This window comes from Dermochelys coriacea, chromosome 3 (assembly GCF_009764565.3).
Source record: "Dermochelys coriacea isolate rDerCor1 chromosome 3, rDerCor1.pri.v4, whole genome shotgun sequence".
Classification (NCBI taxonomy): Eukaryota; Metazoa; Chordata; order Testudines; family Dermochelyidae; genus Dermochelys; species Dermochelys coriacea.
The window spans coordinates 98,278,320-98,422,498 of NC_050070.1; the positions used below are offsets into that span (position 1 = coordinate 98,278,320).

The following is a 144,179-nucleotide window of genomic DNA, read 5'->3' on the forward strand; positions in this document are numbered from 1 at the left end:
GGAGGATAGGTCATCCATCAATGGCTATTAGCCAGGATGGGCAGGGATGGTGTCCCTAGCTTCTGTTTGCCAGAAGCTGGAAATGGGCGACAGGGCATGAATCACTTGATAGTTACCCGTTCTGTTCATTCCTTCTGGGGCACCTGGCATTGGCTACTGTCGGAAAACAGGATACTGGGCAAGATGGACCTTTGATCTGACCCAGTATGGCTGTTCTTCTGTTTTTATGTTTAATCCTGGTGTAGCCCAGTGTAATTGCATTTGAATTTAATGGAGCTACAGCTACTTACACTCGCACTGAATCTAGTCAATATTCATTAGGACTACCCATGTAATAAGATACTGCTCAACATGAGTGATGGTGACAGAATTGAGCTTGAACGTAAACAGATAACATAAAAAGAAAAGGAGTACTTGTGGCACCTTAGAGACTAACAAATTTATTATTCACATCGGATGAAGTGAGCTGTAGCTCACGAAAGCTTATGCTCTAATAAATTTGTTAGTCTCTAAGGTGCCACAAGTACTCCTTTTCTATTTGTGAATACAGACTAACACGGCTGCTACTCTGAAAGATAACATAAACTGAGTCCTAGTCAAAATCTGTAATTTACAGACTTCACATTATTCATTGCTAGTACAGGTGGATGCAGCTCTGTTAAATTCAGTGAAAATACAATATGGTATGCTGACAGTGAATGCATCCCTATGGCTTTATCCAAGACATGGTTATGGTCAACTATTTTGAACATTGACATAAAATTGAATAGACATACGGAGTGAGATTTTCAAATCCCATTTCACAATGGAAACTGCATCCAAATCTATTAATTGAATTTAAAAAATAAAAATCCCACCACAATTGTCCTGAAAAGAAAAGAATAGAAATAGAAAGAATTGTGATAAATGAGAATGAATTAATTGAAATCAAGAAGACTACTCATGGAGTAATGTACTCCTCAGCATGAGTAAGGTTACCAGAATAAGGCCTGAAGTATTGTATTATTCATGCAGAATGAGGCCCCTAATCTATTTCTAATACTCTCCCACCAGTGCACTAGCTAGGCACCAACAACAGGCAAGAAATGAAAAACACATTACTTAATTTCTTTTTTTTATTCGTTTTCATATTCCATTTAATCTGAAATTCATGTGAGTATTCAAAAAAATTATAAAATATGTATTGTGTTTAAATTAGCTCTTTTAAAAAAATATACAGAGTGCCAAATCTCGAGTCTTGACATATTATTAAAAGGGATTTAAAAAACAAAGACTCTTCAAATTACCTAATCCACAAAATAAGCACTTTAGCCGAGTTCACTCTCACTTTAATTCCATAAGGACCAATAATGATTAACTGATGCACAGACTCAGGCTGAGGATCAGGTGTAAGGATTCCCCAGAGTAACAACCCACAAACTGGGCAAATCAATTTCAGTTTTAGCTTCAATCAACCAGTTTTAGAAAAAAAAGTTAAGTCACGTACATATAGATTTATATGCACATTGTAGATAACAAATGATAAGCAACTGTGGCTGAGGAATAAATATATACCTCATAGGGTCCTCTGGTGACATTATAAACCTCAAGAGGATTGGGATGTCACCATAATAATGCTACTTTGTACTTTTCATCTTCAGAGTGCTTTAACTAATTAATCATCACAAGGCTACTGTGAAATAGTAAGTATTATTATCCCTCTTGTAGATGGGGAAGTTGAGGCAGACAGATTAATTAGTGACTTGGTAAAGTCAAGGTCAGAACAGAGATTAGAACTCAAGAGTTCCTGGCCCTGAAACCCATCTCTCTCTAGAATCACAAGATATCTTTTGTCCTTTTGTGTGCCGTTCTTCAGCCTAATTCCTTTCCCTGACACTCTTATTTCTTTTACTTGAGCACTTATTTACATTCTTTCCTGTTTCTTCATTGCACCCACTCAGAAATTTAAAAACCAACATTTTTAAGTTGGAAAGATAAATTCTTAAAGCTCCCAAACAACTACAGACCTCCAGAGTAATTCACCAGGAGAAGGCTCAGATTTCCCTTGACCTCTCATTGCAAAACCTTTGCTGAAAATCACCCAGACTCCTGATTACCAGTTCACTTTTGCCCATTGAGAAGTGGTATATATTCTACCATGTCCCTTGTGATTCCAGCTAGAGTACGTGTGTGTGCCAACATGGGAGCTGGTTTTCAAAGAAATGGAACAATGTATGGTGGGTCTGAGAAGGCTGGGTGAAGCTCTACAACAAAAAATGTCTGCCTCAAAATGCCAATGCCAGCAAATGTGGCTTTTGTTTCATGGTGAGCTGGTTAATCAAAAGTTTGGACTATAATTTACAAAGGGTCCTCACAAGGTGAAGAATGACCTCAACTCCCTTTGACTCTAGTAGTTAATGACTGAGGGTGCTTAGAACTTTTCAAGAGGTACTCGCCTCATGTCAGAATTGGGCCCAAAGAGGGCAACCTTTATAGAAATTAAAATGGATGCTGAACTGTAGGCCAGGCCAGGTGCTAAAATACTGCCCTAATTGATTCTAAATGCAGCAGAGAACCTGCCTCTTAATGGCTAATAGTCCATTGCTTGGAGAATTGCTTTACCCCACCAGCATCGCTCTTTGTCAGGCTTCACTCATCCTTTCCTTCCCCAAGCTGCTGCAAATGTAGCCTAGACTTATCTTGTTAACTAGGCACATGCAAGAGGGAAATCAGTGGGAGAGTTATTTGGTCCTGCAACTGCCAAGAAAGGGAACGGTATATAAAAAGAGTTCTCTATTAAGCAGGTGTATTCCATAAAGGATACAATGGTGCAACATATGATGTCACAGGTTCAAGCTCTCCTCCACACACAACCTGATCCATGTCCAGTTCTCCCAAACATGCTAACTAATGCAATTTAATGTCTCCCATGCACCCTCACTCTTATGCATCCAGTTCTCCACATCTAATCACTGATGTGCATACATACATGATGATGTATATTCCTTTCTCCCATATATGCATGTTACTGCTTAAAGTATCCATTCTTGTCTACATTGACGTACACACCCTTCATTTCTCTCTCACAGGTATTGAGACACAGTGGTGATGGGCACAATGCAAAAAGACTTTAGCTAGATGGAAGCTTATTCATTCTCCCTCACATGTATTTTTTGATGCCTATCCCTCCATAGATTTGCTCCTTCGCAGATTCACTGATGCATGCCCAGTTCTCCCACACACTTGCTTACACATATCCAGTTCTTCTATGTACACACTTGCTTATATTTATCCATGACTTCTCCATAGACTCACTGCTGAATATCCAGTTCTCATAGCCTTGCTGAGGCATATCCAGTTTTCTACAATCACTGGTACACATACATTGCTGCTAGTTTTAAAATAGTGAGTCTACAAACTAGACGTGAAAACCAATGCATGACCAGCTCCCAGCACAGCACAGGTATCCAACCTGTGGATAGGGGGCCCTTGTGGGTCTCAGTTGTGAGGCAGCTGTGTTAAGAAGAAAATGTTTATTTATTAATTCAAACTGCGCTCCTTGAGCTATGCCCTGTGGTTTTTACACTGAAGTGTTTGAACGAGTGCTAAGTTTTCTATTTGTTTGTTTGTTTTTACTCACTGCTGTAAGTCCTTGGAAATATGAAACTGAATTTTCTTTTCTTTATTGCTTTCATCAACTTCCATTGTGTGTACTCACTGGTATGATGCAGGGTTACTCAGAGAGGCTAGTGATAGCAATGAATAATTTGTTTTGGGGGGAAAAAAACATGTAAGGTGTACATGAGGGTCTGATCATTCCCCTGACATGCAAAAAGAGGACCCTCCAAGTGTGGATCTCTCTGTCCACATGGGAAGAAGGAACTGGATCAGTCACCTCATGGCACTGTCCTTTCTTTCCCCATGGTGGGAAAGGACAGCTCTCTCCAGCCTACTGGAACTATCCAGAATGGACTGGAATTGATGTACTAAGAAACATATTCATCTTCCTTTCAGCAACCATGTAGGGAATCTGCAGAAGAGTTAATATGGCCAGAGGCCTTGTTACTCTTTCCATGGAGCTGCCCCTTTGCTAGAGGCACCTCTGTCAGAGGGTTTCTGGGACAGTAGCTTAGTGAAGATTCCCTAGCTGTACAGTTGCAATAGAACCAGTGGGAATGCAGCTCTCACCAAGATTCATCCAGATCTCTATGGATCCATGAATTCTGGACCCCTCGCATGTTCCCATTCTGGGGGAGGAAGCAGGAAATCTCATCCCTGCCCTCCATTGAACAATCTGGGGGAAAACTGCACAAGAGGAATCTCACTGAATTTTCCTGGCCCTTTCCTATGAGGTTTTATTTTTCCCATGAGAGGGGGTGATAAGGTCCTGAAACTTTGGTATGTATAATTTGCACTTACCAAACTTTACAAGATATATATATTTGAATATTTGCTCTGTCATCCACTAAAACTTAGTTTATTTCCTTCACTCAGCTTTCGTTCTATATTTTCTGTATGACCTAATTAGTATTTCCTATCCTTACCTTGGTGTCTGATTCTGCTGATTCTGAAACCAGTGGGAGTTTTTGCCTTTGGCTTCATGGGAACTGGATAGATTGAGCCTTTGGGCCACAATTCGTGAGTCTGAAGCATGTGCTTCATTGTATGCAGACAAGCTGTCCCATTGGCACCAATGGAACTACTCACCTGTGTAAAGGTAACCATGAGCTTAAGTACTTGCAGGATCAGGGCCATGGTATGTAACTATAATCATTAACTTTCAAATTTTAAAAAAAGTGTATAGTTACTTTGCAAGTTGTGCTGCACATCACAATATCGGCCGATGAATGCTATTTCCCCTCACTGAATTTGTTAATTAAAGAGTAAGATATAACAGACGGTGAAGCACTGCTGATTAATGCATGCCTCGGGTACATAGCAAAATCCTATAATCTCAGAGTCAGTGCCACCGTGAAGTTCATTATTCTGCACTATAGAGCAGCACCATCTGGAATGACTCATTATGATTAGAAAATGGACATCAAAGCAGATAATGGTATTTATTTTTAATTTTCAATATTGTTCTTCTGTTAAGTATCTTGCACAATATAGTCCTTAAAGAATGCATTCATAAAAATTACAATTATAATATTTAAAATTGAGTTATGGAAGATTCTTTCAAGTTTTGTGAGGCCAACCCTTTCTTCCTCCATACCCTGTGGGGAAAACACCAGAGAAGAAGTTAAAATGTATTTTTTTCCTCACTGACTTAAATTATTTTGCCCTACTGGTTTATGTATTTTATGATACACATGAGATTAAAATCTACTACTGCATAGCAGGGCTAATTATTGCATAGTTGTTAAATGCACTAAACCAATGATCTGATGCAGCATTCCATGCACACTGCAGAGTCTCCTGAACATAAAAACATCTGACCAAAGGTCCATCTAGCCCAGTATCCTGTCTTCTGACAGTGGCCAATGCCAGGTGCTTCAGAGGGAATGAACAGAACAGGCAATCATAGAGTGATCCATCCCCTGTTGGCTACTCCCAACTTCTGGCAACCAGGGGCTAGGGACTCCCAGAGCATGGGGTTGCATCCCTCATAAACTTGGCTAATAGCCATTGATGAATCTGGCCTTCATGAACTCATCTAATTCTTTTTTGAACCCTGCTATAGTTTTGGCCTTCACAACATCCCCTGGCAACGAGTTCCACAGGTTGACCGTGCATTGTGTGAAGTATTTCCTTTTGTTTGTTTTAAACCTGCGGCCTATTAATTTCCTTGGGTGACCCCAGGTTCTTGTGTTATATGAAGGGGTAAATAATGCTTCCTTATTCACTTTCTCCACACCAGTCATGATTTTATAGACCTCTATCATATCCGCCTTAGTCGTCTCTTTTCCAAGCTGGAAAAGTCCCAGTCTTTTTAAACTCTTCTGATACAGAAGCTGTTTCACATCTCTAATCATTTTTGTTGCCCTTTTCTGTACATTTTCCAATTCTAATGTATATTTTTTTGAGATGGAGTGACCACATCTGCATGCAGTATTCAAGGTGTGGGCATACAATGGATGTATATAGAGGCATTATGATATTTCCTGTCATATTATCTATCCCTTTCCTAATGGTTCCTAACATTTTGTTAGATTTTTTGACTGTCGCTGCACATTGAGTAGATGGTTTCAGCTGCCATGGATGTACCAGTGGGGGATTTGAGTGCACAAAGAACGAGGGACTAGACTCCAAGCTGGAGCATTTTTTCTCTGGCCCAGCTCTCTTCTAAAACCCATGTATTTGTTCCTCTTTCAAGGGACTCTGTCAAGTTACAAACTATATATATTTTTAAGAAACAAATTTCCTCCACATTACTAATTTTAAAACTGAAAGAATTTTGACATGTATTTATTTATTTTGCTCTTCACTGGGCTGTTCAATGATTAAATCCCGAGGTGGGAGTACAGGCCTCTTACTTCCACGCAGGGGAGTGCCAACGTAGAGGTGATACAAAGTAGCTCTTCAGCCCCTGTACAGTCTAGACCCAGGGAACCCAGCTCCCTGACCCCTGCAGCAGACTTCCGTGAGTCAGGCTCCTCTGTCTCAGGGCCCACCTTTGAGTTGCAATAATCTGTGCAGAGCAAGTATCGAAGGAGACACAGAAAGGTCTAGGGACTGAAGGAATTTACTCTGAACCTCCCTCAAACTGATGCTTGTAGATGGAGGGAAGGATTGATTTTCAATTTATCTTTTCCTTGCCATATGAGGACACTCTAATACAGTGTGTGTCCAAGTGTGCTCTCAATTACATGAGTATTAAAGGTCTGATTCTATTTTCAGAATCCAGTGTAAATGTGGAGAAACTGCAGAGAAGTAAATAGAGCTCCAGTTTTACAAAACCAATGCAAGAGTAGACTTGATTCCCATATGTCTAATGAGGGAAATAATCTAGTGGTTGAGGCAAGAAACAGTCAGTTAGGAGACTTGGGATTTATTCCTCACTCTGCCAGTGACCATGTGACATTAAGCAAATCACTCAATCTCTCTGTTCTTTAGTCCCCCCCTTTCCCGTAAAATGGGGGTGCTGCCTTTGTAAGGGGTGTTGAGATCATCAGAAGAAAGGCACTATTTTAGTGCTAAGTATTATTACTTTATGACAGGAGATATTGGGCTAAATCCAGTGGTGTAAATAAACTGCAAGCGTGCAACATCAGGAGTGGATATGCAAAAGTTGCTTATAGCTCATTGTTACAATTGCCTGATTCTGGTGCAGTTCTTCACAGGTCTGATCCGCCTGCACAGAGTTAAAGGAGGTTGAAGGCAGAGGGCTGCTCTAACTTACCCAAATACAATAGCCAGAGGGGGCCAAAAATGCAGCCTCGGATGACGTGCAAATAGAGGCATCCCAGCAATGTCTCCTGTCCTCTGTCCTCACCTTATTTTTCCCTATTGTGTTAGCAGGGGATTGGGCCAGAGTGGCCTATTAATCTCTACAATGGCATTATACCACTGGAGCACCACCCTTGTACTGAAGGCATCATCCCTAAGACTGTACACATACATAACCAAAAGACAGTCTTTGTCTCAATGAGTTTAGAATCTACGTATAAGACAAGAGACAAATGGATACAGCAAAAAGATGGGGGAACACAAGGTAACAGTGAGCTAATTATGATTGGTATACTAAACAGCACTCACAGGGTACAGAGTATGGACTTTCATCTTCAATCCTTATTCATCCGAGTGGTCCTAGTGAAGCCTATGGAGCTGCCCACCTGAGTAAAGGCTGCAGGAATGAATAATCTGTGAGAACATGTGAACCATCCACAGATGTTTTAATCTTTAATTAAAACCTTTAAACTGAAACAACCTCATTATCATGGCTACATGCAACAGTATCATTAAAAAAAAGAGCCGTGTGAATGTTCAGCAAATGGAGCAGTGTGAAAATGTCCATAAATGCTTTATAAAATAACAACAAAACCATTTGACTCATAAAACAAGAAGCTCAAAGGCTTCTCAGCTGGTTTGTTCTTTACCAAAGCACTTTTATGTCAGAAGGTTTTAATTTCACCAGAGCACTGTGTGGTGTTAACAAGAGCTCAGGAGAACAAGATTTTCTGGCACTCCCAGGTAGCCTTTTAAGAATTACTGTTTTTTAGAAACAAGATTGTTTTCCTTTTTTCTCAGTTGCTAGTCTCGTTTTAATTTCAGGATGGAAACATAGATTTTTGTTTAAAGTTTATTTGGTTCATTTCTTCTTTCTTTTTGTATGTTCCTCTCACTCTTTCTGCTTTTCATCTTCTCATTTTCCTTCCTAAAGTCATTGCATGGAGCTACTACTGCAGTGATAGTGCAATTGCAGTGCTCAGAAATAACGTATCCTGTAGTGTAAATATAACAATGTGCATGAAGAGTAATATAGCTTTCACACAGAACTGGTTGGAACACTAGGACTATATTTCCACTATTGTCTTGTTAAGATCCAGAACTCTGTGGAAAGGTCACCAGCACACAGCTCTGGTGAGTGTGATCTGATAGAAACCGTTTGAGCTCCTTACAGAAGTTTCAATACCTTGTTCCAGTCTTAAATGGGCTGGAAGTCTAAAATGCTGATGTGTATTTTCCTGGAAAATGCTAAAATGATGATGTAGATACACCCTGTGAGTTCTAGGAGCAAAACCTGGCTCAATAGATGTTAAATGGGAGTTTTGCCATTAACTACAGTGGGGCTAGGGTGTCAACCTGAGGGTATGTCTACACTATGAAATTAGGTCAATTTTATAGATTTTTAGAAATCAATTTTATACAGTTGATTGTGTGTGTGTCCCCACTAAGCGCATTAAGTTGGTGGAGTATGTCCTCACTACCGTGGCTAGCATCAACTCAAGAAGCGGTGTACTGTGGTAAGCTATCCCACAGTTCCCAGTCTCCACTGCCCATTGGGTTAAGCTCCCAATGCCTGATGGGGCAAAAACATTGTTGTAGGTGGTTTTGGGTACATGTCGTCAGTCTCCTCTCCCTCCGTGAAAGCAACTGCAGACAGTCATTTCGCGCCTTTTTTCCTGGGTTACCCGTGCAGGCGCCATAGCACGGCAAGCATGGAGCCTGCTCAGCTCACCGCTGCTGTTGCGAGCATTGTAAACACCTTGCACGTTATGCTGCAGTATGTGCAGAACCTGGCTAAGAGATGGCAGCATGAGGACAACTGTGACGAGGACATGGACACAGACATTCCTGAAAGCACGGGCTGTGGCAATTGGGACATCATGGCGGAAGCTGGTTGATACAGTGGAACACCAATTCTGGGCCCAGCAAACAAGCACAGACTGCTGGGACCGCATAATCTTGCGGGTATGGAAACTTTCGCATGCGTAAGGCCACTTTCCTGGAACTCTGTGAGCTGCTTTCCCCCGCACTGAAGCTCAGGAATACCAAGATGAGAGCTGCCCTGACAGTTGAGAAGCGAGTGGTGATAGTCCTGTGGAAGCCTGCAACGCCTGACTGCTACCGGTCAGTTGGGAATCAATTTGGAGCGGGCAAATCTACTGTGGGGACTGCTGTGATGCAAGTAGCCAACGCAATCACTGACATTCTACTATAAAGGGTAGTGACTCTGGGAAATGTGCAGGTCATAGTGGATGGCTTTGCTGCAATGGATTTCCCTAACAGTGGTAGAGTGATAAACGGAACACATATCCCTATCTTGGCATCGGACCACCTTGCCAACCAGTACGTAAACCACAAGGGGTACTTTTCAATGGTGCTGCAAGCACTGGTGGATCACAAGGGATGTTTCACCGACATCAATGTGGGATGGCCGGGAAAGGTGCATGACACTTGCATCTTTAGGAACACCAGGCTGTTTGAGCAGCTGCAAGAAGGGATTTACTTCCCAGACCAGAAAATTACTGTTGGGGATGTTAAAATGCCAATTGTTATCCTTGGAGACCCAGCCTTCCCCTTGCTCCCATGGCTCATGAAGCCATACACAGGCAGCCTGGACAGCAGTAAGGAGCAGTTCAACTATAGGCTGAGCAAGTGCAGAATGGTGGTAGAATGTGCCTTTGCACATTTAAAAGCTCGCTGGCGCTGTTTGCTGACTTGGTTAGACCTCAGCGCAACCAATATTCCCATTGTTATTACTGCTTGCAGTGTGCTCCATAATATCTGTGAGAGTAAGCGGAAGACATTTATGGCAGGGTGGGAGGTTGAGGCAAATCGCCTGGCTGCCAATTTTGAAAAGCCAGACACCAGGGAGATTAAAAGAGCAAAGGTAGGCGTGCTGCGCATCAGAGAGGCTTTGAAAACCAGTTTCATGACTGGCAGGGCAACGGTTTGACAGTTGTGTGTATTTCTCCTTGATGCAAACCCGCCCCCTTTGTTGATTTTAATTCCCTGTAAGCCAACCACACTCCCTCCTTTGATCACAGCTGGCAAAGGAAATAAAGTCACTATGGTTTTGAAATGATGCGTTCTTTATTAATTTAAAAAAAGGGAGATAACTGATAAGGTAGCCCAGGTTGGGGAGGAGGGAAGGTTAAGGGCACATTGCTTATAGTAGCCACACTACAAATCAAAACTGTTTGAATGCCAGCCTTCTGTTGCTTGGGCCATCCTCTGGAGTAGAGTGGCTGGGTGCCCGGAACCTCCCCGCCATGCGTTCTTGAGTGTCTGGGTGAGGAGGCTATTGAACTGCGGGAGGAGGGCAGATGGTTGTACAGTGGATGCAGTGGCGGTTTGTGCTCTTGTTGGCTTTCCTGCAGCTTCACCAGATGCCTGAGCATGTCCGTTTGCTCCCCCATTAGCCTCAGCATTGCATCCTGCCTCTTCTCATCACACTCACTTAATGCTTTCCTGGACTCTGCCACTGAATGCCTCCATGCGTTCAACTGTACCCTATCAGTGCAGGAGGACTGCATGAGCTTGGAAAACATGTAATTGCAAGTGCATTTTTTTTGCCTTCTAATCTGTGATAACCTCAGATACAGAGATGACAGGGAGAGCATAGAAACATTTGCACCTGAAGGAGGATAAAAAGGGAGAGTAAAATTTAAGATGATACATTTCTGAGAACAAAAGGGAAACTCTTTCATAGTGAATCAAGCAATTCACAGCAGACAGCACATGTGCTTTAGGTACAAGGTCACATTTTGCCTTTTATATTGAGCGCCTGCCAGTATGGTGACACATCGCACACGGCTGGGCAACAGAATTCAGTTTCCAGGCAGCCATGGTAAACCAAAGGGTTTGTGGGTTTGGCTTCTAACGCCTTCATAACATGTGGGAATGTTTTCAAACTGTAGCATCCTCCTTTCCCATAGCAAGCAATGTCGGTTAGGTTTACCATTTAAAAAGAGGGGCTGCGTTTTTTGGGTGGATGTGCAGCACACCCCTCCCTACACCTCTCCGCTCGGCTATTTGGGATGATCCCTTCATTGCTCCCCACACCACATGGCTATGGGATGATCCCTTTTAGCCAATCGCAAATAGCCCAGCGTGAACGGGGTTCTTTTACTGTTCCCTTACAAAAATTCCCCTATTTCAACCAGGTGACCGTGAATGATATCACTCTCCTGAGGCTAACACAGAAAGATAAAGACCGAACATTGCTTGAATGCGACCAAAACCCAGGACCATTCGCTGCCATGCTTTGTACTGCAATGATTCCAGACTACTTGCTACTGGCTTGGCGTGGTGAAGTGTCCTACCATGGAGGACGAAATAAGGCAGCCCTCCCCAGAACCCTTCTGCAAAGGCTTTCAGAGTACCTCCAGGAGAGCTTCATGGAGATGTCCCTGGAGGATTCCCACTCCATCCCCAGACACATTAACAGACTTTTCCAGTAGCTGTACTGGCCGCGAATGCATCCCAAGTCTTCAGGGAAAATCAAACATTAAACACTATTGCTTTTAAACCCTGTACTGTAGTTACAAATGTGCACTCACCAGAGGTGCCTTCTCCGCCTTCAGGGTCAGGCATCCTGCCTTGGGAGGGTATTGGCTCCAGGGTGATGAAAAGGTCCTGGCTGCCGGGAAGAACGGATTCACCGCTTGCCTGCTGCGCATTCTCCTCCTCCTCCTCTTCCTCATACACAAAATCCTCCTCCATGTTGCGTGAGACTCCCCCTTTTCAGGTATCCAGGTGACAGTTGTGGAATAGTGGTAGGGTCCCCCTCTAGAATGCCATGCAGCTGATCATAGAAGCGGCATGTATGGGGCTCTGACCCAGAGCAACCGTTTGCCTCCTTTGTCTTTAGGTAGGCTTGCCTGAGCTCCTTGACTTTCATGCGGCACTGCTGTGTGTCCCTGTGTAGCCTCTGTCCATCATGCCCCGTGCGATTTTGGCATATATATTGGCATTTCTTCTATTTGATCAGAGTTCTGCCTGCACAGATTCTTCTCCCCATACAGCAATCAGATCCAGTGTCTCCCACTCACTCCATGCTGGAGCTCGTTTGCGATTCTGGGGGGACTGCATGGTCACCTGTGCTGCTGAGCTTGCTACGCTGACCAAACAGGAAATTAAATTCAGAAGTTCCCGGGGCTTTTCCTGTGTACCCGGCTAGTGCATCAGAGTTGAAAGTGCTGTCCAGAGAGGTCACATTGGAGCACTCTGGGATAGCTCCCGGAGGCCAATAACGTCGATTTGCATCCACACTACCCCAAATTCAACCCAGCAAGGTCGATTTTAGCGCTACTCCCCTCACTGGGGAGGATTACAGAAATCGATCTTAAGAGCCTTTTAGGTCGACGGAACGGGGTTGCTTATGTAGACGCATTAATTATAAAATAGACCTAACGCGGCTAAATTTGACCTAACCCTGTAGTGTAGACCAGGGCTAAGTCACTTCTAGTGGTAATTGTCAGTAACAATTTTGGATGGATTTCCTTTGCAGTTAAACACAAGTTAGGTGTGTCTGATCCAGGGCAATAAAGACAGATACTGTAGCGTTGCCTAAATTCTAACTAGAGCTTCCTTGACAGCTCAGGTTCCTTACAGTTACCTCATATTTCATCTAGTGAGCCAGCAAGGAACTGCAACTTGTAATGTTTGTGACACATGAAAATAAGAATTTTGATAATTTAGTGCCAATTCTTACTAAAATAAAGTGTAACCTCTGTTTTAACTTTAATATTGGACGTGTCCTCTGTCTGGGGACTAAAGAGTTGCCAACTCTTATGATTTTTTCATGAGCCTTGTGATATTTGGTGATTGTTTTCAGAGTCCCAGCTCCTGGAATCATGTGATTGAATTACAATCTCAGCTATTATTCAAATAAAAAAGTAAGTTAAATCACATTATCCTTCTCAATAAAAGTTGGCATCTCATTAGTGCTTGATCCAGGTCTTTTCCACTGCTGAGGGTTACAAGTGGTTTATGGTATGTTATCAGTGTAAATGAATCCAGTCCACACAGATATTTGTAAAAGTTCTCACAAGGGAAAGGGATGTGGTAAGTGATAAGCAACGGAGGTTCATAAAACAAATATGTCAGATATACAATAAAAATATAGCTTTGGGGCTAGCAAAAAACAACCAAGGATTCCCCCCAATGCAGGGGAAACCTTGAGTGGTGCGTAGCCAGCTATACATCTCTTGCTCCCCCTCACTTCCATGTAGGGAGCATATTGAAGGTGGCAAGGTATGGCCAAGAAGGAGTGGTGCAGAGTGCACAGTACTCACCCAATCTTTGGCAGGCACAGCATCTGGCTGCAGCCAGCATAATTTAGAATAGCCCTTAAAGCAGCCACTTTGATACCCTAAGGGCCACTTTGACACCTAGCTGACCCAGAACCAGGGTAATGGGAAGGTGGCTTAAAGCTATTGCTACCCCTCATCCCACTCCTCAACTGTGCCAAATGTAAACTCAGTGCAGCTGAGGTCTTGCGCCCTGCTGACTAAAATTTTATTGTATTATCAGCAAAGCTTTTGATATAGTATCACATAAAGTTTAAGAAGCTGAATAAAATGCTCTATTAATAGAAATACCATAATATGGGTTACTAGTTTGCCAACAGATAACTAGCAGCCAGTGATTATTGATGGGGCAGCATTACAAAAATTGGAGGAAGGAATAGTGTCCTTCAAAGATCAACCTGGTGGACTTTTACTCTTCAATGTACTATACTCATTAATAGTATATTGATTGATTGATTGACTGATTGATTTAAATTTGAGGAAGATACTATGCTAGGAAGACTAGTAAAGATCTGAGAGAATAAATCAGAATTGCAAAACAAGCTGAGGGAGACAGATATAAATGGAGGTGATTTCATATGCAGTAGATAGATGTAAATTAATACACTAGGAAGAAATTATAATCCGAATAGATATATAATGGGAGACTTCTATTCAGAAGTAGTAATGCTGAAAAAGACATGGAAAATATAATGAATTATGAACACAATATAAGATTATTGGCAAAGGCAGATGCTATTTTAGGATGTATAATCTCTGGTCTTGGTCCTGCAATGAGCATCATGTGAGCACACTGAAGGATTGGGTCTAAATGAAACAATGCTGTTTTACACATCCTCAGCCAGTTTCCAGCTGAGAAGGGACACATGGATTTTAATGCAATTTTGCAGGTAAAAGCACAATATGTCTGCTTTTTAACTTACATTTAACTGTTTTTACATTTTTGTTCACATCTATAATGTGTAAATGGACCACTTTTTGATCAAATAAGGTGTTCAGCTTCAATCTGAGCTAAAATTTATAAAAAAAAAATAAAAATTAAAACTTAACAGTTAGGTTGTTGGTGTACAGAACCCCCTGCCTTTCATGGTGACAAATACTGTCTCATTGTCTTAAGCATAGGTAAAAATATTCTCCCTGAGGGCTGAGTAAAACCATCAGGCCCTGCTTTCCAGAGGATTGCTTTCTCTACTGCAGCACAGTGCAGAGAGCAGGCTCAGGTGAGGGGATGGCTGGGAAGTGAGACTGCCCCACACCCACCCACAGAGGCAGCTTCTGGTCTCCTGGAATGGGCCTGGCTCCCCATTCTGGCCTATTGGCTCTCACCACTTGCATATTTGCTGTAGTGGGCTCCTCTGAATGGGGGTGTGGGGGGGTGTCAGAGCTGAATCCCCATTCCGGCAATTCAAGTGCAGAAGGTGGGGGCCCGCAAGGATTTTAAAAATTAATACTTGCCACACCAGGTTTGTATTAACTCCCAAGGTTACAGCTTTTCTCTGACCTCGGCTTGGTAAACGTTGCCACCACCCAAATGCAAAACCCCCCCCTTGGACTCAGGAAGGTGCACTTGGGAATTCCTCCCTGTGGGGTACCCTCAAGCCCTTTCACCCCCCACCCCGGGGAAGCACTGAGAAAGAAAACAAAGGAAATTAGCTGTCACCACTAGCTAGTTAAATAATATATGCACAAACCTTTTTGAACACCAAAAATCCAATTCTGTTCTTAAGAAAGATAAACTTAATTAAAAACAAAAAGGAAGAAAATACGTCTGGAGCTTAGGTTTTTGCTAAATTTTAAAAGAGCAATTCCAAAAATTAAGTATCAAGAATAGCTTTCTTGGAATCCAGCTTAACAGTTACAAGCAAACAAAAGCACCTGAGGGTTAGCACAGAGGAGATCTACAAGCCTGATCATGTCTCTTTAAACATTCTCTGTCCCAATGATTCCTTTTAGGTATGGAAAATAAATGTTCATACATGGTTCAAACCTTATACAACATTCCTGCTCATTGCATTGCTGCTCCATGTTTCCTTCTCTGGAGAACAGACAAAGGGAAAAAGAAAAGGAGTACTTGTGGCACCTTAGAGAATAACAAATTTATTTGAGCATAAGCTTTCGTGAGCTACAGCTCACTTCGTTGGATGCATTTGGTGGAAAATACAGTGGGGAGATTTATACACACACACAGAGAACATGAAACAATGGGTTTTATCATACACACTGTAAGGAGAGTGATCACTTAAGATGAGCCATCACCAGCAGCAGGGGGGGGGGAAAGGAGGAAAACCTTTCATGGTGACAAGCAAGGTAAGCCATTTCCAGCAGTTAACAAGAACATCTGAGGAACAGTGGGGGCTGGGGTGGGGGGAGAAATAACATGGGGAAATAAAAAACTAAACTAAACTAAATAAAAACTATTTTCCCATGTTATTTCTCCCCCACTCCCCACTGTTCCTCAGATGTTCTTGTTAACTGCTGGGAATAGCCTACCTTGCTTGTCACCATGAAAGGTTTTCCTCCTTCCCCCCTTTCCCCCCCGCTGCTGGTGATGGCTCATCTTAAGTGATCACTCTCCTTACAGTGTGTATGATAAACCCATTGTTTCATGTTCTCTGTGTGTGTGTATGTAAATCTCCCCACTGTATTTTCCACCAAATGCATCCGATGAAGTGAGCTGTAGCTCACGAAAGCTTATGCTCAAATAAACGTGTTAGTCTCTAAGGTGCCACAAGTCCTCCTTTTCTTTTTGCGAATACAGACTAACACGGCTGCTACTCTGAAACCAGACAAAGGGAAAGTTTCTTTCCCAATTTTAAAAAGTTCTAGCCTTTCCATTGGCTCTTTTGATCAGGTGCCTACTTCCTTTTCTTTTCCTGGGGGACTTTTTAACCCTTTACAGGTAAAGCAAGCAGAGAACAGCTACCAAGAGGGATTTTACAGCTAATTGGCTGGCTGGGTGTCCATAAAAGGGAGGTAAAAGCCTTCGGATCACCCCAAAAAGACAAGGAAGAGGAGGGGAGAGAAAAGGGAAAAAAGTCACTAGCCCCACAGCAGGAGCTGGGGGCTTTTTGGCTGATCTGTAGGGCAGATGGACTTGGGTGTTGAGAACAGGAGAGGGACTTTGGGGGGACCAAGCAGTGGTGGAGCAGTGAAGAGGGAGATGGTATGGGAACTGGGGCAATAGGGGAAGTTTTAAGAGGTGGGTTACTGGGGGATGGGGCTTGGAGGGATGGTGAGCAGTGGCAGGGGAGGATTTGGGGGTGGGGAGGAGGGCTTTGGGGAGTGGAGGGAGGGTTTTAGCAGGGTGTTCAGCTTCACTTGGGGGAGAGTTTATTTCTGGAGATGGGGGTTAGTGTGGCAGGAGGAGGTTTTGTGCAGTTTGGTTCATTTGTGGAGTTGGGGTGTGTTTATTTGGGGACAAAGTAGCAGGGGGTTGGATAGGTTTAAGCGGTGGTTGGGGAGCTGAGGGGCATTAGTTGGGAGTTGGGTGGAGGTGTGGGGATGGGTTATTTGGGGGGTCTGTGGCATTGGGGGGGTTGGAGTAGGGGCTGTGGAGGGGCTAGGAATGCAGGGAGCTTGTGGCAGTGCCAGTGGCCACAGGTGGTTGTATCTGGCTCCCTCCTTCCAAGCCCATTCCCCGTCTCCTCCGTCTTGCTTGCCCTCCTCCCTGCCTTGCTGGCTCCAGCTACGGCTGCAGGCACTGGGGAGGGATGGACTCGCTATTGCAGGGATGGAGCTCACTTGCTGGGCACTGGCCACATTCGGCATGGACTCTGTCTGCAGCACTATGCTGAGGCCTTGTGGTTTAGCCTCACCACTGGGTTAGCCTCACCATTGGACTTTCTCTGCTCATCTTGCTGCTGGGCAGCCAAGCAAATCAGCACCAAGCTGGCCCCAGCATTGCCAGAGATGGGTCTTTGCCTGTGGAGCTGGGCTTTGCATGCAGGCAGTGGGATGGTTCAGACTTGAGAGGGTTGAACCCCATCTAGCCCTAGCAACCCACTGCCTAGCCTCATTGTTTCCTTGTCCTCCCCCATAAATCTGTTGCCTCATCTTAGATTGTAAGGTGTTTGGAGAAGGGACTATCTGCTGTACAGACCTAGCGCTATGGGTTCCTGGTCTAGATCCTAGGTGCTCCTGCACTGGAGATAATACTAATAAATAGTTCTCCAACAGGCGAAAAAAAAAAAAGGCATGACCACAACATATGAACCAACTATAAGTGACAAAACACAAAAAAGAATAGCCTCAAGTGTGTATGAAACTGCTTTTTGTGGTGTTGTATAAGACCTATTTTACATCTTATACGAAATAAAAAAAATTTGCTATTAGGAAAGTTTGTTGATACACTAGAACAAATCACCTTTCCAGTCTCTTTTTCCTATCTAACTATATATGGGCTTTATCCCTTTAGTCTATTTCCAGGCCAATGGTCCAGTGTAGTATTTTAGGTATCTAGTTTTGGTATAGTCTGGATATAGCATATAACCACAGGTATGTTTGTTTTGAAGTGGGGGTTGAGATATATTTTGCATCTCACAGTGAGTTTTAAGGGTAGATCTACAGCTGGCATCTATTGTCATAGCTCCATTGAAGTAAATGGAACTATGATAATTTACACCACCTGAGGATCTTTCCCTTAATTTTCAATTTCAAATTTTCAGTTTTTTTTCCTATGAAGCTGTATGCATTAATAATAATTTTGCTTTGATTAATTAGATCCCTTAAGGGTCCAGACCTGCTATCCCTTTTTAGGTCAAAGTCCCATCAAGATCAATGGGAATTTGGCCTCATTACCAACTACAGTATCAGGTTCTGGTTGAGCAAAGGATTAAGTCTATTGTTGCTGAACAAACCCATTACCAGTAACAGTATGTATTTGTTTAATTTCCAATTATTATTTGGCTCAGACTGACAGGAAGCACTTTATATAGCAATACAGACTGCCACATTAACATCTCCTTGGATATAATTATGTCAAATTTTGTTGAATAGTGCTAATGATATGTAGGGCTTTCTCAAATCTTACAAGAGTTTGGTGATTTAAAAAAATCTTTGAATTTTTGTTTCAAACTCTTTAATATCCTTCAGTTATCTTTCTTGATGAGAGATAAGAGACAGATACTGATTTTCTCCCAGTGCCCCCATTTTCTGGTGTAAACTGGGTGTTATCTTCAAAACAGTGTTGCCTAAAAGATTTGTGGCCTATCAAGCTCTGACTGCATATTCTGAAGTGTAATCCAAATATTCTTAGTTACATTACTTAAACTTTTAGTTTTGCCAAGATTTATTAAGTGAAGGGCAAATGATTCATGACCTACTGCAGACTATATGCTGTGTAAAGTTACACTTCCTCTTACTGGTTCAACTTTTACCAGTCTTTTGTTGCAGAGAGAATGTTTGTACAATAGACTTCTCAGTCCTATTTGACAACAGGAACTAAACACAGCAGCCTACATTTTTATTGTCTCATTGGTGTTAACAGGATCGACTGAATTTTACACCTATTTAAAAAAAGTGTGGCTGACTTTTGCATGAATTTCTCCACCCTCATTAAATGGCTATCACCCTCGACTCCAAAGATGCTAGTACTTCAATGGTACTGTATGCACAGAGTTTGTAACATGGGGACATTTGGGTTGAAAGGGCCCATGTCTACACTGGAAAAATTAATCCCCAAATTCTCATTACTTCTAACTTTTGGTTCAGGTGATGTGGTGTTAAAGCTGGTCTACACAGTCTAGAAAGGGCATTGGTGGCTGGAAGTTTTTGCCACAAATTTAGTTAAATCTGCTGAAAAAATAGTCTAATTGGTTTAAAAAAAAAAAAAGGTTCAAGGTGCTGAAGTCTTGAATACATTGGCTCCCACCATATTCACTAGTTCAGCTAAGCTAGTGTCAGACCTGATCGGAATTATTTTGATAAATTTCTCCAGTGCAGGCAAGGCTTTAGAGCCACAAACAGAAGTGGGCTAAAAATTCAAAGTCTGGATCTGAACCTCTCCCAAGCCGAGGGTTGTTCAGATGTGGGGACAAATCATACTAAAGACTAAGTATGGTGGCTGAGAAGTTCAGATTCAGAACAGAATTTCTCAAAATTTTAGTTGTTTGGATCCGTGGTCTGGTCTGGAATCACAACTTCAGCATAAAATATTGTAACAAATCAGTTGCTACCTAGGAAATCTCCCATGGGAGCTGGGGCTGCCTTATGCATGCCAAAGCTGCTGAGAATTTCACAACGTCAATGGGAACAGAACTTATTTCCTTCTGCTGCAAAAACAGTACTTAAGCTAAAGGCAAGTTCCATTTGTAGTCAGCACTGCAGGGCAGTATGGTATTACTCATGGTAGTGTGCTCCTGATCCCATCCTGCAGAGACAAGTAGTACAAACACACACACGTGCTTGCCAGTTCGGTAGTGTTATGATTAGTACAACCTCAGAAATCATGTGCTCCACTAATCCTGACTGTGGTTTAAAAATGATGAGATTTTTAAAAAAATTATACATATGGGTACTTTTTATTTGATTGTGGGACCGTTACAGTGCTCTCAGGTTGTGTTTTGAAGCTATTCTCTCCAACCATAATGGCTAGAAATGTACCTCTTTTTAGTAAAAAAAAAAACTGAGGTTATCACATAATCACTTCAGTCCCGGAGCTGCGGCTTTATGAAAGCCATCAAGTACTGTTTCAGAGTAGCAGCCGTTAGTCTGTATTCGCAAAAAGAAAAGGAGTACTTGTGGCACCTTAGAGACTAACAAATTTATTAGAGCATAAGCTTTCGAAGTGAGCTGTAGCTCACGAAAGCTTATGCTCTAATAAATTTGTTAGTCTCTAAGGTGCCACAAGTACTCCTTTTCTTTTATCAAGTACTGTGAAACTCAGAATAAAATTGTGAGCACTAGGATGCACAGGGGGACTCAGCCCGTGTAATTTATAGCGCTGCTGATTTTCATTATGCAGCATAATTGTTAATGATTATAATATTGAGGCAGCACCTACAGCATTAACAAGCTGTGGTGTGTATAAAGAGGAGAGGCGTGAGCAGGCACGGGGAGGTGATTTCACCCCTGTACCTAGCACTGGCGAGGCCGACCCTGGAACGCAGTGGACAATTCTGCTGCCCACGCTTTTAAAAGGATGCTGAAAAACTAGAGAGGTGCAGAGAAGAGGCACCAAAAACGACTCAAGGGCTGGAGAAAATGCCTTAGAGCGAGAGACCTAAAGGGCTTGGCCGAGCCACAGCGCACAAGGAGAAAATAGCGGGTCCACACGGGCTCGCTAATCCAGCGGCAGGAAGCGTGACAAGCACCAGGGGCGAGCTGGGAGCTCAAGCCGGACACAGGCAACATTAGGTACAGAATACCGCGGACGGGGAGTCCCCACTGAAGCGAACTACGAGCGTCTCCACCTCTTGCTGTCGGCAGATCCCGGCTGGCTGCCCAGCTGCAAGATTGGCTTTGGCCAGACCCTGGCGCTGGGGCTCCCGGCAGGGCTGGCGGGCCACAGCCTGCGCCGCGCAAGAGGTCAGACTCCCGGAGCTGAAGGTCGCCGCCGGCCTGCAGCGCGGGCGGAGCCGGCGCACTCGGGCTGCTGGGCGAGGTGCTGTGGGGTCGCCGGCCCCGGGCTGCTGGGCACCAGCGCAGGCACGGTCCGCGGCGCGTGCCCCAGGGGCCGACGCAGGAAGAGGGAGCGCGCGGCGGACACGCGCAGCGGTAGGACTGAGGCTGTGAGTATGGGGGAGGGGGGTCTCCCCAGAGAAACACCGCGGGGTGGAGGGGCCCCTTGGCCGCGCGCCAGCGCGGGTCTGGTTTGTCGACAGCCCCTGCCAGGCTTCCACCCGGGGAGAGTCTCTCACCCCTCCCTTGTCCCCCTCGCCACGGCGCGTTCCGCGCTCCCCCTCCCCTCTGCGCGCTGACGTTGTCGCGTCTCGCTCTCTCGGCGGCTGGAAGCGGCGGGGGCAGGTGACGGCGGCTCGGGCGGCTGTTTGCTCGCTCGCTCGCTCAGCGGTGAAGGGACGGAGCAGCGCGAGCCGGGCCCGCGGGTGAGTCCGTGACGCCGCCGCGTTCTAGATCCCGCTGCTCGGGAGCCGGGGACCTGCGCGCGCCCGCGGGGGGTTCCGCTCCCCCCTCACCCGCCCCGCGGGCTCCTCACAGCGGCTCCCGCCGGGGCCTCCCCGCCCTGGGGGCCGGAGCGGATGCAGGGGCGGCCCTGGACAAAGGGCCACAGAGCCCCCGGGGTGGGGTGAATGGTCGCTGCCTATGGAGAAGCAGGAGCGCGCCCGGCCCGCTGTCGCGGCAGGTCTCGGCGCGAGGGGGAGCGGGGCGGGCAGAGCCCCGGGCAACCACCCACCCGGGGGAATCGGGCTGCGTTGTTTGGCAACTGCGTAACCCCTCGGTCACGTGACGCCGGTGTCCCAGCGCCGCCGCCCCCACCCCCCCCCCCGTGCTACTTTATCTCCCTCACCCCCTTTCCCAGCTCAGCCCACGGCCCGGACCAGCCGGGGGTGCGGGTGGGGTCGGGGGCAGCGCATCGGGGAAACTTCACCCCGCTCAACATTTTATTTAAAAAAAAAAATCTTCTACCACCAAACTCGTAGTAGATTTATAATTTATCCACGCGCTTTGAAAGCCCTCTGGGGGAGGGACCTGTGTCTCCTGACAGGTGGGAAGCCCAGGGTGGGGTGTGATGTAACTAGACTTAGGAGAATTTATTTTTGTCATGATTTGCAGGGCTAATACCCAGGTCTGTTTTTCTGCATTTTTTTTTTTAAATTGATTTAAATTTTCATGGTTGTGGGAAATTATAGGTGGTCAGACAGGTTCAGACAATTGTTTAATGGCAGTAGACGCTGAAATTCAAGAAGTTAAGTTTTTATAACTGTGAGAACACAAATTGTCAACATCACGGCACATCGGAACATAAAACCTAAATGTTCTCAAATCAAGTTCTAATAAGTTCTCCAGCAGCATTTTTCTTATTTTGTCTCTGTAAATTTCAGCTGTTGTTGATGGAAATATTTTTATGGGTTTATGTGTATGGTGAAATTGATGTTTACCAATATTTACTGATAAAAATCTATTACTTCCAAGCTTAGATATAAGTAATATTCAGACATTTGAGAAATAGCTGCTCATCTGTCAGCCGAATCTTGCATTCATATTTCTTTTGATGACTTCACAGAGGATTGTTTTGCTTTGTTTTAGGTATTCGTAGTTTTTTCCACAGTTTTTTCTGTGGTTGGGTATCTTGAACAGTTAGGGAGGCAGAATGGACTTGCAAATATTAAAATATATCTAAGTTTCAAAACTTTAGACCAGAGGTCCCCAAACTGTGGGGAGCGCCCCCATATGGAGCCACAGAGGAATGTTCCCGGGGGGCATAGGCACGGCTGCTCCTCAAAGCAAAGGAACTGCATAAGTGTGCAGTATTAATTTTTAATATCTTTTAAATAATGCTGTGCAGTATTTTGTATATCCTGTTTTCAAAATGTCATCTCTTCAGCTTGTAACTTTCATGATTGTAATAAAAAATTGAGCCAGGAAATGATATCAAAATGATTAAGGTACTTTAGGAGGTTTAAAAAGGGGGCACACAAAAACTTTTAGTGAAAATGCTTTTTTTTGGTAACTAACAGTTTGGGCCCTGGGATTTCCTTGCATCATTTTTAGCATATTTAAATGGAAGGTGAAAATATATCTGTGGCCCAATTTTTGGTACAATGAACAGATGACACAGCTTCTCCACTGAAACTAATAGACTACTAGGAATATCTGGTAAATATAATTTTTATCTAAAAGCAACAGATAGTAACCTATATTGACATGATCTAAAAAATTGAAAGTGTTCTAGTTCACAATAAAAAGGATAAAATGTTTACTCTTTTACTGATTCTTATGGTAAACTTCCAATTTGCAGACTGTAAATGTGGTAGTTTAATTGCTTGTCTGCTAAAACAAATTCCAGAATATTTAGTAATCGTTAGGAGGAATAAGATACAGAATATACTTTTGTGTTTCTCATATTTGATATCTTAAAGGAAATATTGCAATCAAATACAAATTTGAAAACAAAAGCACAGAGGCAGTAGTCAAGTATTGACAGTTTGTTTAAAACTGGTCTTTGGAACTGCTCTTCAAAATGGATTATCAGAATGCAGCTTTTGTCAGATAGTATTGAATTAACAGTAAAATCTGTATCTTGATTTGGTCAAAATGAGAGTAAATCTGACTTTTATTTACTGATAATTTTGCAGCAATTTACTCCACAATCCGTTGGATAGAATTAAATTGCTAACAATTACAGTTGTCTTTATAAGAAATTAAAAATAATACTTTGACTCTATTGATATGGTGCAGCATCTGTGCTAAAAGAAGGAAGGAAATTGTGCCCATTTTTTTTACTAATGTGTAAATCAATTGATGAACTATGGTTTAACTAGCATCTTCAAATTATGCAGCATCAATTTAGCTGTAATTGAACTGTCAGTTACCAAGATGGAACTGCAGAATTTTCAAAGCCTACAGGAACAATTGACTTCTAGAATTGGTGGTAGAAAGCCAACTTAACAGAATCATACTCTTTCTCTGCTGTGCATTTTAGTCAAAGTTATAAAGGTGTTGCTGTATCCAGCACCTGTCTCTACGCAGCAGTGGTAATTTGGGGCCCAAACCTGCTTCCAGGGGCATCAGTGGCAAAATCCCTGTTGCAGTTAATGAATATTATATTGTTTTGGTTATGACTGGTGAATCAAAGTTTAGATATTTTAGAAATAAGTCATAGTAGGACTATTAAATTTGGCAGTTTATCCTTAATTAGAAATAATCTTCAACTATGTTAAGGGCTGTTCTAAAAAGAACTGTGATCAATTGTTTCTCCATGTCCACTGAAGGTAGGACAAGAAGTAATGGGCTTAATCTGCAACAAGGCAGAATTAGATATTAGGAAAAACTTTCTACCTATAAGGGCAGTTAAGATCTGGAATAGGATTCCAAGGGAGGTTGTGGAATCCCGATCATTGGAGGTTTTCACGAACAGATTAGACAGATGCCTATCAGGGTGGTCCAGGTTTACTTTGGTCCTGCCTGAGTACAGGGGCTAGACTTGATGACTTCTTGACGACCCTATGATTCTAACAGATTTATTTGAGTATAAGCTTTCGTGAGCTACAGCTCACTTCAAAGGATACATCACGAAAGCTCACGAAAAGCTCATGAAAGCTTATGCTCAAATAAATTTGTTACTCTCTAAGGTGCCACAAGTACTCCTTTTCTTTTTGCGAATACAGACTAACACCGCTGCTACTCTGAAACCTATGATTCTATGAAATTGAAACTTCTGTAATATATCAGTCCTAACTGGAGTTTAGAATTAAGATTCCAGTTGTAGCAGAATAAGAGGAGGAAAACTTTTATTTTGAATGTCTCTTCACCAGTTTTGATAAATGTGTTTGACCATTTTATACTAATTTTTTTCCCCTGTGATACAATAGTGAATGGATGTATCTGCTAACTAAACATCAGCCCTTTTTATTAGCTGATCATGGAAGGCATAAAAGGACTCTATCAACTTGAAATCTAATCACATCACTATATATATTTTTTAAATCTTTCCCATTCCTTTGCAAAAGAGTTTACAGAAACATGGGAAAGTGACTGGTTATATGGGGGAGACAGTGAGCTGTCAAATGCAAAGAAGACACTATAATTTCAGTTATAGTAATATCATGTGTTAACTGTAACAATGGCAGATAACAAACTTTCAGACAGAAGTATAATTTTCATTTTTTAAGTTCGAGTATCTTAAAAAAAATTTACAATTTTTATAACTGCTTCATGAGTATTAAGCAGAGGCACTAGTCAGACAGGGTTTTGTTTGACTTCTTTTGAGTCAGGGAGCCTAATGAAAAATTCTAAAATTGTATTTTGGTAGAGCCAGCTGTATTTACAGAAGAAAAGTTTTTATATAACTTAAATTACGTTTATTGACAAATTACTGAATGAGACTTTCACATCTTTTTAAGCATATAGGGTAAATCTTAAATCTTAATTTAATGAATTAATGCCTTAATTGCATTCATTATTTCAGAATACTCCATGCAGTGGTACAGTACTTGCAAGGTTGGCAGTACTGTTTAATACAAGCTTTAAAAATCCACTAGCCTTTGGCAAACAGGAAGCTTTCCTGCTATCTGCTTTTGCAGAATCTAAGCTTCTATCTATTCTAGCCCTTATGACTGTGAAGATCACCTTCCAAATATGAACAAAGTAGAAATTGAAAACGCTATCTTCCTAAATCTGCAGATTTTTAGTTCCTCTGTTGCTGTTCAGATCTCCAAAGCAGCATCCAAGCAAAAACTGACCAGAGCCTTCCCAGTCTTCACTGCTGTTACGAGAAAAGGAGCACTTGTGGCACCTTAGAGACTAACAAATTTATTTGAGCATAAGCTTTCATGAGCTACAGCTCACTTCATCGGATACATTTCAGTGGAAAATACAGTGGGGAGATTTATATACACAGAGAACATGAAACAATGGGTATTACCATACACACTGTAACAAGAGCGATCAGGTAAGGTGAGCTATTACCAGCAGGAGAGCAGGGGAGGGGGAGAACCTTTTGTAGTGATGATCAAGGTGGGCCATTTCTAGCAGTTGAAAAGCACTTCTGAGGAACAGTGTGTGTGTGTGTGTGTGGGGGGGGGGGGGAATAAACATGGGGAAATAGTTTTACTTTGTGTAATGACCCATCCACTCCCAGTCTTTATTTAAGCCTAAGTTAATTGTATCCAGTTTGCAAATTAATTCCAATTCAGCAGCCTCTTATTGGAGTCTGTTTTTGAAGTTTTTTTTGTTGAAGAATTGCCACTTCTAGGTCTGTAATTGAGTAACCAATGAGATTGAAGTGTTCTCCGACTGGTTTTTGAATGTTATAATTCTTGACATCTGATTTGTGTTCATTTATTCTTTTACATTGAGACTGTCCAGTTTGGCCAATGTACATGGCAGAGAGGCATTGCTGGCACATGATCGCATATATCATATTGGTAGATGTGCAGGTGAATGAGCCTCTGATAGTGTGGCTGATGTGATTAGGCCCTCTGATGATGTCTCCTGAATAGATATGTGGACACAGTTGGCAACGGGCTTTGTTGCAAGGTTAGGTTCCTGGGTTAGTGGTTCGGTTGTGTGGTTGCTGGTGAGTATTTGCTTCAGGTTGGGGGGCTGTCTGTAAACAAGGACTGGCCTATCTCCCAAGATGTGTGAGAGTGATTGGTCGTCCTTCAGGATAGGTTGTAGATCCCTGATGATGCATTGGAGAGGTTTTAGTTGGGGGCTGAAGGTGATGGCTAGTGGCGTTCTGTTATTTTCTTGGGCCTGTCCTGTAGTAGGTAACTTCTGGGTACTCTTCTGGCTCTGTCAGTCTGTTTCTTCACTTCAGCAGGTGGGTATTGTAGTTGTAAGAACACTTGATAGAGATCTTGTAGGTGTTTGTCTCTGTCTGAGGGGTTGGAGCAAATGCGGTTGTATCATAGAGCTTGGCTGTAGACAATAGATCGTGTGATGTGCTCTGGGTGAAAGCTGGAGGCATGTAGGTAGGCATAGCGGTCAGTAGGTTTCCGATACAGAGTGGTGTTTATGTGACCATCGCTTATTAGCACCGTAGTGTCCAGGAAGTGGATCTCTTTTGTGGACTGGTCCAGGCTGAGGTTGATGGTGGGATGGAAATTGTTGAAATCATGGTGGAATTCCTCAAGGGCTTCTTTTCCATGGGTCCAGATGATGATGTCATCAATGTAGCACAAGTAGAGTAGGGACATTAGGGAACGAGAGCTGAGGAAGCGTTGTTCTAAGTCAGCCATAAAAATGTTGGCATATTGTGGGGCCATGCAGGTACCCATAGCAGTGCCGCTGATTTGAAGGTATACATTGTCCCCAAATGTGAAATAGTTATGGGTGAGGACAAAGTCACAAAGTTCAGCCACCAGTATTGCCATGACATTATCGGTGATACTGTTCCTGACGGCTTGTAGTCCATCTTTGTGTGGAATGTTGGTGTAGAGGGCTTCTACATCCATAGTGGCCAAGATGGTGTTTTCAGGAAGATCACTGATGGATTGTAGTTTCCTCAGGAAGTCAGTGGTATCTTGAAGATAGCTGGGAGTGCTGGTAGTATAGGGCCTGAGGAGGGAGTCTACATAGCCAGAGAATCCTGCTGTCAGGGTGCCAATGCCTGAGATGATGGGGTGTCCAGGATTTCCAGGTTTATGGATCTTGGGTAGCAGATAGAATACCCCAGGTCGGGGTTCCAGGGGTGTGTCTTTATGAATTTGTTCTTTTACTTTTTCAGGGAGTTTCTTGAGCAAATGCTGTAGTTTCTTTTGGTAACCCTCAGTGGGATCAGATGGTAACGGCTTGTAGATTCTGGTGTTGGAGAACACTTCAATCTCTTTGATCACTCGATTATAGACCTAAAAGTGGCAATTCTTCAACAAAAAATCTTCAAAAACAGACTCCAGCGAGGGACTGCTGAATTGGAATTAATTTGCAAACTAGATACAATTAATTTAGGCTTGAATAAAGACTGGGAGTGGATGGGTCATTACACAAAGTAAAACTATTTCCCCATATTTATCCGCGCCCCCCTCCCCCCCCCCCCCGTTCCTCAGAGGAGCTTGTCAACTGCTGGAAATGGCCCCACCTTGATTATCACTACAAAAGGTTTCCTCTCTTCCCCCCCTCACCCCTCCCCTCCCAATCTCCTGCTGGTAATAGCTCACCTTACCTGATCAATCTCCTTACAGTGTGTACGGTAACACCCATTGTTTCATGTTCTCTGTGTATATAAATCTCCCCACTGTATTTTCCACTGAATGCATCTGATGAAGTGAGCTGTAGCTCACAAAAGCTTATGCTCAAATAAATTTGTTAGTCTCTAAGCTGCCACAAGTACTCCTTTTCTTTTTGCGGATACAGACTAACACAGCTGCTACTCTGACTGCTGTTAAGAGAGTTCTCTGTGAGTAGCAATTAAACTGACAAGAATAATCAATTTCTTTCTGTTTCAAATTGGGAAAAGCTCTAGGCAGTAGAGGAGGGTGCCAAAATCAGAGGCAGGGGGATGATGGTTTTGTTGGGAGAACCCCACCATCACTCTTGCAACAACCAGAGGGGCTTCGAAGGATGCAGGTGACACCTGCTAGCCAGACACTTCAAAAGATGGAACCCCTGAGTAGATTCCATGGACATCAGCTTGGTAGGAATCCCAGCACCTTTCACTTTCATAGCAGCTTGTGTGGGATGCTCTCTCCTGGATGTTGCTCCTGGCCATTAGAGCTGCTTCTCTAGTTTAATAATTTGGCTGTTAGGTGTTTGAATAAATGTTTCAGCCCGTGTGTGAGATGTAGGTGAATGAAATGAGGTTTTGTGTGTGTAATGGAAGAGCTGGGGGTGGTACAGTTGAGGAAGAGAATGTTAGGTGCATAGGGTGAGAGATTACATTAAAACATACTGAAATTCGGAGCAGGGGCAGTTTGGGGAAGGGTGCATGTTTCAGCACAGGTATCTTTCATCCTGGCTAGGTAAATTGTTCAAGACTTGCTTAATTTAGAAATAACAATTTAATGAAATGTAGAGGTTACCTGAAGTCGGTTTCTGAACTAATTCACTTTAAAGGTACATAGTAGTTTAAAAGCTGCTTTATCTTAATGTTAAAGTTATATCCCTGACTGGATATTTAGGGGTAATTACCCTCCTATATAGTAGGACCTTGCTTGCTTTTTAAAAGGATGCATTCAAAATTGAAAGACCTGACTTATTTTCCTTCTCCCCACTCCACTGTTAACTAATTTGGGTTATGATGTGTATCACCTCTGACAGTGGATTTGGAAAAGGGTTAGACAAAAAGCTTCTTTAAATGAGATGTAGCAGCAGTAATTCAGTGACAGCTTCTGAAAGGTGATAGATCAAACACCACTCCCAGAGTATTGAGCTTTGTTACAACTGCCTCTTTGGTCACAGTAAACCCAATATCTTGTCTGTTGGGCTGCTTAAGGAGGAGCTGGAATTTTAACACTGTTGCAGCTCTTCTTTTTGGAAGCTAATGGGTGGTGGAGGAGGGGGATGACCAGAGAGACACTGAAAACAACCTTTGCCTTTAAAAGGGTGTAAGGACAAATGTCAAAGCCTGTTGATCTTGGCAGTATTCCTTAGAAATAATTTCTAAAATGTCCCATACTCAGCTGTAGCCAGAGAACAACTTTAGTATGGCGATTTATTACTCAAACATGTTAACTAGAAACATTTACAGTCCGCTGTTATCAATGATAACAGTCTACAGTTATGCTAAGTATTCAGCTCTCTCTCCGAGACCTATCGCTCTTTAACTTTGCTCTGTTGCATTCGTATGAGTCTGATCTGTGCACTAAAATTTCACGGAAATAGCTCTTTTCTTTAGTGAATGGAAACATTGCATATGACACTTCCTCACGTTCACTTTAAAATGAACCTCAGATGTAACACATGATGCCACAGTTGAAAGGGGCAGCACAAATTGGTTAAGAACATGTGATTTAATCGCGCTTTAAAAGCGGCAGCAGAGGAGCAATGTCTAACTCATAGGTAGCGCGTTAGTCAAGGGTATTTTTAGAAAAAGTCATGGAGAGCTCACAAGCGTTAAACAAAAATTCACAGTCCGTGACCTGTTCGTAACTTATACTAAAAATACCTGTGATTAAATCTTGGAGGGGGGGGACACCCATGGTCAGCTGCAGACTGCTACCTGGGGCCAGTGGACTGTGGCTGTGCCGGCTGGCCAGCTACCTGGGGCCAGCGGCTGCTTCAGCTGGCTGCGGACCGCTGCTGCTCCGGCCAGCTGGCCAGGGACCACTTCTCAGGGCCGCGGACCGCTGCTGCTCCAGCCGGCTGGCCGCGGACCACTTCCCAGGGCTGCGAACTGCTACTGCTCCAGCCAACCAGGGACCACTGCCCAGGACCGCAGATGCTCCGGCTGGCCACCATGAGATCACTACTGCGACCGCTGGAGCAGCAGCTGGTGTAGCTGTCCTGGAGGCCACCTGAGCAGCTGGCCCCAGAGGTCAACCACACTGGCCCCTACAGAGGTCACAGAATCTGTAACTTCCGTAAGCTCCACGACAGACACAGAGCCCTACTAATGTAATGCTTTACAGAATTAGTAAGGGTTACCAACCATTTCCATGTTTCATCTCTCTTTTTTTTTTTTTTATAGTAGAACCTTGCTTGATCCCAGTTAGGGTGTGGGGACAGTGTGATCTTGACACCTTGGTATCATTTTGTGACCTCATGGGAGCTGCGAATCCCTGCTTTAGAGTTATTTGCCTATAGCTTACTGCTTCAGTTCCAGCTTCTGTCATTAGTAAGACAGTTACTACCATCTGATGGCTATTTAGCTTGTGTGTCTAGTTTCTGCTGAACAAATAACACGTTGCAAAGCGTATCATGACTGGCATTAACTGGTACCCTTGGCACTTTGAAAGAGGCATTTGACCAAATAGTTATGGAAACTGAACTACCTTCTCATCCTTTCTCATACATGCATACATGCAATTTATTATGAATGAATCTCAAAACATTTTATGAATGTTAAAACCCCTCTGTCTTCCCAGACTCCCTGAGTTTAAGAAGGGACTTGTGATTGAGCATACACCTTCTTAGAATTACGCAATGTGTCAAAAGGCTTGGGAAGTAGAGAGAGAGGTGTTGGGTATGAACATAGTTGCTCTTGTTTCTCCACTGCTTGTCAGTACACTAGTAAGCAGCAGTCTTAAGAATGGCTGTTCACCTGCAGATACCTAGTTCTTATATACCAATGTAATTGCCTTTATAAATACCTTAGAAAGAGAGGTAGGTTTGATATCACAACAGTGGATGACAAAATGCAGGCAGAAATTGCGGATTTTAAAACAAGACCACCTGTTTGAAAACTGTATTTCTAGATGTTGAAAATATCCTGCATAAAATGGTAAAAGAGGGTGGTATTATTCTGTTTGCTGTAATGAAGAACATAACACTGTATTTTGTTTGCTATTAAACTGCTAAATGAAAGGGAACTCTGTTCAGTGTTGCTCTAATAATGTTTTCTTTTCCTCAACTTGCAGAGAAGTTGAAACGCTAGTAAGTGTTCCCTTGTGCAGCGCAAAAGAATGAGCCAACAGTGGGAAAGTGTACGCTATATCCTGATTGAATACATTTGAAGAGGACAGTTTTAGTCTTGTGGCATGCTTCAGCAGGAACCATACTAAAAAGGAAGTAAGCTCAACATCATTGTTTTATTATGTTAATTGAATTCCATTTATCAATTACTTAGAGATACTGAGTTGAGGTTCAAAATCTGGCCTTTACTATTTAAAAAAAAAAAAAAATCCACTGAGGCAAATTCAGTTTCTCTCTTTGAAGGAACCCACAATGCCTTATGGCTTTTTATCTAGATCTCCTGCATCACCTGTTCCAAATTTTGAGTGCTAATGAGGACGCTTCCAGACATACAATTTCACACATTCTTAGGATGTATGTATGATTTAATGATGATACATTCCTATAAAAATAGGGGATAACTGGGACAGATGTCTGGCAGAAGTGTGGGTTGGGTCCACCTTAAGTGGTTTTTTGCATTTCAACATGTATTGTTTAACTGTGTGGTTCAAATGCCCAGTGTTCTTTGAGTATTCTTTTCACACCTGAATTGCTGACTAAATATTTCAGATAGTTCATTTTCAACACGGCTTTTAAAAATAAAACTATGTATATTTTAGGCTGCTTTCTGCAACAATAGTAAGAAACATAATTCCTCCTGTTTATCAGCCATTTAAAAAAGTGAAAGTAGAGCTTAAGCAATTCAGGATAAAGGCAGTCCTACAGATTGACCCCAAAGAGTTGTTGATCAAACTTCAAAATAAAAAAAATCACCATTGCAGAACAAACATGGGAAATTTCATTCTAGAGTAAGCTATCCTTTACTTATATGAGCACCTGAAAATAAGCTTGCAATGAAAGTGCTTCTGAACCATAAATTGACCATTGCTACTGTGGTCTCTAAATATATTTTCCTCCTTTTGAAGTGCAATGTATTAATTTTAAAAATATGTTTTTTGTTTGTCCTACTGGATCTGATTAATCAAGTAAACCTGTAGACTGTGATTATTAAAGAAAAACCATTTAATGATAAAAAGAAAAGGAGTACTTGTGGCACCTTAGAGACTAACAAATTTATTAGAGCATAAGCTTTCGTGAGCTACAGCTCACTTCATCGGATGCATTTGGTGGAAAAAACAGAGGAGAGATTTATATATACACACACACACACACACAGAGAACCCATTGTTTCATGTTCTCTGTCTGTGTGTGTGTGTGTGTGTGTGTGTGTGTGTGTATATATATAAATCTCTCCTCTGTTTTTTCCACCAAATGCATCCGATGAAGTGAGCTGTAGCTCACGAAAGCTTATGCTCTAATAAATTTGTTAGTCTCTAAGGTGCCACAAGTACTCCTTTTCTTTTTGCAAATACAGACTAACACGGCTGCTACTCTGAAACCATTTAATGATAGGATCTTCTAAAAATTACATGTTTAGATGGTGGTGGTTTTATTGAATTTAAATGTTTTGGGGCCTAATTGCCCTCTCATTTGTGCATATGCAACTCCAGTTTACATCCTATAACAGCTGAGGTCCACAACCGAGAAACTGATTGGGCCTCTGAAGAAATGGATTAAACCTTCAGCCTTTTTAATTTAAAAAAAAAATTCATCCCTCTAAGTTATGGAATAACAGTGTTTGTATGAATTTTGAGATCAGATCGTCATGCCCTATCTACCTGAAATCATTCCTCCTCCAAATAATTGTCTTCCTCTCTTAGCTCAAGCCAAGTGAATAAGCAAAAGGTCTTAGATAAGCCAGTTCCACACTTGGAAGTCAAGATGCAGAATTTGATAAGTTTGGCAATCTCTTCTAGAGACTATGCATATCTGTGTAAACTAGGAATGTCTCCGTTTCTCTCCTGAGAGCCAGCATTCCAAGACTGAAGGCAAATCTACCTTCCCCCCACTCCACCCCACATGCTTTCACGTGGCAAATTGGAAGTAACATAGGTTTACTGTTAGTTATAAATTAATTCTTCTGTCATTAAAGGTCACCAGTAAGTGAAATTTGTGGCACCAGAATTTGTGATTTGCCAATACCAGCTGCATTTGTGCTTAGTGTTTGGATGTCTCGGCTTTCTCTGAGGCGTTAATCAGGTGTGACATGAAACTTGTATAGAAAATTATTTATACACAAAGTGTGTTTAACCTCCTCCACTCCTCTATAGAGATGACAATTTTAAAAAGAGCATTCAGAAGGGAGTCTCTTGTAAAACTAGTAGGGAAATAAGAATCTTTACCTAACTCTCTTTCTGGATAGTAATGCACCATTATGGAAGCTGCTGTTCCTGCTCTCCTCTTCAACAGTTGGCATATGGTAATCAATACAAGGGTTTTTCTTTCAGTTATTTCCCTGGGAATATACCACCTCTATTACATCCTGTGGGTATTCTGAGAAATCAGTAGCTTATATCCCTCTATAATAAACTCTCAAGCACAAACACTAACTTAAATCTAAACAAATTCTATTCCAAAACATAACTTCAAAAGTCTGAGAAAGCTACAAAGCAAGTTAATTGGAGGAAAATCTGAAACACAACTGGTACAGTACCTTCTCAGATCCTTCTAGGGTGAATCACTCAATTTGGCATATATTACTGTGCAGAAAGAAAATTGCCAGATGGTAATTCTGCTTCCGCATTCTGGCATGTTAATTCAGACACTATTACAAAGATTCCATTAATCTTTCCTCTTAGTTATTGATCTTGCCTAAAGGAGGGGGAAATTCTCAGATAAGAAACTGAAATATAGGTGGGCACAGTTATCCACATGATCTGCTGAGTGCTCAAGCTGTAGTGCTTTTATCAGGCATAAATTGATGACCAGGAAGTGGTTTGAATATTTTTGTGTTTGTCATTCAGAAGAAAATTAAGACGATAGTACCCAACTTTGTTACCTAGCAGATAGGGAGGGAGTGCACTAAAATAAAAGGCCATAGGTGCTGCTACATTCCTAATCCTTTTAAAATCCCTATCTATATCTATGGGTTCTGCAGGGGTTGCGTCATCCTCTGGGGAAGAAAAGAGTTTCTTGGCTCCTGAAGGAGCTGAGTCCCAGGTAGTTCGATAAATTTCCTCAAGATAAACAATCTTGCTTATTAGGAGGAAGATCATGTAGAATTAGGATTCTCCCAAAGAGAGCACTTGGGATTCCACAACAGAATGAATAGGAAAGATCCCTTTCTTAGTGTTCTCACCAGTATTATTTTAACGCTTCAGGTATCTCTTTTGGAATCATGGGAGCTATATGAAGGACCCTATCTAAATCTAGAAAGAGAGGTTTGATCTTCAGATTTGTATTGTCATATAGCCTGCTTTACATCCTTAGAGTTCCCCTTTTCCTTTGAATTCTGTACGGGATAAATAATGCCTAACAGCCTAGGCAAAACAGTTAGTTCTTTCCCCTTCTAACCTCACACAGCTTTCAAATTGGGTTCCCCCCATGAAAATTCCTTAATATTAACTTTCTGAAATTTTCACACCTTTGGGGCGTTTGGTTCTGAAAAAGATATATTGCTCCGAGAGAGAGAGTCTGGTAGGCAGCAGGCTGTATATGGTAAAGAGGACTAGTATCAACTCTGAGGCAGCTAATACCTTGTTTGGATGAGGGAAGATATTTTAAAGGACAGTTTTACTTTGAGAACACCTACCAAAGATGGTAGGCCGGAGAGGCAAAGTAGAAACTGATAGTTACCCACTTGGGAAGGGAGGGTGGTACCTCAGGCAAGAAGCATCTGGAATGGTATCTGTTGCCAAGCCTAAATCTAGAGTTAATATGGTTGCCAACACATGTGCCACTGCTAGTTACAGCCATGTCTGGTAGGAGTTATGATGCAAGTTCTCTCTGAGCACTCTACAATACTGGCTCTCAACCAGAGATGGGGGTATGCCGGGGTGGACAAACATTTTGGCCTGAGGGCTACATTGGGGTTGCAAAACTGTATTGAGGGCCAGGTAGGGAAGGCTGTGCCTCCCCAAACAGCCTGGTCTCTGCCCCCTCCCTGCTCCTTGTCCCCTAACTGTCCCCCCCAGGATCCCACCCCCATCTAACCCTCCACCCTGTCCCCTGACCGCCCCCTCCTGGGACCCCCCGCTCCTTATCCAATCCCCCCGGCCCTCTTACCATGCCGATCAGAGCAGCATATCTAGCAGCTGCACTGCCCGGCCAGAGCTAGACATGCTGTCGTTCTGCCCGGCAGGAGCGCGCAGCCCCGCCGCCCAGAATGCTGCCTGCTGCAGAGGAGGGGGAAGAGCAGGGGAGGGGTCTCCCTGGCCGAGAGCTCTAAGGCTGGGCAGGATGGTCCCATGGGCCATAGTTTGCCCACCTCTGGCAGAGGTCTTCTAGAGGGTACATCAACTTATCTAGATATTTGCCTAGTTTTACACTAGGCAACATAAAAAGCACTAGTGAAATCAGTACTACCTAAAATTTCATATAGACAATGACTTGTTTATATTGCTCTAAATACTATATGTTGAAATTTATGTACAAAATTTATATTCCAATTTATTTATTTTATAATTATATGATAAAAATGAGAAAGTGAGCTATTGTTCAGTAATGGTGTGCTCTGACACTTTTTTGTATTTTTATGTCTTTTGTAAGCAAATAGTTTTTAAGTGAGGTGTAATTTGGGGTTATGCAAGACAAATTAGACTCCTGAAAGGGGTACAGAAGTCTGAAAAGCTTGAACGCCACTGCTCTACAACACTCACCATTCATCACAAAGTTACTTCTTTTGCCTGGGTGCCTAGCTGACTCTTGAGGACTATTAGATGAGAGGAAGGAAGGAAGGAAAGTCCCTCATGAGAGCATCCCATAGAGTGTGGTGGGGGTGGGAGAAAGCTGCTGAATAGGCATTTCCATCTTCTAGACTTCTGAGCTGATGCTCACTAGCATTATTAAGAGAAGCCCTATACGTTTGCTTCATGTAGGTGCCTACAGGCAGAGCACTTGAGGATTTTCTGTCATGAAAGCAAGATTTACAATCTTGCAGCTGCTGTTCGTTTTTTGAGGAGGCATACAAACAGCTGGCTGACTGGATGCACTCAAGCAGCTATTGCACCAGAGTATGCATGAAAGAAAATTCCTTATTGATTAGTTAACACCCTGCCTGGGAGCACAGAAGGAACTTCAAACCAATTAGTCTGAATTGGCATACTAAAACTGACATAGACAACAAGGTTGGGATGCTGAACTTGGTATTTGGAAGCCATTGTTTTTGTTAATGTCACTGAAGTAGGGAACAGAATGCTGTAATCTTTCCTAAAGGTATGCATCTATAAAACTTAAATATTTTAAAGTGTTTAGTTTGTTTCATATCTGATTTGTCCAAAAGTTTAATTTCATAGAATATCAGGGTTGGAAGGGACCTCAGGAGGTCATCTAGTCCAACCCCCTGCTCAAAGCAGGACCAATCCCCAATTTTTGGCCTGGATCCCTAAATGGCACCCTCAAGGATTGAACTCACAACCCTGTGTTTAGCAGGCCAATGCTCAAGCCACTGAGCTATGGAAAGCTTCCATTTATTCTGTGATTGGTATTGTCTTTGGTGAGTTAATACTTAATACCTGACTTAAATCTATTTCTGATCCTTTGTAGGATGGCTGGCTGTGGTGAAATTGATCACTCCATCAACATGCTTCCCACTAATAGGAAGACAAATGAGTCCTGTTCTAATGCAACACCTTCCCTGACAGTCCCTGAATGTGCTATCTGTCTGCAAACGTGTGTCCACCCAGTGAGTCTGCCTTGTAAACATGTTTTCTGCTATCTGTGTGTGAAGGGAGCTTCCTGGCTTGGAAAACGATGTGCACTGTGTCGGCAGGAGATTCCCGAGGACTTTCTTGACAAGCCAACCTTACTATCACCAGAGGAACTCAAAGTGGCGAGCAGGGGCAATGGGGAATACGCTTGGTACTATGAAGGTAGAAATGGTTGGTGGCAATATGATGAACGTACCAGTAGGGAGCTGGAAGATGCCTTTTCCAAAGGTAAAAAGAGTACTGAAATGTTAATTGCTGGGTTTTTGTATGTAGCAGATCTCGAAAACATGGTTCAGTATAGGAGAAATGAGCATGGACGTCGCAGGAAAATAAAACGGGACATAATAGATATACCAAAGAAGGGAGTGGCCGGGCTTAGGTTGGACTGTGATTCTAACACTGTCAATCTAGGAAGAGAGAGCTCTGCTGATGGTGCAGACAGTACATCGGTTCTGGGGGCTGCTGCTGCGCAGCCTCTAGCATCCGTTTCTGCTAGACCCCTAACTTCACTAGATGGTCAGCTGACGAGTCCTGCAACGCCATCACCTGATGCAAGCACTTCTTTAGAGAACTCTTTTGCCCACTTACAAATAAACGGAGACAGCATGGCTGAAAGAAGTCATAGGGGAGAGGGAGAGGAAGACCAGGAGTCATCGTCTTCTGGTAGGGTGCCAGCCCCTGATACCTCCGTTGAGGAAACCGAATCGGATGATAGCAGCGATAGTGAGGATGTGTATGCTCAACTTCAGCAACTCACGTCCTCTGCCCAGCAAAGACACTTGAATGCAAATGCAAACCAATCAGTAATAGAGAGACCAGTGGCAGGGGGTGGGGCAGTAAGCAGCAGTGTAAGATCTAGAAGACCTGATGGACAGTGCACGGTAACTGAAGTTTAAATTTAGAGCCATGTGTTTTAAAAACTCAGTCCAGTATATGTAAATTTTCTGTCCATGCTGGCATTGCACTCAAACCTAGCAGTGTATTTGAAATGGGATGGGGGAACGAGAGAAACAGATTTGGCCTGTTAACTTAAAGTCTCAACATGTCTCAGCTGGAAGACTCTTTAAATGTAAGAAACTGGGGTGTCTTGTTAATGGTTTGAAAGCTACTTAGCAATACCCAGTTTTCTTGAAAATGTCTTTTGTGTTTATTTTGTAGCATTTTACCCCATGGAGATACTCAGTCCCTTTTTGGCCAATGTATATCCACTGTACAATTCAGATTGTCTTCATTATCTGACTGTTGCATTAAGTGTTTTACTACTTTCTGCATGGATTGATATATGAAAAGAACACTAAAGCAATGTGGGAACAGACAAGATGTTGGGTATGAGCAGGATGCTTAATTTAATGTGAGAAAATATGTGAGTTTGGAGTTAAGATGTGTTTTATTAGACAAAGCAATCATTTTATCTTCCTGCAGTGGAAATGTAAAAATGCTATTAACTTTTGTTGAAAATTCTTATCTGTACACACTTCATGGCGTTTTCATTGGCTTTGCTGTCTAGTCCTTGTAGTTTGTTTTTGAGGTCTTTGTTGATCTGTCTTGTTTTTGTTACAAAATTTATAATTTAATAAAAACTACACTTTAACAATCTGTGGTGTCTTTGCACTTTGATTGAATTGTACCAAAGGGGCACTTAGACAAAGGTATCATGAAGCAGGCCATGCTATGCTGCCAAAAAGGGAGGCTTGGGTTAGCTTTGAGGGATCTTGAAATTCTTGCTTCCCAGACCAGGTTATCATATAGTGTGCTCACTGGTATGAGCACATCCTTCTGGCTGACTGAATGTTAACTCTGGTGTCAGAAGCCATGCATTCTGATTTCAAGACTGCTCAGTTCATTTTGCTGTTGTGGTGGGGAAATAAAGTATTGCAGGAGAAAACCGCAGGTGATCTATACCTGTTACATCCAGTAGTGCAGCAAGTATGTTTATCTGGGTGTATTTCATCTTAGACAATCAGCTAGTTTAAATGTTTGGCCCTGGTTATGGGAAAGTTAAGGTATGCAAATATTGGGGAATACATTTCCACTTGTTTATATACCATTAGAAATCTAATTTCATGCTCTCAAAGGGTGGGACAAGCTTCTCCTGAGGTTGTCTTGGTCTGGTCTACACTACAGAATTAGGTGGACGTAAGGCAGCTGACATCAACCTAACTATGGATGTATCTACACTTAAATTTTGCTTCCGCTGACATAACTGCCCCTTACGTCAACGTAATAACTCCTCCTCCACAAGCAGGTTAGAGTCAAGGTCAATGTAGTTATGTTGACGCAGTGTCAGTGTAGAAACTGTGTTACTTATGTTGACTGTTACTGGCTTTCAGGAGCTGTCCCGCAATGCCCCACGCTGATAGTACAATCCATACAAGCACTCCTAGTGAGGCCATGCACCACTGACACAAGGAGCAAAGTGTAGACACACACATGCGATGTACTATAATTACTCTGGCAGCTTTACCCAATGTAAGGTTGACATAATTTTGTAATGTAGACATGGCCTTTAGTGGGAGATGTGGCTCTACTGCTGGCCTCAGTGTCAAAAGACAGGAAAAGCCTTTTCCCCCCCCATGGCTTCAGAAAAGCTTACAATAATTTTGAGCTGACTTGAGGTCATAAGTACTGCATTTGTTTTTAATTTTCCAAGTTCATTAAGAAACCACTTCAGTTAATTCGGTCCAGACTTTGGTCGGAGGGAAAGGACGTGGCCATATTTGCAATAAAAATGTACAGACTAAGACATTACAAGAAAGCATCTATTAACATGTCTCGGCTTCTTAATGTAAGTCATTGGAAAACAAACGGCACACTTCACATACAGTTATGATAGAAATATGATACCTGAATTGTACAGATATTGGGTACAACACTTAAATTCTCAGCTGAAAGTGCTGTTTTTATTCTCTAGGACTTCAGTTCTTTGAATGTAATGAGGTCCATTCTGATTTAGAATTGTTCTGTAAGATTGAAGCCCACATACTCAAATCCTCCTGTTTTTCTGTAAGCCATAATTGAAGTGTACACTTGTGAGGAAAAGAGCTCCAAAGACCATGCCAGACAATGTAAGAGAGACCTGCTTCTGTTTAGGAAATGGGTAGAACATGAAACAAAGGAGAATTTGATTTCCCATAGAAACTAATTTGCCTTCCATTTTTCTCCATATCAAAAATTGATGGATATGATTAAAATTACTATCTGAGCACACCGGTGAGTTATTTCCAGAGACTGACAGAAGAGGAAGGAATTGGGAAAGGACACCTGTGGCAGAATGGACTGGGAAAGATGTGTATTTTTTTTCCCCTAATTTGGGCCCCACATGGCATAAAACAAGGTTCCTTGATTCTATTCTTTTAAGGGATATAGTCTCTGAAGTTTGATCAGAGGAGACAGTAGGGAGGTTTCATTTTTTTGCTGTCTTATCAACTGATCCATTTTTAATTAAGGTTGATGAGGAGGGTGCTCTGTGACTCTTGGGCCAATTTCCAATCCCTTGTCCAATCATGCCTCCAGGCAGAGTCCCTCTGGGTAGTGTCCACTGACTCCTTAGACACCTTTGAGAAGCGATGGGCACTATCCAGAGTATTCTCTGCTCAGTGTCCCCTTCTGGATCCCTGATTTTTAACTGGTGACTTCTGTTTCTGTTTACTTACTTGTCCTAAGAAGTCATTTGTGATCTGGGCTCAGTGGGTCCTCCCCTGCAGTTGAGGGGGTGGATTTCCTGGCTACCACAACATATACACCTTTGGGGGAAGGCTATTTTTCCTGCCAATTTTCGCTAAGCTGCAGCCACTATGCATCACTCTTTTCTCTAGCTGAGTGAATTAAGAGATTTTCACCTTGTAAGAAAAGATTGGAAAGATGCACATAAGGCAATTTAGAGAAAAAGGGACTACAACTTATGTATGACATTGCTACCCTTAAATTTTATGTGGCAAAGTAAATCAGAAGGGAAGCTTGGACTATGGGGAAGACTTGTGATACCTAAGATGGTGGCTGTTACAATTCAGGACAACTGCACCTGTATTTCCTCTCAATGGTCCCTTGAGGGCACCCACTCTAGGTTCCTGGCTCCCATCACCTCTCTTGGGCAGAGACCTGTGTTTCTCTCCCTTCTGACCAGGAATTTTTCAGGCTACAGTTCTTAGCCTATATTGTGATATTTCCAGCAAGCCACACAGCCTAATGAGACCACCAGCTGCAATTTGATTTCTCGCCAGCGGCTATGAACAGCATACTAGCCCACAGTTATAAGTTATCATATAGCTCTTTATAAGAAAGCACATTTATTCTTAAGGTGAAAGCATTCTAGAAATATTAAAAAACCATAAAAGAACCCACATGCATGCTAAAAAGCTTACCAGAGGCCACCCCAACTTCACTCTCGAGCTCTGATAGGTGTCAGTCTTTCAAAACCCACAACCGTGTTTCCCCTGTGGTTACAAATTCATAACAATCTCAGGTTCAGAACACCTGAGGGCAGTATTTCTACTTGCTCTAGGGTATCACTTTTGCAAGCCTACCCAGCATCAAGCACTTAATTGCTTGTTTCTGCTGGCTGTTATATACATCCCAATGGAAGAGGGGGAGAAATACCAAAATCTAGATTGACAAAGGGCCTTAGGTGTTTCAATGTCTGATTTTTAGGTCCCCAGTGGATCTTCAGGGATCCAGGTTCCTCATACAGTGCATGGGGAGAGTTAGGTGTCTAAGGAAGGGCTCCTCAGAAGCTGAGGGGGCACTTCCTAAGCTAGTCAGGTGTGCAATACGGAGGAAAGAGATCTTAGGGCCAAGAATCTCAAAGGTATTTAGGCACCAGACTGACAGGCCAGAGATAGGACCCTTCAGCTGCTTGGGATTCTCAGCAAGAACCTGCTCCTAGAGTTAGGTACTTAAGCCAGGTCAGGGACTTAGGTAGCCATGCCTTTTCTTAGGAAAAGCAAAAGAAAGCCCTCCTACACCCTATTAATAGGGTACTACACACCTGGCAGGGGAACAATCTGGCTTCAAATCATTGCTTTATCTGGAAGAGAACACAAGTCTCCCAAATCCCTGGGGTGTGCCCTCACCACCAAGCTATTGGCTAGGTTAGAGTTGGGCTTTCTCAAGCTTATCTGTTAGTGCTATTCCATTGTTTATAAATAACTATTAATTGGAGCATGGATGTGTACCTGAGTACCCTAACCAGTAGGCTAGAGAGGCTCTCTCTGGCTTTATGTATGTATAGTGCAACAATTTCAACAGGAGAGCATGAAAGGGACCCATCCCCACCTGGTGATTAAGGCATTCACCGCTGAGAGGGGAGACCTGTATTCAAGTCACTGTTTCAAAACGGAAGAACTCAAACCTGGGTCTCTAACCAGTGCGTAGTGTGGGATATAGCCACCAACCCCAGGGCACCCTTTGTGTGAGGTCCCATAGGTGCGCTGTGAGACCTCGTACAGGGACAGGCAGGGAAAGACCTAGCCTGAGAAACTTGCTAGGGATCGGAGTAGCTGGTTAGGAGTGGGGCAGCAACAGCCCGTGGGTGGCTTTGTGCCTGTGTACTGGCAGAAAGGTAGGCCCCTATTGGGTTAGATAGCAGCTGAACAGTGGCTTTGAAAATATCAGTGGCACCTAACTGTTGGGCCTTAGGCATCTAAGTAGCTTTGTGAATCTACTCAAAGTGAATTTTACAGTCTGCCGTAATACAAGGAGCATGAAGGTACCTATGGGCTCTTTTCATATAGCAGAGCAATACAGCTTCCCATGAGTAAGGCCCAGAGACACAAAGTGATTTAGGTTTGACACTCAGCATTGCAATGCCTGACATTTAGGCACTTAGGGAAAAAAAAATCACAGGACTCCACAAAGCCTTAGTAGGTGCCCAGGCATCTTTGAACGGGGAGAGATATGTGAGCCACAAAAATCACTTTCCTACCTAAACTAGCCAAGAACGGATAATGATACCAGAGGTATTTCCTAAACACCACTCCCATCTGGATGATAGAGAGAAGAGATTTGAAAAGGCATCTTCCCCACTCCCCAGAAGAGCGTGCTAACCAGTGAGCTATGGGATAGTCTGATCGGGGTGAGGCTCTCTTGATACGTCCTCTTGACAATGTTCTACTTTGGATAAATGATTTGTCATTGAGCAGGGGCCTGGACTCTCAGTCTTCCATCTCCCTAACCACAAGCTTATAGAGGCATTCTCACTCTTGTCTGGCCTCTCTCTCAATGACCCTTTTATTTATCCTAAGTGTATCAACTTCAACAGTAGACCTTGCGGAAGCACACCGCCCTCACCCCATCAGACTGTCCCATAGTCCCCTGGTTATGGCAATCCCCTGAAATGTAAGATTTGAACAGGGTGTGATACTTTCTCTGGATGCACAGGAATGATTCATCTTGTTACCCACTGCTGCAACAGGGAGTCTGCTGTAGCTAGATGAAAGCTCCCTGACACTAACAGACATTCAGCCACTCACACACTCTTTTTTGGGTATATGCCAGTCCTAAAATTGCCTAGCAGGTTAACACTAGGTGATCCCTGTCCTTGAGCTCCACTGAAGCCTATCCCACCTCTGCAACATCCAGCTTTTAAGCACCAGGCATTTACCATGTTTGCTGTAGCTAAGGGAACAGTATACACTTAGCTAGCTAGGGTTACCAACCCTCCCAGATTGGCCAGGAGTCTCCCTGAATTGGTCTTGATCTCCTGGAGGCTACTGAAGCCAATCCGAGAGATTTTAGGCTACTAAAAGTCCAGTGGCGCTGCAGAGCTAAGGCAGGCTCCCTACCTACCCTAACACTGCGCAGCTCCCAGAAGCAGCCAGCATGTCCGGCAGTGGCTTCTAGGCACAGGGGCATCCAGGGAGTCTTTGTGCACTGCCCCCACCCCGAACGCCGACTCCGCAGCTCCCATTGGCTGGGATCAGCGGCCAGTGGAAGCTGGGGTGGTGGTGCTTGCAGTCAGGGACAGTGCCTGGAGCCACCTGGACGCCCCTGAGCTTAGGAGCCAGACCTGCTGGCTGCTTCCTGGGAGCCACCCAAGGTAAACACCATGGGCCCGGCTGGAGCCCGCACCTCTCATCCCCTCCTGCATACACCCCAACACCCTGCCCCAATCCTGAGCCCCCTCTCACATTCAAACTCCCTCCCAGAGCCCACACTCCAAACCCCCATCCCAACATTGAGTCCCCCTGCAACCAAACTTCCTCCAGAGCCTGCACCCTCTCCTGCTCCCCAACCTCCTGCCCCAGCACTGAGCCCCCCTGCACCCAAACTCCCTCCCAGAGCCCACACCCCAACCCCCTGCTCCAGCCCGGAGCCCCCTCCCACACTCTGAACCCCTGGTCCCACCTCTGAGCTCAGAGCCCATACCTCAACCCACTGCAGCAGATGGTGAAAGTGAATGAGGGTGGGCGAAAGCGAGCAACGGAGGAAGGGGGGAATGGAGTGAGTGGGGGAGGGGCCTCATAGAATATCAGGGTTGGAAGGGACCTCAGGAGGTCATCTAGTCCAATCCCTTGCTCAAAGCAGGACCTAATCCCCAACTAAATCATCCCAGCCAGGGCTTTGTCAAGCCTGACCTTATAAACCTCTAAGGAAGAAGATTCCACCACCTCCCTAGGTAACGCATTCCAGTGCTTCACCACCCACCTAGTGAAAAAGTTTTTCCTAATATCCAACCTAAACCTCCCCCCATTGCAACTTGAGACCATTACTCCTTGTTCTGTCATCTGCTACCACTGAGAACAGTCTAGATCCATCCTCTTTGGAATCCCCTTTCAGGTAGTTGAAAGCAGCTATCAAATCCCCCCTCATTCTTCTCTTCCGCAGACTAAACAATCCCAGTTCCCTCACCTTCTCCTGATAAGTCGTGTCCAGTCCCCTAATCATTTTTGTTGCCCTCCGCTGGACGTTTTCCAATTTTTCCACATCCTTCTTGTAGTGTGGGGCCCAAAACTGGACAGCGTACTTCAGATGAGGCCTCACCAATGTCGAATAGAGGGGAATGATCACGTCCCTCAATCTGTTGGCAATGCCCCTACTTATACATCCCAAAATGCCATTGACCTTCTTGGCAACAAGGGCACACTATTGACTCATATTCAGCTTCTCGTCCACTGTAAGCCCTAGGTCCTTTTCTGCAGAACTGCTGCCTAGCCATTCAGTCCCTAGTCTGTAGCGGTGCATGGGATTCTTCTTTCCTAAGTGCAGAACTCTGCACTTGTCCTTGTTGAACCTCATCAGATTTCTTTTGATCCATTCCTCTAATTTGTCTAGGGCCCTCTGTATCCTATCCCTACCCTCCAGCGTATCTACCACTCCTCCCAGTTTAGTGTCATCAGCAAACTTGCTGAGGGTGCAATCTACGCCATCCTCCAGATCATTAATGAAGGGGGGGGCCTCAGGACAGGGGGTGGGGCAAGGGTGTTTGGGTTTATATGTATAACTCAGGAACAGGTCCTCTATAACACACAACACTCAGCTATATTTATAGTGACAACAATCATAAGTTTACGATTGAAGACTAAGATCTAAGCAATAGTGTGCAAGGACAGTAGGTGGACAGAAATGATTACATATAAAACAAAATGTGTAACATACTTCTTCACATATAAACTTAATCTTAACAGGTGAAAATACTTGTCTAAAGCAGTTTCTTACCGTGTCACTAACCAATGTGGCTAGAACCCAACTTTCATTAATGCAAAAAACCACTGTCCTTTTTGCGCCTCAGCGAAGGATAACATGGTGTTCTTTTTGCCTTTTAGTTATATCCCCAAAATCGCCTAAAGACAGGACAAACCCCTATGGTTTAGTCTCTGGTGCATTCCCATTCCTGTTTACTCTGTATGCAGATTTGGCTTCCAGTGTTTGGGCGTACAATGCTTATAGCCAACAGACAGACAGGTAAATCAATGTCCTTCGTCTGATCCAAATCTTGTCTGTCAGCTCTACCCTGAACACAGATTTCAGTATATATACACAATTCTTTCAATATCATCCATACTTACATCTAGCACGATTAAGAAGATGAGTATGATACAAGCTTTTATTAGATATCTTACATGATATTCTTTACGGATAAATACTATGAAAGCAGTATGTTAGGTATAATGAGTTTGGCAGGCCAGATAAGGGTTGCTGTTACAGAGCAGTGAATATTTCACTAGTTGGCATTGAGGGGTTTCTTAGGGTCACACAGAGGTCTCCCTTCTTCATGTCAGGTGGCGGGGTAGTGAATGGGGGGCTCTCACAACCTGGGCTTTAACCACTGAGTTAAAAATTATAAGATATTGTGCCTGATCAAGTAGGCAGTCTCTGCACACTCATGCTGGATTGAGCCCTGCAGTTGCCCTTAACTGTGACTTTCTCCATCACTGACAATTTTTAAATCAAGACTGGATGTTTTTCTAAAAGATCTGCTCTAAGAATGATTTGGGGATGTTCCATGACTTGTCTTATACAGGAGGTCAGATGATCACAATGGTCTCTTCAGGCCTGGAATCTATGAATATCTATGGCAATTTAGTATGGTAGGCTAACTTGCATCCTAATGCTCATGGAAGGCTCACATTCAATCTTAGGCTGGCAACAACAGTAGTGTGTAAAGGTAGATCAAATGCAACATCATATTAAGCTGCTCACAGTGAATTGCACAAACTCTTCTCCTTATGCTGCCCCACCCTATCATAAGTAAGGCAAAGCCCAAAGTCAAGGTAGGGCAATTGCCTTGCAGTCTTCTCTGTTAATCAGTAAATTTGGGGTTCTGGCAGTCCTTTGTTGAAAGTGTCCTAATTACTCATATATTTGTAGATATTCACTCAACTCTTAGAATAAACTTGTGGCTTCTGATACTTTTTGAAAACCACACCCCTTTTTGTACCTGATTAAATAAGAAATAAGTTGATCATAAGTATTCTCAAAAGGAAAGAGGTTTTTTGTGGGGGGTTAATAATGTTCAACTTACTGTTATAGAACAGCTCTAGTCTAAAAAGTGATTAAGTAAAATATTAGGTGAGGTAATATCTTTTATTGGACCAACTTCTGTTGGTGAAAGAGACAAGCTTTCGAGCTTACACGGAGCTCTTCTTCAGGTCTGGAACAGGTACCCACAGTGTCACAGCTAAGTACAAGGTGAAAGATTAGCATAAGGAATTAACATGTTGTAAGAGACAACTCAAGGTGAACTGGGCAAACATCTCTGCAGTCATAGGCCAAAGGAGAGTTAGTGGGTTATAGATTGTGGTAATGAGCCATAAATCCAGTGTCTTCACTGAGTCCATGATTTTTAGTGTCTAACAAAGTTATGAATTTAAGTTCCTGGGATCATCTTTTGAAGGTGTTGTGCAGGTTTCCTTTGTAGGCGAGGACTGAGAGGTCAGCTCTGGAGTGATCGTTCTGTGATAAGTTTTCACCCATGGGTGATATGGTGTTTTTGTCTGTTGTCATTTTTCTGTGTGAGTTCATTCGAGAGCTTAGTGATTGTCTAATTTCACCACATACTTATTGAGGCATTCAGTGCAGTGGGTGTGGTGCATCACTTGTAATAAGCATATCTAGGATATATGGATCTTGTTGGGAGGTAGTGATTGCCATAGCAGTGGCAATATGTCTACAGATTTTGCATCAGTTGTTATGGTAGGGTCTGGTGCCACTTTGAGTTGGTGTGTCCTGGTCTTTGGGGAGTTTGCTGTAGCTGATGAGCTTGGGTAGTTGTTTGAAGGCCAGAAGAAAGAGTTTGGGAAAGATTTCTTTCAGGATGTGGTCCGCATTGAGTATGCATTGTAGTTCTTTAATAATATGCTGTGCAGGTTCCAGTGTGGGGTGGCAGGTGACAATTTGGGGTGTGTGGTCGTAAGTTTCCTTCCCCTTATATTGAACCTGGTTCTTTTACGGTATTTGGGTGGCTCATTCCATGACAAGATCTACTTCTCTGGTGATGTGTCCTTGTTCGGTGAAGGTAGTTTTTAAGTATGTGTATCCCGGACTTTCTCCTTGGAGCATATTCTGTAGTACCTGAGTATCTGGCTGTAGACCACAGGTTTCTTGGTTTGTTTGGGGTGGTTACAGGCTCTGTGGTGATCTCTGGGTTTCATGTATATAGTTTTCTGCAGGGAACCATTGTGGAAGCTAATAAAATATGGGATCCTGGGATTCCATGTTTGTTTTTCAATCGCAGCTGTATCTTATTTGCATCACTTCCACATGAACTGTAACTGCAACAACCATCTGACATCTGAAAGTCAAAATAATTCTTTTTCTTTTTTTTCTTTTCTTTTTGTAATCATAAATCAAAGAATGCCTGTCTGAAGGTCTACGCAGTTTCACACTTATTTACTAATGCAAACTGTACATCAAAAATAAATCCAGTTGTCAGTCCTCACCAGTAACAAGAATGAATTAACCATCCAACTATAAACAGAAAAGATTGAAAATACCCCAACCATCTAACATCCCATTGTTTCAAAAGCTTTAGTAGAGGGCAGGAAGAGATGTGATTTTCCAGCACGCTCTGCAGCTCAACACATTCAGGCTATTTTCTATACCAATACACAGTGAATTACCCAACAGCCCCTCATGGATAATGCCATGCCAACTGTCACATCACACTTAAAATGAAGTGGGGCTTCAGCATCTGTGCTGATCCCTCTCCTCACCTTTTCACTTCTGGCTAGCTTAGGTGGCTCCCTGCTCAGCTTACTGGCTTCTGTGAATTCCTTTCTTAGACTGCTAACTCCCCCAGTACAATACATGAGGAGCCTGGGCTCCTAACTTGGGGCTGGGAATTCCATTGGGCAGCAGGCCACCTAAAGTTAGGCGCTGCAATACTCAGCACTGCAGTGCCTAAATTCCTCTGAGGATCTAGCTCATTGGGTCTTCAGGTCTTTCATCCTCACCATTATGCAAAAGCACCAATTTGGAGTAACCCAGTCTTGCAAACTGGGAAAAAAGATATAATGTGGAAGAACTGTCTGAGCAAGGGCATCATTTCCAACTTTGTCAAGGATGAGGGCTTTGCCTCTTTTCTAACACTAAAGCAAAGCTATAACATGACACCCTCAGCAGAGTGGCAGTATTTACAACAAAAACACTTGCTAACTATCAGATTGGTCCAGATGCCCTCGGACTGTCAGAAGAATTGGGAATCTTGGAAATGCTTCATAAACTCCCCAGGCCCATGTCCACTATGTCTGCTTTACTAATTAAGAGGAACTCAACTGATTTGGGGTTATTTGTGAAAGAGTGAGAAGGGGATTATCACAGCCCTTAAAATGATCCTAGTGGCAAGGCATATTACAGAATGTTAAAAATGTTTCTGTGGAACTCAGGTTACATCTGATACAGCAAAAGATTCTATTCAACATATACTGGATGCCACAAAAGTTGTGCAAGATGCGGGCCTTGTCCTCTGATGTTGTTGGTGCTGTAAATAAGGAGAAAGGAACCCTGGTGCAGATGCTATGGGACTGTCCAATAATCAGGGAAAAGAGGTGAACACAAGAGTGACAACAGTGCTTGGCTTCAGCAACCAAACCTCAGCTGAAAGTTATATCCCAGGTTATGTACCTGCTATGCTGGGTTGAACTCCACCACAAACACATTGGTTCTTGAGGACAGCAAGTAGATGGTTTTATAAATATGGAGTAGGCTTATACCCAGATTAAAACAGTGGTATTTTGACCTGGCTGAGTAGTGAAAGAAAGAATATAGATGTATAAGAATAAGAAAGCTTATAGATGTAGAGAGCAATTATATGAATTTGAAATTTGTCCCCCATTTCTAGATACTTTTGGATAAAGAATACTGAGATAGCTCAAATAATATCAGACTTCCTTTTCACCTGACATCTCCACTGTTCCCCTCCCATTTCCCACCTCCCCATTCCTCCATAGAATGTACATCTTTTATTATTAATTATTATTATTACCTCCACCCTAACATCTTACATCTGTGTAACATTGTCTGATTTTGTATTGCAGCTTTGACAAGTTGTGAAGTTGTGTAACTGCATAATTCTATTGGCAATCCCGTGAAATGTGCAGTATTGGGTGATGTAAATAAGCTGTAAGTCATTTACTGTTCTGTATTTTTTATTATTTGTTTCTTTATGAAAATTAATGAAAAATTAATCACAAAAAAGTTATGTACAGGGGCAAGTTAACAAACAATTCCCAAAAGCAAATGCTAGAATTCCAAAGAATGGCAACAGAAAGCAAAAATTGCTGTCTTATTTGAAGTTATTTGTGCTAGTGGAGACCTTCACCTCTAAAAACCATCACTACAATTAGCATCCTGGTTTGCATTCTCAGCAGAGAGGCCAAGAATTGATTGAAGACGGAAAACAAAACTACCCTGTCACCTTAGTGGTTGTCCCACCAAAACTGATTTGAGGCACACTGGCAGCAAGTTCTGGGGAAGTGTACTTTCCTGCCTGGGATGCACTTGTTCAGTTGATGAATAGGCTTTATTTCTAATGCAGTCAACCTAGCACCTTCACAAGTGAATAATTCAAAATGCAACAAGAATATAGACTTCAACTCCATTCTGAGACGGTAACAGTTCAATTCCCAGCACAGAATTTACCTTTAATTTCACTAATCTCCATTCTACCTGTGATTAGAACAGCAAAGGATCCACTGGGGATTTCTCTCTGTGGTAGCACACCAAATATGGTTCCATGATGTGCAAGCTAGGAATGTTAGCGCCAATTTAAATGAACAAATTCTTAAATGGTTTAAATAAACACCTGCTTTAGCGGAGGCTTTGTTTGCAAAAGATCAAAAACATTTTTCTTATGCATTGACAGTTAATCATTTGCGTTTTGTGCTTTGAGCCAAGGCCTGCAAATTGGCAGGCCCACCCCAAACGGTTCCAAAAATGTCCTTCTCTGCCCGCAAGGCAGCTTCTAGTTGTAGCTCTCTTCCTGCTGTGACCACCTTTTTCACAGCCTGAATCACTTCGGCGGGAGCCTTTGTATATTGATTTAGCCATGCTTGGGCTTCTTCTAAAGATCTGGTTTCATCTGAAGACGGCAAAGTTTCCTCAGCCAGCCCAAGACGCACTGCTCTCTCAGGATCCACTTTGAGAGCGCCACTTAGAAGCTTCAGGGCAGCGCCACTGCCAACAATTTGTACTAGCCTGGCAGCTCCACCCCAGCCTGGTACTAAACCCATTTGCTTGTGGACAAATCTAATCTCGCTTCCTGGAGTCATTAACCTATCAGTGAGAAAAAAATATTCAGTGTTAACCTCTATATGTGATTTATATGACCCACATTAGAGTTGAGCAATGTTTACTATTTTTTATCCCAAAAGTAAAGTGCAACTGGATAGTGTGCTAATTACATATATTGTCCAGCTGCTTAAGCATCTTGTACCTGGAATCTCCTAATGCCAGACAGGAACCTATCTAAGCACCATGGGCTTGAGCTCCCACTGACTTCAGCTGGAGTTGTGAGGGCTCAGCAGGGCCGTCCTTAGACATACGCGGCTGCGTAGGGCACCCGAAAATTTGGGGGCACACCTGGATCTTAGTGTCCACCCTCCTGCCTCTTCCTATCCCTGTTCTGACCCTTCCTTCAGGCTCTCACCACAGCTGGCTGCTGCAGCCTGGTAAGTCTTCCTCTGGAGGGGATCTAGTAACTTAAAAGTAAAAAAATCATTCCAGCCTGCCAGGCCTATTGGCACAACATTGAAACTGTTAAAGAGCCATTCAAGTGGTAATGAAGCCACTTAACAGGCATTTGCCAACCCGCAGGTATAAACTGTCGGTTTCTGACTTTACTGACAAAAAGAGTTGTGCATTACAGTAATATTTACTCAGAACATGTTAGTCTACAGGACCTTAGTTTAAAATTTGCTTTAAAAATATTTATTTTGTGTGTTGCTGAAGATTATAAAATCCCATCTCTAAAAAATCCTTGCATAGATTTTTAGATGCATCTTTAGCCTTAAATGCGTGGATCTTCAAACATATAGTTTTTTAGATTTCAGAGTAGCAGCCGTGTTAGTCTGTATTCGCAAAAAGAAAAGGAGTACTTGTGGCACCTTGGAGACTAACAAACATATTTGTTTTTTAGATAAAACCTTCAAAAGACCACCCTTATCTAAAATACACAGTTTAATTACTATAGTACAAAAAACTTGCTTCCAAAGTTTTCCTGTCCATCCCTTTCTCCCTTCACCCACCTGTTGAAGAGAGCCCTTAAAGGGACAAGACCCCCTTCCTTCCAGATATCTGGACAAACAAGTTTCCCTTTCTTTACTTCTGACTATTTGATGAATTAGTTTTAAGAGAATCCTCCAGCAAAGTCAGTACCTTAGAAAGATATAAAATCCATTGTTATGCCTAAAATCTTTGGAAACATATTTTTTAAAGTTGGTGAAATTTCATAAACATATCTATTGTTTTGGAGATCACACAAAGTAAATTAGTGTTCCCTTTTTCTAAAAGCGGCGAACATGGTTATAAACACACTAAACCTCTGTGACTGATTAATTTAAAATGTCTGTTTCAGTGAGCTAAATATGTACTAATCTGAAATGATTACTTTATGAAGGCTTAAGAGTACAAATATAAAATCAGCTTAGAAATACTGACTAAGAAAATGTGAAACAGAGAAGAGCTGCATCATGTATTCCATAATATGTAATTGCTGACTTGCCTTTACTACAAAGTTTTTGCAAATAACTCTCTGACAAACTTCAGGGTATATCAAAAAACCTGTGACTGACATTTTTTATTCCCAAATTTAGTGCTTTTAATTAGGTAATTTCTGCCTGTCCAGTCTTCACCATAGGCATGCAATACAAAACATGCTCCATTTTCTTTAGAAAGAAATTGCAGAAAAGTGTTTTTTTCAAATGTCATTTGCTTCATTTGGGTTCAGGATTTCGCTGGAAGGGGGGAGTGATCAGGGAGGGGGAGGAAAGAGAGGAGGAAGACAGTGGGGAGAGGGCAGGGCCAGAGTATGGGTGGGGCCACAGGCAGAAGAGGTGGGCTGAGGAGCTATCCTCCCCAAGCGGCAGCTTCACCCACCGCCCATGAGAGCAGGTAAGAGCGGGTCGGTTCCCGCACACCCAACGCGCACTGAAATCTCCTTAGGCAGGGGCCGTATACTGCCTCATACTGAGAAAGAGGGACGATCAGCGAGTTATCTCAAGTGCCTATACACAAATGCAAGAAGCCTGGGAAACAAGCAGGGAGAACTGGAAGTCCTGGCACAGTCAAGGAATTATGATGTAATTGGAATAACAGAGACTTGGTGGGATAACTTACATGCCTGGAGTATTGTCATGGATGGATATAAACTGTTCAGGAAGGACAAGCAGAGCAGAAAAGGTGGGGGAGTTGCATTGTATGTAAGGGAGCAGTCTGACTGCTCAGAGTTCAAGTATGAAACTGCAGAAAAACCTGAGAGTCTCTGGATTAAGTTTAGAAGTGTGAGCAACAAGGGTGATGTCGTGGTGGGAGTCTGCTATAGACCACCGGACCAGGAGGATGAGGTGGACGAGGCTTTCTTCCGGCAACTCATGGAAGTTACTAGATCGCAGGCCCTGGTTCTCATGGGAGACTTAAATCACCCTGATATCTATTGGGAGAGCAATACAGCGGTGCACAGACAATCCAGGAAGTTTTTGGAAAGTGTAGGGGACAATTTCTTGGTGCAAGTGCTGGAGGAACCAACTAGAGGCAGAGCTCTTCTTGACCTGCTGCTCACAAACCAGGAAGAATTAGTAGGGAAAGCAAAAGTGGATGGGAACCTGGGAGGCAGTGACCATGAGATGGTCGAGTTCAGGATCCTGACACAGGGAAGAATGGAGAGCAGCAGTAGAATACAGACCCTGTACTTCAGAAAAGCAGACCTTGACTCCCTCAGGGAACTGATGGGCAGGATCCCCTGGGAGAATAACATGATGGGGAAATGCATCCGATGAAGTGAGCTGTAGCTCACGAAAGCTTATGCTCTAATAAATTTGTTAGTCTCTAAGGTGCCACAAGTACTCCTTTTCCATGATGGGGAAAGGAGTCCAGGAGAGCTAGCTGTATTTTAAAGAATCCTTATTGAGGTTACAGGGACAAACCATCCCGATGTGTAGAAAGAATAGTAAATATGGCAGGCGACCAGCTTGGCTTAACAGTGAAATCCTTACTGATCTTAAACACAAAAAAGAAGCTTACAAGAAGTGGAAGATTGGACAAATGACCAGGGAAGAGTATAAAAATATTGCTCGGGCATGCAGGAGTGAAATCAGGAAGGCCAAATCACACCTGGAGTTGCAGCTAGCAAGAGATGTTAAGAGTAACAAGAAGGGTTTCTTCAGGTATGTTAGCAACAAGAAGAAAATCAAGGAAAGTGTGGGCCCCTTACTGAATGAGGGAGGCAACATAGTGAGAGAGGATGTGGAAAAAGCTAATGTACTCAATGCTTTTTTTGCCTCTGTCTTCACGAACAAGGTCAGCTCCCAGACTACTGCACTGGGCAGCACAGCATGGGGAGGAGGTGACCAGCCCTCTGTGGAGAAAGAAGTGGTTCAGGACTATTTAGAAAAGCTGGACAAGCACAAGTCCATGGGGCCGGATGCGCTGCTTCCGAGAGTGATAAAGGAGTTAGCGGATGTGATTGCAGAGCCATTGGCCATTATCTTTGAAAACTCATGGTGATCGGGGGAAGTCCCGGACGACTGGAAAAAGGCTAGTGTAGTGCCCATCTTTAAAAAAGGGAAGAAGGAGGATCCTGGGAACTACAGGCCAGTCAGCCTCACCTCAGTCCCTGGAAAAATCATGGAGTAGGTCCTCAAGGAATCAATTCTGAAGCACTTAGAGGAGAGGAAAGTGATCAGGAATAGTCAGCATGGATTCACCAAGGGCAAGTCATGCCTGACTAATCTAATTGCCTTCTACGATGAGATAACTGGCTCTGTGGATGAGGGGAAAAGCAGTGGACATGTTGTTCCTTGACTTTAGCAAAGCTTTTGACATGGTCTCCCACAGTATTCTTGCCAGTAAGTTAAAGAAGTATGGGCTGGATGAATGGACTATAAGGTGGATAGAAAGTTGGCTAGATTGTTGGGCTCAACGGGTAGTGATCAATGGCTCTATGTCTAGTTGACAGCCGGTATCAAGTGGAGTGCCCCAAGGGTCGGTCCTTGGGCCGGTTTTGTTCAATATCTTCATAAATGATCTGAAGGATGGTGTGGATTGCACCCTCAGCAAGTTTGCAGATGACACTAAACTGGGAGGAGAGGTAGATACGCTGGAGGGTAGGGATAGGATACAGAGGGCCCTAGACATATTAGAGGATTGGGCCAAAAGAAATCTGATGAGGTTCAACAAGGACAAGTGCAGAGTTCTGCACTTAGGACGGAAGAATCCCATGCACCGCTACAGACTAGGGACCAAATGGCTAGGCAGCAGTTCTGCAGAAAAGGACCTAGGGGTTACAGTGGACGAGAAGCTGGATATGAGTCAACAGTATGCCCTTGTTGCCAAGAAGGCCAATGGCATTTTGGGATATATAAGTAGGGGCATTGCCAAAAGATTGAGGGACATGATCGTTCCCCTCTATTCGACATTGGTGAGGCCTCATCTGGAGTACACTGTCCAGTTTTGGGCCCCACACTACAAGAAGGATGTGGAAAAATTGGAAAATGTCCAGCGGAGGGCAACAAAAATGATTAGGGGACTGGAACACATGACTTATGAGGCGAAACTGAAGGAACTGGGATTGTTTAGTCTGCGGAAGAGAAGAATGAGGGGGGATTTGATAGCTGCTTTCAACTACCTGAAAGGGGGTTCCAAAGAGGATGGATCTAGACTGTTCTCAGTGGTAGCAGATGACAGAACAAGGAGTAATGGTCTCAAGTTGCAGTGGGGGAGGTTTAGGTTGGATATTAGAAAAACCTTTTTCACTAGGAGGGTGGTGAAACACTGGAATGCATTACCTAGGGAGGTGGTGGAATCTCCTTCCTTAGAAGTTTTTAAGGTCAGGCTTGACAAAGCCCTGGCTGGGATGATTTAGTTGGGGATTGGTCCTGCTTTGAGCGGGGATTAGACTAGATGACCTCCTGAGGTCCCTTCCAACCCTGATATTCTATGAAAACTTCTCCTCTCTTCCCCTGCTCTGCAACCTGTTTCCTTCCTCCTCCGCTGGCCCCAGAGATAAAAAGACCACATGCCGCTCTCTTCCTCTGTCCTGCCCAAGCTGCCCATGTGTCTGTGAGTTCCTCCGAGTATCTCAGGGCACGTCTATACTACAAATTTACATCAGCGGAGATGCATTGGTGCAGCTGTGCCGCGTCTGGTGAAACCACTCTAAGCAGATTGGAGACAGCTCTCCCGCAAAGGCACCAACTTTTAATGTTTTGCGGGGTGCCTTTCTAATCTGCCCCAGGCCCTGCCCCACCCTTTCCCTTAAGGCCCCACTCCAGTCCACCCCTTCTCGCTTCTCCAGCCCCTCTTTCTACCCCGTTCCACCCCCTCCCCAAAGTGTGGCCCACCCTCACTCCTCCCCCACCCCCTCCAGAGCCTCCTGAACGACGCTGAACAGCCGATCACTGGCATGCGGGAGGCACTGGGGGGGAGGGGCAGGCGCTGATCAGTGGGGCTGCCAGCGGACGAGAGGTGCAGGGGGGGCAGGGGAGGAGCTGATCGGGGGCTGCCGGTGGGTGCTGAGCACCCACCATTTTTTTTTCTGTGGGTGCTCCAGGGCTGGAGCTCTTCCATCTGCTTAATAACTCCACCTCCATGGCACGCAGTAGCTATGTTGGTAGAAGCCGGGGGTTAAGGTTGATATATGATACCACTACATTGCTCAGGGGTGTTGATTTTTCACCCCCCCGAATGATATAGTTATACCAAAGTACATGTGGGAGATCTACACTGCCGCTTAAAAGTTGATCTTACTTACGTCGCTCAGGGGTGTGAAAAAGCCACCCCGCCACCTAAGTGATGCAAGTTTCGTGCTGTCCACACCAGTGCCACTCTCCCACTGACATAGCTTCTGCTTTTTACCACGGTGAAGTAATTATGCTGACGGGAAGGTGCTCTCCCATCAGCATAGTGCATCTTCACCAGATGCGCTACAGAGGCACAGCTGCATCAGTGCAGGTGCCCCAATGTAACGCTATAGCGTAGATTTGCCCTATGTGGGGTAGACCAAGCCTCAGGTTTTGTGGCTTTTAAGAACCAGGGTTAACACCTGAATTCTTTTTTCTCTCATTTGGGGATTTCCCCCTTTCCAAATTTAGCTTTGTGTAGAAACCTGGCTGGTCTGATTTCCCTATGCTTCAGTCATCCCATTGTCCCAAGGTGCTTTCACTTGCATGGGAGCCATTGTTCCTGGTCTGGGAGATACCTGAGACAACCCTGACAGCAGGTCATAACCACAAAGGTTAGTCCAATTTGGAAGTGGATTAAGCTAAAGCAAAAAGTTGCTTAATGATGAGGAATAAGAGCGTAAGAGAGAATAAGAGAATAAGAGGAATCCATGGAAAACTCGTGTGGAGTAGCTATTTCACTACAATTCCCTGTGAGGTTATGCCCTTATTGGAGTCAACATATCTTTCTTGCTGCAGGGGCACATGTCACACGTACAAGAGGGAAGAGGGCTGGAGTTGAAAACTTTCATACAAAGTCAGCCCTTTCCTCTACAGCAATGGCATTCCTCTTGCTGCTCTGAGCACTGGCCACGTGGGTTGGGATTATTCAAGAGCTGTGTGTGTCTATCCAACTATACTCTTAGCCCAGCGGAAGAATCTGTCCTATCTCGGGGCCTCTCCTTTTGCCCCTCCACCCCCACGAACATGATACAGTTCTGTGGTGACCTAGAATCCTATTTTCGACGTCTCAGACTCAAGGAATATTTCCAACACACCTCTGACCAACATATTAACCCACAGAGACCTTCCTGCCAACACTACAAAAAGAAGGATTCTGGGTGGACTCCTCCTGAAGGTCGAAACAGCAGCCTGGATTTCTACATAGACTGCTTCCGCCGACGTGCACGAGCTGAAATTGTGGAAAAGCAGCATCGCTTACCCCATAACCTCAGCCATGCAGAACACAGTGCCATCCACAGCCTCAGAAACAACTCTGACATCATAATCAAAAAGGCTGACAAAGGAGGTGCTGTCGTCATCATGAATAGGTCGGAGTATGAACAAGAGGCTACTAGGCAGCTCTCCAACACCACTTTCTACAAGCCATTACCCTCTGATCCCACTGAGAGTTACCAAAAGAAACTACAGCATTTGCTCAAGAAACTCCCTGAAAAAGCACAAGAACAAATCTGCACAGACACACCCCTAGAACCCCGACCTGGGGTATTCTATCTGCTACCCAAGATCCATAAACCTGGAAATCCTGGACGCCCCATCATCTCAGGCATTGGCACCCTGACAGCAGGATTGTCTGGCTATGTAGACTCCCTCCTCAGGCCCTTCGTTACCAGCACTCCCAGCTATCTTCGAGACACCACTGACTTCCTGAGGAAACTACAGTCCATTGGTGATCTTCTAAAAACACCATCCTAGCCACTATGGATGTAGAAGCCTCTACACCAACATTCCACACAAAGATGGACTACAAGCCGTCAGGAACAGTATCCCCGATACTGTCACGGCTAACCTGGTGGCAGAACTTTGTGACTTTGTCCTGACCCATAACTATTTCACATTTGGTGACAATGTATACCTTCAAATCAGCGGCACTGCGATGGGTACCCGCATGGCCCCACAGTATGCCAACATTTTTATGGCTGACTTAGAACAACGCTTCCTCAGCTCTCGTCCCCTAATGCCCCTACTCTACTTGCGCTACATTGATGACATCTTCATCATCTGGACCCATGGAAAAGAAGCTCTTGAGGAATTCCACCATGATTTCAACAATTTCCATCCCACCATCAACCTCAGCCTGGACCAGTCCACACAAGAGATCCACTTCCTGGACACTACGGTGCTAATAAGCGATGGTCACATAAACACCACCCTATATCGGAAACCTACTGACCGCTATTCCTACCTACATGCCTCTAGCTTTCATCCAGATCATACCACTCGATCCATTGTCTACAGCCAAGCGCTACGATATAACCGCATTTGCTCCAACCCCTCAGACAGAGACAAACACCTACAAGATCTCTATCATGCATTCCTACAACTACAATACCCACCTGCTGAAGTGAAGAAACAGATTGACAGAGCCAGAAGAGTACCCAGAAGTCACCTACTACAGGACAGGCCCAACAAAGAAAACAACAGAACGCCACTAGCCATCACCTTCAGCCCCCAACTAAAACCTCTCCAACGCATCATCAAGGATCTACAACCTATCCTGAAGGACGAGCCATCGCTCTCTCAGATCTTGGGAGATAGACCAGTCCTTGCTTACAGACAGCCCCCCAATCTGAAGCAAATACTCACCAGCAACCACACACCACACAACAGAACCACTAACCCAGGAACCTATCCTTGCAACAAAGCCCGTTGCCAACTCTGTCCACATATCTATTCAGGGGATACCATCATAGGGCCTAATCACATCAGCCACACTATCAGAGGCTCGTTCACCTGCGCATCTACCAATGTGATAGATGCCATCATGTGCCAGCAATGCCCCTCTGCCATGTACATTGGCCAAACTGGACAGTCTCTACGTAAAAGAATGAATGGACACAAATCAGACGTCAAGAATTATAACATTCAAAAACCAGTTGGAGAACACTTCAATCTCTCTGGTCACTCGATCACAGACCTAAGAGTGGCTATACTTCAACAAAAAGCTTCAAAAACAGACTCCAACGAGAGACTGCTGAATTGGAATTAATTTGCAAACTGGATACAATTAACTTAGGCTTGAATAGAGACTGGGAATGGATGAGTCATTACACAAAGTAAAACTATTCCCCATGGTATTTCTCCCCCGCACCCCACCCCCCACTGTTCCTCTGATATTCTTGTTAACTGCTGGAATTAGCCTACCTGCTTGTCACCATGGAAGGTTTTCCTCCTTTCCCCCCCCTGCTGTGGGTGATGGCTTATCTTAAGTGATCACTCTCCTTACAGTGTGTATGATAAACCCATTGTTTCATGTTCTCTGTGTGTGTGTATATATGTATATATATCCTCTGTTTTTTCCACCAAATGCATCCGATGAAGTGAGCTGTAGCTCACGAAAGCTTATGCTCTAATAAATTTGTTAGTCTCTAAGGTGCCACAAGTACTCCTTTTCTTTTTGCGAATACAGACTAACACGGCTGCTACTCTGAAACCTGTCTCTATTACCTAGAATGTTTTATATGAGATTTTACCTCAGGACAAGAAATTTATAATGCAGTGATTTTTGGAGTCTTTGATCAATTTTGAAGTAGCGGTGTGCAGCGGGAAGTATGTTATACAGTAGAAATATGCAGTACTACACTAAAATAATTCATCTAGTCAGCAAAGCATTTGATCTTCAGCTTGCAGCCTTCACTTTGATTTTAATGACAGAGGTCGAGATGCTATTAGAATTCAACCCTCCAGGCTAAGAGTCTCCTCTGAAAAGCAAATTGGGACTAATTATTCCTTTTAAACCTGCATGTTGTTGTATTCCTTCAGTCTCTGCCCTACCTACACTTTCAATTCATTATCCTGGTATTCGGTAAAGAAATTATCTAACCATCCACAGATTTTTCTGAAATTTGACTATATAACCCTACACTCAATCTATCAAAATTGACCCTTCTTCTCACAACAGATAACTGCATGAGATTCATCCTAAAGAAAGTGAGTCACAATTTCACCTGCTTTTCAGTTTTAATTGAATAATTAGATAGGTTTCTAAAGGGATACAAAAGCCTTGATTATACATTCAAATTATGGGCCAATCAACAGCTTTCAGATATTAACATTTAGCAGGTTTTCAAACTATAGCAATACTAAGTTAACTGTTCTTACAACTCCTTTCCCATGGCCCTACAATGTTTCCAGTTGTTGAATTAATCCATAATATATTTTTTTAAAGTCCCAAACAACATTTCAAGTTTAAAGTTTAACTTGAAATAATTTACATGAAATAAGCAATGAACTTGTTTCTCTCCCAGATCCCCCAGTAGGATCCTAATATGGAATGTGCAGATTAATAAGAATTGGGGACAAAATTTCCAATGGCTCTTAATGCCATATTTAACAAAAGATGCCCAGTTTTCAGAGGTAAGCAAACAGAGTCCAAGTCCATGATGAGGCAACTACAGACAAGATCAGAGCTTAACAATAAGGACTATTTAGAAGACGATTCTCATAGAAGTTGATTGTATTTGGGGTGATGTGGTCACATTTCTTTGAACACGTGAGAAGGCAGGCAGCTGCATTCAGCACCTTCTGAAGTCTGGAGAATTGGGGTTTGTGGGACAATAGAGAAGGGAGTTGCAGTAGCTGAAGTAGGAAGAGCTGAAGGCATGGATGGAGGATTTCAGCGAAGGTGAAACTGAGGCAATGGTGTACACAACCAATATGGAAACTGCACTCATAGGCAGATTTTCAGACAAAGAAGATTATAGGAGGAGTCGGAGTTATGAATTCGTAGTCATTACAGCTGATTCATGCTGCCAAGTAGATCTCATTAGCTCCAACCCTGACTCTCTTTCTGAGGCAAAAGGAACTAGTACTAAGGTAAAGCCCTAGGAACAACCAAGCTTGGAAAGAAAATTTAGAATTAAGTTTATGTTTTGCTGTTATTTAAATCTTGATTAAAACCAAACTCTGAGAATGGAATATATTGGAATTCTAGACAATGTGTGTATAAATTGTTCCAAGCAAAATGGGCATTTAACCTGTTTACAACAAAATTAAATGAATACTGGTAGTTCAGGGGGAAAAAAATCCCATCCTTAACACAGCTGTGATTATTTAAGCAGCAGTCAAATATACCAGACCAAGGAAAATAACAGCATTTTGAGGAAAATGCTTCCTGGAACTCCGAAGAATCTGAAACTTCTAAAGCTATAAACTGGCTCTTTGAAAATTTGTCAGAAAATTGTACTAACAAACCTCCCAGGGTTTTTAACAAATGTGCTGTGATGCATGGATGTTCAGTGAAATTTTAAAATTGTGCATTGACATTTTAGGAATATGTACATGGTTAAAATAAATCAGATGACCTATGGAATATTAAACAAACAGCTAAAGTTACCAGAACCCATGCCTAGATTTAACTAACTTTCCTTTTCCTGAAAACGTCCACTGACTTTTTGGATAGTTTTGGCCCCCAACCCTCCCCCAGGAAATGTATTGCATCTGGTTAAAAGTATTTTGTCAGACTGGACTTTCAAAGAAGAGCTCATGAATATGCAAATGCCCTTTGTTAAATTCATGTCATGTTCTGCCTTGTGAAAAGAGCTACTATTTAAAATAAAAAGCATCTTGTTTACCTAAACGCTGATTCTGATAGAAATACAAGCTGAAATCCTTACACAAAGCAAAAAGTTTCCAAAAAAGCTAATTTAGTGTGTTCTAACATTATGAAACCTACTCTTCGAAAAGCTTGCTTCAGAATACTAATGTCTTTATAGCTTTCTTAGGAGCAAAAAATTATGTTTTATGATTCACATTTCATACCATAAACAATAATACATCAAGCTACATATTTCACAAGAAATACAGGAATAATAAACACTATATACATGGAACTTGGCTGATTTAACATTGTTAATAAGATATTAGCATTATATTTTTCCTGCTATGGGACAGATTCTGCCACTATCTCTCTCACAGAAGAGAAGGATCACTCAGCAAGTAAGTCCCTCTTTAAATCAACGGTAACATTTATGAGGCAAGGTACTGCTCACCCAAAGTAACGATACAACCTACGCCTAGGGAAGAAAAAACCAAATGCACAAATACAGAATGGGGGATAACTAGCTTGGCAGCAGCACTGCTGAGAAGGTTTTGGGAATTGTGATGGATCACAACCTCAACATAAGTTAAAAAGATGCTGTTGCAAAAAGAGAAGCAAATGCAATTTTGGTTTCATACTCCTGGGGGAATTCTGTGTCTCTGCACATGCACAGAATTAATGTTCCCCACAGAAAAATGACTTCTGATGCGGAAACAATTTAATTGTTTAATTTCCTTTATTTCTTTTATAAAATGAAAAGAATTGGGTGGTGTCTAGTAATGTTTGCATTTAAATGATCCCAATTAGACTTTTACACCAAATTCAGGTCAATGTTATGAGGACAGGCGATTTCCCTCCTTTACTGTTGCTGTCATCTGGCTGAAGACAGTTTCTTTGAGGTTGGATTAACAGGCACATCTATCCTCATTGTGCCTGCACTATCTTTGGGTGTGTGCATGTTAGGGAAGGAGATAAGACAGAGGGCAAAATATTCAAAAGTGCCTAAGTCCTGGTCTACACTGGGCGTGGAGGGATCAATCTAAGATACGCAACTTCAGCTATGCGAATAGCGTATCTTAGGTCGACTTATCTGGCCATGAGGACGCTGCCGCTCCCCCGTCGACTCTGCTTCCGCCTCTCGTGAGCTGGAGTTCAGGAGTCGACGGGGAGCGCATTCGGGAATCAAATTATCGCGTCTAGTTGAGACGCGATCAATTGATCCCCGATAGATCGACCACTACCCGCTGATCCAGCGGGTAGTGAAGACCTGCCCTAAGTTACATAGGAACCCATTTTCAAAAGTGATTTGGGGCTAGATTTCCAAATGTGTCTGGGTGCCTAAGGATGCAGATAGGTGGCTACTGGGATTTCCAAAAGTTCCTCAGCAGGTTAGACTCCTAACTTCCAATGAAGTCAATGAAATACAGGCCCTATGATGCTTACAAATTGCTACTTGCTGTTGCTGCCTAAGGCATCAATTATATTCCTTGAGACTACTAATTTATGCAAATCATGTCTTTACTATTAGTTTGTCCTTCTCTCTACCTCCATTTTGTCTGTTTATTCATCTGATGCATTGTGTCATAATGACAGGTTTCAGAGTAGCAGCCGTGTTAGTCTGTATTTGCAAAAAGAAAATCAGTACTTGTGGCACCTTAGAGACTAACAAATTTATTAGAGCATAAGCTTTCGTGAGCTACAACTCACTTCATCGGATGCATTTGGTGGAAAACACAGAGGAGAGATTTATATACACACACAGAGAACATGAAACAATGGGTTTATCATACACACTGTAAGGAGAGTGATCACTTAAGATAAGCCATCACCAGCAGCAGGGGGGGGGAAAGGAGGAAAACCTTTCATGGTGACAAGCAAGGTAGGCTAATTCCAGCAGTTAACAAGAATATTAGAGGAACAGTGGGGGGTGGGGTGGGGGGGAGAAATAACATGGGGAAATAGTTTTACTTTGTGTAATGACTCATCCATTCCCAGTCTCTATTCAAGCCTAAGTTAATTGTATCCAGTTTGCAAATTAATTCCAATTCAGCAGTCTCTCCTTGGAGTCTGTTTTTGAAGCTATTTTGTTGAAGGATAGCCACTCTTAGGTCTGTAATCGAGTGACCAGAGAGATTGAAGTGTTCTCCAACTGGTTTTTGAATGTTATAATTCTTGACGTCTGATTTGTGTCCATTCATTCTTTTACGTAGAGACTGTCCAGTTTGGCCAATGTACATGGCAGAGGGGCATTGCTGGCACATGATGGCATATATCACATTGGTAGATGCGCAGATGAACGAGCCTCTGATAGTGTGGCTGATGTGATTAGGCCCTATGATGGTATCCCCTGAATAGATATGTGGACAGAGTTGGCAACGGGCTTTGTTGCAAGGATAGGTTCCTGGGTTAGTGGTTCTGTTGTGTGGTGTGTGGTTGCTGGTGAGTATTTGCTTCAGATTGGGGGGCTGTCTGTAAGCAAGGACTGGCCTGTCTCCCAAGATCTGTGAGAGTGATGGGTCGTCCTTCAGGATAGGTTGTAGATCCTTGAAGATGCGTTGGAGAGGTTTTAGTTGGGGGCTGAAGGTGATGGCTAGTGGCGTTCTGTTATTTTCTTTGTTGGGCCTGTCCTGTAGTAGGTGACTTCTGGGTACTCTTCTGGCTCTGTCAATCTGTTTCTTCACTTCAGCAGGTGGGTATTGTAGTTGTAGGAATGCATGATAGAGATCTTGTAGGTGTTTGTCTCTGTCTGAGGGGTTGGAGCAAATGCGGTTATATCGTAGAGCTTGGCTCTAGACAATGGATCGAGTAGTATGATCTGGATGAAAGCTAGAGGCATGTAGGTAGGAATAGCGGTCAGTAGGTTTCCGATATAGGGTGGTGTTTATGTGACCATCGCTTATTAGCACCGTAGTGTCCAGGAAGTGGATCTCTTGTGTGGACTGGTCCAGGCTGAGGTTGATGGTGGGATGGAAATTGTTGAAATCATGGTGGAATTCCTCAAGAGCTTCTTTTCCATGGGTCCAGATGATGAAGATGTCATCAATGTAGCGCAAGTAGAGTAGGGGCATTAGGGGACGAGAGCTGAGGAAGCGTTGTTCTAAGTCAGCCATAAAAATGTTGGCATACTGTGGGGCCATGCGGGTACCCATCGCAGTGCCTCTGATTTGAAGGTATACATTGTCCCCAAATGTGAAATAGTTATGGGTGAGGACAAAGTCACAAAGTTCAGCCACCAGGTTAGCCGTGACAGTATCAGGGATACTGTTCCTGACGGCTTGTAGTCCATCTTTGTGTGGAATGTTGGTGTAGAGGCTTCTACATCCATAGTGGCTAGAATGGTGTTTTTAGAAGATCACCAATGGACTGTAGTTTCCTCAGGAAGTCAGTGGTGTCTCGAAGATAGCTGGGAGTGCTGGTAACGAAGGGCCTGAGGAGGGAGTCTACATAGCCAGACAATCCTGCTGTCAGGGTGCCAATGCCTGAGATGATGGGGCGTCCAGGATTTCCAGGTTTATGGATCTTGGGTAGCAGATAGAATACCCCAGGTCGGGGTTCTAGGGGTGTGTCTGTGCAGATTTGTTCTTGTGCTTTTTTAGGGAGTTTCTTGAGCAAATGCTGTAGTTTCTTTTGGTAACTCTCAGTGGGATCAGAGGGTAATGGCTTGTAGAAAGGGGTGTTGGGAGAGCTACCTAGTATTATTTCCCCATGTTATTTCTCCCCCCCCACCCCCCACCCCCACTGTTCCTCTGATATTCTTGTTAACTGCTGGAATTAGCCTACCTTGCTTGTCACCATGAAAGGTTTTCCTCCTCTCCCCCCCCCCCCCCCCCGCTGCTGGTGATGGCTTATCTTAAGTGATCACTCTCCTTACAGTGTGTATGATAAACCCATTGTTTCATGTTCTCTGTGTGTGTATATAAATCTCTCCTCTGTTTTTTCCACCAAATGCATCCGATGAAGTGAGCTGTAGCTCACGAAAGCTTATGCTCTAATAAATTTGTTAGTCTCTAAGGTGCCACAAGTACTGCTTTTCTTTTTGTGTCATAATAATAGATCGTTAGCTTTCAAGGGCCCCAATCCTGTAAAGATTTATGTTGTGCTTTACTTTATGAATAGGGCTTAAAATAAGCATGTGCTTAAGTCTCTGCAGTCCTGGGACAGGGAATTATCTTCATTTTGCATATTTTTTGTAAAATGCATTGATTGGGGTTTTAGGTGATTCGACAATAGATAATCATTCATGTTTTCCAATGAGTGCTACAATCTAATGTAAAATTGCAAATGCACATTGACTCAGCTAGGGTTTGGGAACAGCAACCTCCAGGCCTGTCAAGTTGGCTGGGGAAAATGTGCAATAATGTCACAAAAAGTCCAGCTTCATTAGACTAAACTAAAAATCTTTGATGCCCAAGGAGCACATGCAGGCGCACGCACACACACACATACACATATAATTTGAGGTAATTCAGTTTAAAACAATAGTGAGGGGACACTAGAATTTTGTTTCTTATTATAGTGATAAAAGTATTTATTTTCCTCATTTTCCATCACATAAAAAAGATGAAGAAATTTTGTTCAAACTTCAGAAACCAATTTCAGGCCTGCTGTACAAACTATTTTTATTTCAATATAACTATGTTGGTTAGGGATATGATTTTTTTTTTAATCGAAACAGTTATACCTGTACCAGCCCTAGTGTGGACATTGTTATACCAGCATAATGGTGCCTTATACTGGAATAGCTTCTTCCCTTCTCTGCTGGAATAGGATATAGCAGTATAAGCACTTTTATAATGCTATAACTGCATCCACACTCGGGGGGTGTCCAACGTTAACTATACGGGTATACTTAAAGTGGTACAACTTGTGTGTGTACATGAGGCCTCTGGATAGACAACATACAGAGAAAAATTTAGTTGAGTAGTGAATATTTCAGTAACTTTGAAAATCGAAACAGTTTTGCAACTTCCAATTTTAGCTTGTACAATTGCCAAGTGCTATAACTTAAAAAAAAAAACAACAACAAAAAACAGATAGTTTACTTGAGAAAATGAATAAACCTCTTTGTTTTCAATGTCCTTAACCTCCTCTTTCATCCTGGTTTTGCCACGGACTTCAGTGAAGCCAGTATTTCACCTCCAATATCACAGAATCATGGAATCATAGAAAAATACGGCTGGAAGGGACTTGAGAAGTCATCTGCAGTAGATTCTGTTTCTCTCTCTAACCCCCTATCCCAATCAAGATCTTGCCTTTGTTATTCATTAAAATACCACCTGGTGCTTCTGCATAGCTGTTATTTAGTTGTACTGGATTGGGGTATTGGAAAGTGATGGAAGATGGATCCGCAGCTACAGCTATTAGGAGAATTATGGCAGAATATGAAAGGAATTCCAGCTGCCCCTTCCTACAAACTACTTGACAGTGATTATAATTGTACAGCGTATCAAAACTGCATCGCTGCAGTAAGACTAGAGAACATTAAATTGTTTTTTAGAAAGCCAAAAGATGTGTTCTGTACTACCAGATGGGACTTACTTATATTACATATTATTCAGAGTGTCAAATTAAGGTTAAGGATATTTAAAGCAGGTACATTTATAGATCCATTTATATACGGAAAAAACTTATCTTAGGTCCTCTTAAGTGTATGCTCCTGTCAATGCTTTATATGTCAAATATTTAGAACTGGGGTCTCATTTTTTTAAGAGCTCTACAGATACTTATAAAGACATGATTTAGTGTAGTTCAAGTGGCTTAAGTGAAATGGCTTCCACCTTTTCCTCTGAGAGGCTATTCTAAATTCTCATAGAACTGATTGCTAGGAGGTGCTTTCTAATATCCAGCATATATTTTCCTTTGCTCATTTTTATACCATTACCTTTGCTTAAAAGTGCCTCTCTGGACTGTCCTAAGCCCCTCCATTTAGGCATTTATGTCTTTCCTCCTTTAGATGCACATGGATAATTCCCACTGATTTCAGAGGGAGCCACCTGTGTTATCCCTTTGCTCCTTGTGCCAGCAAACTGTTTTCACATCCCTGTTAAACATCATTTAACTTAATGACAAATAGACAATTATTTTAGTCTCTCGGTCCCTACTCTGCCTTCAGCCTCTTAATAATTAAAGCCCTGCTCCTGCAGACTGCTTCATGCTGACAAACCCCTGCGAAGCTTGCAGGACTGGAGCCTCGTTTGCTATCTCCTGAATTCCAATTACGGGCATCTTTCCAATATTGATGCACCAAAAACTGTATGCAGCTCCCCAGTACTACAGTCCAGGAAACAAGTGCTTAAAAAACAACCCTCAATATAACCTTTCATATAATATTAAAAAGAAATGGGGACTCAGCAAATTTCTTTTACTTATGGCAACGGATTCCTCAGCTTGGGTACATTTTAAGGGTACAAAAATTCAGCTGCTAGGTAGGGACGTAAGGTGATATGCAATGGATCATATTTACATATCAGGGAGGGGAAGTTTGAACTAGCCCTTCTATAATGTAAAGAATTAATAGTTAAAGTCATTGCAGCGGCGTATCTGAGGGTATTCACTGAGTAACAAACATAAACCAGAGCCCAGAGTGCAGATGAGAGAGGTCACGTGGCAGAAGAAGCACTAAAGGCTGAGCTCTTTTTACCCTAAAATGAAGACCTGTTTAGTTTAATTTATTTGTGTTGTAGTCTGAACAACATTGAGGTGGCATCCTGTTCACAGATATCTGATCCCATCAAGTGAATGAAGAGCTGCTCCCTTGTTTGCCCAGTGTGGGGTGCTTGGCTTGGCTTCACTGGTGGTTATGTTCTTTCCCCCCCATCAGGAGCTACAGTCTGGAACTACTAGGTAAAGTATCTCTCCTGTTTCTAATGTCGGGAAACCCAAACCTCTCTTCCACACATGGTATACTTACACAGCAAGTGGGCAAAACTACAAATGCCCTGGGGTTCACGGATATGAGTCCTGGTGCATTTTAGGAATCCATATGCAGATGTCATGGATTTATTAATTCCTCAGATTTCTATAATAACTTGTGGTTTTAGCATATCAGTAGAAAGCCATTTCCCTATGGGTTGTAAGACAGTGATCAGCAGTGGAATATAATACCTTAAACATGACATGTCCCACAGAGACAACCATTCAGTCATTGTCACTTGTCTGGAGTCTATTCAACAAGATTTTAATCCTACCTGAAATCACATGCTGTGGTAAATTCTGCTCCACCTCCCAGAGCTTTTCCTTGAACTAATGCAACACTAATCAGAGGCAGCCTACACAAGAGAGAAAGACAGAGAGGATTTTTGTACCCAGAGTGTATATTTTTAATACCAATATACAAATAATGAAAGGACTCAGACATTATATTTCTGCAGTAAATACTCAATAAACAGAAGTCATATCATTCAAATGCCTTTGATCTCTTAATCTGTGCATGTAAACAGAACAAAACTGATCACTGCAATATTTATACCATGCTGGAACACCAAGAGAACAAAGCATCTAACGGAATAACTGATTTTTTAGACAAAAGAAAGGCAGTAGATCTAATCTACCTGGATTTCAGTAAGGCATTTGATACAATTCCACATGGGAAATTACTAGTGAATTATTGGAGATAATGATGATGAATAAGAGAACTGAAAGGTGAATAAGGAACTGGTTAAAGGGGAGACCACAACAGGTCATACTGAAAGGTGAACTGTCAAGCTGGAGGGAGTTTACTAGTGGAGTTCCTCCAGGCAGGATTGGTCTTGGGACCAATCTTATTTAACATTTTCACTCATCACCTTGGTGCAAAAAGTAGGAGTGTGCTGATAAAATTTGTGGATTACACAAAGTTGGGAGGTATTGCCAATAGTGAGGAGGACTGGAATATCATACAAGAAGATCTGGATGACCTTGTAAACTGGAGTAATAGAAATGGAATGATATTTAATATTGTATGCATTTAGGAACTAATAACAAGAATTTTTACTATAACCTGGGGATGCATAAGTTGGAAGTGAGAGAGGAGGAAAAAGACCTTCGTGTTTTGGTCGATCACAGGATGACTATGAGCTTGCAATGTAATGTGGACATGAAAAAGGCTAAAGCAATCCTAGGATGCATCAGGTGAGGTATTTCCAGTAGAGACAGGAAAGTGTTAGTAGCATTATACAAGGCACTGGTAAGACCTCAGCTGGAATACAGTGTGCAATTCTGGTTTCCTGGGTTTAAGAAAGTTGAATTCAAACTGGAACATCTGCAGAGAAAGGCTACGAGGGTGATCAGAAGAATGAAAAACCTATCTTACAAGAGGAGACTCAAGGAGCTCGGCTTGTTTACCATAACCTAAAAAAGGCTTAGGGAAGATATGATTGAACTCTATAAATATATCAGAGGGATAAATATCATGGAGAGAGAGAAGTTATTTAAATTAAGCGCCAGTGTTGACACAAGAACATATGGATATAAATTGACCATCAACAAGTTTAGGCTTGAAATTAGATGAAGGTTTCTAACCATCAGAGGAGCAAAGTTCTGGAACAGCCTTCCAAGGGAAGCAGTGTGGACAAAAAGTCCAACTTGTTTTACAACTGAGCTTGATAAGTTTATGGAGGGGATGGTATGATGAGATTTCCTTCACTGGCATGTGGCCTTCTACAACTGCTAGTAGCAAATATCCCCAGTGGCTGGTGATAGGACCCTAGATAGGGAGGGCTCTGAGTTACTACAGAGAATACTTTCCCAGCTGTCTGGTTGGTGTGTCTTGCTGACATGCTCAGGGTCCAACTGATCACCATATTTGGGGTTGGGAAGGAATTCTCCCTCAGGTCAGATTGGCAGAGATCTTGGGGGGATTTCGCCTTCCTCTGCAGCCTGGGGTATTGGTCATTTGCTGTCTTAAACTAAATACTCTCGAATCTGAAGTCTTTAAATCATGATTTGAGGACTTCAGTAACTCAGCCATAGGTTGTGGGTCTATTACAGGAGTAGGTGGGTGAGGTTCTGTGGCTTACAATGTGCAGGAGGTCAAACTCGATGTTCACGATGGTCCTTTCTGGCTTTAAAGTCTATGAGTGTCACCTTCATTAGTGAAACAACCCACTGTGCTACTGTGAAACGTATCTGCTATCGAATGATACAAAATATTGTTAATTATTTATCTAGCCATGTAAGTGCGCATAGTGCCCTAGAGACAAATAAAAGACCTTCCAGTACCCCAATGAGCTTAAGTGGCGACCTAACGTGCTCACAGATAGTTACAAGCATTGGAAGTGGTGGTAAGAGAAACAGAGGACATGTGTTACAACAGAAAGGTCATTTTGGTGGAAAATAACATGCACATCTGTCAAGGCTGATTTTCCACTCTGGCACTTCGAATGCAGAAGGTGGGGGCCTGCAAGGACTCTAAAAATTAGTACTGGCCACTTCAGGTTTGTATTAAACTTCCAAGGTTACAGCTTTACTCTAACCTTGAATTGGTAGATGCTGCCACGACCCAAGTGCAAAACCCCTTTGAGAACCTAGGAAGGCACACTTGGGAATTCCTTCCTGTGGGGTACCCTCAAGCCCTTTCCTGCTCCCCCTCCAGGGAAAAGCTGAGAAGAAAAACAAAGGAAATCAGCTGTTGCCACCAGCTAATTAAACATGTGCATAAACCTCTTAGGACACAAAAATCCAATTCTGTTCTTAAAAAAGGTAAACTTTATTAATAAAAAAAAGAAGAAAATACATCCCGGACTCAGGCTTTTCCTAGATTTAAAAAAAAACTACAATAATTAAGCATCAAGAATATCTCTCTTGAGGTCCAGCTTAAAGGTTACAAGCAAAACAAAAGTACTTGAGGTTAGCACAGAGGAATCCACAAGCCATAAAGAACTAAAAGGGATAAACTTAATCGTGTCTTCCTAGACATTTCCTGATCTACTTACATAACTGAGCTTTCAGATGAGTAGTTTATAGGTATAGGTATATAGGATACTAATAATTTTTCACACCTGGCCCAAGCTTTTCACAGCATAACTGCTCCCTGTCTGCCTCTCCCTGAGAACAACAACAGATAGACAAAAAGGGAGTCTTGTTTCAATTTTAAAAAGTTCTAGCCTTCCCATTGGCTCTTTTGGCCAGATGCCCACTCACTTCCTTTTACCTATGCATAGCAGTGATACTTTTTAACGCTTTACAGGTAGAGCACTTAGAGAATAGCTACTAAGAGGGATTTTATAGCTACTAGGTGGCTGGGTGTTCATAAAAGGGAAGTACCGCTCCTCCCCTTTCATTTATCGCAACATCTTGAGGATTTCAGTTGAGAGTGCTTTACATGAAGGCTGGGATGATTTTTTAAAATACTGAATTTGATCCCCTTCCTTTTTCCACCAGAAGAAGCCTGGACTATGGGGCTTCTTTGGCAAAATGTCTGCCTTTAAGAAGTGGTGGTGGGGTCAGCAACACTGGATTATTGAATGACTTCAGATCAGAGTACAGAAAGTGGGCAGGGCTGGATGAGGTGGAGTGTGGCTAGGAACCTAAAGAATGCTGTGATTCAGAATGGTTTCTAGGCCGCCTCTGCCCGCATGTCTCCTATAGAGTCTCATTCATAAATGAAACTGCCCTTCACTGGCAGAAGACCTGAAGGGCAGAAGCAATTTGAAGCCTTTGTGATTGCTGTATCTGCCTGTACCCGCTGGGAGGAGTCTCGTCCCACTGTTACTTCAAGGTCAGTAATACTTTCATTAATTGCACTAACCAACTTGAGGTCTACCAGGAAATTGAAGCAATTGGTCAGTGCCAGTTTACATTTCTACACAGTAGGTTGTCTCTAATTGTAATTCAGTGAGTTAATGGACAGTTTATTGTGAGGTTAAACAAGAAACCTAGATTCAAAAATAAACTTCAGAATTCTCCATCATGGGTAGACAGGGAATAAAACCACAATAGCAGGAACAATTTTCAACCCCCAACTATGCCTAAGAAACATCCCTTAGAGAAGCATTAACGCCTGTATGTCTCGCATTCACAGAGACAAGGCACAAGGAGCTTATTGGAGAAGAAGCATGGTCTTGTAGTTAATGCACTCAGATGGGAATCAGAAAATATGGGGTCAATTCCTAGGTCTACCACAAAGTTCCTGTGAGATTTTAGGTAAATCACTTAATCTCTCTGTGCTTCAGTTAAATAATATCTTTTATACCACCATTTGTCTGTCCTGTCTATTCTGATTGTATTAGAATATGCAACATGCATATGGAGTCCCAGTTCTGACTGAGACCTCTAAATAACAGGTCTACAATTTCCTGGGGAAGGTTACCGAAAGATGGGGAGCATGGCAGTTAACCTATATCAATGCTCTCTCATATATCGTCTGGAAATATAGAACCTTTTTATCTTCCAAGTGCCCACAACAGACATTTTGAAAAATGTTAATCACAAATAAAGGACAGAAACAATCCATAGCACAGACTCTGTGAAATAGAAATACTATTTCTTGATTTCTAAAGGGATGGTACAAACAATAGAGAACAAAAACCAAGTATGAAAAACTATCAATGGTAAAAGTGAACTACTATACCCCTCATCTGCATGTGTTCCTTCCATAAAGTGGCTGATCTAAAAAAAATAAAATAATGCACCTGTATAGGCTGTGTAAGTTTTGCCTTCCCACTTTTGAAAGCTCACCAGCCTCCACTGAGTTAAATAGAAAATGTGAAAACCCAGATTTTCAAAGTGACTTCAGCCTGCTCTCCAAATATAGGTATGCAATTTTATCTGTGCAAATTTTTGCAAAACCTAAAACTCAGAGTTGTACGTGCAAATCAGATGTAGAGACACACGTCACTACCCAATTTGTACACACAAATATGAGATTTTGGGCTCCAAAAGCTTGCACAATTATAAACTGTATATGTAAATTTAGAGACCACTTCTGAAAATGTAGCCAGAAATGCATTGCAGTCCTTGCATGATTTCTTCATTGACAAGAAGAAAGAGAAAATATTACCTCTTGAGTCTGGTTAAGGTGTTTTGCATAAACATGCACATGTTCATTCCATCCTAAAAAGAATTAAAAAAAAAAAAAAGATTAAACCACCCTAAGATTCAGTAAAGGTATAGAAAATTCTTTTGCTCTCTTAAGGCCCTGATTCTGATCTCAAACTAGTTTATTCTTGTGTAGCTCCACTGATATCAATGGAGTTACTATTGATTTATATTGATGTGAGATTAAAATTAAGATCAATGTTGATAAGAGACTGCCAAAGTTAGTAGACTCAAAATATCTATCACAGTTGTAATAAAATATTTGTTAGTAGTTAGTTGACAAAATATTTGTCAAAGATAGTAGACTCAAAATATTTAGAGCTAGTCAAACAATGCCAAATTATCCTTCACAGGACATTTTTGATTTTATTTATTTTATGAAAAAACAAAACAAACCCCAAGAAATTTTCAATTCAATGTTGAGTATAAATTTTCAGTTCTCAGTATAAATTTTTGCTTTTCAAAAAACCAGAAAATTTAGACCAAGATGAAAATTTTCCATTGAAATTTTATTTTTGTCAAAAAATGTTTCAATTAAAAAATTCTGACAACATGTATTAGTCTCCCCTTTTATATCAGTTTGCAAAGTCTATTCACTGAATTGCACATATGTATTTCTAGAACAAATGTTTCAATTCTGTTTAAGAGAGAGAGAGTGAACATGCTAGTTATTCCTGTAGCTGTGTGGATGAGACAGAACAAATCTGTGGATAAGGAAACAGATTTTTTTTCTTCAGTCTTCCAAGTTAATGTGATGAATAAACAACTCCATTTCACTTACATATGTATTTTTTACAGACTCAGTTTTAGTGCTAGTTAAAGGTGCTGTGTTGACCTAAGTTTTCTATTCACAGCAAGTATAGCGCACACAGGTCAAGCTTATTTCATACTGCCCTGCCAACATGTCTTAACTAGTAACTAGAATGACCACCTGCTAGGTGGGAGAACATTTCAGCTACTCTGCCATTTATTTCTGGGCTTCTGAGAGCACGACATGACACCACTGCTCTGTATGAAGACAACTGGCAGTTTAATATATGAGAAAAGAAAAGGAGGACTTGTGGCACCTTAGAGACTAACAAATTTATTTGAGCATAAGCTTTCGTGAGCTACAGCTCACTTCATTGGATGCATTCAGACCGATGAAGTGAGCTGTAACTCACGAAAACTTATGCTCAAATAAATTTGTTAGTCTCTAAGGTGCCACATTTTCTTTTTGCGAATACAGATTAACATGGCTGCTACTCTTAAACCTAATATAATGAGAGCAGATCTTTAGCTAGTGTAAATTGTCATGGCTCCATTTAAGTCCATTTATGTGGCTCTGTCCCATAACAACTCAAAAGTTGCTTGGAAATGGCATTTCACGGTACATATGACTGTATTTTAAAATATCAGATTTTTATCCATTATTACAGGTCTGATCTCACACCTATCGAAGTCAATAGCAGCTCTCCCATTCCCATCTGGTGCAGGAGTAAGCCCCTATTTGATCATGTCTAGTATTATTGCATTCTTAGTGCAAGAAGAAAAAATGCAATATGATTGCAGATATTGATGTTACAACAATGTTCAGGCTCAGATTAGAGTGCTGCATTTTATATGCTATAATCAACAGCATGCAGCCAAACAAATTGTCCCTGACGAATTTGTTTATACTTTATCGCGCCATAGTGGAGTCCTGGCATTCAAATTGGCACTTTTGTACACTTTTAATTTCATGCTTAAAGTCAAAATGGAAACTAAAGATTAATCGGGTGGAACATTTTGATAAACACGTCTGTGATTCAGTAGACAAAAACAAATCTCTTCCTACTAGTGCTTTTCAGAATAACTATCAGATGGTAGAAAGATCTGTTGATTTCACATGGAAAGACTATGAGAAGAACTCTCAGAAATCTTATCTCAGCTCTGACCAATTATATTTACAGACTTTTCTGATAAGACAGACAGAAAAGAAGAAGTAGGTTACCAGACACAGTACTTTATCAGAATAAGAAACATGTTCTTTGGAGACTACTGGAACAATCACACTTTTAGCTATAATACTATCCTCAGAGTAAGAAGAAAACGAATCAAAGTGCACAAAGTAAATAAAATATAGGAATGAACCATCTGTTGGTACAAAGACAAGTTTGTTTGCTGGGGGAAGGAAAACCCCATTCACAGAGAAAATAGAATATGAAACCATATTGATGGTCTTAGAACATCGTTGCTCCTGTAAGAAGAGTCAAATAGCCTAGGTTACACTCTCAACTTAAGCAAGCTCTCCACTGACCACTGGTAAGTGCACAACAGACCTCTGGTAGTCTACAAATCGCAGCTCAGGAACCACTGTCTTACAGCTTCTAGAGAGGGATAAAGAAAAGGTGCGAGTTTCCTCCATTCCTCTCACCTGTCCCCTCTAGAGCAGTGGTTCCCACACTTGTTCTGCCGTTTGTGCAGGGAAAGCCCCTGGGGGGCTGCGCCAGTTTGTTTACCTGCTGCGGCTCCCAGTGGCCGCGGTTCACTGCTCCAGGCCAATGGGAGCTGCTGGAAGCGGCGGCCAGTAAGTCCCTCGGCCCACGCCACTTCCAGCAGCTCCCATTGGCCTGGAGCAGTGAACCACGGCCACTGGGAGCCAAACCTGCAGACGCGACAGATAAACAAACCAGCCCGGCCCGCCAGGGCTTTCCCTGCACAAGCGGCAGAACAAGTTTGGGAACCACTGCACTAGAGCTTCCCCTCTGTTTCAGTTAGCTGTATCTCTGTGGGTTTCTGCAGAGTAAGGGTATTGCTGTTCTTAAGCTAAGGTCTGCTCCTGCAGCAAAGTCACAGAAAAACAAGTTTTTTTTAAACGTGCCATTTCTGCTCATTTGTTTTCTGTAATTTGGTCAACAAACCAATGACACCCACGCAGAAAGCACTTTGTCCCAGGAAAGAACGGGCTGCCTCCTAGCCAGCGTTACCTCTGTGCTATCACTTTTTATTTTCAGATTAGAAGAGATTAAATAGGCAGGGAGGAGGAGCCACTAGAGAGCTTGAAAATCCTTCAGTTTTCTGGGCCATTTTTCTGCCTCTCTGTACCAGAGGAAAAATGCAAGATTTGTGCTGGATTTACAAAAATCACAGAAAACAAATCAGCAAATTAGTCAAATAAAAAATTGTTTTTCAATAATTGCATAAAAACAAGCAATGCCATGGAGAAAAGTCACCATGCAAAAATGCAATGAAAAAGTACTGGACCAGATACAAAAGCTATTCCCCCACCTTCACCATGCGGATGATCAAAAACCTAATGTTCCACCCATCATTAATGAGTAGAGTTCTGCAAGGTTGGATTAAAAGCAAATGTTATTCCTCATGCTATACAGCTTTAGCGTTTTCAGAGATATTCAATCCCAGTGGATGGATGTTTCAGGGATCGGCAATTTTAAACAATCTCTCACATCTGAATAATTGGTTTGAATACAGCCAAAGTCATTAAGCCAAAAGTGTATTTGAAGTGTTATCAGGCCAGTTCTTGTGGCTTTTGTGGTTTTATTTTAGTTCTTGTATGTGATTTGGCTTCTTGGAGAGAAAGTACTTTCTTTGAACAAGATCATATCAATACCTATCCATTCCATTCCTCTCAGTAAGTCTACTGAGGACCATTTTACATCAGACTTCCCTCCTGTTGCAGTGGATCCAGTTTGTATAAACAGAATGCTGAATGTCAAAGAAACTTTACATGGAAATAGACACTTAGATAATTATTAAATATGGAATGAAAGAAAAAGCTTAATCTGCAAACTACAAGAACAAGTTGGCACACATTTGGTTTGCAAAGACCTTTCAGCTACTTTTTACTTATTATAACAACACTCGTGTGACATAAATGGAGATTTCTATGGATAATCGCAGCAGGAGCACAGTGGAACATCCTTGCTTGAAAAAAAGAGTTCCTCAGAACATCAAAGATTGCATCTTCTACCAAAAATAAAATGTATATTAATCATTTGGCCACTAATGTGCTGATACTACTGCTGATCACGCTAATATTTTATCATTGTATCTTTGCTCACCCACTTGTCTGTATCCATCTGTTGTCTCATCATATACTTAAATTATAAGCTCTTTGTGCCAGGGACCATTTTGTTGTTCCGTGTTTGTACAGTGCCTAAAACAATGAGGTGCTCTTCTATGAAAGAGGCTCCCACGTGCTATGGTAACACAAAGAAATGATAATAATACATAATAATATAATAATAAACTTGCCTCGGAGCAGGACATTGCTCTGACAGCATTCAAATCAGATCCTGAGCAAAAGGTGCTTTCTGCACCATGGATGATAAGACCTTTCCCATCCTTCCAATTTTCCAGTTCAGTTACCCTCTCCTGGAGTTCTAGCATCATAGTGCCTGTCATTAGGGGAGAAAAGCACAACTGTGTCAATAGGGACACAATCAGAGTGTAATCTTACTCTACTGCTTGATATTTCAATTGTGCACCACCAAGAATACCTTATACCAACAGGGAATTAGTAAATGATTGCTGGAAACATTTAAAGTAAAACAACACCTTGAGATATTGGGTCAAAGTCTGGCATAGAATGTCAAAGAACTTAAGCACATTCTTAACTTTGAGTGGTGACTTGTAAGGCACTTCTATGACATTAATATTAAGTATATGTTATAAATGACATCAAAGTACTACTCACTTCCCTAGAGAAGTAATGACATACATAGCATTTTTGGTGGACAATTCAGTTTCTGACGTCCTGAGGAATTTTTAGTGAAGGAAGGACATTCCACAATGCTCATACTGCATTTATAGAAAGAATAACTTGACTTCAGTGGAACTACTCATGCTTAAAGTTAAGCTTGTAATTGCTTTCCTGGACCAGGACCATAGTCAACAGATGAAAGAAGAAACACACAGTCAAGGAGATCATCAGGAAGGAAGATAGTAATGGTGAACGTTGACCCTCTCCTCCTCCCTAAGGAAATTAAAATGGGGGTACAAAAAGATCAGCACATATACACAGCAAATATGTGTTAACTAGTAAATGAGCATCCAGAGGCCAGTTATAAGCAGAATTCATTGTTAATAACTCAGGTCTTGCCTAGGTGAACAGTTAGTGTACAGTAAGTTGAGGTGTAAATCTACAGAGCACTAGCGTGTTGCACATTAACTGTGCATGATGTCCCTGCTACTGTGCACTAAAAGTCACCTGGTGAACACTGGCTTACTCCTGTTTTGCAGCAGAGTAGATCAATGTGCTAACTTTAAAAAAAATTCAAATATGATACCATTTTTGGAGTCTAGACACTTAAAAACTATCTCACTACCCTTACAGCTTGGCTCCTTTCCCTTTCAAATTTGGTCAAACTAGAATTTAACAAGATGCCTGGGTTGCTGAAATTGGTTTCACTAGGCTTAAGCTGATGTTATGAACATTTGTTTCCAAAGACCATTTCAAACAGGAGGCTATCAGATTCTAACTAGAAAAAAAATAGCAAGACTATATCCATATTGCCCAGCAGCTATTTGCCAACATATACTTGCTCAGCTTTCTGTTCCATGAGTTGTTCAAGCACAGAATAAACATTGTTCCTAAGAGACAAAACTTGCTGTATAAAGTGAATGTTTGGCAAACAGTTTTTATGCTACAGTTTGTTAGTGATATTTTTAAGCTTTCTAACAAAAGTGTGCATTTTATATGTATGACTATTTAGAGAAGCCAGGTATCCAAGGATAGGCTCTTTCTGACAAGACCTTTTTGGGGCAAGGACTATAATTTACTATGTTTGTACATTGCTTAGCACAACGAGCACTGGTTTTCTTGATGACTCTGCACTACCATAATATAAATAATTACAGACACACAAAAATGGAATGAAATTTGGAAAAAATATGTGAGCACGTAATCAAAGACTGTATCATAATCCATACGCAGAAGGGGGCCAAATTAAGGTTGCACAGACAAGCATAATTCTGGCATTTCCTAACTTTTCAGTGCTTGATTTCGCAACCTTAACAACGTCGATGTGTGTGTGTAATTTCCCAGGGTTTTAAAAAAGCAAACTGGAAAAAAGAAAAAACCCAGAAATTGTATCATGCTGGCATCATATTACCATTGATGTCAGTCATCAGTGGGGTTGAAACCTTTAGATCAATGACAGAGCTTCTGTTCTGTCCTCTCTAAGCAGCTTCTGTCCCAGCCTTCTCTCTTTTCCATCTCTGACTCCTCACTCCGATCCCATTACTCTCACCTAGGTAGGCCCAGTTTCCATTTGTCAGGCTTCTATTCCCAGTCCATTTGTCCAGCCATTCCCAATTCCCTCCACCATCTCCTAGATCTTTGTCCCCAGTTTCCTTTCCCAGCCAGTCCCAGTTTCTCCCTCTCGGATCCTCATTTGATTGATCTCTCTTGCCCACCGTGGCCTCTAATTATACCCCCTAAACTCCTGCACACACACACTCGCCATGTCCACAGGCTCCTAGACTCATGCTCTTCCCCCAGGCTCCTTGTCCAACCTCAGTGTCCCACACTCCCTCCATGGCATCTTGACCCAGTCTCTGCCCAGGCAGTCTCAGTTCTACCTATGTGTCCCAGCTCCTCATCAGATACGTCTCCCCTTCCCACTCAGCTGTTTACTCCCTTCCCATTGGTTCTCAGTCCTTGTCTCCTTGCTCAGCCCGTTCCAGCGTCCCCTCGGCTCCTCAACTGATTTCAGTCTCCCTCCCCACATCTATCAGCTCCCAAACCCTACTTCCTTCCCTGGCTCCCAAGTCCCAGTCTCCTAGCCGAGCCAGTCCAAGCCTCCCCCAACACCAATTCCAAGTCCTAATTTCCCACACCCTTTCTCACCCCCAGCGTCCAGTTCCAGTTCCCCTCCACAGCTCCTGTTCTTTGTCCCCTGATTCCAAATCATGCAGCTTCTTCCTCCAAGCTGCCTAGGCAGAGCAGGGTCTCACTGAGAGTACCTGAGAGAAAGGCTCCCTTGCCCTCAGTTCAGATGCCCAGACCCGGCATGGCCTGCTACCCAGAGCTGAAACTGCAAGGAAAGTTCTGCTCATCTCAAGGCTGGAGCATGCCAAGGGTGGACAGAATCCTTGGGGAATTTAACTGCTAAAATCAAAGAAATCCCTACTGAGCATGTGAAAACTGCATTTTTTTTTTAAGCCTTATAACTCAGCCAAATTTGGGTGGATTTTAATGGCGACACCAAAAGGCATTTCCTGACACAAAGGCGTCCTCCTCTATATTTCAAGTCCCTATTCAAAAGCATGGGGGCATGACAGCTTTTCAAATAAAAAGTAAAAAAATTTTAATGTGGACAAAACAACATTTTTCCCTAGCTTCAGTCTCTGAAACGGATGAATTGTTTTGACTGAAATTTTCAAAAATAAAATAAATAATAATAATAATAATTCAGCCTGAGGCAGACAAGGAAATTTTCAAGTAACCAAAAACAGTCTTATAATGTGGAGTGTTGGGCCAACTTAATAATAGTTAGAACAACCAGCCCTGCCTATTGTAATACTTTGTAGTGATCAGCAAATAGCTAGTGAATTAAAGAACTGCAATAACATATTCCACTCAGCTGAAGGCGAAGGACTGAATTAACACAGAGAATGAATTAACTGTCATCTCATCTCCTCGAGGGTCTTCCTTGAGGTGAGGATTGGGAGGCACACTGGTGGGGAAGCTTTCTAGCTGTTATGGGTGAATACAAATTTCCAAGGCTGTCAGTCTAGAACCTTTGATGCATATTAAATTGGCTAAAAATAAACATAATGTGCCTACATTGATATATTACATAAAAAAATTAAGAGAACCAAATGTTAGGAAATGCCAGATTTACGGGTATCCATACAACCTTAATTCAGCCCCCTTGTACGTCCTGGATGTACTGAATGAGGCAGGGATCCTGTGGAAAACACAGCATATGATTGTGTAATTAAAGTCTGTACTGTGATGTATATGCATAAGGGGGCTGAACTGTAAGTCTTAGCAAGTCTCAAAGCTAGGGCTACAGAGCTGTCGTCAGCAAACACCTCCACGCTGCCACCCAGCAGCAGCAGTCACTGCTCGCTCCACTATCCATGACTATCTACATACACAAACCACAGGAAGTCCTGCCTCAAGGGGTCCGACAGGCAGTAGCTTCATGTCTCCTGATTGACTCCCCGCCTTATATAAACCCAAATGGTGTTCCAGGAAGTGTCCAGGCAACAGGGCAGATCTTCTGTAGCTGCCATGACCTTAACTCTTGCTTTCTGCTCTTAACTCCTGGTTTTGACCTTGGCTTAATTTGGACTTCACTTCCTGACCTAGACCCTGACACCTGACTTGGATTCTAACCTTTGATATCAACCTCGGCCTGGCACTTGACTACTAACTCCTTCACCACTCTCTGGCTTGGGTTTGACACTGCTCTGACCATTAGCTCTGAATGCCTTTGTCAGGATCCTGACATGAATTAAGGTTGCACAGACAACCTTAAAACTGGCATTTCCTAACTTTCTCCTAATTTTCTAGCTCTATCACCTACTCCTGCTACTAGGGATCCTTCAGCAGCTCCCAGGCATTCCCAGGATTATGGCTGTTGCTACTGCTTCTGCAGTGATGAGGGCTGCCTTTAGAATGTTCATGTGATCATTATTATTTTTTTGGCACATTTTTCCTGGGGAATGCAAATGAGAGAAGAGATATGGTAAGTCTGTAAGGATTTATATCCTCATTTTAAAAATGGGGAATTTAGACACAGAAGTTTCAGAGTAGCAGCCGTGTTAGTCTGTATTCGCAAAAAGAAAAGGAGTACTTGTGGCACCTGAGAGACTAACAAATTTATTTGAGCATAAGCTTTCGTGAGCTACAGCTCACTTCATCGGATGCATTCGGTGGAAAATACAGTGGGGAGATTTATATACACACACAGAGAACATGAAACAATGGGTTTTATTATACACACTGTAAGGAGAGTGATCACTTAAGATGAGCTATTACCAGCAGGAAGGAGGGGGGGAAAGGAGGAAAACCTTTTGTGGTGATAATCAAGGTAGGCCATTTCCAGGAGTTAACAAGAACATCTGAGGAACAGTGGGGGATGGGGCTGCGGGGGGGAGAAATAACACGGGGAAATAGTTTTACTTTGTGTAATGACATCTTAGGATGTTTCTAACTAGGCTGAGAACATTCATCCTTTAGTAAATAAGTTGGTATGTTACGTGTAAAACTGATGGAAGAAGAAAGGGTGGACAGGTTGGTATATGTGGTTGGAAAAAGCCAAACTATAAAGTGCTGGGTGATGGAGAGTAGAATGCAAGTTGGAGAAACTACGTTCAAGTCCTCCTTGCACCTCAATTTCCCAATCTACAAAATGGGCATCATGATATCTGCCAACATTTATCAAGTGTTTTGAGTTGAAAGACACAATTATTTTTATTTGCTTCTAGAATAGCTGGTATGGATGGAAGGAGTAAAGTATAAAGAGAAAGAAAAGGAAGGAAGGATTGAGCTGACTGAAAAAAGGGCAGGCATGTTCTGACAGATGGCTTTGTCCAGTGTCTAAAGTTTCTTGTGTTTTTATGTTTACTACGGAGTTATTGTGCAGAACAGTAATCAGTTAATGAATCTCTAATCAAAAATCATGACCTCTTATTTCTAACTGTGACATAGTTATGGGCATAATTTTTCAGAGTCATATAGTTTAAGACTCAAAGGGACCACTAGACCATTTAGTCTGACCTCCTGTATATCACAAGCCACCAAGTCCCCCCAGCACCCGTACACTAAATCCAACAGAAACGAGATCAAAATAAATGAGACCAGCAAAACTGTAGGGTAACTGCAACATAAATAAATAAATCCTCACACATTGTCAGTACCTGTGAATGCATTCATTTGCTTTGGGTTGTTCAAGGTCAGGACTCTAATGCCATTGTCTTCCTTAGAAAGGTTGATGGATCCACCACCAAACTGCTGAAGTTTTTTCTTTATCACTTCTTCCTCAAAGCCATGGGCACCATTATAAAGTGACACACCTCTTTGCAGGAACAGTCTACTCTTTGTGGTTTGGAGTAAACTTTTCCAAAGAGAGACTGCCATTTCTGGAAGGAAACACACAGCAGAAAATGATCACACCTTAGCTATTTTCTCTCTTTCAGATCCAATCCAGTTCTTTAATAGAGAAATAGGATCTTGTAAGATTAATCTTTCAAGTGAAACAGTCACAGAAAAGCCACAGACCTGAAGCTGGATACTTAGGAGGAGATTTGCAAAAGCACTCAGGTTTCATCTAATTCAGCTCCCACTGACCCAGTGGGTTTTACCACTGATTTCAATGGGAGAAAAGTTAGGCCTACACTGAGCATGTTTGGAAATTCCACCCTTAAAGTAATTTAAGAACCCTAAGGATGAGGCTGGAATGACCTGCTCAATAAACATAGTTAATTACTGAGGTTTTCTAGCTGTTTACTCTACACCAGTCTGAGGAAAGGGACTTCTCTTCCAGAACTACTAATAACCATATATACATAATTATAGTGGCCGATATAATTAGAGTGGCATACAAAAGCATCAGTATTGTTATGGATATATCAGGTCTTTCTATGATGAACCCTTCGTTTTACAGATTTCCTATTGGTTGCAAGGGTCTTCTCCAGTTAATCTACAGATTTTAGAGTGGTAGCCATGTTAGTCTGTATCAGCAAAAAGAACGAGGAATACTTGTGGCACCTTAGAGACTAACACATTTATTTGAGCATAAGCTTTCATGGGCTAAAGCCCACTTCATCAGATGCATGCAATGAAAAATACAATAGGAAGATACACACACACAGAGAACATGAAAAAATGAGGGTTGCCATACCAACTCTAACGAGACTAATCAATTAATGTGGGCTATTATCAGCAGGAGAAAAAACAACTTTTGTAGTGATAATCAGGATGGCCCATTTCAAACAGTTTACAAGAAAGTGTGAGTAACAGTAGAGGGGAAATAAGCATAGGGAAATAGTTTTTAGTTTGTTTCAGAGTAGCAGCCGTGTTAGTCTGTATCCGCAAAAAGAAAAGGAGTACTTGTGGCACCTTAGAGGTTAACAAATTTATTTGAGCATAAGCTTTCGTGAGCTACAGCTCACTTCATCAGATGCATGATGAAGTGAGCTGTAGCTCACGAAAGCTTATGCTCAAATTTATTTGTTAGTCTCTAAGGTGCCACAAGTACTCCTTTTCTTTTTAGTATGTGTAATGACTCATCCACTTCCAGTCTTTATTCAAGCCTAGTTTAATGGTGGCCAGTTTACAAATTAATTCCAGTTCTGCAGTTTCTTGTTGGAGTCTGATTTTGAAGTTTGTTTGTTGAAGAATTGCAACTTTTAGGTCTGTAACTGAGTGTCATCCAAGGAGGTTGAAGTGTTCTCCTACTGGTTTTTGAATGTTATAATTCTTGACATCTGATTTGTGTCCATTTATTCTTTTGCATAGAGACTGTCTGGTTTGGCCAATGTACATTGCAGAGGGGCATTGCTGGCACATGATGGCATATATCACACTGGTAGATGTGCAGGTGAACAAGCCTCTGATAATGTGGCTTTTGTGATTATAATGGTGTCCCTTGAATAGATATGTGGACAGAGTTGGCAATGGGCTTTGTTGAAAGGATAGGTTCCTGGGTTAGTGTTTTTGTTGTGTTGTTGCTGGTACTTGCTTCAGGTTGGAGGGCTGTCTGTGAGCGAGGACTGGCTTTCTATCGTATTTTCCACTACATGCATCTGATGAAGTGGGCTTTAGCCCACGAAAGCTTATGCTCAAATAAATGTGTTAGTCTCTAAGGTGCCACAAGTATTCCTCGTTTTTTTGGTATATAGAGTGTCTCTTCCTGGGAGCTATACTTTGTTGTGTTCATGTATGTGAAAAATAACCAGATAGTTAGAACTGTAATTTTACAGCAACCCTGTATTTTTACTGACCAAAATCTAAATCTAAAAATTACAGGAAGTTCCTCCCCATGGAAAGAAGTTTCTAACAGGGCATAATTGTCCACAAATGATTTCACAAGGACCTGGGGGGAAAGATCTGTGTTAGCTGGAGGCAACTAACCTGAGGAAAAAGTCTGTTGAATGCTGTCATATGAGGTCAAGAAAACTGTTCCCAGGAGATCTATGGAAAGGATTTGAGTATGATTATTGCTTTATAACTTCCTAGACCAGTCCTGCCTTTGCCCAAGAAAACTCTGGAGTGTCCCGTTGCCACGTCAAAGACATAACACATTTATACCATTTTCCTGCAAGAGCTTTTAAAACCACAGATGCCTGTTAGACAAGAACCAGTATAAAGGGAAAAAGGAGAGGAACATAAGAGACTAAGACTATGGCTACACTAGAGAGCTTACAGCAGCATAGGTGCACCAGTGCAGCTGCGCTACTGTAATCTCTCACGTAGCCGCTCTAATGTGACGGGAGAGAGCTCTCCTATTGACTTAATTAATCCACTCTCAACAGCAGTAGCTATGTTGGTTGGAGAAGCTCTCCTGCCGAGATAATGCTGTCCACATTGGCACTTAGGTCGATGTAACTTATGTCGCTCAGGGGGCTGGCTTCTTCACAGCCCTGAGCGACATAAGTGCTAGTGTAGACATAGCCTAAGAAAGACCATTGAGAGACGTGCTGCAGTGTTTCTGTTCTCAGAATAGGACAAAAAGCCAAAGGAACTTTTTGTCAATCCTAAGGGTTCTTTCTGGAAAGCAGCTCTGATCTGAACCCGAACCAAAGTTTATTCATAATGAAGAGAATTTTTGATAGCTGGCTTTTAAGTCGTGTAGAGAGTGAATGGACATGTGTTTGCTAAAAATATAGCAAATTAATAAATTATATATGTACATGCACACACTTTTCAGAACCTAAATTTTAATTTTCAGAACCTAAATAAAAAGAGTGAAGGGTGAACAATGCTGATACTGACATGTTTATCTTTCATAGCTTCCAATGTCAGAAGTGACCACTGAGATCTCAACCAGTGGTTCTCAACCTTTTTGGTCTCATTTGTAAATGTTTATGACCTGTTGTGACCCAGTAAATAGTCTGGGGGAGGAGGCCCTGGGGCAGTTTCAGTCAGGTCCTGCATCTGGAGGGTGGAGGTCCTGCCCAGCACTCACCCCACAGTGGTGAGTCCTGCAGCACTTGTGCTGTGCGTGTGGCTGGGCTTGGCTCTCCATTCAAGACATTGCAACCTCCAGGGTTGCAGCGCTACTCAGGTTTGGCTCCACTCTCCCTCACTAGACTAAATTTGTGAGAATGGAATTGTGACCTGGTTCATGGAGTTGCACTGCCCCTCACTCAAATTTGGCCTACCCAGACTCCCGTCATCATGATGGCTCGGCCAAGCCTGAGTAGCAGTGGTACCACAGAGACTGCCGTGTCTGGAGTAGAGAGGCGAACCGAGCCCGCCCTGTAGGACAGGAGGCACAAGAGCTGCCATGCAGTGCTGTAACTAGGCATTTTAGTGCCCATGGCGAGCAAGCATATTTGTGCCCCCTACTAGTGCCCTGCAAGGGGACTATTTTTTTAATCCTGCTCCCTCCCCACAATACCCACTCCCACCTGCTCCCTCATTGTTTGTTGAACTTTTATCTCCCGCTATTATGGCAGTGGGATAAAAATTCAACAAACAATGCAGAAGCGGGTGGGCATTGCATGGGTGGGACAGGAGTGGGATTAAAAAATTAGTCCTCCTGCACCACAAACAACATGAACACCCCAGCCAGCAGCCACCTTGCTCCGGTCACCCAACTGTGAAGGCAACACTACCACTGCCAGCAGTAGCACAGAAATAAGGGTGGCAATATCATACCTGCTGCAGGGCTCTACTCCCTATCACAATTTTTTGGCATTCCCTCTCACTCCCTCAGCTTTGCGCCCTGGGTGGCTGCCCTACTTTCCCTACCCTGGTTATGGACCTGCTGTCATGAGACCCTTTGGATATGTCTACATTACAAAATTAGGTCAAATTTATAGAAGTCGGTTTTTTAGAAAGCGTTTTTATACAGTCGAGTGTGTGTGTCCCCACACAAATGCTCTAAGTGCATGTAGTCAGCGGACTGTGTCCGCAGTACTGAGGCAACCATCGACTTCCGGAGCTTTGCACTGTGGGTAGCTATCCCACAGTTCCCGCAGTGTCCACCGCCCATTTGAATTCTGGATAGAAATCCCAGTGCCTGATGGGGCTAAAACATTGTCGCGGGTGGTTCTGGATACGTATCGTCAGGCCCCCGTTCCCTCCCTCCGTAAAAGCAAGGGCAGACAATCGTTTTGCGCCATTTTTCTTGAGTTACCTGTGTAGACACTATACCATGGCAAGCATGGAGCCTGTTCAGCTAACCGTCACCGTATGTCTCCTGGGTGCTGGCGGACATGGTACTGCATTGCTACACAGCAGCAGTTTATTGCCTTTTGGCAGCAGACTGGTAGCCGTCGTCGACGTAGTCCTGGGTGCTCTTTTAATCGGGCGCCTGGGCAAATATGGGAGTGACTCAGCCAGGTCATTTCCCTTGTTTTGTCTCATGTCGATTGAGTCCTACCGGCAGTGCATTGTCTTTTAATCTGCAGCTAGCAGAAGACGATGGCTAGTAGTCATACTGCACCATCTTCTGCCGAGCACTCAGGAGGTGATGATGGCTAGCGGTCATACTGCACAGTCTGCTGCCAGCAAGATGTATAAAGATAGAGGAAGTGGCTCAAAACAAGAAATAGACCAAATTTGTTTTGTATTCATTTTCTCCTTCCTCCCTCCCTCTGTGAAATCAACGGCCTGCTAACCCCAGTTTTGAGTTCTATCCTTGAGGCAGCCATACAGTTTCTCGCAAAGCCACCCCCTTTGTTGATTTTAATTCCCTGTAAGCCAACCCTCCGACAGACAATCGTTCCGCGCCTTTTTTCTGTGCAGACGCCATACCACGGCAAGCATGGAGCCCGCTCAGATCACTTTGGCAATTAGGAGCACATTAACCACCACACTCATTATCCAGCAGTATATGCAGCACCAGAATCTGGCAAAGCGAAACCGGGCGAGTAGGCGACGTCAGCGCGGTTATGAGAGTGATGAGGACATGGACACAGACTTCTCTCAAAGCACGTGCCCTGGCAATGTGGGCATCATGGTGCTAATGGGGCAGGCTCATGTGGTGGAACGCCGATTCTGGGCCTGGGAAACAAGCACAGACGGGTGGGACAGCATAGTATTGTGGGTCTGGGACGATTCCCAGTGGCTGCGAAACTTTCGCATGCATAAGGGCACTTTCATGGAACTTTGTGACTTGCTTTCCCCTGCCCTGAGGCGCAAGAATACCAAGATGAGAGCAGCCCCCACAATTGAGAAGCGAGTGGCAATAGCCCTGTGAAAGCTTGCAACGCCAGACAGCTACCCATCAGTCGGGAATCAATTTGGAGTGGGCAAATCTACTGTGGGGGCTGCTGTGATGCAAGTAGCCAACGCAATCAAAGATCTGCTGATATCAAGGGTAGTGACCCTGGGAAATGTGCAGGTCATAGTGGATGGCTTTGCTGCAATGGGATTCCCTAACTGTGGTGGGGCCATAGACGGAACCCATATCCCTATCTTGGGAGCACCAAGCCAGCGAGTACATAAACCGCAAGAGGTACTTTTCAATAGTGCTGCAAGCACTGTTGGATCACAAGGAACGTTTCACCAACATCAACGTGGGATGGCCGGGAAAGGTACATGACGCTCGCATCTTCAGGAACTCTGGTCTGTTTCAAAAGCTGCAGGAAGGGACTTTCTTCCCAGACCAGAAAATAACCATTGGGGATGTTGAAATGCCTATAGTTATGTTTGGGGACCCAGCCTACCCCTTAATGCCACGGCTCATGAAGCCATACATAGGCAGCCTGGAGAGTAGTCAGGAGCTCTTCAATTACAGGCTGAGCAAGTGCAGAATGGTGATAGACTATGCATTTGGACGTTTAAAAGCATGCTGGCGCAGTTTACTGACTCGGTTAGACCTCAGCGAAACCAATATTCCCACTGTTATTACTGCTTGCTGTGCACTCCACAATATCTGTGAGAGTAAGGGGGAGACGTTTATGGTGGGGTGGGAGCTTGAGGCAAATCGCCTGGCTGCTGGTTACGCACAGCCAGACACCAGGGCGGTTAGAAGAGCACAGGAGGGTGCAGTGCGCATCAGAGAAGCTTTGAAAATCAGTTTCATGACTGGCCAGGCTACGGTGTGAAAGTTCTGTTTGTTTCTCCTTGATGAAACCCCCCGCCCCTTGGTTCACTCTACTTCCCTGTAAGCTAATCACCCTCCCCACCTCCCTTCGATCACCACTTGCAGAGGCAATAAAGTCATTGTTGCTTCACATTCATGCATTCTTTATTAATTCATCACACAAATAGGGGGATAATTACCAAGGTATCCCAGGAGGGGTGGTGGAGAGGGAAGGACAAGGCCACACAGCACTTTAAAAGTTTAAAACTTATTGAATGCCAGCCTTCTGTTACTTGGGCAATCCTCTGGGGTGGAGTGGCTGGGTGGCCGGAGGCCCCCCCCGCACCGCATTCTTCGGCGTCTGGGTGAGGAGGCTATGGAACTTGGGGAGGAGGGCGGTTGGTTACACAGGGGCTGTAGCGGCGGTCTGTGCTCCTGCTGCCTTTCCTGCAGCTCAACCATACGCTGGAGCATATTAGTTTGATCCTCCAGCAGTCTCAGCATTGAATCCTGCCTCCTCTCAACATGCTGCCGCCACCTTTCAGCTTCAGCCCTCTCTTCAGCCTGCCACTTACTCTCTTCAGCCTACCACCTCTCCTCCCAGTCATTTTGTGCTTTCCTGCACTCTGACATTGTCTGCCTCCATGCATTCGTCTGTGCTCTGTCAGTGTGGGAGGACAGCATGAGCTCAAACAACATTTCATCACGAGTGTGTTTTTTTTGCCTTCTAATCTTCGCTAGCCTCTGGGAAGGAGAAGATCCTGTGATCCTTGAAACACATGCAGCTGGTGGAGAAAAAAAAAGGGACAGTGGTATTTGAAAAGACACATTTTATAGAACAATGGGTACTCTCTTTCACAGTAAACCTTGCTGTTAACATTACATACATAGTACATGTGCTTTCGTTACAAGGTCGCATTTTGCCTCCCCCCACCGCGTGGCTAACAGCGGGGAACATTTCTGTTCAGCCATAGGCAAACAGCCCAGCAGGAACAGGCACCTCTGAATGTCCCCTTAAGAAAAGCACCCTATTTCAACCAGGTGACCATGAATAATATCACTCTCCTGAGGATAATACAGAGAGATAAAGAACGGATGTTGTTTGAACGCCAGCAAACATACACTGCAATGCTTTGTTCTACACTGATTCCCGAGTACGTACTACTGGCCTGGAGTGGTAAAGTGTCCTACCATGGTGGATGGAATAAGGCTGCCCTCCCCAGAAACCTTTTGCAAAGGCTTTGGGAGTATATCGAGGAGAGCCACGAATGCCAGGGCAAATCAATCATTAAACATGCTGGCTTTTAAGCCTTGTATAGTATTTTAAAAGGTACACTCACCAGAGGTCCCTTCTCCACCTGGTGGGTCTGGGAGGCAGCCTTGGATGGCTTCAGGGGTACTGGCTCCAGGTCCAGGGTGAGAAACAGTTCCTGGCTGTCGGGAAAACCGGTTTCTCCGTTCATTTGCTGTGAGCTATCTAAAAGCTCATCATCATCATCGTCTTCCTCATCCCCAAAACCTGCTTCCGTGTTGCCTCCATCTCCATTGAAGGAGTCAAACAACACGGCTGGGGTAGTGGTGGTTGAACCCCCTAAAATGGCATGCAGCTCATCATAGAAGCGGCATGTTTGGAGCTCTAACCCGGAGCGACCATTCACCTCTCTGGTTTTCTGATAAGAAGCTGAGGCAAGCCTAAGTTTCACGCAGCACTGCTTCGGGTCCCTGTTATGGCCTCTGTCCTTCATGCCCTGGGAGATTTTCAGAAATGTTTTGGCATTTCGAAAACTGGAACATAGTTCTGATAGCACGGATTCCTCTCCCCATACAGCGATCAGATCCTGTACCTCCTGTTCGGTCTATACTGGAGCTCTTTTGCAATTCTGGGACTCCATCATGGTCACCTCTGTTGATGAGCTCTGTATGGTCACCTGCAGCTTGCCACACTGGCCAAACAGGAAATTGACATTCAAAGGTTCGCGGGCCTTTTCCTGTCTACCTGGTCAGTGCATCTGAGTTGAGAGTGCTGTCCAGAGTGGTCACAATGGAGCACTCTGGGATAGCTCCCAGAGGCCAATACCATCTAACTGCGTCCACAGTACCCCAAATTTGACCCAGCAAAACCGATTTCAGCATTAATCCCCTTGTCGGGGGTGGAGTAAGGAAATCGATTTTAAGAGCCCTTTAAGTCGAAACAAAGGGCTTTGTCACGTGGATGGGTGCAGGGTTACATCGATTTCACGTTGCTAAATTTGACCTCAACGCCTAGTGTAGACCAGGACTTAGAAACCTTTTGGCGATCCAATTTTGGGTCCCGACACATGGGTTGAGAAACCCTGATCTAGTCTAACCTCCTGTATAACACAGGTCATAGAACGTCCCCAAAATCATTCCTAGAGCAGATCTTTTAGAAAAACATCCCATCTTGATTTAAAAATTGCCATTGATGGAGAATCCATCACCACCGTTGGTAAATTGTTCCAATGATCAATTGGAATCACCATTATAAATTTACACTTTATTTCCTGTCTGAATTTGTCTAGCTTCAACTTCCAGCCACTGGACTGTGTTATACCTTTCTCTGTTAGAGCGAAGAGCTCAGTATTAAATATTTGTTCCCCATGTAGATATTTATAGAAGGTAATCAAGTCACTCCTTAACCTTCTCTTTTTTAAGCTAAATAGATTGATCTTCTTAAGTTTATTAATATAAGGCATTTTTTAAAATCCTTTAATCATTCTTGTGCCTCTTCCCTGAACTCTCTCCAGTATATCAACATCCTTCTTGAATTGGGAGCACCAGAACTGAACACTGTATTTCAGCAGATGTCATACCAATACCAAATGCACAGGCAAAATAACCTCTCTACCCCTACTTGAGAATATCCTGTTTATGCATCTCAGGATCGCATTAGTTCTTTTAGCAACAAGGTCACATTGGGATCTTATGTTCAGCTGATTATTCATCATGACCCCCAAATCTTTTTCAGAGTCACACTGCTTCCCAGGATAGAGCCCCCAATCCTGTAAATATGGCCTGCATTCTTTGTTCCTAGATATGTACATTTACACATAGCTGTTTTAAAATGCATATTGTTTGCTTCAGAGTAGCAGCCATGTTAGTCTGTATTCGCAAAAAGAAAAGGAGTACTTGTGGCACCTTAAAACGAATGGACACAAATCAGACGTCAAGAATTATAACATTCAAAAACCAGTTGGAGAACACTTCAATCTCTCTGGTCACTCGATTACAGACCTAAGAGTGGCTATCCTTCAACAAAAAAGCTTCAAAAACAGACTCCAATGAGAGACTGCTGAATTGGAATTAATTTGCAAACTGGATACAATTAACTTAGGCTTGAATAGAGACTGGGAATGGATGAGTCATTACACAAAGTAAAACTATTTCCCCATGGTATTTCTCCCCCCCACCCCACCCCACCCCCCACTGTTCCTCAGATATTCTTGTTAACTGCTGGAAATAGTCTACCTTGCTTGTCACCATGAAAGGTTTTCCTCCTTTCCTGCCCCTGCTGCTGGTGATGGCTTATCTTAAGTGATCACTCTCCTTACAGTTAGTCTCTAAGGTGCCACAAGTACTCATTTTCTCCTTACAGTGTGTATGATAAACCCATTGTTTCAAGTACTCTGTGTATGTATATCAATCTCCCCTCTGTTTTTTCCACCAAATGCATCCGATGAAGTGAGCTGTAGCTCACGAAAGCTTATGCTCTAATAAATTTTTTAGTCTCTAAGGTGCCACAAGTACTCCTTTTCTTATTGTTTGCTTGTGACCAGTTTACTAAGAAATCCAGATTTCCCTGTATCAGTGACCTGTCCTCTTCATTATTTACCACTCCCCCAATTTTTGTGTCATCTGCAATCTATATCAATGAAGATTTTATGTTTTACAGCCAGCAATGTCACCCTTTACTGAGTGGCCAACACCTGTTCACCTGTGAGCTCTCAGTCCATTTCTGACTTTTCATGGTATATTGAAAATAACTGTAAGACTACTGAGGCCATAAACCTTGTGTTTGCTTCTTCTCCCCTAAATAAATAAAAAAGGTGTGTGTGTGTGTGTGTGCGTGCACGCGCACGCGCGTATATATATTCTGCAATGACACACAGCAGCAGGGAAAGGGTTCATTTTACAGGGATAGCTATGGAAAGCTTCTCCTAAAATACCTCAAAAGACAGAATTACTTGTTAAGTATAAGGTGTTATCTTCATCCATGACAGACTATTTCCATTTTACATTAGAATATGAGAGAGAGAGACTTAAAAAAAAAAAAAAAAAAGCTACCAAGTTAGTGATAAATTAATTTGTACTTCTTGTTCTGAGATCAATTTTTTATACTGTTTATAACTCCAAACTCTATTTAATCACACACCTTCTTCTGCCCATGACATTTCAATAATCACATTTTAGAATTGTTTCAATTGTTTTTGTGCTCCAAGTATAGACTTAACAGATTTCCAAAGCTGCTTTTTTTTTTTTTTTTTAAACTTAAGTTGCTTTTCTGTCTGGTCTTTTTGATAGATCTTCTGTTTTCTGTTTGCACAGCACCTAGCATAATAGGCCTTTCAGGACTTCCATAAGATAAAGAAGAAGAATACATAACACAAACGTACATGACAAAGTGGTCTAATTCACTAGTTTTTCATTATGGCAACCTGAATTCACAGATGAAAATAGGTTGATGACCTCAATCTTCTGACCCTTCTATAGTCTATACTGGACATGCTACCACATAATAAAAGCTACTTCACAGCTGCTAGTCTCTGCTCAAAAGAGGACAGACTAGAGAAGCAGGGATGATCCAGGTGTGTTAGCAAAGCTGTGTGGGATAGCTTGCACTGTGCTTTCCTTTATTATGCTTGACTTAATGCAGTGCTATTAGTCCCCCATTTTCACAGACTCAAAATTTCCACAGTCACCACAAAAAACAATACTCTACATTTAACTGTCAGTGCAGTCAGTGACTGCCTCCAAAGCATAAACTAATAAAAAGAGAGGTCTGAGTTTTTTGTGTAATTCACTGCCAAATTATACCTATATGATCACGTTTGATATTTTAAATTTTGCCTGTTAAAAAAAAAATAAGTTAAGAGCAAAATAGACTCAAGCTATGGAAATTTTATTCCAGAAAAAAATCTGACAATTTAAATCGTGTGTGGCTGTCTGCATTAACAGGCTTTTTTACTATTATTGCTATGGTAATAAAGAGCATCAGCAAGTGAAAGATTTGAAAACAAATTGGACATCATTGCCTGCTGATCATGAGTAATGATTAATGACTCATACAAGACAAGGTATTATCATGGAATTATTTTTCACCATCCTCCATAATACTGGTCACTGTACAACATTTTCTAATTCAATGAAAAAAAAGATTTTTTTTTTTTTTTTAACAGCTCAGTCTGAGAAAGATAACCACCTAGGACAACAGGACTTGAAAGACCACTTAGGACAAGCATGGAATTTAAGCATTTAGCTCTTTCATACCAAAGGAAGTTTTATTGATCTCTAACCAAAAAAAAAAAAAAATTTCAGTCAGTGTGGAGTAGTTGCAGCCCACGGAATGGCTGGAATTGATTTTTGCAGGTTGTTTATCGTAAAAGTACAACAGAATGGAGTAAATATAACAAATGCTGTTTGGATTCTTTAATTATAAATATTCTCGGTTAAACCAATCAAGTAAAGTTGCTAAATTCTTGGATTATAATATGACTATACAGAACCAACTGGCCAAGAAGATAGAATGGCCCAATAGGACTTGAGAGACGCTGGTTCATATGTAATATGGGGACAACTATGTTAAAGATTGTGAGGTGCTCAGAATGGTGGGGGCCATACAAGTACATGAGATAGACTATACTTCCACTAACAAAGTCCTAGTAAAACAGGGTATGCTACACTCCACTATTATCTGTACCATAATCAATTTATAGAATAACTTTTTCAATGACAAACCTTCCTATAGAAGTCACAGGTTGTCAACACAGGAGTAATTAGCATTGTGGCCTGTTAGTATTTTTAGCATGTTTTTAAACTTGCCAGAGCTCTGGCTTATTGCAAGTGATCACTAATATATATCTACACCAATGGCTGGTGATGGTTATCAATAAGGCTAAGATTTTGACATGGTTATTTTTAGTAAAAGTCACAGACAGGTCACAGGCAATAAATAAAAATTCATGGAAGCCGTGACCTGTCTGTGACTTTTGCTGCTATGGCTCCATGGTTTCCCCCACCACCGTGGTGGCTGGGAGCTGTGGGGTTCCCCCTCCATCCTGCGGCCGGGAGCTGCAGGGTGACCATATATCCCAAAGAGAAAATGGGACACCCCAGCCACTCGCTAGAGGTGTTCACCTCCCCCCTTGCGAGGCTGTCGCCCATCGCTGGAACCCTGAGGAGGGCCCCCTCAGGAGTCTGTCACCTGTCGCTGGAACCTTGCAGGGGACCCCCTGTCAATGCTGTCGCCGTATCCCTGCCAGGGCCCCACTGGCTCTCAGCTCCAGAGTCCTGCAGCCCCTGGGGCTGAAGCAGAGAATGTCATGGAGGTCTCTTGAAGTCACGGATTTAGGGTTTTGTTTGCCCTTGACTTTCAAATCATGGATTCATCTGAATGCATATCCAGTGTTGATACTTAAGTTCAATGCCAGAGGAGTGCTGTGCATTGTTAGAGATGCCAGCACACAGAGGAGCTGTTGTATCTTTTCTGAATGTCTCCGGTAACTGTCCAGGTGAAAGTTAAAGATATGACAGCTATTTTCAAAAGAGATAAAGAGAAAACTCCAGAATTGTGTCCAATATTCCTTCTCTAAACCAGGCAATTCCATGCTCCAAGACCAGGTGGGAGGCTGTGAGCTACGATACATAACTGCCATATTTGTCCTGGGCATGCAATCCCATTCTGTTAATCCAATTTCTTTCTCCCATCTGCAACAGCCTGGCACACTGTACTATTTGGGAACTGTTAGGAATATTACTAGATGCTGCCAAAAGGGTGATGGGCCTGCCAGTGACTACTGGTCTAGCTTCCCTCCGGTTGCATGTGGAGAGGGGAGAAAAATCTGCAATGGCCTCCTCCCAGGCACATCCTCATCTCAGCTCTCCTTTCCTGGCATGTGGAAAAGGGAGTAAATAATTCAAGGCTTTCTGAAAGTCCACGTAGACAACAGCCTCTGGATCACCTTTGTCCACATGTTTGTTGACCCCCAATAGATTGTTGAGGCATGATTTCCCTTTACAAAAGCTGTACTGACTCTTCCCCAACAAATCGTGTTCATCCATGTCAGATAATTCTGTTCGTCACTATAGTTTCAACCAATTTGCCTGGTGCAGAAGTTAGGTTTATCAGCCAGTAATTGCCGGAATCCCTTTTGAAGCCTTTTAAAAAAATTGGTGTCACAGTAGCTATCTTCCAGTCATCTTGTACAGAAGCTGATTTAAATTATAGGTTACACACCACAGTTAGTAGTTCTGTAACTACGTCTGATTTCCTTCAGAACTCTTTGGTGAATGCCATCTGGTCCTGGTGACTTCTTACTGTCAACTTTATCAATTCATTCCAAAATCACCTCTACTGACATGTGACTCTGGGACAGTTCCTCAAATTTGTCACCTAAAAAGAATGGCTCAGGTGTGGTAATCTCCCTCACATCCTCTGCAGTGAAAACCCATGCAAATAATTAATTTAGCTTCTCCACAATGGCTTTATCTTCCTTGATTGCTCCTTTAGCACCTTGATTGTCCAGTGGCCCCACTGACTGTTTGGCAGGCTACCTGCTTCTGAAGTATTCACAAAAGTTTTTGCTGTTAGTTTTTGAGTCTTTGGCTAGTTGCTCTTCAAATTCTTTTCTGGCCTGCCTAATTAACTAATTTAACTGACCCTCCCCACATGCCTCTGAAATATTATGATATCTAGCCTAAGGTTGGTAAATAAAAGAGAGATATGGATAGGAAGTATGTAAGGACATTCTTATACATATATAAATCTGTAAAATGATTTTAAAATACTTATTTCACAGGTATGTTGTGAGGCTTAAATCATCAATAGATATAAGTATCTTGCATGTAACGTGCTATAGAAGCACATATTATTAATTCATGCCTTTTAAAGATAAATAGGATGAAGCACAGTAAATTTAAGTATCCTGCCAATGAGTCATAGGAAGTGATGAAAATAGAATTAGAATCCTGGCTCCCAGTTCCCTGCTCTAACCGCTAGAAAACACTGCTTTCTTAGCTTCTAGACAAGTAAACTTGTTGGAGAAGGAGGATTAACTAATATAAGTAGATTCCCAATGAACCACTGATCTACTAAAATAAAGGAATGAGAAAAGTTTAAACTAACATTACAAGACTAATTTAAAACTACTATACCTACCACAGTTTTTTGCCTTTTGCTGTGCTTAGTATTTATTCCACATCCCTGTTTTCATCTAATTTTTTTTTCTGCAGACATTATTTTTGAACAGCTCAATATTTTGGATGGCAACCCAAATGTTTTCTAATGTATTTGTTCTCCATTCGTTTTTGTCTTTTTTACATTGCTAGCATTCAAGTTTAGACCAGTACTGCCTTTCTGCTTTGAGCCAATTGTCTTCTGTGATTATTTTAATACATTTTTAAGCTCATTTCCATTTTCTTCACGCAATCATCCTGAAAGCATCTATTTCACTTGCTGCAGTATGTTGGGAACCACATTCTTATTCTAACTCTTCCAGCCATGGTTGCAAATGTGTATGAATATAAAGGTACGTTTATTACCAGAAATGTCGGGGGGGGGGTGAAGCTACATTTCCTCTCCCTTTATCTATTTTTATGTGACTGATTACTGCTGTGTTGGATGGCAATGTTCCTTTCTCATAAGATAGCAGCCCTCATGAAAGTGCTAAGCAGGATGAATGGTCTCTCCCAGGTGGCTTCTATAAGCTGATGCCAAAGCAGCTCTGGTGCCATAATAGGGTAGTACGCACACTTGAATTAAACCCTTACATTTAAGGTAACAAACAGTAAATGTTTTTATTAGCCCAGACTTTGCACTGGTACACTGACAAGATCAGTCAACAAAGAAATCACAGCAGGTAAGCACGCAACTGCTGTGGAGATTGTGGCCCTCAGGAATACTAAATAGCCAAGAGACCGCCCCCTTCCCTAAAGACACAGTTGAGATCAGGCATGGCATTCTTTTGAATTGCCAATCCCTTTATGAACACTAAGCTCTTGGCCTCAGTGGTGTCTTTTGGCACAGAGACATAGAAGGTGTGGGGAAGTCCATCAAGTATGCTGCACAGTAGGCCGCATGTACTCTTGCAGCGGGACTTAGCATCACAGAAATATTGTAGACTGCACAGCTGCTGCCTGAGCATGGAGCCCTCTCTGTTCGTCGGCAGCGCTCCAGTGATCGATGTTGTGGCAACAGAAGAGAGAGGCAATTTTCAAGTGCCACCCACTGGCGTCCCTGGCTATGCAGGACAATGGGCTCCTACAGCTTTCCCTGCATGCACTAAACTCTGGCAATAGAGAATGTCTCTCCCTGCCCCAATGATCTATGTCAGAGGGGACGAAGGTGCTTCTGACAAGAGAGAATGACGCAGCCCATCCCTGTCCTTCTGCAGATAGGGACCCAGTAAGCTCATTAAGAGCAAAAATCTTCCTGGAGGAAAGTTGGCTGGGTTCCTTCTATAGTAAATTCAACTGCATATGCTGTGTTCTCATTCTGTACTACAGCAGTAACCTTGTTGTGGGGACACAGTGTGGTCTACTGCAGTGGTTCTCAAACTGTGGGACGAGACCCCCAGCTTAGACTTGCTGAGGCCTGGGGGTGAAGCTGAAGCCTGAGCCCCACCACCCGAGGCCAAAGCCTGAAGGTTTCAGCGCTAGGCGTTTGGGTTCGGGTTACAGGCCCCCTGCCTGGGGCTGAAACCCCCCTCCCCAACCTCCCACCCAAGGCGGCAGGGCTTGGGCAGGCTCAGACTTCAGTGCCCGCTCCTGGGGTCATGTAGTAATTTTTGTTGTCAGAAAGGGGTCACAGTGCAATGAAGATTGAAAACTACTGGTCTAGTGGATAGGGCACTGGATAGACTGAGACTTGGGTTCCAGTCTCAATTCTGCAACGGCCTGTTGGGTGAACTATAGGCAAGTGTCACTTCATCTCAGTTTTCCCATCTGTGAAAGGGGGATAATGACACTGGCCTCCCTTGCTAAGTGTGTTGAGATCAACTGATGAAAAGTGCTGTATAAGAGCTAGGTATTATTAGTCATCCATTTTCTAATGTTTTTGCCTAAGGAGGTAGTAATAAGGGTGTATTTGCTTTACTTAGTGAAGAGTCCTGTGAAAAAAATGGTCAGCAAATAGTGATTTTTTTTTTTTAAAGATTACGTAGCACTTAGTGTCGGATGGGTGCTTTTTAGACATCTATATATAAATAAATGATTGATGAGCTCCTTCCAACTATAGCTATACTAAAAATTGCAACTCTCCACCTTCTACCAAATCCTAGATTATTAAAAGTACAGGGCTAGATTCATTGAAATAATAAGAGTTACATCAAAGATGTATTTGTCCCACAAAGTTTTAGTAATTTTAGCGTCAGCAGGTCAAGTTTTCAAAAGCGTTCCTCTCAAATTTCACCCAGAATGCTTTGCACACACAAATATATCTTATCTATGGAGATGGTTATAATTCCCAGTCTTCAGGGAGAGAGAGACATAGACAACCCAAGCCTGGTTTAATGTTGACAAACTTATTCTATGAGCATCACGTTAATAGTGCCGAGATGACCAGACCAATAAAAACCAAAAATCAATATAAAATGTTATAGATGTTATTCAATAATGTAAGGAAATTCCTAGACCAAAGGCTTCATCATTGATGGAGCTAAAGATATAAATATTAATTTTAAAATCTCAGGAGAACATTGTTGTTTTGCCAAATGCACAAATATTAGTCTGGTATTTCAAAATTCAGATTAAATATAACAGTAGAAGCTATGGAAATACAGAGTGCAAGAGAATCATATGTTCATTACGATTACTTCTTAAGGACCAACAAGATGCTATACAAAGTGAAGTATAAAGAAAGACCCTGCTTTTAGCAGATACGGATGATCTTGCAAACTGGATCCCTCATGGATGCAGGAGTACATCTGCACAGAACAGCATGTAGGATCAGGGCCTAAAGAAAACAGTTACAACAAGGCATACTGACACAGAGAAAGAGAGAGAACGAGAGAGAGAGAGAGAGAGAGAGAGAAGCTTTCTTTCTGACTGTTTAAAATAGATACAATATTATCAAAAGCTCAAAATCCAAAATATTTCACCATCCCAGCACACAGTATTAGCTGATCTTGGGGAAAAAATTGATGGTTTTTTTTTTTTGGTTTTTTTTTTTTTTTTTTGGTTTTTTTTTTTTTTTTACAATGTTCAGAACCACACCAGTGACTCTGAAAATTAAGAAGTGAGCTTATAGATACTAAGGTCAGAAGGGACCACTCTGATCATCTAGTCCGACCTCCTGCACAGCGCAGGCCACAGAATGTCACCCACCCACTCCTATGAAAAACCTCACCCATGTCTGAGCTATTGAAGTCCTCAAATCATGGTTCAAAACTTCAAGGAGCAGAGAAGCCTCCCTCCAGTCAACCATGCCCCATGCTACAGAGGAAGGCAAAAAAACCTCCAGGGCCTCTCCAATCTGCCCTGGAGGAAAACTCCCTCCCGACCCCAAACATGGCAATCAGCCAAACCCTGAGCACATGGGCAAGATTCACCAGCCAGATACCCAGGAAAGAGTTTTCTATAGTAAATCAGATCCCATCCATCTAATATCCCATCTCAGGGGATTTCGCCTATTTACCCTGAATATTTAAAGATCAATTACTTACCAAAATCCCATTATCCCATCATACCATCTCCTCCATAAACTTATCGAGTAGAATCTTAAAACCAGATAGATCTTTTGCCCCCACTGCTTCCCTTGGAAGGTTATTCCAAAACTTCACTCCTCTGATGGTTAAAAACCTTCGTCTGATTTCAAGTCTAAACTTCCTGGTGGCCAGTTTATACCCATTTGTTCTTGTGTCCACATTGGTGCTGAGCTTAAATAATTCCTCTCCCTCTCCTATATTTATCCCTCTGATATATTTATAGAGAGCAATCATATCTCCCCTCAACCTTCTCTTAGTTAGGCTAAACAAGCCCAGCTCCTTAAGTCTCCTTTCATAAGACAAGTTTTCCATTCCTTGGATCATCCTAGTAGCCCTTCTCTGTACCTGCTCCAGTTTGAATTCATCCTTTTTAAACATGGGAGACCAGAACTGCACACAGTATTCTAGGTGAGGTCTCACCAGTGCCTTGTATAACGGTACTAAAACCTCCTTATCCCTACTGGAAATGCCTCTCCTGATGCATCCCAAAACCGCATTAGCTTTTTTCACAGCCATATCACATTGGCAGCTCATAGTCATCCTATGATCAACCAATACTCCAAGGTCCTTCTCCTCTTCCATTACTTCTAATTGATGCGTCCCCAACTTATAACTAAAATTCTTGTTATTAATCCCTAAATGCATAACCTTACACTTCTCACTATTAAATTTCATCCTATTACTATTACTCCAGTTTACAAGGTCATCCAGATCCTCCTGTATAATATCCCGATCCTTCTCCGAATTGGCAATACCTCCCAGCTTTGTATCATCTGCAAACTTTATTAGCACACTCCCACTTTTTGTGCCAAGGTCAGTAACAAAAAGATTAAATAAGATTGGTCCCAAAACCGATCCCTGAGGAACTCCACTGGTAACCTCCCTCCAACCTGACAGTTCGCCTTTCAGTAGGACCCGTTGCAGTCTCCCCTTTAACCAATTCCTTATCCACCTTCTGATGTTCATATTGATCCCCATCTTCTCCAATTTAACTAATAATTCCCCATGTGGCATGGTATCAAATGCCTTACTGAAATCTAGGTAAATTAGATCCACTGCATTTCCTTTATCTAAAAAATCTGTTACTTTTTCAAAAAAGGAGATTAGGTTGGTTTGGCACGATCTACCTTTTGTAAAACCATGTTGTATTTTGTCCCATTTACCATTGACTTCAATGTCCTTAACTAATTTCTCCTTCAAGATTTTTTCCAGGACCTTGCATACTACAGATGTCAAACTAACTGGCCTGTAGTTACCCGGATCACTTTTTTTTCCTTTCTTAAAAATAGGAACTATATTAGCAATTCTCCAATCATTCGGTACTATTCCTGAGTTTACAGATTCATTAAAAATTCTTGCTAATGGGCTTGCAATTTCAGGTGCCAATTCCTTTAATATTCTTGGATGAAGATTATCTGGGCCCCCCGATTTAGTCCCATTAAGCTGTTTCAGTTTCGCTTCTACCTCTGATATGGTAATATCTACCTCTATATCCTCCTTCTCATTTGTCATGCTACCATTATCCCCAAGATCCTCTTTAGCCTTATTAAAGACTGAGGCAAAGTATTTGTTTAGATATTGGGCCATGCCTAGATTATCTTTAACCTCCGCTCCATCCTCAGTGTTAAGCGGCCCCACTTCTTCCTTCTTAGTTTTCTTCTTATTTATATGGCTATAGAACCTTTTACTATTGGTTTTAATTCCCTTTGCAAGGTCCAACTCTACTCGACTTTTAGCCTCTCTCACTTTATCCCTACATCTTCTGACCTCAATTAGGTAGCTTTCCTTGCTGATCCCTCCCATCTTCCACTCCCTGTATGCTTTCTGCTTCTTCATAATCACCTCTCTAAGATGCTTGCTCATCCAGCTTGGTCTACAACTCCTTCCTATGAATTTTTTCCCCTTTCTTGGGATACAGGCTTCTGATAGCTTCTGCAGTTTTGATTTAAAGTAATCCCAGGCCTCCTCTACCTTTAGAGCCATAAGTTCTTCAGTCCAATCCACTTCCGTAACTAATTTCCTTAATTTTTGAAAGTCAGCCCTTTTGAAATCAAAAACCCTAGTTGCAGATTTATTTTTGTTAATCCTTCCATTTAGTTTGAACTGAATTAGCTCATGATCACTTGAGCCAAGATTGTCCCCTACAACCATTTCTTCTATGAGGTCCTCGCTACTCACCAAAATTAAATCTAAAATGGCATCCCCTCTAGTCGGTTCAGCAACTACTTGATGAAGGAATCTATCAGCTATCGCATCTAGGAAAATCTGAGCCCTATTATTATTACTAGCACTGGTCCTCCAGTCTATATCTGGGAAGTTAAAGTCTCCCATGATCACGCAGTTTCCATTAGTATTTACTTGATTAAAGACATTAAAAAGGGCTCTATCCATATCCAAATTAGATCCCGGAGGTCTATAGCACACCCCAAGCACTATTGTAGGAGAGGCTTTACTAGTTTTCTTCCCCAATGTAATTTTTGCCCAGACGGACTCTGTCTTATCCATTGCATCCATTGCACAAGCTTATGTCTTGTTGATGGACTGCTTGGGTACTACTTCATATTTAAAGGACTTAGTCAACATGATTTTTTAATTGACTAATTTTTTTAAAAAATTCAGTCTTCTGATAGAACATCCTTTAATTTTAAAAAAAATAGGGCATTCAGTTTAATCTTTAGGCATGTTTACAGGAGTCTTTGGGGTGGGCTCAAAAGTAACACCAAATTCAGTCACATGTATCCCACCTTCCCTTTCTATCTTAGATACTTATATCACCAAGTTACCTGAGTGCCCCACAATTTATCTTCACAAGGGATTTATCCTTCCTTGTGAGGTAAGGAAGTACTATTATCCCTATTTTACAGATGGGTAAGTCACATAGTCTCTCTGTGCTGCAGTACTCAAGGTCACACCGGAAGTTTGTGGCACATCAGAGAACTGATTCCAGGTCTCCCAAGTACTAGGCTAGTGTCCTAACCACTGGACCATCCTTCCTTTCCAAATGTCTATCTGTTCACATGCCTGTCTACTGCCTCTTCAATTTCTATTTTGCTACCCTCCTGCAGAATATACACTTGACCCCTGTCAGGCAGTGCATGACAGTGATGCAAGTGATCATCTGCAAAAATGACATTGCCAAAATGCACAAAGTATACAAATTTAAAAACCAGAGAAAAATAAGTATTTTCTCCAAGCTCTGTTCTACTAATCTCAGAGGTTACTGTAACAACAGTAGGTTCAGCTTTTCAGATAGAAGTGTAATTTTCCAGATAACAGTGTCCCTTTACTCCAAAATGCACCTGCCTATTTAAGACACACCAAACTGTTCCTGCCTTTGTTAACACAACACACATTTCTGAAAAAGTGACAAGTTTTACAACTCTTCACCAAACGTTACTGGATTCCAGACAATAATTCAGGACAATTCCCCCAAAGCGTACTGTACATAGTATTAAATGTAAAAGTGTTATTTGCAATGTTGTTCCCAGAATATCAGAGACACAAGGTGGGTGAGGTCATATCTTTCATTGGATCAACTTCTGTTGATGAAAAAGACAAACTTTTGAGCTACACAGAGCTCTTCCTTCAAGTGTTGTTATGACACTTAGCATAGACATGTAGCTGGCATATCTAGAACTACAAGCCTCTAACAAAAATTTAATAGATCACATGCCAGACACACAGTGAGGTGAGATTACATTTAGGTAACCTAGATACACTTGTATTATACCCAGTTCATGTACCCCAGAGCTCCTCACCTTCTAAGTGGATTTGAAATGTCTACAGCCTGCAAACACCTTAAAATCATTATTAAACCCTCCTTCTTCAAAAAGATCTGTTTTGCATTTAATGTGTATGTGAAGTAGCAATTCAGCAGGTGATACAGATATTATATTGTGGCAAAGTTTAGCATTACAAAGGAACAGGTCTGAACACTATTAAGTAACATGCAGACAGAAAACAAGCAGCCTCATGAGGCTACAGACAGCTTCATACCAGAGAATCTCCTGGGGCAAGGAGAGCCAAGGAAAGGTCACCAGCATTTCAAAACTCACAGCATTTGACCCACTCCAGCAACTAAGATTAAAACCCCATCTTAACACTAGGAAGATTTAAGATTGTCCAGGTGACCCTGACTGTGCCTTTGTATATATTTCTAGTGTTTGATTAGAAGTTTAACCTTAGCTTTACATGTATTCAGGTAATAGTCACTTTCTCTGAAACTAGAGCTTCTCTTAAAGATTTTTCTCTCTTAAGTAACAAAGAGATATTTACTACCCTAGCTCCATTTTAACCAGCCGTTTGTAAAGAGGCCAGAAGAGAAACAAACACAGAGATCTGTGGCAAGTCTTAGAATGATCACAGATTTATTTGAACCAAAATAATGGTTTGCTTTTAAATGGTGCCTGAGAGTGCCTAATTTTCTGTGAATATTGCAGGTTGCCATGTCACTATCAAATCACGTGTCAGATTTCTATAAACTTTTACAACAGTCTTCCACACAGCTTGGCAAAATAAACATTCAAAAAACCACCACCAAACCAACCAACCCACCCACCCACCCTCACATTTTGTATCATCGTTTAGAGTTGTCTTTTTAATCATCAAAGGCAGGAAAAACAAACTAAAGCACTTGCTAAAACTCCACGGGGAAATGCATATAAATATAGCCAAGGAGAGGAAAGAGAAAGCTGACTGAGCAGCATTCTCTGGTTGGGCGTTAAATATCAACATCGAGGACTACGATTTGGGGGGGGGGGCAGTATGATACGGGGCAGGAGGAGATAAGAACCAAACAGGCACTAACGTTACCTGGGAGCGAGACAGAGAGGAGAATCCGAATTCCAGGGGTTCACACTGGGGGAGGAGAAGAGGCGCCAACCTGGCGGGGGTTAATATGAGGGAAAGGGTGGGACAGACGAGAACCTACGCTCCCGGGGTTCATTAATGATCATGGGGCAGAGGAGAGAGATTGCAAGATCCAGGGGCTAATTTGGGGGAGGCACAGAGAGGAGCCACCCCACAGGAGGCGGGGGCAAGCTGGGGAGCTGAGAAGCCCCCACTCCTGGCTTAACAGGGAGCTCCTTAGCTCCAGCCCAGCCCGCCACTGACCCTGCTCCCGCTTCAGGACAAGCCGCGCCGCGCCGGGTGCCACGGGGAAAGAGGCCCCCCGGGCAACCAGCACTGCGTGTAAAAGGGCCCAGGCAGGGCAGGAGAGCGGAGCTGGGACTCTGCGGATGTTGTGTGTGGCACAGTGACTAGGGCTGGGGCTCAGGGGCGGGAGGCTGTGAGCCGCTCATGATCTAGAGTGGAGAGGTGTTAAAATGCTGCCACCCAGCTACAGGCAGCCTCGGGCTGGTCACCTTGTCTCTGCTTGAGTGTCCCCCCCTCTCCTTGCATGCTGCTAAACCATCCCTGCCAGAGAGAGTTTATCTGTGGGGCTCCTCACACTACTTCTGGAGAGCAATAATTTTGCCTTTGGGATAGACCAGATTGCCCCAAATGAGAGAGATTTTCAAAGCCCTGATTGCTTAGTGAGAATATGCCTGGGGACACCCACTCCCCATCAGCGATGTCACCCTCACCCTGTGCGGGGTACTCTCAATGTGCTTGCAGTATTTTGTCAGGACCAAAGGTAAGTTTGTCAAAGTATGAAAATGTATGGCAAAGTACAGCTTAGTAGAAATAACCCCCTCCTTAGTTTTGGTTATTCATTCATTCTGTTATTTAGTCCTTCAAATATGTAACACTATCTGTAAGTAGTTTTGTTTAAATACGTTTGCACATGTTTGTTGTGCACATATGTGACAGGGATGTCAGTTTTCTTTGTGTTACCATCTTTCCCCCCCTCCCCACCAGGATTTTGCTATATGTATTCACATCCCTGCTTGGGATTGAGGTTTGGGGGGCAGTGAGGGGCATTTTGCTATATTTTTTACAGTGTTTTACTAAGAAAAAGGAAATTTTTCTGTGTCTGATTCAATTGGACACTTACAGTCTCACACATCATTTTATTTTTAAATCTCCTTGCTCAATTATCTCTCACAGTGTGAGACTGTACCCTGAGGAGTCATAGCAACTAACATGATGCTAAACGTAATTTGTCACTCGGTATAAAGAGGTTTCAGAGTAGCAGCCGTGTTAGTCTGTATTCGCAAAAAGAAAAGGAGTACTTGTGGCACCTTAGAGACTAACAAATTTATTAGAGCATAAGCTTTCGTGAGCTACAGCTCACTTCATCGGATGAAGTGAGCTGTAGCTCACGAAAGCTTATGCTCTAATAAATTTGTTGAATTTACAGTGTCACTTCGCTCTATGCTCTGTGATTTTTCATGCAGTGGATTTTCAGAATGCGTACTGGGAATTACAGGAATTCTGCAACTGGGGAACAGACTAACAAACTCCCATGATTCCTCTCCTGGCAGCTGTTAATTTTGCCATTCCCATTTTCAAATTGCTGTCAGGCAGCATGGAGGATCCAGTGCTGAGCACTCTGATCATGACAGTCATTAATACAAACAGGACGATGCACTCGCATTTCCAGTCAGACTGATGGATGGATGCAGCTTAGTGGTTTCATAGGGCTGTTGATGCTATGGGTGTGGCTAATAGAGGAGGAAATTGTGCAGTCAGTTCTGCAGGTTATTTATCTGGAACATCTTTACTTAGCGGAGCACTGCTTCTGGGTTCATTAACTAGAAGTGACTGGTGTGACAGTGTAGTGATTCATAACTGTACTGATTAGCAGTCATATCAGCACTTCAGGATGACAAAGGATACTTTCCTGGAAACCTGCACAGAGCTCTCCCTGGAGCTTCAGCACCAGAACACCAACATGAGAGCTCCTTTCAGCATGGAGCAGCATGTTGCCATCCCCAGGTGGAAGTTACCAGTCAGTAGCTAACCAATTCGGTGGTAGAAGATCAATTGTCGGGGTTGTCATCATGGAGGATTGTAATGCAATGAGAAGGGTGCCATCGTGTCACAAAGTGCGGTAATGCACAGGAGGTTACCAACGGCTTGCCAAGGATGCGATTCCCAAACTGCATAGGGACTAATGACAGAGAATGCATGCTTATTTTCTGCCCCCCACACCAGGCCAAAGACTTTATCAACAGGAAGATACATTTCCCATTAGTGTTGCAAGGTTGATCGCTGTGGAAGATTAATCTTGGTGAATGTGCAGTGGTCTGGAAAGGTCCATAATGTCATGTAGGGTTGCCAGGTGTCTGGTTTTTGACCGAAATGCACGGTCAAAAGGCACTTGGCGGATCTGGTCAGCACCACTGACTGGGCGGTTAAAAGTCTGATTGGTGGTACACCAGGACCAGGCAGTACTTTTTGCGGATATAGACTAACACGGCTGCTACTCTGAAACCTAACACAATGTAGTTTCCCAGTGTAGATAAGCCTTTTGCCTTGTTAATTCTACCTCCCTCTCCCCTATCTTCTCACTGACTTGTGCACATCTGATTTGACATAATGCTTTCTTAAATAACTTTTGGGCTGAAATCCTGTCTGCATTGATGTTAATAGCAAATCTAATTGTTTAATCGTTCCGTTTCTCAGTTCATGTTTGCTGGGGAGAGACTAAAAGTATTTTTTCAATGAAAATACTTCTAACCTCCCCCCAAGTTTTCAAAGTGCAATACAGAAGTATACACGTATACGTACAAAATAAACAGATGGCAAGAACATCAACAAGAGAAATTGATATTGCTCAGGCTATGTAATCCCAATAATGGTATCTGCATACAGATACCCACAGGCATTATAAAATCAGCCTAGAATAAAACATTTCAGCAAGAGCAGACATTTACCAGATCCCAGATTGATAAGAATTTAGATTGGAAATACTTTTTGCAGCTCTAGCAATCTGGGTTACTAAATATAGCCACATTTCACTACAAAGTCAATTTAATTAAAGGGGTTAATCACACTTTCATTCTAGAACAATAATGCAACTAGTTCAGAATATGATGCTTAGTTCAGCCTGGAGAACACAGCCCAGAAGTGGAACAACTGTTCATTAGTCACTACAATATTGTTCAACTGGGATGTTAGGGTTTCATTCTCATTCTGATGTTTATACCTGTGTTGCTCCATTCACTTCAATTCACATGATTTACACATAATGTGAAGAGACAATCTAGTCATTTTGTATTCAGATATGTGTGTGTTGGAGATGAAAATGCATATACTTAGTTCTTACATAGTACTTTATATTTTCAAAGTGTTGAGCAAATATGAACTAATTCTCCCAACGGCCCTTTATATCCGTGCTAATACACACTACCAATAGTTTCCTGCCGTTCTCCTTATGATTTTAATGTGTTTGTTGTGATGGAAGGATTGCATCTACTTTATCTTTACATTTTTAACACTGTTTTTCAGTCCAGGTGTCAAATACAAATGTTCCTGACATTGGTCTTGTTGATTAAATACGATGATTTAAAACAAATATGTTGGTGATATTTTGGCATTGAGTATTACCTAAATGTTGATTTTAGTTGTATAAAGTTTGAATGGATGTTGCAGAGGAGAGACACAAAATAGCCAAATAATAAGGGACTTCAGTGAAAATTTGCATTTTGAATTCATTTGGGGTAGAATTTTTTCTCTTCTGAATAGATACCCCCAAATCCTTTGTATTGTTAAATAGGTTTCGTGAGAACACTATCAAATTCCCTTAGGAAATTTTAAAGAGAACACTACTATAGAATTATGAAATAGCCTAGTCTCAAGTTGTAATAGTCTCCACAACCAAAGAGTTAATTCCTATTAATTCTGGTAGTAGAAAGGGAAAAACTGCAGTGGTGGGCATATGGCCCATCCTTTGTTTTAAGGGAGTCTTTCCCCTTCCATTCTGAGGGTATTTCCCCCCCCCCCGACCCCCCGTTAATAGATACTTGGCTACAGCATTTAGTTTTACATCTCTTTCTGTAAAACAGTTAACCTAATTTAGAAATCTCCTGAGTGGGATGTGGCTTTCTGTAGGTCCTGCTAAGAAAACAAATCCCTCCTTGGGAAAGGGAATAAATAAATAGGACAGGATCTATGGCAAAGCGAGAGCTACGCCTTAAACTGCAAATCTCATGGTTTTCTAGGTAGCATATTGCCACCTAGCAGCAGTTAGGGTAAGTAGCACAAACCTGACTATTGCTTCATAAACAATACTCTGTGGTAGTCTGGTAGGTTCTGGCATTGTTGTGTCACATACAGAACTAGGTGGCAGATAATGGAATTAGGAATGGAGGAACATGGATAGAGATTAATGGCACTCCTGTTTTTGGAATTTAAGATATTGATGCACTTCAGGTTTAGAGTCTCTTGAACAGGTTTTTAATCTATTTTCTGTACATTGCATTATGACAAGAGAAAGACTCTAAAACAATAAAATCATCAGATAGGTTAGTAAAGGATGTGGGTCTGATCCAGCAAACCTTAGTGTGTGTAGCTCTTCACTCATGCAAGTAGTCCCATTGATTTATATACTCCCATCTTCTCCTTTTCACACTGCAAAACCAATACAATTATGAGAGTGAGGTCATCATCTCAATTAACTAAATTCTAATTGCAGGGCCAAATTCACCATCACTTACACCTGAGCATTGCCGTTATTACTGCTGATGGCATACCAGCCAGAAAGAACAAAGCTCAACTTTCAGATCCCAGGTGGAGTTTGCAAGGCTGCCAGTTAGAAACATTATTGAAATACAAAGCACAGGGAACTTTGCAACGCTATTCTTTGTAGTCACTTTTCAGAATAGAATACTATTGTACATAGCAAGACAGTGGTAGATTCGGGCTTAGCTTCATAGATTCCAAGGCCAGAAGGGACCATTGTGATAATTTAGTCTGACCGCCCTGTATAACACATGCCATGGAATTCCTCCAAAGCATTCCTAGAACAGATCTTTTAGAAACACATCCAATCTTGATTTAAAAATTGTCAGTGATGAAGAATCCACCACAGTCCTTGGTAAATTGTTTCAATGGTTAATTACGCTCACTGTCAAAAATGGATGCCTTATTTCCAGTCTGAATTTATCTCGATTCAACTTCCAGTCATTGGATCGTGTTTCACCTTTCTCTGCTTGATTGAAGAGCCCAAAATCTAAATATTTGTTCCTCATGTAGATACCAATAGACTAATCAGGCCCGTAACCTTATCTTTATTAATCTAAATAGACTGAGTTCTTTGAGTTTATCACTATTTGCATGTTTTCTTACCCTTTAATCATTCTTGTGCCTCTTTTCTGAGCCCTGTCCAATTTATCAACACCCTTCTTGAATTATAGGCACTGGTACTGGATACAGTATTTCAGCAGTGGCTGCACAAGTGCCAAATACAGAGGTAAAGTAACCTCTCTACTCCTACTTGTGATTCCCATTTATACATCTCAGGATCCCATTTGCCCTTTTGGCCACAGTATCACATTGAGAGCTCATGTTCAGCTGATTATCCACCTCAACTCTCAAATCTTTTTCAGAGTCACTGCTTCCCGGGATAGAGTCCCCCATGTTCTAAGTATGGCCTACATTCTTTGTTCCTAGATGTATACATTTACAGTTAGCCATATTAAAATGCATATTATTTGCTTGTGCCCAGTTTACCAAGCAATTCAGATTGCTCTCACTGACCTATCCTCCTCGTTATTTTCCACTCCCCCAATTTCTGTGTCATCTGCAAACTTTCAGTGATGATCTCATATTTTCCAATTCGTAATGTTCAATAGTGTCGGACGAAGAACCAATCCCTGCAGGAGCCCACTGTAAATACACCCACTCAATGAGGATTCACCATTTAGAATGACATTTTAAGACGTATTAGATCTCAAGAATTTCTGGGTTCCAGTCACATTACCATATTCGGTTCACTAGGGAGGCCACTGACTGTCTTCAACTCTGTATGGAAATATATTGAGCACATTAAAATACATACAAACATACACACCAAGTTTGTGTCTCTTGCATCTCACTCCTCCTTCCTCACTTCTCCTTCTATGATTTACAAAACTTTCAGAAAAAAAGTGCACCCTACCTTTTTCTTCAAGAGCATTAGAACCAAACAGAAATAGGCCAAGTGATAATCATGCATCACTTTGCTCCATTGCATAAATGTCACTTTTTAATTAAAAGCATTCCCTGAAAATAGGCCATTAATTAGGGCAAGTACAGATTCTCTTTATGCATTCTGGCCAACCAGTAAATACGATCATAACTGCAGACATTCCTGCATTAATAACAGGGTGTTGATTCATTTGCTATTTTTGATTTTTCTGTTTTTTTCCCCCAAATTGCCCATAAAAAACACAATTGAAAAAAGCTAACACATTTTGTAACTCACCAAAGACATTGTTCTGTCATTTAATGGTAAAGGGTACTTAAAATAAATAAGTTACCATGGAAATATAAAAAAAATCATTACAATAGAGAACGCTTTAATATGAGATCCAGATGTTTATAGAAATTATATAACCTTAGTAAAAATAAACAAACAGGACATGTTACAAAATACAGCCCTGATCCAGCAAACACTTAATGAAGTGTTTAACTTTACTTACAAGTAGCTCCACTCAAGATAACAGGACTATTTTTGTGAGTAACATAGCCCATAGACTTAAGCGTTTGCAATGTCAGGGACATAGAGTACAAAATGCTCTCCCTTTGAAATCTTCATGAGCCTCAATTAATTATTAGGGGATGCACATGCATTGACAGAAGATCCAGATGTTCCAGACTATGGTTATATAATGCTCCTACCACCTACCCATCCTCACTTGCTCTCTTTGGTCCTGATTCAGCAAAGCATTTAAACACATAAATAGTCCCATTGATTCTGGTGGAATTTAAGCATATGCTTAAGTGCTTTTAGAATCAGGACTCTTCTTCCTGCTAAACTACCTTCCTTCATTCCTCATTCTATTCCTGGTAGTTTATTAAATATTTTTAAAGAGCAGTTATTACAGTTATCTGTATGTTAAGTTTTAGGTCCTAGTCCTCAATGGGGTCCATCTGGGGTAGCCTCATAAGTAAGTGTGGGGCTTTAGTGATCTGGATCTCTACAATACACCACCAGTGCTATAGCATTTGCATGAGCAATATTAAAACACATGATCCAAACCAAAATGTATTTTACAATACGAGCTTTTAGCATATGGATCTCATGTACTACGACTAGTTCTGAGCGAACCCTTAAAAAGTTTTGTATCAGCTGTTGCAGAGAAGAACATCTCAGACATTCTCATGTCTAATGTCAACATCTTCAAAAGACGACCACAGGAGCTTAAATTCATAACTTTGTTAGACACAAAAAATCAGGGGCTTAATAAAGACATTGGGTTTATAGTTTATTACAACAATCTGTAATCCTCTAGCCCTCATTTTTTGTGTGATGACTGCAGAGGTGTGAATGGGCACTTCACTTTGAATGGTCTCTTATACTATGTTAAGTACTTATGCTGAACCAGTGGTTCTCAAACTTTTGTACTGGTGACCCCTTTCACATATCAAGCCTCTGAGTGTGACCCTCCTTATAAATTAAAAACACTTTTTTTTATATTTAACACCATTATAAATGATGGAGGCAAAGCGGGGCTTAGGGTGGAGACTGACAGCTTGCAACCCCCACATAATAACTTCATAACCCCCTGAGGGGTCCCGACCCCCAGTTTGAGAACCCCTGTGCTAAACAATCTGTTCCACCTTGTATGTAGCTCTGACACTCTGAGTGCCTTTCCTTGACCAAAAAGAAAAGGAGTACTTGTGGCACCTTAGAGACTAACAAATTTATTAGAGCATAAGCTTTCGTGAGCTACAGCTCACTTCATCAGATGCATTTGGTGGAAAAAACAGAGGAGAGATTTATATACACACACACAGAGAACATGAAACAATGGGTTTATCATACACACTGTAAGGAGAGTGATCACTTAAAATAAGCCATCACCAGCAGCAGGGGGGGGAAAGGAGGAAAACCTTTCATGGTGACAAGCAAGGTAGGCTAATTCCAGCAGTTAACAAGAATATCAGAGGAACAGTGGGGGGTGGGGTGGGAGGGAGAAATACCATGGGGAAATAGTTTTACTTTGTGTAATGACTCATCCATTCCCAGTCTCTATTCAAGCCTAAGTTAATTGTATCCAGTTTGCAAATTAATTCCAATTAAGCAGTCTCTCGTTGGAGTCTGTTTTTGAAGCTTTTTTGTTGAAGTATAGCCACTCTTAGGTCTGTGATCGAGTGACCAGAGAGATTGAAGTGTTCTCCAACTGGTTTTTGAATGTTATAATTCTTGACGTCTGATTTGTGTCCATTCATTCTTTTGCGTAGAGACTGTCCAGTTTGGCCAATGTACATGGCAGAGGGGCATTGCTGGCATATATCACATTGGTAGATGCGCAGGTGAACGATCCAACTATACTCTTAGCCCAGCACAAGAATCTGTCCTATCTTGGGGCCTCTCCTTTTGCCCCTCCACCCCCACAAACATGATACAGTTCTGTGGTGACCTAGAATCCTATTTTCGACGTCTCAGACTCAAGGAATATTTCCAACACACCTCTGACCAACATATTACCCCACAGAGACCTTCCTGCCAACACTACAAAAAGAAGGATTCTGGGTGGACTCCTCCTGAAGGTCGAAACAGCAGCCTAGATTTCTACATAGACTGCTTCCGCCGACGTGCACGAGCTGAAATTGTGGAAAAGCAGCATCGCTTACCCCATAACCTCAGCCATGCAGAACACAGTGCCATCCACAGCCTCAGAAACAACTCTGACATCATAATCAAAAAGGCTGACAAAGGAGGTGCTGTCGTCATCATGAATAGGTCGGAGTATGGACAAGAGGCTACTAGGCAGCTCTCCAACACCACTTTCTACAAGCCATTACCCTCTGATCCCACTGAGAGTTACCAAAAGAAACTACAGCATTTGCTCAAGAAACTCCCTGAAAAAGCACAAGAACAAATCCGCACAGACACACCCCTGGAGCCCCGACCTGGGGTATTCTATCTGCTACCCAAGATCCATAAACCTGGAAATCCTGGACGCCCCATCATCTCAGGCATTGGCACCCTGACAGCAGGATTGTCTGGCTATGTAGACTCCCTCCTCAGGCCCTTTGTTACCAGCACTCCCAGCTATCTTCGAGACACCACTGACTTCCTGAGGAAACTACAGTCCATTGGTGATCTTCCTAAAAACACCATCCTAGCCACTATGGATGTAGAAGCCCTCTACACCAACATTCCACACAAAGATGGACAACAAGCCGTCAGGAACAGTATCCCCGATACTGTCACGGCTAACCTGGTGGCTGAACTTTGTGACTTTGTCCTGACCCATAACTATTTCACATTTGGTGACAATGTATACCTTCAAATCAGCGGCACTGCGATGGATACCCGCATGGCCCCACAGTATGCCAACATTTTTATGGCTGACTTAGAACAACGCTTCCTCAGCTCTCGTCCCCTAATGCCCCTACTCTACTTGCACTACATTGATGACATCTTCATCATCTGGACCCATGGAAAAGAAGCTCTTGAGGAATTCCACCATGATTTCAACAATTTCCATCCCACCATCAACCTCAGCCTGGACCAGTTCACACAAGAGATCCACTTCCTGGACACTACTGTGCTAATAAGCGATGGTCACATAAACAACACCCTATATCGGAAACCTACTGACCGCTATTCCTACTTACATGCCTCTAGCTTTCATCCAGATCATACCACTCGATCCATTGTCTACAGCCAAGCGCTACGATATAACCGCATTTGCTCCAACCCCTCAGACAGAGACAAACACCTACAAGATCTCTATCTTGCATTCCTACAACTACAATACCCACCTGCTGAAGTGAAGAAACAGATTGACAGAGCCAGAAGAGTACCCAGAAGTCACCTACTACAGGACAGGCCCAACAAAGAAAACAACAGAACGCCACTAGCCATCACATTCAGCCCCCAACTAAAACCTTTCCAACGCATCATCAAGGATCTACAACCTATCCTGAAGGACGACCCATCACTCTCACAGATCTTGGGAGACAGACCAGTCCTTGCTTACAGACAGCCCCCCAATCTGAAGCAAATACTCACCAGCAACCACACACCACACAACAGAACCACTAACCCAGGAACCTATCCTTGCAACAAAGCCCGTTGCCAACTCTGTCCACATATCTATTCAGGGGATACCATCATAGGGCCTAATCACATCAGCCACACAATCAGAGGCTCGTTCACCTGCGCATCTACCAATGTGATCTATGCCATCATGTGCCGGCAATGCCCCTCTGCCATGTACATTGGCCAAACTGGACAGTCCCTACGCAAAAGAATGAATGGACACAAATCAGACGTCAAGAATTATAACATTCAAAAATCAGTTGGAGAACACTTCAATCTCTCTGGTCACTCGATCACAGACCTAAGAGTGGCTATCCTTCAACAAAAAAGCTTCAAAAACAGACTCCAACAGAGACTGCTGAATTGCAATTAATTTGCAAACTGGATACAATTAACTTAACAATTAACTTAGGCTTGAATAGAGACTGGGAATGGATGAGTCATTACACAAAGTAAAACTATTTCCCCATGGTATTTCTCCCTCCCACCCCACCCCCCACTGTTCCTCTGATATTCTTGTTAACTGCTGGAATTAGCCTACCTTGCTTGTCACCATGAAAGGTTTTCCTCCTTTCCCCCCCCTGCTGCTGGTGATGGCTTATCTTAAGTGATCACTCTCCTTACAGTGTGTATGATAAACCCATTGTTTCATGTTCTCTGTGTGTGTGTATATAAATCTCTCCTCTGTTTTTTCCACCAAATGCATCCGATGAAGTGAGCTGTAGCTCACGAAAGCTTATGCTCTAATAAATTTGTTAGTCTCTAAGGTGCCACAAATACTCCTTTTCTTTTTGCGAATACAGACTAACACGGCTGCTACTCTGAAACCTTTCCTTGACCAGAAGAAGAGCTCTGTGTAGTTCAAAAAGCTTGTCTCTCTCACCAGGGGAAGTTGGTCCAATAAAAGATCTTGCCTCATCCACCTTGTCACTCTAATATCTCGGGACTCATACGGCTACAACATGTCTAATGTAGGCGTTTTTAATAAATGATATGTTGTAACTTCTAGAAAGGTCACTAGATGACAGATGACTGAATTATATGAAAGTACTAGTTGCTTTGGGTGCACCAGGAAAGTGTTTACATTAATACTAAGAACTGAGGCATTTTCATACAGCTTTATTGTACTAGCCTACTCCCCTGCCGTGTTCAGAGATTCCAGGTGAAATGGTAAAAGAAAAAATTCTGTGATACTGAGATGGTCACTAATAGTGACAAAACTGAAAAATCCCTTAACATATCCCCTTCTTTTTCTACCTCTTTGTTGTTATATGTTCCTTCCTTTTCTGCTCACTGTTATTTTGTTTCTATTATCTCCATAGTTCAAATTTTATAAAAAGGAAACAATCTCAACAGGCAGTTATGAACCAAGTAACAATGTTAGCTTCATTGCTCTTCTTTTTGAATCCAGCAATTGAACAAGATGTTTTCACGGTATGCAGATGTGCCAACTCTCATGAATTAATCACGAGAGATGCGATTTCTAAGATCAATGAAGCCTGACTCATGATCGCACGATCGAACTCTCAAATGTCAGGATTTTTTTTTTTCAGACGCACTTAACTCTGGGGCTGACAGTGGGAGCCACAGCTACCTGGGGCTGACCTTGGAGCCCCTCCTTGCCTGGTGGGCTGACAGTGGGAGCCCTGGTGCCATGAGTAGACTCCCACTGTCAGCCAGTCCCAGTTGGCTGGAATTCCCACTCTCAGCCCCAGCTCCGGGGCAGCCGGGGTGCTTGCTGTCAGCCCAGGAAGTGGGAGAGAGGACCCCACTGCAGCCCCTCCAGGAACAGGAGCAGAGTCGAGGCTGGGAGGGCTGAACTATGATCCCATGGGGTCTGGGAGCTGCAGTGGGGGCTGAAGTGAGTATAATGGGAGCTGATGGGGTTGGCGGTGTGTATTGATGGTGGGTTCTGAGCAGACGGAGTTAGTTCTGGGAGGGTGAACTGAGGGCAGTGGGGTTGATGGAGTAGGGGGGCTGAACTGATGGGGTGGTGATGTTGGGGGACTGAACTGATGGGAGGCTGAATTGAGGGAGGTAGTGTGGGGTCAGAAATGATGGGGAACTAGAGGACAGGATTCATTGCTGGGCAGGAGACAGGCAGATGTGGGGGTGAGAGCTTCTGCAGCAGGGGTCAAAATCACCTTACCTAGTACACGTGGGAGAGTGGGTAGGGGGAGTTCAGCAATCAAGAGACTGACCTAAAAACCACAATATCCTCCTTTTAAAAAAAATCTCCTGATCTTTGATCTCCTGAAGTTGGCAATAATGTATATATAATTTGATATACACGTAGCTTCATTTTTTAAAAAGAAGCAGGCCTGGATCCTCACCTAGTGTAAATCGGCATAGCTCTGTGGATTGATGTAGCCCTCTCTTTGTGACTTCAATGGAGTGATACCAGTTTACACCAGCTGAGGATCTGGCTCCAAGCTTATCATGCAGTAGTTTTTATGTAGAAGCCCAGTGTTTGGAAATGTTGTAATATTAAAAGGAGCATGCTGTTAATAGTAATAGGTTTAACTGTCCCTATGGTATAGAGCAGGGGATCTCAAACACGCGGCCCGCAGGCCGCATGTGGCCTGCGGAGCTATTTGCTGCGGCCTGCCAAGCTCCCCGCGCCCCCCGCAGTTATTTTCTGTGGCTGCCAAGCTCCCCCCCCCACCGCCATCCCCGCCTCCCTACCTACCTCCAGGCAGTTCCCGCCACCAAACAGCTGTTTGGCGGTATTTCGCGGTTTCCAGGAGGGAAGGGGGAGGAGCAGGGAGCCACATGCTCAGGGGAGGAGGCGGAGAAGAGGCGAGGATTTGGAGAAGGGGTTGAAATAGGGGCAGGGAGTTGGGATGGGGACTTTGGGGAAGGGGTTGGAATGGGGATGGGGAAGGGGTGGGAAGAGGTGGAGCCTCATGGAAAGGGTGGAGGGGGGCGGCAGCGTCAGTGATGTGGCCCTCGGACCAATGTATTAGTCTTTGTGAGGCCCTCCTGGTAATTTGAGTTTGAGATCCCTGGTACAGAGTTAAAAAATGTTTTTAATACTATTAAAGAATTTCTGACATTCCAGGAAATACTTTCTAAAAGGTTTTATTTAGAGACAAATCAGTGTAGGCAGATTTTCTGTATTTTCCTACCCTGTTGTTGGTTTTACATGAGCAAACAAATTGTTTATTAATTATCCTGGTTATTCAGATTAAAACTCAATAACATTTACATTAAAATACTTTTGTTTAGAAATTAATCTGCTCCTGCAATTTGTTCCTCAAATGAAATTATAATCCTATAGGTCTGTGACTTCCAAACTGGTTACTATGACTATGGTGTCACAGTTGTCTGTAGCTGTAGCTGTGAAATAAAACCAAGAACAGAAGGTCTTTGTAGCTGGAACAAACCTGTTTTCCTGTAAGTGCCATTCATATATAAATTGATTATACTTTTATTTCTTTTGTTGTCCTGTGTCTCATTGTTGTGTGAAGGATAACAAATGGATGACTGATCTATAAAAATCAAATGGAACTTTTGGAGGTAGATGTTCCAAGATGAAATAGTAGGTAAACAGGATTACAACTAGATCCTGTACCTGTGAGATTTTTCTGGGCATTCTGATTCTGTTTGATAACAACAGTCCAAGCATATTTAATCTAAATGTGGTATATGTAACTGGTTGGTTCTCCCTATCACTGCCACAAAATCACTGCTGTGTCAACTAAATAATACACACTGTGGGCCAAAGTCAGCCCTAGCATAAGCAGGTGCCACACAGAGGGTTGCTCTTACTTATGTCAAGGGTGATTTTGGCTCTACAGTTGAATGGCCTTTTCCAGGATTTCATTGTGGACTCCATCTGAAAACACTACTAGCCTAGGGAGAGCAGCTATCAGCAGAGCAGACAGATATAACATAAAAATATTTGTGCAGATTACCATGTTGCTGTAACACATCTAGCCATAAGTTTTCAAAACATACATAAACAAAATAGAATTTAACAGAGTCTTTAAGATATGCATCCGGACTCACTGCGCAATGTCTCTCTGACTCTAATGTAACACTTATTTCACATTATCAAACTGAGAAAGCAATTTTCACAAGCTTCTTACAACTCTGCGGAGGTGAACAAATAATTCACACTGAATGATGCATCCAATTAATTTAACTTATTTTTGTATTCATGGAAAATCTGTGAGCAAATTGCAATTTCCATTAATTTATTCATCATTTTAGAATATTTGATGGAAGGGGTTTGGGCAAAGTTTTCTCTACAAGTATTTCTTTTTTATCCAACTTGTGTTGGTTCATTGTGGTTGGTCAGACAAATTACAGTGTTGTTTCTGCTGCTTGATTGTATGAGCATATTAGGGATTCTGACATGAGTGCTTATGATTGCAAATTCAAAGTTTGGGGGGCAGATCCTCGTTTGGTGTAAATCCACATGAAGCCAGTGGAGCTATGCCAGTTTACACCAGCTGAGGATGTGGTCCTGAGCTTCTGATAACGTTTACACCAATAAAAGTAGAATACACAAATGTTCACGGAGAATGAATAGAAGGGTTCTTCCCAAGGGGAGAACACAGCTAAATCAAATTAATTTAAAATGTGTTTTATTTTCTCCTGTAATATGTCAATAATGCTACTGACCTCCTTTGTAAAGTGCTTTGAAATATACTGAGGAAAAGTACTATATAAGAGCTAGATATTGTTATATCAGAGTAGATATTCAGGGAATATATTTGCATTGCTACAGCTCTGTTACTCAGGCATGCCACGCTGTGCTGAACTTATCCTTTTCTTGTTCAAGCAGGAATAGATAGGTGGGAGCTTAATCAAATTTTCCACAAGAAAACTGCAAATTAAAACACGCTTAAATGCATCTTAATCCAAACCATGTGCAGATACACAGTTTGGGTTACACTGATGGAAGCTAGGCTGTGGCCCCCTAGGGGTAGAAATCTGCCCAGAATCTGGAACACCAACAGCCTGAACATCCTGCTTGGCCAAGAACCTCAAACAAGCCTATAAAGTGGCAGAGACTGGATGAGACACTTGGGAGGCAATACGAATCAGCTTATTTCACATCAGCATCCACTAGCAGGGCTCCCATCCATGAGCATGAGGTAGCTGCATGACTGGAAGCCGGTGGACAGTTTTGCCAGCCAGGGATTGGAAATAAAGCTCCAAGCCTCAATACTTTTAAGGCCCTTTCCCCAGGGCTTGTTTAATATCTACCAAACAACTACAAAAAACAAAACCAAATCACTGAAAAGCCGCCAGGCAATGCTTCGCCACAGGCTTCCCTTGTTCCAAACACTTCTTAGCCTCTCTTTGAGCCAGCTTCCCCTTCCTTTTATACTCTGCCTCCAAACAGTCCTGAGACCAGCTGGGACCTGTTAACCCTTTATAGGCTGCAGTGGCTTTATCTTGTCACACGGGCCTTGAAGGGAGATTAGAATGGTGATTAATAAAGGTTGCTGAAGTTCCCATTCACACTGAACTGTAATGTTTGATTGAGGCTTTATAGCAGACTAGGAGAGAAAAACGTTTTGTAACCCTGGCTCGCACAACAGTTCAGAAATCATGGGGCAGGCCCCCAGATCAGAAGATTAACTTAAAAATCATGAAATTATGTTAGACATAATAAATCTTGAGTGTTTTTTATTTCTCGTCTGGTTTTTGAGCCCATAGGTCATATTCAGTTCATTTTCAAGCCTTTTTTTGCAACCATGAGGGTTAGAAACTTATTTTTTAAAATGAAAACTGAGATTTTCACTTGACAACTAGACGGTAGAAGCTGGGGCTTTCAGGCAAAGCAAAAGTAAATATTAGGAGCCATGTGACAAATTTGCAAAAAGTGTCAACTCTGCATGGTAGTAAACCTGTAAGAAATACACTTGTAAGTTAAAAAGAGGGTGCAAAAGGGAGGTTTCACTAAGCCTCACTGAAGTAGAAGCTGGCATTCTTGCTCACTTCTGCCTGGAAGAACTATTATTACTATTTTTTACACTAGCTCCTCCATCAGACAGCTTATTCCATTGCTTATGGAGTTTCCAGGTGTTCTCCATACAGGTATATGGCCAGCCAGGGTTACAAACAAGATCTTCTTCTTTCCTGGTCTGTTAAAGAAACATAGCAGTTTAAAAACAACAGCATTTTAAGAACTATTAATGAGAAAACATATTAAAGGAGGAAACCTAAACTAACACAAAGCCAATCTCTTTCACATATTAAGGGACAGTTTCTGCCACATGAGTTCCCTGGTGTGGCAATGTGTTTTGGAGGGGCTCATTCACATCCCCGGGCACTTTGGGATTCATTTCCACATCCAATCTCTGTGGCTTAGAGGGATCTGTAGCTTACAGCTGTTTGTGTCCAGGGGCAGCACCAAGACTTTTTGCTACAAAGCCATTTCTATACTGTACTATGACTTGTACCATTTCTGGAATAAGTAGCTCCTTTTAGCATTGATCCACCACACAGAAGACCAGAATACAGCTGTTGCATAGCCGTTGCCTGTGAGCAGAATGTGCTGGCGGAGGAGCTTTATTGTTGTAACATCAGGCATTTGTCCAAGATAGTCAGAACTGTCTCTCTGAACTCAGCCACACTTTAGCAGTTTTTATGGATCACGTGAGATGCCTACACTTGAGCTCGCTTTTTGACCCTCTCAGCCACTTGATGGCTGCCTGGGAAGTACAGATGCATTGTTCGGGCTGCAACGTGGAAGCAGTGAGTTTTTCATCCCTGAACAGTAATAACATTGATTTTTTTTCCCAAGGGGCGCTGTCTTTGTTCTTTCCATATATAGTAAAGCCAAGGAAGAACAGGAGCAAGAAACATTAATAATAATGGCAAGTTTATGTAGTGAAGGCAGAAGGTAAGTGTCAGAAGAGCAAAAAAAAAAGAAGAAGAAGAAGAGGGGGGAGGGGGAATCGGATTGCTGTGGTGTGCAGACAGTGCTTGTTTCAGCCTGGCAAAATGAGAGATTCCAATCCCTTTGCCAGTTTATGATGAATCATCAATTTGTATCCATGGCAATAAAAGGAATCCTAAGGTTTGCAGTGGCTGAATCTGTGTGCCTAAGAAAATCTTTACAGCTTAATAATATCATCATCATCTGTCAATGCCAATTTCTCATTGGGATGGGTATTTGAATTAGGTCAGAAATTAAGAAGGTGGTTAAGTAAGAAAACCAAAATGAACCTACCTAGCATGTCACATTTCTTCTCAAAATGGTGACCTGCCTAGAGGGCACAGAGGGATGGGATCACTGTTAAAAATATCACAGAAATATGAACCAGCTGCTCCTTTGTATGTTTCTTCCTGAGAGTGAGACATTTTGATAGTGGTGAGTCCCCTGTTCCATTTAGCCCAGCCCCAGGATAGAACTGAAAGTCAGACTTACGCTGTTCAAGAATCATCTTAGATTTAGTTATAGATATACTTAAAAAGCAGCCACTTAGTTAATGATACTGATTATGTCTTTTATGTGCCATCCTGCAGTGCTAAGGAAAATGAGTTGAGAAGGCTCAATTTAGTGCCAGAGCCTCTCAGAGCATATAAACAAGATGATTCATTGTTAAATGCACCATGTAGTCTGGTCTTAGACACAGCCTAAATCTGATCTGGCATGGAGATTGCATTACCCCTCAGCTTCACAGAGAGACATCTCTACAGCGATTGTAGACAGTGTGGGAAAACTACCAGTGCAACTGCCCACACTTTAGCTAGGCAAGAAACAGAGAGAACCTCAGATTCCACTAGTGCCAGTAGTTGAACCATTGTGATAATAAATATTTGATTACTTTTTTAAATAATGGAGGAATTGCCTGGCAGCTCAATATTTCTTGCGGAACAATAATAATGATTAATAAATGTTAATGTATGGCACCGGAAAGTCTCTGATCAACGCCTTAACAAATCGTAATGGAACCATAAATTACATATAGCAACAAGCCCAAACATATGTCCAAAGGGGAAATAAAGAAACCAGAAAACCAAGTATCCATACAATAAAAATGTACTAAGTAAAATATTACACTAGGCCATACCCTCAGATGGTGTATATTGATATAACTGAAGCCCATGGAGCTATGCTGATATACACCAGAATCTAGGCCAGCACACACAAAACAGACACACTGTAAGAGGGAAACAACAACTTCTTACATGGAAAGAAGCCACAGGTTTACTTCAAGCTATACACTTCAAGAGATACAGGCCCTTGATGGAAAAGGCTCTGCCCCCCATCCTCTTCTCTCCAGATTATACTGTGGAATTTCCACTGAGTTCAGTTGTCAGGACAGTTAGGGTAACAGGAATTTCCTCAGAGAGACTAGTTCTATACTACTTAAGGCTTAAATACTAGTTAAAAAGCTTTATTGAACACATATGCAGCCAGGTGATGAAGCCTGGGCAGCACTGTGGGTAAAATCCCTTGAAAAGTTGCACTGCTGCAGTCGGCACTAGTCACAGTCTACAAGTGACTTGACTTGATTATGGGGTATCAGTATCATCATGGGGAGAAAATATTGGGGCAATAAAAGGTTCTTCAATCTACCAGAGAAAGTCAGAACAAGAACCTAAGGCTGAAAGCTGAAGCCAGACAAAAATCAATTTAGAAATAAGACATATATTTTTAACAGTGAGGGTGATTAACCATTGGAACAAACTCCCAAGGAAATAGTGGATTCTCCATCTCTTGATGTCTTCAGGGCAAGGCTGGATACCTTTCTGGAAGATATGCTTTAGCCAAACACAAGTTATTGGGCTCAATACAGTGCTATCTAGATGAAATTCTGTGACCAGTAATATGCAGGAGCTCAGACAAGATGATTTAATGGTCTCTTCTGGCCTTAAAATCTATGAATGTATGAGTGCTTTCCAAGCACAATCCCAAATAGAGCACATTACAGTAGTCCAGCCTAGAGGCCAAAAGGCACATATCACTGTAACAAATTCTGAGTCTAGGAGAAAAAGCAGGTACTTCTGAACATTTCGGTGCGTGTGTGTGTTCGCACGCACACATGTGAATAGAGTTACTTTTAATGAAACCTTAGTCAATCAGCATTGCTCCAAGTTGGCCAGGGCAAATCCCATCAACAGATAAAGCAGCCACCAAACAAGTGAGAATCTTCAGATATTTTTCCACAGTCCACAGTAGTACAGGATAGTATCTCTCACCTGTCCAATCTGAATTTTAGTTAGCTGTTCCTGATTCATTCCTGCAGTCATAGTCAGGCAGTTAGACAGCAAAGCATTATATCAGCATAATTGGATTGGGCTGGGTATAATCATCAGACTGGTGATAGCTCAGTCCATACTCAGAGTGATCTCAGATGCCATCCAATAGAAGATCCATTAAATGTCCTTTATTTCTGTTTTGGGAGAATGTTTCTTGTCTATTGTTCCAACAGTGCCCAAAAAATTCGTTTGTGGCCAGTTATTTCCAGTGTGCACTATGCTGGAAAGGGGATCAACCCATTAAATAACCTGGGGGTACAAAGGTTCTATAGACTTACATAATGTAGCAACGGCTACTTTGAGTCTCCAGGTGAAGGGGAGTCTTAGAGACAATTCAAAAAGTATCTGACAGTTTTAAGATGAGTTTGTTCTAAGATTAGCCTTTCCCCAGCTCATCTCTTATGCAGGTGTTTTGGAATATCTTGCGGGAGGGGAGATAAATAGGAAGCTAATATGTCTGTAAAGCTCACAGTGCCAAACTATAATATGTACTCCACTTAGTGCTTTACTTTTCCAAAGTACTGTTTGTGGGCGGTAAATGAAAGATATTTGGACAGGAGGAGGAGTATAAATTCGAAGTTAACAACCACGATAGTATTTTATTGATGCACTGTTACTTTGGACACATAGTTAACTCCTAGTTTGATTTGTCTTGCATTTGGTGTTGAGTAGGATGATATTATACAGCAATACCGCAGTGACAGGACTAAGCAACAAAGTTCAGGTCCAGATACAAACACTGCTAAAATTCAGGGGTGTTCAGAGGGTTGTGCACAGACCCATATCCACAAATAGCTTCTGAACTGAAGCCCTGCTGTGCACATGATGGAACTTTTGTATTCTCCTTTCTGGTGTTCTGTAAAACCAATATGGAATCTATATTAACAACTGTTGTGGTACTCATGATGCCTGCAGTTACACAAAGCAGATTGTCTCTGTCCATCATAATATTGTGTAACAATAATCTTTACCTTCTCAGCACTGGTAACCCCAAACGTCCATAGCTCATGACTGGGGCCTCAAAAATCATGAGATTGGCTTAAAAATAATAAATGCCAGTTCTTTGTGTTTGCCTTCTGGTTCTTGAGCCTTTAGAGTTCATGTTTTCAAGCTTTTGTCTGCAATCCTAAGGGCTAGAAAATTACTTAAAAAAAATCTGAGCTTCTGACTTTAATCACATGAGTGCAGGAGCTGGGGTTTTATTGAAAACTCCAAATATCACAAGCCAGGATAAAATTGCAACCGCTGGCAATATGGCCTTCTTAGAAGACGAGAAAGGAAAAAAAGCTACAAATCAGCACAAGCCCATTAGATGCTGTTTAGATGTTTACTGTTAGAATGAGAATTGGAATTCAGGGAAACCATCGCTCTTTATTGAAATAAAATAATGAACTTAACAGACACAGGTAAGGGACAGAAAGAAGGTGTACGGTTCTTTCCATGATTGGAATTATCAACCCCTTAATGTCTCAAAATTCGCTTGAATAATTTACTTGTATAATATTTACTTTTTCTTGATTAACCTCCATGCCCAGAAGGTACGCATACATGACATTTTGACACAATATGATACCCTGGTAACTTACAGGCAAAGCACTATAAATCAGTTCTGAAGAACTTGGCAATCAATTCAAGGAGGCCAAATCAAGCATTCTTTGAGCAACCAAATCTTGCAAAGAAGTCAATGGGAATTTTGGGTACATAAGGATTGGTCCCAAGATGGGCAATGTCCAGCATTCCAATGCTGATATATTCATGTTCGCAAACAGACTGAAGGCTTTTTACCTACCAAGATCTGAGTTCAAGGTTCTGTTGATTATTTCACTCATAACCTAAAACTGTGTAAGAAGGTGGGATCACTGTAATTGCTTCAGATGCTATATGCTATTATGGCTGGAGAAACACAGATCTCTGAATTCTGTTCTTTTGGCTGGAAAATGAATGAAAATCTTAATTTCAAACATTAAAAATCTATTTATTTGTAATTTTAGGCTGAGAATCATCCAAGCTGTCTAATGCAGTGCCCCCCCCCACCAGTAATTGAATCTATCCGTGCCTCCCGAGGAGTTGGGGACCGAGCGGCGGCCACAGCTAGGGGCCAAGCCGTGGTCGATACCCGGGGCTGGGAAAGGAGCTGCGGTCAGGGCCGGGAGCTGGGGGCCCAGGCTGGGGCAGCAGCTGAGCTGGGGGCAGAGTGGGGCTGAGTGGTGCTGAATGTTCCTCTATGCCCCAGGGCATCCAAACCCAAGCCTCAAAGTCTACAGGTATATTCTGTTTGGGACTTGATCCTTCAGCAATGCCAAGCAGCTGTAAACTAAGCCTAGGGTTTATAGCTGCTGTGTGTGGGTGGTGCAGTGCCAAGTGACTGCAAGCATACTGGTGAATCTGAACAAAGAATTAATCAAATATTCTAGGCCTGTGTGGGAATCTGAGGAAAGAGTGAAATAGTCTCACTGTGGGAAAGGATCTGTGGGAGAGCTTCAGTGGAAGAGATTGCAGGGAGTTTGTTCAGCATAAAGTCAGCTGTTGCTATTATCACTGTACCTATACAGGAGAATAGTCTATTCCCTCCCATACAGTCACTGTGAAAATCAAATGTGAAGCTGCTTTGAAGGCCCAGAGTGAAAAACAAAAGTGCTGGTTTGGTGCAGTAGAGTCAGCTTGCATGGAGGCTCGGGGGCCAGCCTACGGAACAGACTGCAAAGAGCTGTTGAAGCCTTTTTCTTATTATTAGGAGCAGACTTGATTCTGGGGCCTTATTCCTTAAAACGGGAGGAAATGAGGTGGGATGTACATGGCCTGGGGACCTGTTCCCTGCCATGCTAACAATATGGAGTAAAAGCTGCATAGTGGGCAGACACCAGCTCATCAGAGCATCACTCTGGCTAGGTAAAGGTGTCACAAAGAGATTAAAAAGAGGATGAGTGCTTTTCTTTTCAGTGCAAAGTGTTAAATAACTAGTATGTCTATTGTGTACCACCTCTGATGGCTATTATGCCACCATGACAGCTGCATGCTGATATGACAAGGTCACCGAAGTGTCACTGAATACCACGCATGGGGCTTGGAGAAGTCCTGGGCTTGAAATAAGAACCAGAGCTGTCAAACAGAACCGCTGCAACATGATACAAGAACATTCCCTCCCCGGTCCGGGAAGTTTGTTTCCATTTTGATCAGCGACGCTGAAAAAGCTCAAACAAATATAGAAAGGGTATGATGTGAGACTCTGATATTAAACAGTGATGATAAATACAGAGAAATAAAATTGTGTGTGATACCGATTTATTATGTCAGGCTACCACAGGGAAAAAAAGTGGCAAGAAAAGCCTTTTTCAGAATTGTGTTTGGGTAACCACATAAAATGAACTACACCAAATTGCAAACTGAAAGCACTTGCCGCTCCTCTGAAATCACAATCTCCCTAATCTTTCCAGGCTCTCTGTAATGACCCATGAATAACGCAGCCATTGTCACTACAGGCGCAAGTTAGAAGGATGAACAAACTCCCGCCAGACATTCTATCTTCATTTCATTGACAGCATATCAAATGTCAGAGCCCCACCTGAGCCACACTGAAGCCACTTAAATGAATGACATGGGAACTGGGTATAACAGGATGTTAAAAAGAGTGCATCTACCCTAAGGGACAAATTGCAGCAGTTATTTGCTACGCTCACTGGGGGCTGAGTGGAATTAAATGGCCTCTGTGGGAGCACGAGGAGGCGAGGTGTCTCAGGAAACCAAAATGGTCTCTGGGAACTCTGTAGCAGGTAAGGGGGAGACCCTGCTGCACCACCACTTTGGAGCCACAAGTCCTAGGGCTTGCTAGTACATATTGGGGTTTTAACCATTGGCATAGCTACACCATGGAGCTTCATTTTACAGGCTTCACCAGGGTGCCCCCCCATTGTAGATGCTCTGTCATTGGTGTAAAAAAATGACTTGCACCATTTTCAAACTCCAGTATAGCTACGCTGATATAAACCCACCCCCAGAGTATACAAGCAGCCCACCATGATGGCATTTCATTTCAGAAAGGAGAACTACACAAAAATGAGGAAGTTAGTTAAACAGAAATTAAAAGGTACAGAGTCAAAAGTGAAACTATACCTGCAAACTACACATAAACTTTTTAAAGAGACCATAAAAGAGGCTCAACTTAAATGTATACCCCAAATTAATAAACACAGTAAGAGAACTAAAAAAGTGCCACTGTGACTAAACAACAAAGTAAAAGAAGCTGTGAGTGGCAAAAAGGCATCCTTTCAAAAGTGGAAGTTAAATCCTAGTGAGGAAAATAGAAAGGCACATGAACTCTGGCAAATGAAGTGTAAAAACATAATTAGGAAGGCCAGAATTTTTCTTTTTAAGAACAGCTAACCAAAGACTCAAAAAGTAATAGCAATTTTTTTTAAGTATATCAGAAGCAGGAAGGTTGCTAAACAACCAGTGGGGCCACTGGCTGATCAAGATGCTAAAGGAGCACTCAAGGACGATAAGGCCATTGCGGAGAAACTAAATTCTTTGCATCAGTCTTCATGACTGAGGATGTGAGGGAGATTCCCAAACCTGAGCCATTCTTTTTAGGTGACTAATCTGAGGAACTGTCCCAGATTGAGGTGTGTTTAGAGGAAATTTTGGAACAAATTAATAAACTAAGCAGTAACATGTCACCAGGACCAGATGGCATTCACCCAAGAGTTCTGAAGGAACTCAAATGTGAAATTGCAGAACTACTAATTGCGGTATGTAACCTATCATTTAAATCAGCTTCTGTACCAGCTGACTGGAGGATAGCTAATGTGACGCCACAATTTAAAAAAGGCTCCAGAGGTGATCCTGGCAATTACAGGCCGGTTAGCTTAACTTCAGTAAAGGGCAAACTGGTTGAAATTATAGTAAAGAACAGAATTATCAGACACATGGATGAACATGATTTGTTGGAGAAAAGTCAACATGGTTTTTGTGAAGGGAAATTGTGCCTCACCAATCTACTAGCATTCTTTGAGGGGGTCAACAAGCATGTGGAAAAGGGTGATCCAGTGGATGTAGTGTACTTGGATTTTCAGAAAGCTTTTGACAACATATTCATAAATGATCTGAAAAAAGGGGGAAACAGTGAGGTGGCAAAATTTGCAGATGATACAAAACTACACAAGACAGTTAAGTTCAAAGCAAATTATGAAGAGTAACAAAGGGATCTCACAAAACTGGGTGACTGGGCAACAAATTGGTAGATGAAATTCAATGTTGATAAATGCAAAGTAATGCACATTGGAAAACATAATCCCAACTATACATATAAAATGATGGGGTCTAAATTAGCTGTTACCACTCAAGAAAGATCTTGGAGTCATTGTGAATAGTTCTCTGAAAACATCCACTCAATGTGCAGCAGCAGTCAAAAAAGCAAACAGAATGTTAGGAATCATTAAGAAAGGGATAGATAATAAGACAGAAAATATCATATTGCCTCTATATAAATCAATGGTACATCCACATCTTGAATATTTCATGTAGATGAGGTTGGCCCATCTCAAAAAAGTTATATTGGAATTGGAAAAGGTACAGAAAAGGACAACAAAAATGATTAGGGATATGGAAGAGCTTCCATATGAGGAGAGATTAAAAAGACTGGGACTTTTCAGCTGGAAAAAGAGATGATTAAGAGGGATATGATAGAGGTCTATAAAATCATAACGGGTGTGGAGAAAATAAATAAGGAAGTGTTATTTACTCCCTCTCATAACACAAGAACTAGGGGTCATCAAATGAAATGAATAGGCAGCATTTTAAAACAAGCAAAAGGAAGTATTTCTTCACACAGTCACAGTCAACCTGTGGAACTCTTTGCCAGAGGATGTTGTGAAGGCCAAGACCATAACAGAGTTAAAAAAAAAAAACTAGATAAATTCATGAAGGATAGTTCCATCAATGGCTATTAGCCAAGATGGGCAGGGATGGTGAGCCTAGTCTCTGTTTGCCAGAAGCTGGGAATGGGCAACAGGGGATGGATCACTTGATGATTACCTGTTCTGTTCATTTCCTCTGGGGCACCTGGCATTGGCCACTCTTGGAAGACAGGATACTAGGCTAGATGGACCTTTGATCTGACCCATTATGGCTGTTCCTATGTTCTAAACGTCCGTGTACTGCCTCCAGGGCTACATGCATGCAGTTTATAGTAGCTGAAGATCATTACATCTGTATATGTAACAAGTCAATTTGCATGTTCAGGAATCTCAAAATATGGATGCTGCAGGTATCATAATCATGATTTTGCTGGAGATGCCATGACAGAGGAGAAACAGATTACTTGCATTCCTATACAACCATTTTGTTTGTTAAAATTCAGTCAGATCAAGATGCGATTGCTCAGTATATTCCTTGACCAGAAATGGGATTGGGGAGGAAGCAAAAGACTGAGATAAGCGTTTGTTTGGATCAAAGGAAAAGTCATTCAGATTCTCACGTTTCACAGAGTTTTGTATCAAGATGAGAGAAATTGACAATTTTTGTGTGATTTTGATGCAAAGCCATAAATCTACCTGGGTTCACTTGAAAAACAGGCTCAGGCCTATGTTTACTCTTTGAGAACTGATCTGAGTTTAGAGTTTGTGCCAATACATAGAACCACCTAGGTTTGTGCCAAGTTTTTATACAGCTCCAGTTTTGACAATTATTCCATTGATTTCAATGGCATATCAGTGTAAAGAGACAGAACGGAGTGACATGGGGGTCTAATGACAAAAACTTAGTAAAGGTTTCCACAGTGTAAAGGGCCCTGGTGTAAATGAGCATTGGACTCACAAATTTCAAGATCATTTAAAAAAAAAACCGGTAACAGAGTTTGGTTATTAAAGAAAGCTTTTCTGAATCCTAGCAAAAAATTCAGCAGTAAAATATTAATACTGTGCTGATTTCCTTTTTAAAAAAGTTCATCTGCCAAATCCAAGACCTCATAATAGTGTAGCTTGAATATCAACCATGCAATCCATCAGCTACAAATGCTGTGTATGCTTTTGTTATTATGTTGTTCGTTTGATAAAAATATGTATTTGCATGAAACTGTAATTTGGGTGCTCTTGGATAGCTGAGAAGTTCTATTCAGTCAAAGTAATGAAATGTTGTGAGCAAATTACTTTGAAATAACCCAATACATTCCCAAACTCTTGTGAGATGCTGACAGAATGGTTTGAATGCACAAACAGAAAAAATAAGCAGTACTGAATTTAAGATGCTAGGAAATGAATAGGCTATTGGAGCCTAAATGGGCAAGACAGTCTGAAGTGTTCCTCATCTCAGTAAGTAACTAGAGTCAAGTTAATACTGCAAAAAATATCCATGAGTATTTTCTTGAATTCAAAAATGAATTAACTCCAACCAGGCTTCTGCCACTTTAGGGTTCACTTTCCAAGAGCTTTCAACTGATGGAGTTTTACTTGCAAGAATACTTATGAAAAGAGAATGTGAAGCTTTTGCCCTTTAGTGTATCACTGGAAGTGATATATGGGATGGGAGATGGCTTGGCACAACACTGGGACAAGGCTCCCAAAAGCCCCACCAGAATCCTGGAATGGAGGCAATTAAACAAGCCATACAAAGATCGAACCACTTTCCTCATGAAATTAAGGCAGAAATGAGCAGTGTAGGCTATGGCTTCCCGTCTGAAAAAGAGGTATAGCCTGTGAGCTGGATCTCCAAGCCTGTCAGAGCAGCACTTTCTACTACCTTCCCCTGCCCATGAGCCTTATGGGCTGTGGGAGGAGCTCCTGGCACTGGTCAGAGCAGCTTCAGGGCTGCTGTAACTTGCACTAAGAATCTTCAGTGAGCCACTCCACCAATCAGAACAGCTGAAACACATTGTGCTCTGGTCCCACCATCTCCCATCCTTAACATGCCTCCTCCTCTCACCCCATCCCATCACACCCGCAATGCCAGCCAAGGATTCTCCCACACTAGGAGGACCAAAAACGATATCTAATTAAAAATGGAACAATTTACAGCTATGGCTGCAGCAGGCCCGGTGTAACCACTAGGTGAACTAGGCAGTCACCTAGGGTGCCAAGTGGTTGGGGGCTGCCAAAAGTGTGCTCTGGGGAGGCGGTGGAGCAGAGGTGAGCTGGAGCAGGGGGGCCAGGGCCAGTGCAAGGATGTTTCGCGCCCTAGGCAAAACGTCCACCTTGTGCCCACCCCCCTCGCCCTGAGGTACCCCCGTGCAGCAGCTCTGAGCCCTCCCCTCCTTTCCTCCCCTCCCTCGGCCAAGGGAGCAGTGCTTCAACTCCCCGCTGTCCCCTCTCTCCCTCCCTCCCCTCGGCGCGGGGAGCCGTGCAGCAGCTCCCCGCCCCAGCTCACCTCTGCTCCGCCTCCTCCCCGAGCACACGGCCGCTTTTCCCGCCTCCCAGGCTTGCGGTGCCAATCAGCTGTTTGGCACGCAAGCCTGGGAGGGAGAGAAGCAGAGCGGGGTGGTGCTCAGGGGAGGAGGCGGAGCAGAGGTGAGCTGGGGCGGGGAGCAGTTCTCCTGTGCGCCACCGCCTCCCCCTGTTACTTGCTGCAGGTGGCCCTCCCCCCCGTCTGGCCCCAGCTCAGCTCCGCTCCACCACCTCCCCAGAGCACGCTTTTGGCCGCCACCAACCACTTGGCGTCCTAGGCGACCGCCTTGTTTGCAAAGTGGTTGCATCGGCCCTGAGGGGGGTGCGGGGAGGGCCGCCTGCAGCAAGTAACGGGGGGGGCTCTGCTTCTCTCCCTCCCAGGCTTGCGTGCTAAACAGCTGATTGGCGCCACAAGCCTGGGAAGCAGAAGAAGTGGCGGCGTGCTCGGGGAGGAGGCGGAGCAGAGGTGAGCTGGGACGGGGACCTCCCGCCTGGCTCTCTGGGCCGAGGGGGGGGAGGGAGAGAGGGAGGGGGCAGCGGGGAGCTGCCGCAGGGGGGGCACCTCAGGGCGGGGGGACACGGAGCTGCCACAGGGAGAGCGCCTCAGGGCAAGTGGGGGCAGGGAGCTGCCTCGGGGCTTGGGGGGGGGAGGCGGGCACAAGGTGGAAGTTTCGCCTAGGGCACGAAACATCCTTGCACCAGCCGTGGGCTACACCTTGGTTTTAAAGTTGATGCATGCCAGTGGCTACATTTTAGGACTTCACAAATATCTGACACACAGTCCACATTTCTCTGCCCTGTAGGTTGCAGTCATGGATTGCTGTATGGATATACCTGCTGCTGTATGTGTTAGTAAAACAAAAATGTCTCCATCTTACCACACAAAAGGGTGTATTTTTGAGACTAACTAAGTTTCCTTGCATCCAAGATTCCTAAAAGAGTTGGCAAAGGAGACCTTTGGCTTTCCAATGTTAATTTTTAATAAATCGTGAAATACTGAGAAAATTTGAGAAGGCTGGAAAAGTGTTAATGTTGTGCCAATATTCAGAAAGGGCAATAACCATGACCCGGGTAACTACAGGATGGTTAACCTGACATCAATGTCAGGCAAAATAATGGACAAGCTGCTATACAATCATAAATTTTTATCATAAATGATAAAGAATTAAAAGGGCAGGAATATAATAAATGCCAGAAAACATAGCTTTATGGAAAATAGGGGTCTTGTCAAATAGGTCTGGTTTCATTCTTTCATGATATTATAAATTTGGTTGATAAAGGTAACTGTGTAGTTATAGGTTTCAGAGTAGCAGCCGTGTTAGTCTGTATTTGCAAAAAGAAATGGAGGACTTGTGGCACCTTAGAGACTAACACATTTATTTGAGCATAAACTTTCGTGAGCTACAGCTCACTTCATCGGATGCATTCAGTGGATGAAGTGAGCTGTAGCTCACGAAAGCTTATGCTCAAATAAATTTGTTAGTCTCTAAGGTGCCACAAGTCCTCCTTCTCTTTTTGTGTAGTTATAATATACTTAGACTTTTGTACGGCATTTGATTTAGTACCACCTGACATTCTGATTAGAAAATTAACACTATACAATGTAAATAAAGCATATGTTAAATGGATTAAGAATTGGCTAATTTACAGATCTCAAAAAGTTGTAGGTCAATGGAGAATAGTCACTGAATGGGGGGGAGGGGTTTCCTAGTAGGATCCTGCAGGGATCAGTCCTAGACCCAACGCTGTCCAACATTTTCATCAATGATCTGGAAATAAATATTAAAATCACTACTGATAAAATTTGAGGATAATACAAAGATTAGCAGAGTGGTAAATAATGATCGGGATCACTTGGTAAGCTGAGTTTTAATACAGCCAAATACAAAGTTATACATGGAGGCACAAGGAATGCAGGCCATGCCTACAGAATGAAAAGCAGTAACTCTGAAAAGGATTTAGAGATCATCGTGGACAAACAATTGAGCTCCCATCACACAGTGCAATACTGCGGCAGAAAGACCTAATGGGATCCTTGGATGTAAACATCAGAATAGTGAGTAGGAGTACAGAGGTGATTTTACCTCTGTATATGACATTGGTGAGACCAATACTGCAATACTGCGTCCAGTTCTGGTGTGCACATTTTAAGAAGGATGCTGAAAAATTGGAGTGAGTGCAGAAAAGAGACAGAAATGATGAGAGACTAGAGAAAATGCCTTACAATGAGAGACATAAGGAGTTCAATCTTTTTCGCTCATTCAAAAAGATTGAGGCGACTTGATCATAGGGTGTATGTGCTTTCATAAGGAGAAAATGCTGAATACTAAAAGGATCTTTAATCTAGCAGAGAAAGGCATAACAACCAGTGGTTAGAGCCAGACAAACACAAGTTAGAATTAAGGTACAATTTTTAACAGGTGATTAACTATTGGAGGGTGATTAACGATTGGAACAAACTATCAAGTGACTTGCTCTTGATATCTTCAGATCAAGACTCGATGCCACACTGGAAGATATGCTTTAGCCAAAATGCTACTTACTGGGCTCAATACTGAAGAAACTGGGTGAAATTTAATGGCCTGTGTTTTGATGATCTAAAGGCCTCTTCTGGCCTTAAACCCTATGAATCTATTAAATAAGTCTCAGGACTGTTATCAATAGTATTAGCAATAGTTGCACAGGAATCAGATCCTGGGACAAATATTCAATCAGAACAAATGCTTGTCTTTGGCCTGTTTCAGTGCATACAAAGTCATGTATGGACACATGTGAGGATATGTTCTGGGAACAAAATGAAATTTGTGGCCATACTTGCATGTTCATAGAAACTGACTTGCTTGCCCTATGCTCAGCATGGGAAGGCTATGAAGATTCTCCTCATTTTCAGCCATCAGTCCTTAAATATGAGTTACGAAATGGCTTTCGGCCTTAGGACACAATTGGTGCTGGCTGACCGTCTTCCAGTTCCAGAGCAAAAGGCTACACTCGACTCAGTAAAAACATCTGCTTCTAACATTATTATTCATATATACTGTCATGACAAAAGGTATCCCAAGAAGCCTATTATGTACTTTTTTGGAATTTAAATAAGTTTGCCATTTAGATTGTCAGGAATCCAAAATGTGTGAGAGAGGCAAAGAATGGGGAAAGAGACAAGAGAGGAAGGGGAGGAAGAAAAAAAGACATAAATTAAAGATATGGAATTTTTTAAAGCAAGTGTTAGCTCCAAAATACACAGAGATTCTACTCAGGGGTCCTTGGGACATTGCATCATGGCTTGTTATATCACCATCACTCCCTGACGGATTTACAGCCTTATTAGGTATACCTAGAGGGAGACAGTGTACCTTATATGATGTATTTATATTTTTGTATGTCATATCACTAATACACCCTAGACAATTTGTTTCAGGGAGCTATTGTACTCTGAGTGGTTATTGCTACTTGGCATTTATCTGTGTGCTGTATAATACCAAATCACAGAGTGCTATAATCACCCAGAAATGCACTTAACTGTCATGTCTGACTGGATAAGTCACCTGATTTTAAGTACAGATGCCATTTACTGTAGAGGGGTTACATCTGTAAACTTTGTGTCTTTGTCTTGGCTGAGCTTCCGGTAGAGGGAAGGCAGAGGCTGCAGAGTGATCTCATCCCTAAGTGAGATAAAAGCACACAGAGAATGGCCTGAATAAGACTTAAGTAAAAGTGCCAGAAAATCTCAGGTGTGATCACCATGTACCTGGCTGGCAGGTATTGTCAGATACTGATGTTGCCAGGCGACCAGCAGAAAACAGCCTTCATCATACTTCTGGGAGTTGGGAATCCTGGGAGCGTGGTGCCCAGACTTACCCCCAACCATCAAATCCTCTCTTATGGGGGGGAGGGAATGGGGGTAAGCCTCTGCACTGCCCCATACACAGGTAAAGAGAAGGGGCCAGATACCTTAGTTGGTGTAAGTCATCGACTTCAAGGGAGTTGCACCAATTTATACCAGCTGAGACTCTGGGCAGAGATATGCTGTGATGGGGTCCTTAGGGGTCTTTAGCTATTTGCTGAATGTTGTTTAGGTTTGGCAGAGCTAGAGATGAATGAATGAGTGAATGTATGAATGAGGAAACCTTAAGGTGTAGTATCAGCATGCCATAGAAAGGCCCAGCATATTAGAGGAGCGAATTAGTGTGGCAAACAGAGGGGGCAGCTGACTTATGGGGCAAGGGAGTAAAACATGGCATGAAGAGTGCTAAGGTGAGTATGGAGCATGTGATTGTTTTGTGAAATGCCCATTGTAATATAAATGTTACCAAGAAAATGACGATGTAGCCATTAAGAGGAGAAAGGAGCAGTTTCAGGTGTGAGGGAACACAGATACGCAATAAAACTCTCAGAGTGCCTCCAAGCTAGTCCCGTGTCCGCTTCCCACAGATGAGGTCTGTTTTTATACATTTGCCCAGCAGAACATACAAACCTCTGTCCCACTATCTGGAGGGCCTCATGACCCTGAGTGCCAGTCTCAGGGCAGACTGTCAAAAAACCAGGGCAGAGACCCCAAACTGGGGATATGTTCTATAATTAGATTTCACCAACCCAGTAACAAGAGTGGTTGTATACGGTGAAGCACTATAATAGTCTTACCATGGAGTCACAGACAGTCCCCTTGGGCATTCCAGACTATCTTGCCACCCAGGAAAGCTGGACTCGGTGATAGTTGGTTGCCACACACCAAAGATTACAAAAGATTCAGGTTGCTTCCAGTCCCAAGGGACCAGTCACTTATCCTAGGTCAATTTGTACCTCAGATCTCACACCAAAGACAACACTTGGTAGCCAATCCTATAGTAAACCAACTAAGGATATATTAACTAGGAAAAAGAAATGGGTTATTTACAGGTTAAAGCAGGCAAACATGCATACACAAATGAGTTACATTCTGTGGTTCTAAAATATCACAGAGTTGTAGCAATCTGGCAGCACTGAATGTCTTTTAGGGCTAACCCAGTTTGACCCTAGAGATCTCTGCTTCTGTTTCCTAGCTCCAACCCTGAGAGAGTCCAAGCAGCAAAGAGATGAAGAATTTTCATGTCAGCTATCTTTATTTCCTTCTTCCAGAATTCAAGCTGATGGGACAAGCCCTTTGCTAAATTCCCCTGCAAAGGCTACGTGCAAAAGTCTTTGTAATGTGACATCCCACAATGGCCCATTCTGTTTTGATAGTCCTTCCTGATGGGCAAGAGAAATTACCATTCATAAGGATTTAGCATTTAGCACTAGGCAAAGTTTTTTCTTGTTTGGTGAGTTACATGTAGGACCCTGCCAAATTCACGACCATGAAAAATGCATCACAGGCCTTGAAATCTTACTTCTGCGCTGCCTTCAGAGCTGGGTGGCGGGAGAGCAGCGGTGGTTGGCCAGGCACCCAGCTCTGAAGGCAGCACCCTGCCAGCAGCAGCACAGAAGTAAGAGTGGCAATACCGTACCATGCCATCCTTATTTCGGCTCTGCTGCCTTCAGAGCTGGGCGGCCAGATAGTGGCAGCTGCTGACTGAGGGCCCAGCTCTGCAGGCAGCAGCGCAGAAGGGTGGAAATACCATACCATGCCAACCTTACATCTGCGCTGCTGCTGGCCGTGGCTCTGTTTTCCAGCTGCCCAGATTGGAAGGCAGCGCCGCCACCAGCAGCAGCAGTGCAGTAATAAGGGTAGCAGTACCTTGCAACCCCTTCCCCCCTCACACACACACACAACTCCTTTTTGGGCCCGAACCCCTACAATTACAACACTGAAATTTCAGATTTAAATAGCTGAAATAATGAAATTTACAATTTTTAAAATCCTATGACTGTGAAATTGACTAAAAGGGACCATGAATTTGGTAGAGCCCTACATATATAGTTCAGAACAAACCTTTTACAGCTACATAGCAAACACTAACGTGTTATCTTATAGCATGAGATACAGATCTTATAAGTAGGATTAATACATGTAGCAATTAAAAAACATTTCACAAAGTCTAAACATATTGTTATAATTCTAATACCCATCTTAACCATACTAACACACAGGAGAGCTGGATTGGGTTCCAGGAATGAATTTGCCAGTACTCGGCTTAGGTCTAAAGCCTTGGCAAGAGCTGGCACCTGGTCTGCCACGGTCAGACCTCCCTCTTCAGGATAACTCTTTTTTTCAAGGTCATTTTTTATAGACAAATTAAATGTCAGCTGCCACTGGTCTATATTAGAGAGACAAGGTGAGTGACATAATATCTTTCAGAGAACTCTTCTTCAGGTCTGGGAAAGATACCAGGAGTGTCACAGCTAAAAACAAGATCAAACAGATAGTTTAGCATGAACAGGAATCATTCAAGGCCAGTGGCCTGTTGTCATAGGACAAAAAGAGTGAATAGCGGGCAACCCACTAATATATCTGTTTTGGTCTAATCTATACTTGTTTGGCTTTTTTCCCTCAGAATTTTTCCATGCCCCAAACAAATATGTTTACAGTCTTCCTGTTGACTGCAGAAGTGAACCACAGCAATATTCCCAGAAGTGTAATGAAAAACAAGCTAACATGGAAACCTGATTTTATCAGCGTCCTTCCCCCCATCCCACACTTCCTTCCATCACCCTTTTAAGCATATTCCCATTGCCTGTTCTTCCCAAGGTGTATTACTCCCAGCTCTAAAAAGTATGCAATGATAGTTCTGTTATAATTTTACATGTCTAGCAAAGCAATATTGTACATACTGGCTGGGACGACAAGATTCGGGACAGATTTTGATACTTAACCTGCAACAGAACTGTATTTGTGATGGGACATGTCCTGTCCTGCTCAAGGAAGTTTGTCTTTCCTCCTACCTAATCCAGGAGGTGATAGAAGGAAATCCCCTGTTCTCTCTTATCAACAATGTGATACTAACAACATGTAACACAGCTAAAAATCTAACCAGGAATAATGAGATGAAATTAAGAAAAGAGAAATTCAGGCTGAAAGTTAAGAAAAACTTCCTGACAGTCAGATCTGTCATTCCATAGAACAATCTCCCAACTAGAGCCCATCTTGGAATTCTGATCTAAAAATGTTTACTTTGGGGGGGTTGGGATCAGAAACACCAGATCCATCTTCCAGGTTTAACAACAACCAATTAAAAAACCTGGAAAAGGACATGTGTCACCTCCAGAATTCAGAAACAGAAAAAGACCGCACTCACTCAGGCCCCTCTCTCACTATTGCTCTCATCTTCATTCACCATTTTTATCTTCTAAGACAGGGCACACAGACCAACCTGGGAAAAGCTGGGCATGCAACTCTGATACCACTTATCTTCAGAACTATCCAGCGGTCCCAGCTGCCTGCTGCTTTAAGAGGTTCTAGCCCAGGCCAGGAGTGTCCAATCACATAGGGAGCTTCTGGGATCTAGTAGCTTACTTCACACACATACCTGTTTTCACCCTGCCCACCTTCACACCCTCCCACAGGGCAGGAATCATTACAGTTGCTGCCTGTTGGAAATACAAGTTCTAGAAGCCCTTGCACAATTTCTAGGGAATACTTCATTTTCATTTTGTTGCCAAATTCAAATCAACTCTGCTGTCGGGATTCAGATAAAAATTCCTGCCCTGAATCCTAGCTTTTGCCACATATGGATCCAAATCTGGATTCACCTGTGTCAGTTCGTCGCAACTCGTAAAGGGCATGGTGGAAGTTCAGTGGCCTAAAAGGTAAAACCGAAGCACCAGAGAGCACTGTAGAATATACCTCATTGCCAGCAGGATGGAGTAAGTGACTTCAATGGTATTTTCTCTAATATGCTAGAAGCATGCAAGGAAAATAACTGGTACAGCTATCTCATAATATTTTCAAGAAAACAAAACTGAACAAAACTTTATAATCTCTACCGACAGTGGCTCCTTTTTTAATAGATATACATTTCTAAAGAAATAGTATCCTTTTCACTGCATGATGTTTGTCAGACAGAATATACAGGAGTATTTCCCCCCTCATCTCAAATGTCTAAGATTTTCTGAACTAAGAGGTACGATGAATAAGACTGGAGGGTTTCAGTGTCCCCCACACCAAGCTGCTACTTGGTCTATTTTTATTTTACTGATGTGTTCAGCTGTTCTTTTTGCACTTGGCCTGCTTTGTGCTCAGATCACAACTTCTCAACTCTGCATACAAAAATCAAGGACAAAGACTCTATGACAGAAGGTCAATAAAATGAAAAATAGTTTCACATGCACTTCAAGTTCATGAGGGCAAAGTCCTTTAAAAGAACACTGTCATGTACTTTTAGAAAGAAAATTGAAGGG

General features: G+C 42.5%; 3 protein-coding genes across 15 annotated transcripts; 1 reads left to right on the plus strand and 2 right to left on the minus strand.

Moving 5' to 3' along the window:
- Window positions 1-17,230: 17,230 nt before the first annotated feature.
- LOC122459439 (transcriptional regulatory protein AlgP-like) lies at window positions 17,231-22,210 on the minus strand. Its single transcript, XM_043511478.1, has 3 exons — window positions 22,166-22,210; window positions 21,044-21,745; window positions 17,231-20,046 (listed from the first exon to the last, which is right to left on the minus strand). Exons 1-3 carry the CDS (start codon window positions 22,208-22,210, stop codon window positions 20,020-20,022), a joined length of 774 nt encoding a protein of 257 aa, XP_043367413.1. The 3' UTR covers window positions 17,231-20,019.
- On the plus strand, window positions 20,735-39,211 carry RNF146 (ring finger protein 146). Of its 9 annotated transcripts, none has more exons than XM_043510911.1 (4): window positions 21,009-21,032; window positions 31,814-31,964; window positions 32,144-32,222; window positions 37,452-39,211. In XM_043510911.1, coding segments are annotated over exons 3-4 (1,062 nt in total). In that variant the 5' UTR covers window positions 21,009-21,032; window positions 31,814-31,964; window positions 32,144-32,220; the 3' UTR covers window positions 38,512-39,211. The 9 variants fall into 9 exon arrangements, with proteins under 9 accessions (XP_038251615.1, XP_043366846.1, XP_043366845.1 ...); XM_043510910.1 differs by lacking the exon at window positions 21,009-21,032 and adding an exon at window positions 21,268-21,406; XM_043510913.1 differs by lacking the exons at window positions 21,009-21,032; window positions 32,144-32,222 and adding exons at window positions 21,525-21,721; window positions 36,785-37,121.
- An 11,468-nt stretch (window positions 39,212-50,679) lies between these two features.
- On the minus strand, window positions 50,680-108,312 carry ECHDC1 (ethylmalonyl-CoA decarboxylase 1). 5 transcript variants are annotated; one of them, XM_043510915.1, is made up of 7 exons: window positions 107,942-108,234; window positions 107,136-107,145; window positions 84,854-85,077; window positions 79,235-79,377; window positions 74,961-75,013; window positions 70,171-70,251; window positions 50,680-51,823 (listed from the first exon to the last, which is right to left on the minus strand). In XM_043510915.1, the coding sequence occupies exons 3-7, from the start codon at window positions 85,071-85,073 to the stop codon at window positions 51,418-51,420; spliced, it is 903 nt and encodes a 300-aa protein (XP_043366850.1). In that variant the 5' UTR covers window positions 85,074-85,077; window positions 107,136-107,145; window positions 107,942-108,234; the 3' UTR covers window positions 50,680-51,417. The 5 variants fall into 5 exon arrangements, with proteins under 5 accessions (XP_043366850.1, XP_038251619.1, XP_043366852.1 ...); XM_038395691.2 differs by lacking the exon at window positions 107,136-107,145 and adding an exon at window positions 87,069-87,128 and having other exon boundaries at window positions 84,854-85,075; window positions 107,940-108,234; XM_043510917.1 differs by lacking the exons at window positions 107,136-107,145; window positions 107,942-108,234 and adding an exon at window positions 108,241-108,312 and having other exon boundaries at window positions 84,854-85,075.
- Window positions 108,313-144,179: the final 35,867 nt, after the last annotated feature.

Bases quoted from the DNA above. Each gene is read 5' to 3' on its own strand.
- LOC122459439 (XM_043511478.1), bottom strand. From the start codon at position 22,210: ATGCGCTGCCCCCGACCCCACCCGCACCCCCGGCTGGTCCGGGCC. The intron at 21,746-22,165 runs GTGGGCTGAGCT...AGCGGGATCTAG, and splicing joins ACCCCCGGCTGGTCCGGGCC to AACGCGGCGGCGTCACGGAC. The intron at 20,047-21,043 runs GTATTCTGTACC...TTGTCTCTGCAG, and splicing joins GTGGGGACTCCCCGTCCGCG to GATGGGATCAGGAGCACACT.
- ECHDC1 (XM_043510917.1), bottom strand. From the start codon at position 85,073: ATGGCAGTCTCTCTTTGGAAAAGTTTACTCCAAACCACAAAGAGTAGA. The intron at 79,378-84,853 runs GTACTGACAATG...CCCTAATGACAG, and splicing joins GCAAATGAATGCATTCACAG to GCACTATGATGCTAGAACTC. The intron at 75,014-79,234 runs GCAAGTTTATTA...AATTCTTTTTAG, and splicing joins GAGCAATGTCCTGCTCCGAG to GATGGAATGAACATGTGCAT.